At 48.5% G+C, this 141,032-nt stretch overlaps 1 protein-coding gene across 4 annotated transcripts; it reads left to right on the plus strand.

Annotated features, from left to right (window-relative positions):
- Positions 1-52,262: 52,262 nt before the first annotated feature.
- SLC35G2 (solute carrier family 35 member G2) lies at positions 52,263-119,312 on the plus strand. Of its 4 annotated transcripts, none has more exons than XM_073674281.1 (3): positions 52,263-52,624; positions 58,376-58,429; positions 107,547-119,312. In XM_073674281.1, the coding sequence occupies exon 3, from the start codon at positions 107,563-107,565 to the stop codon at positions 108,799-108,801; it is 1,239 nt and encodes a 412-aa protein (XP_073530382.1). In that variant the 5' UTR covers positions 52,263-52,624; positions 58,376-58,429; positions 107,547-107,562; the 3' UTR covers positions 108,802-119,312. The 4 variants fall into 4 exon arrangements, with proteins under 4 accessions (XP_073530382.1, XP_073530381.1, XP_073530380.1 ...); XM_073674280.1 differs by lacking the exon at positions 58,376-58,429 and adding an exon at positions 74,675-74,822; XM_073674279.1 differs by lacking the exon at positions 58,376-58,429.
- The last annotated feature ends 21,720 nt before the right edge of the window (positions 119,313-141,032 follow it).

Genomic DNA, 141,032 nt, shown 5'->3' on the forward strand with positions numbered 1-141,032 from the left:
CGACCATGCCTGGATGTAGGGTCAGTGGTCTCAGCCACAGATCTGCCTGCTCTTTCACAGCTGTCCACAACTCACAAGCAGTGTGAGGTTTATCACCTAAGCTTATGAGTTTCAGTACAGCCTGTTGCCGCTTGGCTGAGGCAGTACTGCAGTGCTTCCAGCTTGTAACTGATATGGTGATATCTGAGATGGAGGCTGAACATGAGGAGGAGGAGGAGGAGGATGATGCGCAGGAGCTGTACACTGTGGGGGCAACTCTGACTGACATAGGGCCCGCAATCCTCGGTGTGGGGAGGATGTGTTCCGTCCCAAGGTCCAACTGGGTCCCGGCTTCCAATATGTTTACCCAGTGTGCCGTCAGGGAGATGTACCGTCCCTGGCCACAAGCACTTGTCCACGTGTCCGTTGTCAGGTGGACTCTCCCAGTAACTGCGTTGTTGAGGGCACGGCAGATGTTTTGGGACACGTGCTTGTGTAGTGCGGGGATGGCACACCGGGCAAAATAGTGCCGGCTGGGGACCGAGTACCGAGGGACGGCCACTGCCATAAGGTTGCGGAAGGATTCCATCTCCTCCAGCCTAAAAGGCAGCATTTCCAACGCAAACTGTCGTGAAATGTGCAAATTTAGGACTGTGGCCTGTGGGGCGTTGGCTGCGAATTTGCGCTTTCGTTCAAAGCTCTGGGATATGGACAATTGAACGCTGCGGTGGGACGTGGACGTGGATGTTGATGCTGTTTCTTGAGAAACTGCCATAACAAGTGAAGACTGAGAGGAGTGGGCATCTTTGCATGCAGTATGGACAGGGGATGGCCTTGCACGCACAACAGGGGGTTCTATTACACGCACAACAGCGGAAGAAGCAGTGGTGACACCCGCTGACACTGGTCGTGGACCCTGAGGTTTGCCCCACAAAGTCGGGAGCTTTGCTGACATGTGCCTGATCATGCTGGTGGTGGTCAGGCTGGTAGTTTTGTCACCCCTGCTGACGCTGGCATGGCAGGTGGTACAAATGGCCTTTTTGGGGTTATCAGCAGAATCTTTAAAAAAATTCCAGACTCTGGAAGACCTACCAGTTGTACTGGCAACGTCCCTCGTGTTGGTGTTACGGGGATCTGTTGCCCGCCTTCTGTGTGCGGCCACCACACTGCTTCTTCCTGCCTTTTGGGGTACTCTGCCTCCCTCCCCCTATGTGCTGCTGGCCTCGCTCTGCGTGTCCTCCTGCCACGTTGAGTCAGTTACTAGATCATCCACCACCTCCTCCTCTTCCACTTGCGCACCACGATCCTCCTTCTCACTTCGTGGCAATTGTGTCTCGTCATCGTCCACCTCTTGTGAAAAATTGCCAGCGTCGACTTCCTGTGGCCGTGACTGTTCAAATATTTGGGCATCGCTACATGGGATCTCCTTTTCCACCACTTCAAGCGGAGCAGGCGAGGGGCACAAATATGGAAATGGACCAGTGAACAGCTCTTCAGAGTGTCCAAGTGTGGGATCAGTTGCTGTCTGTCGGCATGGTGGGAGGAAGGAGCATCAGGGTGAGGAGGAGTATGCGGTCAAAACTCACGGCTACTAAAACTTGACCGGGTGGAAGACAGACCGGAGGTGGTGGTGCCCAGGTAACTGGAATTATCTGCTATTCAATTAATAACCTGTTCACACTGATCAGTTTGCAATACTGGTGTTGTAGTGTGCTTCCCTAGTAATTTGGTCAAGAAGTGGGAGCGAAAAGATGTGGCTGTTGGTTGTGACACATTTTAACCTTGGCTACGGCCCCGTCCTCTACACGCACCATCACCAGAACCTCCAGTTCCACGTCCCTTGCCACGCGCCTTGTCCATTGCAAATGAAGTAAAATAGCTTACACTCACACTATCAATGGAAAAAGGGTAATAAAAAGGAGATTAGAACCGTGGAAGAGGAAAACCACAGTTCTATTTCTCTGGCCTACACCAGACTCTTTTAAACAGATATATTGGTGTCTGAACAGTCAGGGAGACACTATTACAGTTTTTTTTAAGGCAAAAAATGCCAAAAGCAGGATAATACAGAGATTTGACCCGTGGAACTGCAAAACCACAGTATTATTTCTCTTGCCTACACCAGACTCTTTTAAACAGATATATTGGTGTCTGAACAGTCACAGACACACTAAATTTTTTTTTTTTGGGGGGGGGGGAATACCAAAAGGTTAATATGACGCGTATTTGTACAGTCTGACTGAGAGAAAAAAAAAATACAGGATTTAGATGAAAAAAAAAAAGGATTGTTCCTGGCCCCTGAGATCGGGGGATAAGTCTAGCAATTTGACCAACAGGAGCACACAGGACTGTAATGCAGCGTTTGCAGGTATAACCACTGCGTCTCCTATACAGCCTGCCTGCCTGATATCTGGGATAGATATTAGTCCTGAGAAGGACTGTTTGTTTGATTTGGCAGGCTTTAGAGACCCTACACTACCTATTTCGCACTATATATCTCTCCCTAACTCAGCAGCACTCTCCCTACACTGTCTGATCCAGAGCGACTGTGTCCAAGATGGCGGCGCTCGGTTTTAAATACTCGAGGTGACACTGTGCGGCCAGTCAATCACTGTAATGCCCACAAACAACATGGCTGCGGCATTCAAGTGACTGGCTGGTAATCCCTGCATGTTCATTGGCTCTGTAAAGAGCGCCAAACATGCAGGGCGGAGACCCGAGCTCCCGCCCGAGTAACCTGGAAATGCTCGGTGCTCGCCGAACATCCCGAGTAGTGAGATGCTAGGCGAGTACCGAGCAGTGTCGAGCATGCTCGCTCAACACTATTCCTTATATGAAGGTTTAAATAGTTCAAATTCAATTTTGGGGGTGACAGACTCCTTTTAAAGGGGACTTTATACCATTCCTCAAATGTCTGTTTTAGCAAATATTTGCATTCTCATATGTAGTAATAATTCTAAAGCACCTTTTTTCTTAACTCTACACTGTCTCTTTCCTCTGGTATTCCTCCTGACTATTAATGAATAAATGGACAATTTGGCGTTAGCATGTTGTAGCGCTATTGCCGGCGCCCCTGCATGGTGTCCCTTTCTCCCTCCATGCAGGGACGCCAGCTTACTCACTGCCGCAGTCCTCAGCGTAGCCCCTGGCGTGCGCCTGCTGCTGTGCATGCCACACTGTGTCTCGGCCTTCGCCTAAGTGCGCTCCCCTATTCTTAAAGGGGCAGCACGCACACATGTTAAATGCCCCGAGCTAACAGGTGGGAGGCATTTAGTTAATGTGTTCACCTGCCAGGTGTCTTCCAGCCAATAGCTGGGAAACATCTTGTATATACACTGTGTTCAGAATTATTAGGCAAGTTGTATTTTAGAGGATTATTTTTATTATTGATCAACAACTATGTTCTCAATCAACCCAAAAGACTCATAAATATCCAAGCTTAATATTTTTGGAAGTTGGAGTGTTTTTTTTTTAGATTTGGCTATCTTAGGAGGATATCTGTTTGTGCAGGTAACTATTACTGAATTATGATGTTGGAAATTGGGAGTTGCTGGCTATTAAACTCACATTTGAACATTGGCGTCATTTTTTGGAAGGTGCTAGATTTCCTATTCAGGTTTTCACAGATCATAAGAATTTGATCTATCTGGATGCTGCCAAGCGCTTGAATGCCCGTCAAGCTAGGTGGGCACTATTTTTTTCTCGGTTTCATTTTTCTGTTACTTATATCCCTGGTACTAAGAATGTTAAAACCGATGCTTTATCTTGCAGCTTTTCTCCTACGGTTGGTGCCGAGGAGGAGGAGAGCATTTTACAGAAAGGAGTTGTGGTGGCGGCATTGGACTCCGTTTTGGAAGATGGGATTCTGAAAGCTCAAGATGATGCCCCATCTAACACTCCCCATGGGAGGTTGTTTGTGCCTAGAACCTTTAGGAGAGATTTGTTTGTGGAGTGTCATGAGTCTCGGTTGGCAGGTCATCCATTCTGTCAGTTGCTTGATCTGTTTTCGAACAACATTGCGTGCAGCAGCCACCACAGCCTCCCAGACACTGTTCAGAGAGGTGTACTGTTTTCCCTCCCTGTAGATCTCACATTTTATGATGGACCACAGGTTCTCTATGGGGTTCAGATCAGGTGAACAAGGGGGCCATGTCATTATTTTTTCTTCTTTTAGACCTTTACTGGCCAGCCACGCTGTGGAGTAGCTGGATGCATGTGATGGAGCATTGTCCTGCATGAAAATCATGTTTTTCTTGAACGATACCAACTTCTTCCTGTACCACTGCTTGAAGAAGTTGTCTTCCAGAAACTGGCAGTAGGTCTGGAAGTTGAGCTTCACTCCATCCTCATCCCGAAAAGGTCCCACAAGGTAATCTTTGATGATACCAGCCCATACCAGTACCCCACCTCCACCTTGCTGGCATCTGAGTCGGAGTGGAGCTCTCTGCCCTTTACTGATCCAGCCTCTGGCCCATCCATCTGGCCCATCAAGAGTCACTCTCATTTCATCAGTCCATAAAACCTTTGAAAAATCAGTCTTAAGATATTTCTTGGCCCATTCTTGACGTTTTATCTTATGTTTCTTGTTTAAAGATGGTCGTTTTTCAGCCTTACTTACCTTGGCCATGTCCCTGAGTATCGCACACCTTGTGCTTTTTGATACTCCAGTAATGTTGCAGCTCTGAAATATGGCAAAACTGGTGGTGAATGGCATCTTGGCAGCTTCACACTTGATTTTCCTCAATTCATGGGCAGTTATTTTGCGCCTTTTTTGGCCAACATGCTTCTTGCGACCCTGTTGGCTATTTGCCATGAAACGCTTGATTGTTCGGTGATCACGCTTCAAAAGTTTGGAAATTTCAAGACTGCTGCATCCCTCTGCAAGACATCTCACAATTTTGGACTTTTCAGAGCCCGTCAAATCTCTCTTCTGACCCATTTTGCCAAAGGAAAGGAAGTTGCCTAATAATTAAGCACACCTTATATAGGGTGTTGATGTCATTAGTCAACACCCCTCCTCATTACAGAGATGCACATCACCAGATTTACTTAATTGGTAGTTGGCTCTCAAGCCTATGCAGCTTGACAACATGTATAAAAAGTATCATGTGCTCAAAATACTCATTTGCCTAATAATTCGGCACACAGTGTAAGGCATCCTCCCCAATGGGGAGGTGCCTGAGCAACCCCTTTAGTTACTGTTAGGTGGTTTGGTGTGTGCAACTGTACGTTGCCAGGTCTCCCGTCCTTAGTCTGTTAAAGTAATTTCTGTATCCTGTGTCCAGTTAGTCCAGTATAGTTGTCCGAGTTCCTATGACCGCTTCAGCAGTGTCTTAATAATGAAACTGTATCTGTAGTACCTGTTTGCTATCTCGAGACCAGTGTGTTAGAACCCTCCTGTTTGTTTTTTTTTCCTTCCTGTGTTTTGCGGTCATGTGACCATTTGCCTTTATATTCCAGCTCCGCCCTTTTGGCTGTGCTAGACTTCAGTTTTTGACTGCTTCTCTAGCCAGGTGCTTCTGTGCCTATCTGGCAGCTCGCTTGGTCCTTCTGGGACCTTTAGTACCTTTTTGTCAGTTTGTATTTTTGTGTTCTGCAGCTACTTCTCTGTTTAGGAGGTGTCCCATTTTTGTCCCAGTCCTTAGTTCTTTTAGGGACCCCTTCCCTAATGCTATAGGTCTCCGTTCAGACTAGCTGAGGACTAAGGCGGGTCTGTTCGCTAGGAACAGGCAGCCCGCTACATCGTAGGGATTCAGCTTAGTCTTATTGTAGGGACAGCCTTCCCCTATCTTTCCTTAGTTCAAGTTGCAGATCATAACTATAAGTCCAGCCCAAAAAAACTAAAAGGAAAGAAATCCGGGGATCAGTATGGTTTCCGTCCAAGATTTGGCTCAACGCCTGCAGGGATTGTCTCTGGAGGTGTCCGAGCTCCAACAACACGTGAATAGCTGTTCTGGAGCGCATTTTGTGGAACCCAAGGTAGGACTGCCTGATGATTTTTATGGTAAACAGCAAGATTTTTTTTCCTTTAAAAATGCTTGTTTGTTATATTTTCATTTGAGACCAAGGTCCTCTGGGAATGAATCACAGTGCATTGGTTTTATTATGTCACTTTTGCGCAAGGAACCACAGGGGTGGGCCTTTTCTCTCCAACCTAATGATCCGTGTTTTAGGTCGGTAGAATAATTTTTTTCTGCTATGGGGCTATTATATGATGATCCTGATCGAATCTCATCTGCTGAGACAGAACTCATGCGTTTGAGTCAGGGGTCAGGTGATGTTGAAAATTATTGCACACACTTCAGAAGGTGGTCCTCAGAAGTTAAATGGAATGATGCAGCGCTTAAATGTTTAATTCTTGCTGGTCTAAGTGAAAGGGTTAAGGATCTGCTAAATGCATTCCCTGCACCTGAGACCTTGCAGGATGCCATGCAATTAGCTATACGTGTGGACAGGAGACTGAGGTCCAGGGTGAAGGATGTAAAAACTCCTGTAACATCAGGTCTTAGTCCTCAGAGGGTCTGCTCGGACGGCGGAGAACCGATGGAGGTTGGGGCGATGTCACTCCCCTCTCAGGAAAGAGACCGGAGGTTTTCTGAGGGATTGTGTCTTTATTGTGGTAAAGCTGACCATTTGATTAAGAACTGTGAGATTCGTTTAAGCAAAGAGAAAAAAAAGGTCAGTTACGCCCGTATAGCGTGTTTATGCTCTGCAGGAGTGTTTCTTTCAGGGAACACTACTCTGCAGGAAGATTTGATTGAATTTCAGGTATTTGTGGATTGTGGTTCAACACAATGTGATTGATAAGGGGTTTTTGGAAAACCTTAAATTGGAATCCAAACCTTTGTCATCACCTATTTCTGTGATTGCAATTGATTACACTCCTTTGAAATGTATTACTCACAAGGTTGCTGCATTTCCCCTCACTATCAATGGAATTCACCAAGAAATTTTGGACTTGGTTGTATTAGATAATTTACCCTCTCCGGTCGTTTTAGGTTTGCCTTGGTTAAAACTGCGCAATCCTTTACTGGACTGGTCTACTAATGTGATTAAGTCTTGGAGTCCGAAGTGCTATGATAAATGTTGTAATGGTCACATTGCGGCTGTGGAAAAAGGGGAATTACCTGTACCTATTCAGGATTTTTGGAAGGTTTTTTCAGAGGAGGAGTCGCAAGTTTTACCTCCTCATAGGGACTATGATTGCGCCATTGAGTTTGTTCCTGGAGCTACTCTTCCCAAGAGTCGCTTATTTAATCTGACTATCCCTGAAAGAAAGGCCTTGGAGGAGTACATACAGACTAGCCTGGCTGCTGGTCACATTAGACCTTCTAAGTCTCCTGTGGCCGTTGGATTTTTCTTTAAAAAAAAAAGGACGGGGGTTTACGTCCATGTCTGGATTTTTCGTGAAATTAATAAGATTACCGTATGCAATTCCTACCTATTGCCGTTAATTCCTGACTTGTTTAACCAGTTGGTGGGGGCCAAGTGGTTCTCTAAAATTGATCTCCGGGGGCATACAATTTGTTACGAATGAAGGAGGGTGATGAATGGAAAACTGCTTTTAACACTCTGATAGGTCATTTTGAGAATCTGGTGATGCCTTTTGGTCTTACCAATGCACCTGCATTTTTTCAGAACCTTATTAATGACATCCTGAGACCTTTGATTGGTAAGAATGTGGTTGTGTATTTGGATGACATTTTGATTTATTCACCAGATCTAGAGTCCCATTGGCAGAGTGTACATGAAGTTTTGCAGTTATTGAGTGATAATTCACTCTTTGCTAAGTTGGAGAAATGTGAGTTCGTTGTGCAGAGAATTCGTTTTTTGGGCTACATTGTCTCCAGCGAGGGCTTTGAGATGGACCCGGTGAAGGTTCAGGCTGTGCAGGAATGGCCTAGGCCTATTGGTTTGAAATCTATACAGAGATTTTTGGGTTTCGCCAATTATTACAGGAAATTCATTAAGAATTTTTCTATAATTGTTAAGCCTCTGACCGATCTCACCAGGAAAAGTGCGAATACGGTCCAGTGGACTACTGAGGCCATTCAAGCATTTGTGTATCTCAAGGAGCGGTTCAGTTCTGCCCCTATCCTTATGCAGCCTGATGAGACCAAACCTTTTTTGGTAAAGGTCGATGCTTCATCGGTGGGGGTCGGTGCAGTTTTGCCTCAGGAGAACAGGGATGGAGTACATCCTTGTGCTTTTTTTTTTAAAAAATTTTCGGAAACCAAACTGAATTATGATGTTGGAAATTGGGAGTTGCTGGCTATTAAACTCGCATTTGAACATTGGCGTCATTTTTTGGAAGGTGCTAGATTTCCTATTCAGGTTTTCACAGATCATAAGAATTTGATCTATCTGGATGCTGCCAAGCGCTTGAATGCCCGTCAAGCTAGGTGGGCACTATTTTTTTCTCGGTTTCATTTTTCTGTTACTTATATCCCTGGTACTAAGAATGTTAAAACCGATGCTTTATCTCGCAGCTTTTTTCCTACGGTTGGTGCCGAGGAGGAGGAGAGCATTTTACAGAAAGGAGTTGTGGTGGCGGCATTGGACTCCGTTTTGGAAGATGGGATTCTGAAAGCTCAAGATGATGCCCCATCTAACACTCCCCATGGGAGGTTGTTTGTGCCTAGAACCTTTAGGAGAGATTTGTTTGTGGAGTGTCATGAGTCTCGGTTGGCAGGTCATCCAGGAATTTCTGAGACTAAGAGACTTATCAGTCGCAGTTTTTGGTGGCCTGGATGGCAGAAGGAAGTCATCAAGTGGGTGCGTCAATGTACGGTGTGCTAGGTCAAAGGCTTCACATGCCCCTGCAGCGGGGTTGCTTTGCCCTCTGGAGGTTCCTAGTGCGCCTTGGACGCATCTCACAATGGATTTTATTACTGATCTTCCTGTGTCCGAGGGTTTCACTGTCATCTGGGTGGTCGTGGACCATTTTAGTAAGATGTGTCATTTGGTTCCATTCATTAAGTTGCCCGGCGCCATGACACTCGCTAAGGCGTTTGTTAAGGAGATTGTCAAGCTCCATGGCACTCCCACTGATATTGTTTCTGATAGAGGACCTCAGTTTGGGGCTCGCTTCTGGCGTACTTTTTGTGACAGGTTGGGAGTCCATTTGTCATTTTCGTCTGGGTATCATCCTAAGTCTAATGGACAGACTGAAAGAAAGAACCAGGATGTTGAACAGTTTTTGCGTTGTTTTGTGGCGGACAATCAAGAGGGGTGGTCTGAGTTTCTGCCTCTCGCAGAATTTGCTCTTAACAACCATACATCCTCCTCCGCTGGGTGTGCTCCTTTTTTTTGTTGTACTGGGAGACATCCGTCTTTTGGTTCGTTCTCCAAATTGGGGTCGGCGGTGCCGGAGGAGGAGAATTTTTCTGGTGAATTGGAGAGAGGTTGGACTAATGTAGGTTGCAACCTTCAAGAGGCTAACAAGAAGTCCAAAAAGTATTTTGACAGAAAACGTAAGGAGGTTTTGTTGACTGTGGGTGACATGGTTTGGTTGTCCTCAAAGAACCTGCGGTTGAGGATTCCCTCTAAAAAATTGTGTCCTAAGTTTGTGGGGCCATTTAAGGTGCTTCAGGTGGTTAACCCGTCTGCTGTTAGGTTGGATGTCCCTACTTCCTGGAAGATTAATCAGGTGTTTCATGTTTCCTTGTTGAAAAAGGCTGATGTATCTGATAGGGACGCCACTGTCACAGTTCCTCCTGTGGTGGAAGACGGCGAATATGAAATTTCTCGCATCCTGAATTCTAGATGGCATAGAGGGAGATTGCAGTATCTCGTCGCATGGAAGGGTTTCGGTCCCGAGGATAACTTCTGGGTAAGGGCGGATGATGTCTCTGCCCCTAGACTTATCAGAGCTTTCCACAGGAGGTTTCTGGTTAGGCCTGGGCCTGGAGGATCCGGAGGATCCTCATAAAAGAGCGGGTACTGTTAGAACCCTCCTGTTTGTTTTTTTTTCCTTCCTGTGTTTTGCGGTCATGTGACCATTTGCCTTTATATTCCAGCTCCGCCCTTTTGGCTGTGCTGGACTTCAGTTTTTGACTGCTTCTCTAGCCAGGTGCTTCTGTGCCTATCTGGCAGCTCGCTTGGTCCTTCTGGGACCTTTAGTACCTTTTTGTCAGTTTGTATTTTTGTGTTCTGCAACTACTTCTCTGTTTAGGAGGTGTCCCATTTTTGTCCCAGTCCTTAGTTCTTTTAGGGACCCCTTCCCTAATGCTATAGGTCTCCTTTCAGACTAGCTGAGGACTAAGGCGGGTCTGTTCGCTAGGAACAGGCAGCCCGCTACATCGTAGGGATTCAGCTTAGTCTTATTGTAGGGACAGCCTTCCCCTATCCTTCCTTAGTTCAAGTTGCAGATCATAACACAGTGTGTCTGAAACTGTCCCAGTGGCCGTCCTGTCTGCACACTCTGAATCTGTCCCAGTCGCAATCCTGTCTGCACAGTCTGAACTTGTCCCAGGGGCCGTCTTGTCTGCACATTCTGAACTTGTCCCAGTGGCCATTCTGTCTGCACAGTCTGAACTTGTCCCAGTGGCCATCCTGTCTGAACAGTGTGAACCTGTCCCAGTGGCAGTCCTGTCTGCACAGTCTGAACCTGTCCCAGTGGCTGTCCTGTCTGCACAGTCTGTACTCAACCCAGTCAGGGCTGAATTTAGGCAAAGTGGGGCCATATGCAAAAGTTTAAAGTGGGGCCCCAAATGCTAATGACGCGCCCCTGGGCCTGTGTCGCGCTGCGTTGCGCACGCGGGAGCTTACCCGGAGCCGGATCTCTTGAGGGTTGTAGTCTCGTGGCGGTGATCCGGTCCGTGCCCAGGGAGTCAGACTAAGTGGCGCTGTATTAGCGGTAGATGTTGGACGACTACGCCACCCGTTGAGTACAGCTAAGGAGCTGCTGCTGCAGGGCAGACCGCTGAGGCCAGTGGTAGGATTGTGCAGCGTGATCGTATAACCCCCAACGGGAGGGGTATGGCCTCAGGGCAGCCGACGTGGATGATGGGGGTAGCAGGAACCACTCGGAGACGGTACGGTGTAGTTCAGGGTCTTTACTGGTGACAAAGATAGACCCTCCTGGAGTACTGGCTAGCGATTGGGGCCTGGTCAGTCCTTGAGCAGATGGGATCTCCCCTGGCCAGGCGGAGTTGTAGGCCTCCCAAACTAACGATACTCTTCCGGCTACCTTGCTAGAGGCGGGTATAAGTAGCCCACGTCCCTGAGTGTACCGTGTGGTGCTCACCCGTATGGCCGGTGACTCGGGGCCTTCTAGTAGCTTCCGCTCCACGACGGCGGTGCTGGTACCACGCGTGTGACCGTGCCTTCGGGTTTCTGGGCCAGAGGACCTGCAATCCCCTGCCGGTCTGTTTCTGCTGCTGGATAGGAGTTAGTCCCCACAGCCTCGGACTCCGGGTCCGGTGATAACTTCTCAGTCAGGGCGAGCTCTGCAGCTGCCAGCCCCTGACTCCTTGTAGCACTGCTCCCACAGAGCTCCTGTTGTTTCTTCCTATGCTGCTTCTCTTCTCTGTCTCTACTTCTTCTCTACTTACTAACCCTGCCTCAGCCCTAGGTTTATATAGGGGAAGTTCTTCCCCTCCCAGGACTGGGCAGGAGGTGTGGCATGCACAGGATCCCTGACCAAGAGACCTCCCACCTGCTCTCAGACATAACATTGCTGTTACTGTGGAAACCAGACCCCTGGGGTGCCACACTAACATATTGCACCATCACACAGAAACATTTTGGATGTATTTACATGCGCACAGCTCAGGCCATTAAACGAGCGTGATCAACCATATTTAAGTCATTCGACGCTTGTTTCTGGCCTTTTTACACCAGCTCAGGAAGAATGATGGGCACAGAGCAATCAGTAATAGATCATTCTGTCCCCGTACAGTTGTAAGGGGGAAGACCGGGGTGTAAGTGCTTTCAGAGCAAGGGATCCGGAACTGCCGGGGCCGTACCTCCTGTTGCAGGGGGGAGACAGACTGCGAGCACAGGAGTCATGTGACTGGGAAGTTGGGGGTGTGTCCAGGGACAGAGCTGGGAAGTCAGGTGGCCGAGGGACTCCTGGTGTGACTGGAGAGAGGAAGAGAGGAGGACGTTTTGCGCGGGAAAGCGGAGCTGAGTCCTGCGCAGGAGAACAGTGTGAGAGGGTCCAGGCTCCTGGCTCGAGTACTGGGAGCAGGAGTCGGGTGCAGTGGACCGGAGGAGTCAAGCCCGACTATAGAGACAAGGGATGCAGGTTCCGTGGTGCCGAGGCACGTGAGGTGCCGTGTTATGGACTAGGGGCTCAGCAGGTAAAACTGGAGACCGCCCGCTGCCGCCAGAAGACGGAGCATTGTTTGGGCGGGAAAGCCTGAAGAAATCATCACCTGCATCCGCTGGTGACTGCATGTGAGGAGCCAGAGTCAGCTAAGTGTACAAACTAACGTTTACAACCGGTTCGGCTCTGCTACATCTTGTCAGACTGTGAACTGTTAGTTATAGACTTTCACCTGCTATTTTCCTTGTTTCCCCCCCATATTTTCCTTGTTTCTCCCTGTGTGGAGATTGACCTTGTTCTTTTAAACCCCCCATGTTTATTAACCCCATATTGGCTGCTCTGTGTTTCTGTGTCACTGCATCTAAAGTACCCGTGTTACATTTTGAATAGTCGGCAGGATGCAGTCATTAGACACAGACACTGCAAAGCAGCCCATCCTCGGTGCTCCTAAATCTAGCTTGCCGCTGGGGGCCATGCTCAGCAATATCCCAAAGTTCACCGGGGACAATATGATGCTGTGGGACTGGGTTGAGAGAGTTAGGAGTATGTTACGTATGCATCCGATGACCCCAGCTATGCAAGCCGAAATAGCCTTACTGGCCCTGGACGGCGATGCCCGACAATCTGTGATGTACCGCCCTCCCCATGACCGGGATACTGTAGAAAAAGTAGTGCGGATACTGGAGGAGATGCATGGGGATCCCTCCAATGTAGGAGAGCTGAGGAAACGGCTGTTTCACCAAGTGCAGCAGGAGGGGGAGACTGTGACGCAGTATGTTAATGCCTTACAGAGGGTGCATGCCTATATCACTAGAAAAGACGACATGGGGAATTTGGGAATGGGCCCCCCTGACGTGATCTTGAGGGACCAGTTTGTGGCAGGCCTCAGGGATGTGCAGCTGAAGCAGGCCTTGCGGGAGCGCCTGCGCGCCAATCCACGTATGACTTTTTTAGAAGTGGGGGCAGAGGCACGTGTGAGAGAGCAGGAGATGGGGGTGATGGCCCTGGCAGGGATGGTCTGGAGTAATGAGGTACCCACCACCCCGCCTGCAGCTGAACCGGAATGGGCTCGAGAGATGCGGAAGGAGATACGGGAGATGCGAGATGAATGGTCCAGTCTCAAGAAGACCCCTGCCCCGACACCAGAGATACCCAGATCGATTGCCCCAGTTATGGAAAGAATTGAATTCAGCCCCCCCCCCTGCAGGAGAGTTCCGTAGAGGAGTGAGGCAGCCCTACACAGACAGAGACACGACCTGCTGGAAGTGTGGAGGCGCAGGACATTACGCCAGGGGCTGTGCTAGCCGAGGGCGGCCCCTGTCGCGGCAGCCGTTAAACTAGCAGACTCCGTGTTTGGGGGACACAACCCAGAGCCTGAGGAAGGGGAAAGAAGAAAAGGAAGTCCCAAGGACCTGGTTTCCACCAGCCCGACTGTCTGAGCCGAAATAAGCGGTCGGGCTGTTCACTGCCTGATTGACATGGGATCCCAGGTGACTACGATGACAGAAGCCTATTTCCAACAGCGATTCCCAGAGAAAGCGCGGCCTTAATGGGGACCAGTAATTAGACTCACGGCAGCTAATCAATTACCCATCCCGGTTGCAGGGGTGGTGTGGATGAAGATCCGAGTATGTGGAAAAGATGTGGGAAAAAAAGGAGTCGTCTTAGTCGCAGGGGGAATTGGAAGTGGACCCCCAGTGACCCTCGGAATGAATGTGTTGAAAGAGATCGGGCAAATCCTGATTAGTGAGCCGAGGGAGATTCCTCTAGACCAGTGGGACCCACGAACCCCCCAAAGGAGGGTCTTTCAACAACTAATCCGAGCTGCCCAGGCTCAGGAGACGTCGAGTGAAGGGAAGGTCCTGGGAAAAATAATAGTGCCAGCAGCTACGGCTCTCACCTTACCGCCCGGACAAACTGTACTTACGTTACCCGCACGGGCCTGCACACCTCTTGAGGGAGTCGAAGTTCAGATAGAACCAACATCGATGGACAAAGTACCTCCCGGACTCTTGGTGGCTCGGACACTGGCCACCATCCAGGGTGGCAATGTTATAGTGCGGTGTGTTAATCTGGGCGAAGGTGATCTCACACTCCCTCCCAGGGCGGAAATAGCCCAGATTCTGGGAATGCCAGAGAAGTTGGTGCGACCTGATGTGGTACAGCTGTCCGCTGTACGAGGAGACCCCTGGACTCTGGTGGTCACCGTGCCGCCGAAACCTCACCGGGCTAGTGCGAAGGGGGGACGAAGAATCCTAGAATGAATGCGGGCTGAATTGACGGGACTTACACCTCGACAGGTGCAGCAGGTTGAGGAGGTACTGGAGCGGTACCAGGAAGTCTTTGCTCGCCATGAGGATGATTTTGGCTGCACCGAAGCCATTACCCACAAGATTCCCACGGGGAGTGCTGCCCCAGTGCGGGAGAGATACCGGCAGATACCTCCCCAGATGTATAAAGAGGTTAAGGAGATGCTAGCCCATATGTTACAGAATGGTGTGATACGGGAGAGTCAGAGTCCGTGGGCAGCCCCGATTGTCCTGGTCCGGAAGAAAGATGGGACCCTGCAGTTCTGTGTGGACTATAGACGACTGAATGCCTGTACAGTACGGGACTCTTAACCACTACCTCGAATCGAAGAGTCTCTGTCGGCCTTAGGGAAGGCAAGATACTTCTCCTCCTTGGATCTGGCCAGTGGGTACTGGCAGGTGCCCGTGGCCGAACATGACCGTGCGAAGACGGCGTTCATATTACCCATGGGACTGTTCGAGTTCAATCGGATGCCCTTCGGCCTGACTAATGCCCCCGGGACGTTCCAGCATTTGATGGAGAGGTGCCTGGGCGATTTGAACTTCGAGGCAACACTGATTTACCTTGACGATATAATTGTCTATGCCGCCACCTTCGAGGAGCACCTCCAGCGACTGGAGCAAGTACTGAGTCGTCTACAGAGTCATGGCCTAAAGGTGAAGCCCCAGAAGTGCCACCTGTTCCGCAAACAGATCGAATATCTCGGTCATACTGTATCCGGTGAAGGAGTCAGGCCCACCCGGGTGAAGGTGGCCGCCGAACAGGAGTGGCCTACCCCGAAAACAGTAAAGGACGTTCGGGCCTTCCTGGAACTTGCCGGGTACTACCGAAGATTCGTGAAGAACTTCACCCGCATAGCCAACCCATTGCTGGAGATACTTAAGGGAGTGCCAGCGGGCCCCAAGAATCAGGCGATTCGGTTGCGAAGCAGCCAGGAAGAGGCTTTCTGTGCCCTTAAAATGGCCCTGACCGAGGCCCCAATACTTGCCTATGCGGATTTCTCTCAACCATTCATACAACCACATTGATGGGAGCCTACGTGGTCTACGAGCCGTGTTATCCCAAGCACAGGAGGAGAAAGAGCGGGTGATTGCGTACTCCAGTCGCTCCCTTTACAACTCCGAGAGGAACCCAGATAATTATAGCTCTTTCAAATTAGAGTTGCTGGCTCTGGTTTGGGCAATGACCAAGAAGTTTGCAGAGTATTTGTCTGGGTCCGAAGTACTGGTGAGAACAGATAACAAGCCGCTGGCCCACCTGGAGAATGCGAAATTGGGAGCCCTGGAGCAGCGGTGGGTGGCCCGCATGGCCAGGTACCGGTATAAGATCGCCTACCGGCCTAAGGCAGAGAATACTCACGCCGACGCCCTCTCCAGAGTGACATATGAACGGCCTGATCATGACCGCGATGAAGATTTGGAGGCGGATGAGACCCCTAGCTTCCGAAGTTTTGTGGGACCGCTGACCGCCGCGCAGGGACAGATCGGAGAGACGTTGGAAGAACAAGTGCTAGGGCAGCCAAGAGATGACTGGATCCGACTTCAACAGACTGACAGAGAAGTTGCTCAATTACGTCAATGGGTGACTTTGCGGCAAGTCCCCAGTCGAGAAGAGAGGAGTACTCTGTCCCCAGGAGCACTGAAAATGCTGGGACAATGGGAGAGACTGTGTTTGCGAGACGGGCTGCTGTACCAACGGGTGCAGCTACTGTGAGTCTTCGGAACCACCTGGCAAGTGGTGATCCCAGAGAAGTTGGTCGGAGTAGTGGCCAAGGAGGCTCATGTACGAGGGGCTCACTTGGGACCAGAGAAGACATTTCAGTGGTTGCAGAGGCTGATGTATCATCCCCAACTGCGAGTAGCAATAGAAGACACTTGTCGAAGATGTCGGAGCTGTGAGCTGGTTAAGCCCCCGGAGCAGCGGGTCCCCATACAAACCATTGTGACTTCTGCCCCCTTGGAGGTGCTGATGATCGACTATTTGGCTGTTGGACAGGCGCATCTCGGGTATAAACATTGCCTGGTAATGTCAGACCACTTCACAAAGTTTGCGGTAGTGACCCCGACCAGGGACCAGACCGCCGAGTCAGCTGTGCAGGCCATCTGCCGAGACTTCATTCGGGTGTACGGCTGCCCAAAGAGGATCCATTCCGATCAAGGCGCCTGCTTCCAAGGCTGGGTGATGGAAGATCTGCACTGGTTGTACAAGATTGAAAAGTCACGGACTACTCCTTACCACCCTCAAGGAAATGGGGCCTGTGAACACTTTAATCGGACACTGATCCAAATGCTCCGCACGTTGGAGGAAGATCGGAAGGTACGATGGCCTGAGTTTGTGGCCGAGCTGGTCTGGGTCTACAACAACCGAGTGAATAGTACGACGGGGTTCACTCCTTATACCTTGCTGTTCGGGCGAAAGGGGCGAGAGATCACCGAGTTAGAGCTGGACCCCGAGGAGGACTACCCACGGACGGGGATGTCTTCCTGGGTCCGGGAACATCGGCATCGACTGCAGACCCTCCGATGGTTGGTACAACAAAAGTTTCAGGAACTCAAACATCATGAGACATTGCCTCTTCGAGGGACAGCTCTGAGGCCCGGGGAGCGGGTGTTGGTTCGGGACAGGCGGCCCCGGGGCAAATTGAGTAAGCGGTGGGAACGGACCCCGCACCGAGTGAAGCGCAGGATTGGCGCTGAAGGACCTGTGTATGAAGTTTAACCCGAGGGGACTGAAGGAGCCCCTACCAGAGTGGTTCATCGTAGTATGCTGCAGCCCTGTCTGTCTAAAGATGACAAGGATGAAGAAGAATCACCTGCTTCTAGAGAAGGTCCTGTCACAGTTGCCCCAAGCCACAATGTGGATGAAGAAGAATTGTTGATTCTACCTCCGAGCCCCAGCACTCGATTAATTGCAGTCCCTAGTGCAGGCGGCGAAGGAACAACATCGGTTGAAGCCACCCGGCAGGAGGAGATTGGGAATCCGAGTGACCCTGCACCCCCCATCGGTCAAACTGAGTTACGCCGATCAGAACGGACAACAGCAGGAGTGCCTCCTCAACATTACGAACAAGATCAATTTATATGGCACTGTATGGTCCAGGAAGTCCAAGAGTGTGAACGTTTGATGAAGGAACTCTCGCCCGTGGAATGGCGAGCTAAAGGAGAGCGGGAATGTAAGGGGGAAGACAGGGGTCTAAGTGCTTTAAGAGCAAGGGATCCGGAACTGCCGGGGCCGTACCTCCTGTTGCAGGGGGGAGACAGACTGCGAGCACAGGAGTCATGTGACTGGGAAGTTGGGGGTGTGTCCAGGGACAGAGCTGGGAAGTCAGGTGACCGAGGGACTCCTGGTGTGACTGGAGAGAGGAAGAGACGAGGACGTTTTGCGCGGGAAAGCGGAGCTGTGTCCTGCGCAGGAGAACAGTGTGAGAGGGTCCAGGCTCCTGGCTCGAGTACTGGGAGCAGGAGTCAGGTGCAGTGGACCGGAGGAGTCAAGCCCGACTATAGAGACAAGGGACGCAGGGTCCGTGGAGCCTAATCACGTGAGGTGCCGTGTTATGGACTAGGGGCTCAGCGGATAAAAACGGAGACCGCCCGCTGCTGCCAGAAGACGGAGCATTGTTTGGGCGGGGAAGCCTGAAGAAATCATCATCTGCATCCGCTGGCGACTGCCTTGTGAGGAGCCAGAGTCAGCTAAGTGTACAAACTAACGTTTACAACCGGTTCGGCTCTGCTACATCTTGTCAGACTGTGAACTGTTAGTTATAGACTTTCACCTGCTATTTTCCTTGTTTTCCCCCCATATTTTACTTGTTGCTCCCTGCGTGGAGATTGACCTTGTTCTTATAACCCCCCCCCTGTTTATTAACCCCGTATTGGCTGCTCTGTGTTTCTGTGTCACTGCATCTAAAGTACCCGTGTTACACAGTATCATGTTATCAGCAGCACATCTGCAGTCTACACTGGCGATGTGCTGCTGAGAACAATGATTTTTGTTCCGGCATAAACAATCCAATCACTTGATGAATAGGCAGCATTTTGCTTGTTTAGTATAATACACCCCATAGTCCTCCACATAGTATAATACACATCCCATAGTCCTCCATATAGTATAACATGCCTCATAGTCCTCCACATAGTATAATGTGCCCCATAGCGCTCCATATAGTATAATGCACACCCCATAAAACTCCATGCTGTATAATGCACCCCATAGTCCTCCATACAGTATAATGCACTTCCCATAGTCCTCCATATAGTATAATGCACACCCCATAGTCCACAATACAGTATAATGTTCTCCTCATAGTCCTCCATATTGTATAATGCACTCCCCATAGTCATCCATATAGTATAATGCACAGCCCATATCTTACCTATAGTATAATGCACTCCCCATAGTTATCCATATAGTATAATGCACAGCCCATATCCTCCCTATAGTATAATGCACTACCCATAGTCCTCCATATAGTACAATGCACTCCTCATAGTATAATGCCCCCTATAGTCTGTGGTAGATCGCTCACTCGGCTGCACACAGAGGTAAACACAGGTACTCTGTCTCTTTAAATCTTTGGCTGATTTATTGTAATGCTGCATAAACCAACCTTTAGTCCATAAACATAAACACAGCCTGCACAGACAACAAAGCAAAAATGGTAACACATATAACACAGTCCTTGGAGTTACAGGGATTCACCTACTGAGAGTTCAGCAACTCCACATGGTTCAAACACAAGCTCCCTTCTGGAGCTTACTTCTCCAGACATTGAACCCTGAATGATTGCCTCAGCTGGCCAAGTATTTAAACCTCCCCAGACCACACCCTGGGGAGGAGATATGGAGAACAACCTGTTTGAATCACTCCCGTGTGCATGATTTGCGACTTTTTGACAGCTTTGATACATGTGAGGAATATCTGCTTCTTACACATTCTTCACATGTATTAAAGCTGTCAAACTGCCGCAAATCATGCACACGGGAGTGATTCAAACATTTCACCGAGCAGCTATAACTACTTGGTGCTCGGCCGAGCATACTCTTCGAAAGGGTTAACAAAACATACTCGCTCATCACTAGTTTCAATTAGTGATGAGCGAGCATGCTCGCTACTGCTCGGTGCTCGCCCGAGCATCTCACTGCTCGAGATGCTCTGCGCTCGCCAAGTATTTCTGGGGTTGCTCGGCGGGAGCTCGGGTCCCCTCCCTGCATGTTTGGCAATCTTTAGAGCGCCAATCAACATGCAGGGATTGCCTGCCACTCACTGTAATGCCTTAGTCATGTTGGTTGTGGCATTACAGTGATTGGCTGGCCCCACAGCGTCATCAGGTCTATATCAGACCTGGCGCCGCCATGCTCGTTACAGTCACTCCGGAATCAGGCAGTGTAGGGAGAGGTGCTGCTGCGTCAGGGACAGATTTGCTTGTGTATTAGGCAGTGTAGGGAGAAAAACTGTACATTACACATATCCATCTTAACAAACAGTCCTTTTGAGGACTAACTAATCCATCTGCAGAGATATCAGGCAGGCAGTGTATATAGGCAGGCAGGCAGGGTATATAGCAGACTGCAGTGCATATAGCACAAGAGGCTCCATTCCAATTCTGCCTTCTGCTGCTGTTAGATATTTCTATACGAAGGCCCAGGTCTCAGGGGACAGGAATACTTTTTTTTGGATCTTAATCCTCATTATTTGCTTAAAAAGCAATCCAGAGAGCACCGTTTTTCTGTGCCATTTGCTTGTTGGCACTGCAGAATACAGCCAGGTCCTTTCCATATTACTTTCTCCGTCAAAAGGATCACATATACGTTGTCAGAAAATTTTGCCTTTTCTGGCCTCCATTAAAAATTTCTTTCAGTGTGTCAGTGAAGCAATTCACCGCAGTTTGCTGTTCAAACTACTTACCTACAGGCCAGGTATTTAAAACTCTGTTTTCTCCGTCACACGGATCACATATACGTTGTCAGAAAATACTGCCAGTTCTGGCCTCCATTAAAAATTTCCTTTAGTGTGTCAGTGAAGCAATTCACACCAGTTTGCTGTTTAACCCCTTAACCCCCGAGGGTGGTTTGCACGTTAATGACCAGGCCAATTTTTACAATTCTGACCACTGTCACTTTATGAGGTAATTACTCTGGAACGCTTCAATGGATCCCCCTGATTCTGAGGTTGTTTTTTCGTGACATATTGTACTTCATGATTTTGGTAAAATTTCTTCGATATCACTTGCGTTTATTTGTGAAAGAAGCGGAAATTTGGCGAAAATGTTGAAAATTTTGCAATTTTCAAAATTTGAATTTTTATGCCCTTAAATCAGAGAGATGTCACACAAAAGAGTTAATAAATAACATTTCCCACATGTTTACTTTACATCAGCACAATTTTGGAACCAAAATTTTTTTTTGTTAGGGAGCTATAAGGGTTAAAAGTTGACCAGCGATTTCTCATTTTTCCAACAAAATTTACAAAACCATTTTTTTAGGGACCACATCACATTTGAAGTCACTTTGAGAGGTCTTTATGACAGAAAATACCCAAAAGTGACACCATTCTAAAAACTGCACCCCTCAAGGTGCTCAAAATCACATTCAAGAACTTTATTAACCCTTCATGTGCTTCACAGGAATTTTTTGAATGTGGAAGAAAAAAATTAACATTTAACTTTTTTCACAAAAATGTTACTTTAGACCCAATTTTTTTTATTTTCACAGGGGTAACAAGAAAAAATGGACCCCAAAATTTGTTGTGCAATTTCCCCTGGGCACGCAGATACCCCATATGTGGGGAAAAACCACTGTTTGGGCGCACGGCAGGGCTCGGAAGGGAAGGAGCGCCATTTGACTTTTTGATTGTAAAATTTGCTTGAATAATTAGCGGACACCATGTTGCGTTTGGAGAGCCCCTGATGTGCCTAAACATTGGAGCTCCCCCACAAGTGACCCCATTTTGGAAACTAGACCCCCCAAGGCACCTATCTAGATGCATAGTGAGCACTTGGAACCCCCAGGTGCTTCACAAATTGATTCGTAAAAATGAAAAAGTATTTTTTTTCCACTTTATCATTTTTACGAATCAATTTGTGAAGCACCTGGGGGTTCCAAGTGCTCACTATGCATCTAGATAGGTGCCTTGGGGGGTCTAGTTTCCAAAATGGGGTCACTTGTGGGGGAGCTCCAATGTTTAGACACATAGGGACTCTCCAAATGCAACATGGTGTCCGCTAACAAATTGAATGGAAAATCGGCTCAAATTGTTAGCGGACACCATGTTGCGTTTGGAGAGCCCCTGTGTGCCTAAACATTTGAACTCACACAGGGGCTCTCCAAACGCGACATGGTTCTAATTTGTTAGCTGACACCATGTAGCGTTTGGAGAGTATGCGCAGCTGGGTTCGGTGGGCGCTGGACAGTAGACCCTCAATAAATTGCTCAGTCAACAGTCTATTTTCATCACGCACACTGTCAGGGTCTACCTGTCTGATGGCCCTCAGCGTCTCCTGCAGGTTTAAAGCATAGTCCCGTACGCTGTCCTGTGTCCATTGTTTGCACCCATAAAACTTCATTTTTATCTCTGCAGTGGTGCGGGTGTCAAAAGTGTCCTTTAGGCAGGCCAGTATCTCCTTTACAGTCCCTTTTTCTCTGGCTGACCAGGATTTTACCTCTCTCTGGGCTGCACCAATCAACTGGCCTATAAGGATACTCACTTTCTGCTCCTCAGACAGGGGATATACCTTAAACAGGCTGCTTAGTCTCTCTTTGAAGTCACTCAGAGTGTGCGACTCTCCTGAGTACTGGGGCAGCCACGCCGCTCCTGGGATATAGGGCATTGTGAATGGCATCACTGCGGCAGTGGCCGCTCTGGCGGTGGAAGTTCCCTCCATATCCGGCGTCTTCCTCCCCCCTAGTGAACCGTGGCTTACCTTCTTTTACTTTCCTTCCGTAGGTCACAATTCCGCAGGCGATGGTCTCCGTCGAGGACCTGGCGTCGCACGCGTCTGACGTCAGCGTTCACGGCGGCTCCTTCCAGGACCTGGCGCTGCGCTAGCGCGCGGGGTGGGGCTTCGGACTTCACGCGTTTTCAGTGATCACGCCCCTCTTCTTCCCGTGCGGCAACCCGAAAATGGCGGGAAAACGGCAGCAGATGGCGGGAAATCTTCACCACGGTATGCGACACAGTTCTGTGAAGGCGCCCAGTACCCGGTGGTCGCGGGCATGAAATCCTGCCGACTACGCCAAAGTTGACGCGCCCCCTGGGCCGTGGGGGTACCCGGAGCCGGGCCATGTAGATGCTGGGGGTTGTAGTTACCGTGGCGGTGACCCGGTCCGTGACCCAGGTGGTCAATCTAAGGGTAGTTTATGTATTTCTGTTATGTATAGTCCGACTACGCCACCTGTGGTATGCGGTTATTTCTGAACCGCCGCTGCGGAGCAGTCCACTGAAGCTGGTGATATGTGCAACAAGGTAGTGTAACTTCCCACAGGAAGAGTGTACCTTCAGGGCAGCGTGTATGGATGATGGTGGTGATAGTGCCTGGATCAGTAATAATAACACGGAGTCTTTGCAGTGCAGTCCTGAGGTCTTTACTGGTGACAATTATATAAGCCCCAACGGGAGTACTTGCTAGGTATGAGGGCCTGGTCAGTCTGGGAGCAATTCTAGAATTCCCCTGGTCAGGTGGAGTTGTAGGCCTGCCGTACTGACTGAACTCTTTGGCTATCCCGCTTATAGTCGTGTTGTAGCCCACGTCCCTGAGTGTGACGTGCTGCTCACCCGTATGGCTGGCGACTCGGATCCCGTGTATTCCTTGCTCCTCTGTGGCGGTACTGGTCCTTTCGTGTGGCTGAGCCTCCGGGCTTCTGTTGGGCCAGGAGACCTGAAATCCCCTGCCCTGCGGTATCTGCTGTAGGGCTTGAAGGGTCCCACAGCCTCGGACTCCGGTGTCCGGTCCTCTGTATGTCCTCCAGCTAGGACGAGCTCTTCCAGCTCCAGTCCTCAGCTCCTTGCTCCTCGTGTCCTCAACTCGACTACAGCCCTGTCTCTGTCTGAGATAACCCCGCCTCCAGATCCAGTTATATAGGGCAGGATCCTCCCCTTTTCTGGTCTGGAGCAGGAGGTGTTGAATGTAGTGTGTTCCCTGACCAGGAAACCCCTGTTTTGCTCCCAGACATGGTATTACTACCACTGAGGCAACCAGACCCTCTGGGGTGCCACAATAGCATCGTAACATAAACTCAAATCCAGTGTCTTTTCTTGGGAGGTGTATTCCCATGCACCTTTTCACACCCACACATGGGTATACGCTTCCTAATTTTGGCTATTTGCTCTTGTCCTCATCCTTCTCCTCATCCTCCACCACCATATCACCAGGGTGACCGTGGTCCGTGATGCAACACCCACATAATTTTTTTAAAGGGTGTTTATGATGCCCGTAAAAAAAAATTTTTAGACAGTATGTTCATGTATACCCCCCAGGGGTAAATGTTTGTCAGCCCATACACTTGTGCATGGGCATTACAAATATAGGAGGCCCGCTCCTTTCTAATGGGAACATTTTTTTATGAGGCCCTCCTCCACGTTTCTTCCAAGGGGCATTGAAGTGCCTCCAAATTTTTGGAAGCCCTTGCATTCACTGCATAGGCCAACACTAAGGGAGACTCTCTCCTTTCTAATGGGAATTTGTCGTTACTGTGGCCCTGCTCTATGTCTCTTTAAATTGTTAGTGGGGTTTTTCCTAAATTTGGTCAGCCGTTAGACTCACTGCATACCCTATAACTGTATAGCAGACTCTCTCCTTTCTAATGGGAAAAGGTCGCACCTTGTTACTGTGGCCCTGCTCTATGTGTCTTTAAATACTTAGTGGGGTATTTCCTAAAATTGGTCAGCCGTTGGACTCACTGCATACCCTATAACTGTATAGCAGACTCTCTCCTTTCTAATGGGAATTTGTCGTTACTGTGGCCCTGCTCTATGTGTCTTTAAATTCTTAGTGGGGTTTTTCACAAATTTTGGCAGCCCTTGCAGTCACAGCATAGGCATTACCACTATAGGAGACCCGCTCCTTTATAATTTTTTTACTGAGACCCTCCTCTATGTCTCTTCAAAGGGGTATTGGGTTGTGTCCAAATTTTTGGCAGCCCTTGCAGTCACTTGATACGCAATAACAGTATAGCAGACCCACTTGCTAATAATGGCAACAAAGCATAGCCGGCTGATGGCTCTCTAACAATAGCGAGTGCCGACTGCTGGCCTTTTAAGAATAATAAGGGCCGTCTGATGGCCCTATAAAAATAGGCTTTATGACTTTCAGAGTCCCTCCATCATAAATAAAACAGGATGTGTCTGATGATGTGTCACACACCACATTGCCAGATAAGGTTGTAAAATGTTAAAATGACATTTCCTGGTGAATGCATTTGTCTTAAAAAATAATGTAAAAAAAACAAAACAATAGGATCTTTCTTTAGTATAAAAAACAGCATCACCAATTTAACCTCAATGTAATCACATTGTTCAGCTCCTGCACCTCCTCCTCCATCTCCGAAATGACCACATCAGTCACAAGCTGACAGCACTGCAGCACTGCCTTGGCCAAGTGGCAACAGGCTGTGCTGAAGATAACATGCTTAATGCTTAATTGACAAACCGCCCAGCACTGCAAAGTTGTTGAAAGCTGTAACACAGCAGCCTGATCTGTGGCTCTCACCGCTGAACATACAGCCTGGCATGGTCGTGTGTAACAATGGGCGGAACCTGGTGACGGAGAAATGACACCCAGAGTAGATACGGTTTCCCTCTATGCCAGTCCTTTCACCGAGCTAAATACAACTCTCAGCAAAAAAAGCTGTGGACTGGCTCCGTACCGTCCCTGGCCACATTCACCTGTCCACGTGTTTGTGGGTAGGCGGTCCTTCCCAGTAAGTGCACTGGGGAGGGCACAGGTAATGTTGTGGGACCCGTGCTTGTGGAAGGCGGAGACGATACCGGGAAAAATAATGGCGGCTGGGGACCGAGTATGGATACCCGGTCGCCCCCGCCATAAGATTGTGGACAGCTTCTGCCTCCACGAGCCTAAAAGGCCACATTTCAAGTGCAAGCAGCTGCTCAGAAATCTGGCAGTTTAGTGTTGCGGCCTGTGGGTGGGTGGCTGGCTGGCTGCATACTTGCGCTTGCATTCCAAGTAACAGAAACCTAAGCAGATGGTGGCCTCTATCATCATCATGGCCTCACCTCGGCACTATGAACTCTCCTGAAGGAGAAGCCAGGGCCCACTGGAGGAGTCTCCGGTTCTCTAGTGGGCCCATCCAACCCTGCCGAGAAGCAGCTCTGGCTAAGAAAAGTGTGGGGGAGGGTTCCCGGACACTCTATGGCTGCTTTTTTAATGTGGATCGGACATGCTTATGCATGTTATTTCTTAAACCGCATTGCAGATCAGGCCATTGTCCAACTCTGTATTCATGAAATTAAAAGCGCAAAAAAAGATGTTTGTGTGTCAAAGCACCACCGACAAGTGCGAGTTCATGTTGGACGGGCTGCCATTGCTTCTGCAACAAGCTGCATTAGAGAACTTCCTGGGAGAAATGACACCCAGGGTAGATTCGGTTTCCCTCTATACCAGTCCTTTCACCAAGCTAAATACAACTCTCAGCAAAAAAAGCTGTGGACTGGCTCCATACTGTCCCTGGCCACGTGTTTGTGGTTAGGCGGTACTTCCCAGTAAGTGCACTGGGGAGGACCTAGGTAATGTTGTGGGACCCATGCTTGTGGAAGGCGGAGACGACACCGGGAGAAACAGTGGCGGCTGGGGACCAAGTATGGACACTCGGCCGCCGCCGGCATGAGATTATGAAAAGCTTCCGCCTCCACGAGCCTAAAAGGCCACATTTCAAGTGAAAGCAGCTTTAGAGGACTTTCTGGGAGAAATGACAACTGGGTAGATATGGTTTCCCAAGTCCTTTCACCAAGCTAAAGAATATGGCTGTGGTGAAATACAACTCAGCAAAAAAAGCTGTGGACTGGCTCCGTACCGTCCCTGGCCACATTCACCTGTCCACATGTTTGTGGTTAGGCGGTCCTTCCAAGTAAGTGCACTGGGGAGGGCATGGGTAATGTTGTGGGACACGTGTTTGTGGAAGGCGGAGACAACACCAGGAGAAACAGTGGCGGCTGGGGACCGAGTATGGACACCCGGCCGCCGCTGGCATGAGGTTATGAAAAGCTTCCGCCTCCACGAGCCTAAAAGGCCACATTTCAAATGCAAGCAGCTGTCAAAAATTTGGCAGTATAGTATTGCAGCCTGTGGGTGGGTGGCTGGCTGCATACTTGCGCTTGCATTCCAAGGAATGGGGTAGGGACAACTGAACGCTGCACTGGGACAAGGACGTGGACGGTGATTGTTGCAAGTCTGCAATGACAGGTGCATGGTGGGAGGCATCTTCGCATGCGCCAAGGATCACTTATGATGGGCACACTTTTAGGCAGTGACCTGGGAGTCAGAAATGCTTCCAGAGGTCTTCCCCATGCTGTTCCCATGTCTTTTCAGCACTGTATGCATGTGTCTGATGATGTGTCACACACCACATGGCCAGATAAGGTTGTAAAATGTTAAAATGACATTTCCCAGTGAATGCATTTGTCTTTGTTGAAAGCAATGCAAAAGTGCTAAAACGCATCAAAAACGCTACGTGTGAACATAGCCCAAGGTGTGGAGGATTATTTTTGTTTTTGTTTTTTTATTTTGCCTTATATACAAGTCATTACCCTGGAAAGGATGTTCCTTAATATATTTCCCAGGAAAATCCATTTTGGTTTTGTTTTTGCATGTTTTATTGTGAGTCTGTAAAAGTGGCATAATACTCTGACAACGTTGTTGACAGCAGTGACCTGGAAGTCAGAAATGCTTCCAGGGGTCTTCCCCATGCTGTTCCCATGTAATTTGAGCACTGTTCCCATTGATTTGGGCAATTTTAGGCCCTCTGCAGACTGCCGGGGGGAGCCGCCTGAAAAATGCTCGAGTTTCCCATAGACTTACATTGGGCTCGTTGCTCGGGTCGAGCACCTGAGTATTCCAATTTGCTCGACCCGAGCAACGAGTACCCGAGCATTTTAGTGCTCGCTCGTCACTAGTTTCAATGGCCCATTTGATGGCCAAGCACTCCTTCTTTACGATGGCATAGTTTTTTTCACAGGAGGTGAGCTTCCTGCTCAGGAATAGGACTGGATGTTCATCCCCATCTATTTCCTGGGACAACACAGCTCCCAAACCGACCTTGGAGGCGTCAGTCTGCACCATGAATTCCTTAGTGAAGTCAGGCGTGACTAAGACCGGCTGTCCACATAGGTCGAGCTTCAACTCCTGGAATGCCATCTCCGCTTCAGAGGACCGTTTTGCCATCAATGTCTTTGTGCCCTTAAGAAGATCAGTCAGGGGAGCGGCTATCATGGCGAAATTTGGAATAAATCGCCGATAATAGCCTACAGTTCCCAGAAATGCACGAATTTGCTTCTTGGAGTTTGGTTGCGGCCAGTTTCGGATAGCCTCCATCTTCTTTACTTGCGGATTTTTTTCGCCCCTTCCGACGATGTATCCCAAGTACTTTGCCTCTTCCTTCCCGATGGCGCACTTCTTTGGGTTTATCCTTCCTTAGCGCATCCAGTAACGCCTGGACCTTCTGTAAATGACTTTCCAAATCCGGGCTGAATATTACGATGTCATCCAGGTAAGCCGCGGCGTACTTCTTGTAAGAGGCTAGTATCCGGACCATGGCCCTCTGGAAGGTAGCTGGGGCTCCCTGCAGACTGAATGGCATCCTGGTGTACTGGAAGCACCCGTCAGGAGTAGAAAAAACTGTCTTGTCCTTGGCACTTGGGGACAAGAGAATCTGCCAGTACCCTTTTGTTAGGCCCAGGGTGGTGATATATCTGTCTGACCCTAGCCTCTCAATAAGCTCATCGACACGGGGCCTCGGATATGCGTCAAATTTTGATACTTCATTCAGCTTCCGGTAGTTATTACAGAACCGCCATTCTCCATGCGGCTTCGGCACCAGGACAATAGGACTGGACCAGACCCTTTTTGACTCCTCGATGATGCCAAGGCTCAACATCCTCCTCACCTCTTTTAAGATCACCTCATGGCGGGCTTCCGGAATCCGATACGGCCTTTGATTCATCCTCACATGTGGCTCTGTCAAGATTTTGTGTTCAACCAACTGCGTACAACCTGGCAGCTCTGAAAACAGGTCACGGTTCCGCTGAAGCAGCTCTCAGCACTGTTGCTTCTGAGCCAGTGACAGTGTCTCTGCCACTGTGACATCCTCGATACGGGCTTCATGCTGGGCCTCCAGGAACGTAGCCACCACCAGCTACCTGTCTCGCCAAGGTTTGAGCAGGTTAATGTGATATACCTGATACGGCTTTCTTCTTCCTGGTTGGTGGACCTTGTAGTTGACGTCACTCAACTTTTCGACCAACTCATATGGCCCTTGCCACTTAGCCAGGAATTTACTCTCCACTGTTGGGATCAACACCAACACCCAGTCTCCAGGGCTGAACTGTCTCAGTCTTGCCGATCGATTGTAGACTCTTGCCTGGACCTCTTGGGCTTGAAGGAGGCTCTCTCTTACAATCAACATCACCCTTGCGATCTGGTATTGCATCTGGGCCATATGCTCGATGATGCTCCGGTTGGGTGTTACCTCGGCTTCCCAGGTCTCCTTTGCAACGTCCAGCAGTCCTCGAGGGTGCCGTCAATAAAGCAGCTCGAAGAGTGAGAACCCTGTAGAGGCCTGGGGAACTTCCCTAACGGAGAATAGCAGGTAGGGGAGTAAGCAATCCCAGTCTCGACCATCCTTCTCCACAACCTTTTTAAGCATGGCCTTCAGGGTCTTATTGAACCTCTCCACCAGGCCGTCCGTCTGTGGGTGGTAGACTGACGTCCTGAGTTATGTAATCTGGAGAGCCTTACACAACTCTCTCATCACCTTCAACATGAAAGGAGTTCCTTGGTCTGTCAGGATCTCCTTTGGCAGGCTCGTCCGGGAGAAGATATGTACCAGCTCTCGGGCTATAGTCCTGGCAGAGGAGTTTCTCAATGGTACTGCATCGGGGTACCATGTTGCATAGCCCAGCACCACTAGGATGTATTGGTGACCCCTGGCGGACTTATCTAAGGGCCCTACCAGGTCCATAGCAATGCGGTCAAACGGAACCTCTATAATGGGCAATGGGACCAGGGGACTACGGAAGGAGGACACAGGAGTAGTTAGCTGGCACGTAGGACAGGGCCGACAATAATTGACCACCTCCCGGTGACACCCAGCCAGTAAAACCTTTGAAGGACCCGCTCTTGGGTTTTGTCTATGCCCAGATGCCCCCCCAAGACATGAGAATGAGCAAGGTCTAGCACCCTACGCCTATAGGGTACTGGTACCAACAGCTGCTCTAACACTTCCCCTCTCTGTTTAGTGACCCAATAAAGCAAATCCTCATTGACTGAAAAATAAGGAAACCTGCTGTTAGCTCCCGGCTCATGGGCAACTCCATTTATCACCGTTACATTGTGCCATGCCACATTGAAAAGTAAGATCCTGCATTTGTGCAGTACCAAAATTTCCCCCAGAACCCACCAGTTCAGAAATTTCATCCTCTTGGGTCCCTGTCTCGCCCTAGTCACCAGCAAGGCCACACAGGGGGATCCCCTCCTCCTCTGGCTTTAATGGGGATTCTTTGTGGACGAACCGGCTCTGGTCTGAGCAACTGGGTACCTCCACAAGTCCCAGAACAGCCGGAAGGCCAGCCCGATTATAACTGGGTGTAACAAGTCTTTGACTACCCCGACCTCATGGGACTCAGTACCACGGCCCGTTTTTATAGTTACTTGGGCGACGGGGTAGTCCTTGGCATCTCCGTGAATACAGCGGACGCCCACAAGTTTACCAGGGATCAACTGGTGGGGAAGTGTGGCCCTTACCAGAGTCACCAAACTACCCGAGTCCAAAAGTCCCAACACCAGTACCCCATTTATGGTCACTGGACATGACTGTGGCCCCTCACCGGGCTGATAGTCCACACTGCAGGCAGGGTATGCGTAGCATGAACAGCGCCTCCCAACGCTGAAATCCATCTGCTCAGAGGTCATAGGACAATGGGCGGCTACGTGTCCAGGCATGCGGCACCTCCAGCAGATCAAGTCTTTCCCAACGGCTTTTTGCAGTCCCTCAGGGACCACTTGGGACTTCGGACTCCCCACAGTGTCTTTAACACCCCTCTTTTGGGACTCGACTTCTGAGTTCCCAAGTATGGGGATGCAGCACCACTCGGCTTCCTTAGGGACCTCTCGACCACCTGGTATCTTTCTATGAGGCCAACCAAGTCATCCGCATTTCAGGGGTGTTCTACCATCTGGGCTGGGGTGAAGGACACTGGCTGCAACCATTTCTGCACAAGATGGAGGAGATCGAACATTTGCGAACGAGGGGGTTTATCACCGCAATATGCCCAGTGATGGACCCTTTGGGCTCTGACTAAAATAGTCACTCCAGCACTTGCCAGGTTCTCAGTTTTATGTTTAGTATACTCCTGGGCATCCTGAAGGCCAGGTCGTAATAAGCCTTTTGGGGCTCACCAGTCAAATAGGGGGCCAGCACCTCTGACCACTGCTCCGGCGGTAGCTTCTTCCACTCTGCCACCCGCTCAAACACAGTCAAAACTGCCTCCACATCATCGCCCAGGGTCATATTTTGCATGGCTCGCCTTACCGCTTTCCAGACGCTCGAGTCATCACCCGGAGTAGGGGGGAGGGGCTGTCGGCCTACCCCGAACTGCCTCAGTGAGCAATTCCATCTGCTGCTGCTGTTGTCTGAGCTGGTCCTGTTGATGCTGCTGCTGTTGGTGGATGTACTGCAATAGTAGCTTGCTTGTCTTCTGTTGAGCTAGCACAAGATGCTTGACCAGGTCCTCCATACTGTCGGTCTTTGTTTCCTGGCTTATGGCTGCCTTTACCCAGGACATGTGGTTTGTCCTCAGCCGTTACACGTGCCTCCTGGGAATCTTGCCCGCACTTCTACCACCACCTGTGGTAGAGCGCTCACTCGGCTGCACACGGAGGTAGACACAGGTACTCCGTCTCTTTAAATCTTTGGTTGATTTATTGTAATGCTGCATAAACCAATCTTTAGTCCATAAAAATAAACAGAGCCCGCTGGGCAAAACAGGAATACAAAGCAAAAATGGTAACACATATACCACAGTCGTTGGAGTAGCCGGGATTCAGTAACTCCACATGGTTCAAACACAAGCTCCCTTCTGGAGCTTACTTCTCCAGACATTGAACTCTGAATGCCTCAGCTGGCCGAGTATTTAAACCTCCCCCAGACCACACCCTGGGGAGGAGATATGCCGATATGGTTGAATGCGCGATGCGGGGGCTCGACGCTGGCCCCAAAGCAGCCACATGGTGTGCCGCTATTGGCAGCATGCTATGGTGGGTCCCTGAGGGAGCGGGGGCCCTAGGCAAATGCGTAGTGTTATGCACACGCCCGGGCTGAGCGGCGTGTGCGTGTGATTGTAGTGATTCCACTGGACCGTGCCGGAGAGTGAATGCCTGGAGGGGCTTAACTAGGTATTCACCCGATCCGACCAGGGTCGCACGACGGCATACGACGCCAGTGCACCAAGGAGGAACCGAGCAAAGGGACCAGGTGCTACTCCAGGACAGACCCCGGACACGGCTGTTGACCCACACAGGGGAATACAGGAACAGACTGGTAGGCTGGCGCACAGACTGGTGGGTATAGGCAGGCACGACTGGTATGCAGGCAGGCGGGTAAGCAGGCAGGGGGGTACAGGCAAGCACAGCTAGAGTGCAGACAGGGAGGCACTAGCAGGTAGGGACACTGGCGGGATAGGACCCAGTACACACTGGGACTCAGGAACAGAGCCACAGATGTGGCGGACAAACACAGCAGAGTGAGGCCGCCCAGAGAGGTGAGCGAGAACAGGGCAGGACAAGGCCGCCTGGAGCGGTGAGCAAGAGTAGAGCAGGACAAGGCCGCCAGGAGCGGTGAACAAAGGATCAAAGCTGAGCGAGACTGCTGGAGCAGTGAGCAAGAGTAAAGCAGGACGAGGCCGCCTGGAGCGGTGAGCAAGAGTGGAGCGAGACTGCCGGAGCAGCGAGCAAAAGGGTCAGAGCGGAGCAAGGCTGCCGCAGCAGCGAGCAAAGGAGTCAGAGCAGGCTAGAACCGCCGGAGCGGTAAGTGACGCGCCCCCTGGGACATATTCCTTTTTGAGGGGAATACCCAGCACCGGATCAGATGGGGGGTTGTAGTCTCCGAGCGGCTGAGACCCGGTCCCGTGCCCAGGGCGTCAAGCTATGTGTTATGTGGCAGTCCTTACTGATGTTATAAGAGTTCTTTTGTGTCGACTACGCCACCCGTTGTAATGCGGTCACTGTGGCCGCCGCTGCAGCAGGGTCCGCTGAGGCTGATGGTGGATGTGCAGCTTGGTGGGATAACCCCCAACGGGAGGGGTATAGCCTCAGAGGGGACAGGCGCAGAGGATGGGGGTTGTGGTGGTGCGGTGCAGCCGGCAATGAAGACAGACTCGGGTTGTGCAGTTAAGGGAGTTTACTTACTGCTGATGTTTCGGTCACTCCAGCTGTTAGTGACCACCCGAGCCGTGCTGCGTCCACCAGGTCCTGGATCCGGCCAACCCCCAAACAAGTCCGGAGCGTGGCCCTGAGCTCTCCCTCTGTCCTTTCTTCAGCCGTCCCCACCAGTGATCCACCTAGGTCCAGCTCCCTCGGGCCTTCTGTTGGGCAACCCTTGGCCTTAGGTTCCCTGACCCTCCATGTGGTATGCCTTCAGGGTGGATGTAGTGGGTGGCCGTGGCAGATGCTGCCCACAGCCTCCGGTCTCTGGCTAGGGATGTTTTTGCCCCCACCAGCTTGGGTTCCGGTACCCTTGTGCTGACTCCTCACCCGGTGCTCTAATTTGGGTTCTTGGGTCCCTTCAGTCTTCCCCCTCTGGGTCTTTCTCTTTCTTTCTCCTCTCTCTCTCTCCAGGGCTGCTGTTTCCTTCTCTCTCCTCCCCAACTGACTTGTTCTCAGCGTCTGACCCTGATCTAAGTTGGTGCCCTCCTTATATATCCCTCTATGTGTGAGCTCAGGTGACCAGCACCCAATGAGCTCCTATCACTACCCAGACTGCTCCCCCTATCTGCCCCTACACTACATGGGATGTACCACCCCCCTCCCACTCCAGCCAGGAACAGGCTCGGTTGTACCTGCACATTTCTAAGTGGGAGTACCGTCGGCCTGCTCCTCTGGAATGGGATGTATGTAGTGCATGCAGTCTATCTGAGCTCAGTTCCACACTCCTTCCTTACCCGGGAGTGGAATATCACACCTCTGGGTTGAGGTGCAATACCCCTGTAGCAGCCGAATCCTCAGGGTGCTACATTCCCCCCTGGTAAATCACAGCACGTCCTCGGGCTGTAAAGACAAAAACACCAAAACATACAAAATTTTTATATGAACATATAAAACATATAAAACATTATATATATAAAAACTTTTTCATATAAACATTCTCGTCGTCTCTGGTTTCAGGTTCCTCCTCCGGACACTGTGCAACGTGTGTCCGGGAAAAGTGCGACAGTCTTTCTAGAAAAATGGTTTCTCCTATAAAACCGGTAGGGGGCGCTTTAGGAAGCGCAACTATATACAGGGAAAGTTGAAAGTTGGCCGCTCTCAGTCCTCGGCCAGGTAAAGGGAAAGGGATGGCTGCTCACAGTCCTCAGCCTGGTTTGGGTAGGGGACACACGGGTTAAACTGTTCACTGGTCCCAACGGGGACTAAACTTTAAAGCAGCCACGGTTACTTGGGTACCCCGACAGGTAACTATATACAGTCCTTTGTACTATCTCAGTCATAGTACCTTCTAGCCTTGAACCCGTTTGGGTCTTCTGGCTCCTCCTCCCTACACCGCAACTCCTCCTCTGTCAGGCGATGCACGTGGAGGGCGTAAGGTCCCTTGGCACACTTGTGCCGGGTGAACGTTACCTCGTCACCGACGTAGAGGTCACGGCCTTTGTGACCCTCTGGCAGGTGGGACTCGACGTCCCGTCGGGTAACGAAGACGTCACCCATGGTGTTCCGGTCCTTTATGAAGCCCCACCCATGCTGCGCATTAAACTTTATTACCGTCCCGATGGTACGGGGACGATTTGCTGCATAGGGGTCCCTTCTGGTCCGACTCTTTTGCTCCGCGCTGCGGGTCTGGGCCCATTGCTCTCTGACCCGTCTCTCCTCCCGTTCTCTCTTAAACTCTGCCAGCTGTTGACGGCAACACTCTGTGCGTTCAGCTGCAGCTGCCCGAGTCTCTCCGGTGAACCCCATCAAATCTTCTCCCGTGGGGTCCCACACGAATTGGGCTTCTTCTAGTGGAGGCGAGACCCGAGTCACGGGCTTTGGAGCCGGAATCAGGGGCTCACACAGGGGACCTAACTTCTTTTGTCGCTCCAGTTCCAAGAATTCTTCGGGCCAGATGAAAGGCCGCCCGTCCGGCCACGCTAGCTGGCTGAAGGGGTCCTCTCCCAGAGATGGCACCCTTGGTGTTTCGGGTGCGGGCGCGATGGTGGGGGCGCCCAGTTTACCCAGGCCTTGCGGCCAGGCCGGGGGCATCTGGAAGGTAAATGGAACTGTTAACACGGCGGCGCCCTGGGCTACCTGGCCTTGCGACCAGGCCGGAGGCTCCGCGGAGGTAGATGGCTCTGCTGGGGATGCGGCGCCCGGAAACGCTAGGCCCTGCGACCAGGCCGGAGGCTCCTCTTCCTTCGCCACGCTCCGGGTCACGACGCGTGACGTCACCGGGGTCGCGACGGCGGCTTCCGGTCGGGGCCTAGTCGGTGGCGGTGTCATGGCGGTCTCGGGTACGGCCGGGGGACCTTCGGGCTCTGCGACGGGGAGCTGGGGCAGATAAGCGGTCTTCCGGTATGGGGTATAGGCGTCCCCCTTACCTGCTGCCATGCGTCTCGCTCCCTCTTCTGCGCCGTCTCCGGCCTTGGGTCCTCCCGCGTCATCCGCAGAGGCAGTCGGTGTCTTCTTCCAAGGGAGCGGGTTCCGTGGACGGGTTCCAGCTTGCTGGGCCATCTCCCGGCCCCACTCCGCCAGGATCTCCCTCTGCACTCGGGCCATCCTTCCCGCGAGGCCCTCCAGGGCACTCCGCGCGCACTCCCGATCTCGGGGAAGCTGCGCCAGGATCTCCGCTAAGCCTAGCGGGGTTGTTGACTCCAGCAGGCTCCTGACCATCGGGTCGGTGCTGCTCTGCTCTCCTCTTTCTTCTTTTTGCAGGCTCCTGGCCAGCGGGCCGGTGCTGCGCTGCTGCCGCTCCATTCCCGGGTCTACTCTTCCTCTCCTCGACTCCGGGTGCTCTCGCTCTGGACACCTTGCCTCCGGGTGCGCTCGTTCTAGACTGCTCCAAGCGACACCCATCTTTTCTCTTCCCTTTCGTCTCCTCCCACTTCGAGGGCGGTCCCGGGGCAACTCGGTGACTGTCAGCTCCAGGGGTAGTTCTTTCACGCTGACAGACACCTCCAGCATCACAGTCTCTGTTGGTGGGGGCGGTTTCCACTTTTGGCGCCATTTTCTGTCCTGGCCCACGATGGGAGGTGGCCTCCTGCCCTCCTTTGGCACGCCCATAATGGCGTCCGCTGCTCTTCCAAGGCGGGAAATCTGCGGTTTTGGCGGGAATCGCTTCCCAGTGGCGGGAAACTCTGCAGATGGCGGGAACAAGCTGGAAATGGCGGACAATCGGCGGGAAACGACTGGTGATGGAGTCCGATGGCGTGGACCCTCCGGAACCGGCGGGAGACTTCTTTCTGAGGTAAACTTGCACTTTTCTTCAGGCACGCAGTACCCGGGTGTTGCGGGCACGTAATCCTGCCGACTACGCCAAAGTTGACGCGCCCCCTGGGACATATTCCTTTTTGAGGGGAATACCCGGCACCGGATCAGATGGGGGGTTGTAGTCTCCGAGCGGCTGAGACCCGGTCCCGTGCCCAGGGCGTCAAGCTATGTGTTATGTGGCAGTCCTTACTGATGTTATAAGAGTTCTTTTGTGTCGACTACGCCACCCGTTGTAATGCGGTCACTGTGGCCGCCGCTGCAGCAGGGTCCGCTGAGGCTGATGGTGGATGTGCAGCTTGGTGGGATAACCCCCAACGGGAGGGGTATAGCCTCAGAGGGGACAGGCGCAGAGGATGGGGGTTGTGGTGGTGCGGTGCAGCCGGCAATGAAGACAGACTCGGGTTGTGCAGTTAAGGGAGTTTACTTACTGCTGATGTTTCGGTCACTCCAGCTGTTAGTGACCACCCGAGCCGTGCTGCGTCCACCAGGTCCTGGATCCGGCCAACCCCCAAACAAGTCCGGAGCGTGGCCCTGAGCTCTCCCTCTGTCCTTTCTTCAGCCGTCCCCACCAGTGATCCACCTAGGTCCAGCTCCCTCGGGCCTTCTGTTGGGCAACCCTTGGCCTTAGGTTCCCTGACCCTCCATGTGGTATGCCTTCAGGGTGGATGTAGTGGGTGGCCGTGGCAGATGCTGCCCACAGCCTCCGGTCTCTGGCTAGGGATGTTTTTGCCCCCACCAGCTTGGGTTCCGGTACCCTTGTGCTGACTCCTCACCCGGTGCTCTAATTTGGGTTCTTGGGTCCCTTCAGTCTTCCCCCTCTGGGTCTTTCTCTTTCTTTCTCCTCTCTCTCTCTCCAGGGCTGCTGTTTCCTTCTCTCTCCTCCCCAACTGACTTGTTCTCAGCGTCTGACCCTGATCTAAGTTGGTGCCCTCCTTATATATCCCTCTATGTGTGAGCTCAGGTGACCAGCACCCAATGAGCTCCTATCACTACCCAGACTGCTCCCCCTATCTGCCCCTACACTACATGGGATGTACCACCCCCCTCCCACTCCAGCCAGGAACAGGCTCGGTTGTACCTGCACATTTCTAAGTGGGAGTACCGTCGGCCTGCTCCTCTGGAATGGGATGTATGTAGTGCATGCAGTCTATCTGAGCTCAGTTCCACACTCCTTCCTTACCCGGGAGTGGAATATCACACCTCTGGGTTGAGGTGCAATACCCCTGTAGCAGCCGAATCCTCAGGGTGCTACATAAGCAAAGGAGTCAGAGCAGACTAGAACCGCCGGAGCGGTGAGCAAAGGAGTCAGAGCAGGCTAGAACCGCCGGAGCGGTGAGCAAAGGAGTCAGAGCAGGCTAGAACCGCCGGAGCAGTGAGCAAAGGAGTCAGAGCAGGCAAGGCTGAGTAGGGGGGACAGGGCTCTGTTCACACGGAACAGACAGGAAGGGAAAGGCAGAGCCAGACACCCACAGGGTACTTGCAGTGAAGTAGCGAGTGGACCACAAACTCACAAACGGGAGTACAGAGACAACAGGCAGGAGTTAGGTACGAGTTCAGACTCTGCAGAAAAAGGAAAGGAACGGACATAGAGAAAAGACAGATGAAAGATAGGAGAGAGTACAGACTGGAACTGAGTGTACGGACGAGACCGACACAGGAGCGGGACACAGGAGCGGGTCTGGGAATACGGCCCCCAGAGAGGCGGGACGAACAGGCAAGGAGCGTGTTCAGACAGAACAGACAAGATACAGGAGCAGGTCTGGGTAATCGGCCCCCAGAGAGGCGGGACAAACAGGCAAGGAGCGTGTTCAGACAGGACAGACAAGATACAGGAACGGATCTAGGTAATCGGCCCCTAGAAGGCGGGAGGAACAGGCTAGGAGCGTGTTCAGACAGGACAGACAAGATACAGGAACGGATCTAGGTAATCGGCCCCTAGAAGGCGGGAGGAACAGGCTAGGAGCGTGTTCAGACAGGCCTGGAAATACAGCCTCCAGGAAAGGCAGCAGGCAAGAGTACACAGACAGGACTCAGTTCAGACACGGGAACTGATACCGCAAGGCAGGAGACATAGACAGGACTCAGTTCAGACACGGGAACTGATACCGCAAGACAGGAGACAAAGAACGGGACCTGGCATCTTCAGAGTGAAGGCACACACTGAATGAAACACTATGCTCAGGCAGGGATAGATGGGAGCAGCTGAGCTATATACCAGGTGACAGACAGCAATAGGCTGAGGACGCACAAGGGGTGTGACCCACAGCAGGTACAAAAAGCAGGAAGTGATCGGGCGCCGCCCTTAAGCAGCAGAAACAGACACAAACAGACAGCATGGAGGGAAGCCAGAGAGACATTCTGGACTGGAGATCAAGTGCCCGCTCTTGCACAGTGGGAGATGGACCACCATGCAAGGACGCCGCCAGGTATGTTACAGTACCCCCCCCCTTACGCCCCCTCTTCTTCAGGCCTGCCAGAATCTTCCGCAGGGAATTCGAGGACCAGTCGTTCACTTCAAGGAGATCACTTCCACTGTACACAGGAAAAACTGATCTCATCTGGTTAGCTAGGATGCTACCTCCTATCCAGCCATCCTCAGCAACAGACGAAACGGGTGGAGTACCAGGAACAGCACACAAGGAAGTCTCTCTCCACATATTTTCAGGTGGCACCCCAGAGGGTACAGGAGACAACTGGAAGTCCTTCACCGGGTTGGAGGGGGACAGAGACTTGGGGGTAATCTCTGCTTCGAGGTACATCTTGTCAAGCTCACAGGAAGAAATAGACGGGTTATCAGGTACATAATGAGGAAAAGTCACTGTCTCTTTGTTATCTGGTGGTACCCCGGAGGATTCAGGAAACAACTGGAGGTCCTCCGCCGGGTCAGAAGAGTGCAGAGGCTCAGAGAAAACATCTGCTTCAGAGTACACTAGGTCGGACTCACTGGACGAAGCAGGCGAGGTATCGGGTACCAAGTATAGGAAAGTCTCTGTCCATTCACCACCAGGTGGCACCCCGAAGGGTTCTGGAGACAACTGGCGGTCCTCCGCCTGGTCAGAGGGGTGTAGAGACTCACGGGTAACCTCTGCTTCAGAGTACACTAGGTCGGACTCACTGGACGAAGCAAGCGAGGTATCAGATCTAGGATATAGGAGAGTCTCTGTCCATTCACCACCAGGTGGCACCCAGAAGAGTTCTGGAGACAACTGGAGGTCCTCCGCCTGGTCGGAGGGGTGTAGAGACTCGGGAGTAACCACTGCTTCGGAGTACACTAGGTTGGACTCAGTGGACGAAGCGAGCGAGGTATCAGGTACAGAGTATAGGAGAGTCTCTGTCCTTTCGCTACCAGGTAGCACCCCGAAGGGTTCTGGAGACAACTGGAGGTCCTCCGCCTGGTCGGAGGGGTGTAGAGACTCGGGAGTAACCACTGCTTCAGAGTACACTAGGTTGGACTCAGTGGACGAAGCGAGCGAGGTATCAGGTACAGAGTATAGGAGAGTCTCCGTCCTTTCGCTACCAGGTAGCACCCCGAAGGGTTCTGGAGACAACTGGAGGTCCTCCGCCTGGTCGGAGGGGTGTAGAGACTCGGAAGTAACCACTGCTTCGGAGTACACTAGGTTGGACTCAGTGGACGAAGCGAGCGAGGTATCAGGTACAGAGTATAGGAGAGTCTCTGTCCTTTCGCTACCAGGTAGCACCCCGAAGGGTTCAGGAGACAACTGGAGGTCCTCCGCCTGGTCGGAGGGGTGTAGAGACTCGGGGGTAACTACCACTTTGGGGTACCCATTGTCAGGCTCACAGGACGAAGCGGACAAAGTATCGAGTACCGGGTGTAGAGAAGTATCTCTCCATTTGTCATCGAGTGGTATCCCGGAGGATTCAGGAGGCAACAGGGGGTCCTCCACCAGGTAGTAGAGGTGCACAGACTCTGAGGTAACCACAGCTTTGGAGCATCCTTGGACATGCACACCGGTTAAAGTGGGTGAAGCATCTGATGCCGGGTGCAGGAAGTTCTCCTGTGTGGAGTCTGGATAGGCAGAAGTCTCTTCGGGCAGGAGAACTGGTGCACTACCCATGCACATTACCCGTTGGGGCTTCTCCGGGATACAGGGAGATGAAGCTTCAGTAGGGACTTCAAGGTTGGGGTCAGGAGGTCTCAGGGAGGACAGACCCTGGCGTGACGGCTTGCCTCTACGTCTAGCACGTCTGGACTGCCTCTTGAGGTTGGGAGAAGTATTCCGGAAAGCGTAGTCACCCTGTGAGGATTCTGGGTGGGCAGTAGTCTCATTGGGCTGGAGGACTATTGCGCTACCCACACACATTACCCGTCGGGGCTGCTCCGGGATATTGGGAAGTGAAGCTTCAGCAGGGGCTTCAGGGTTAGGGTCCTCGAAGACCATACGAAAGGCCACCAGGAAGGCCTGCAGGTCAAGGACGACAGGATCCCATGCTTCCCATAGGGGGGTGACCCATTTCAAGGCATCACCCGCTAGGTAGTCAATCATAAAGGCCACTTTAGCCCAATCGGAAGGAAAATAGAGAGGGTAGGCCTTAAAGTGTAGCATGCATTGCTCCACAAATGCACGACACTGTCTTGGATCCCCATAGTAACGTGGCGGATCCGCAGGAACGAGAGCTGATAGATCCATCTGGACGGTGCGTAATTCGCCTGGAACTCAGCTAAGGAAAAAAAAAATTATTTATTTATTTTAATGCATGTATTCGCTGGAAAACTTCTCAGAGAGCGAAGGCCGTGGGGCTCAACGGGAACCATGGCCTGAGCATGCTGTTATGCACACGCCCGGGCTGAGCGGCGTGTGCGTGTGATTGTAGTGATTCCACTGGACCGTGCCGGAGAGTGAATGCCTGGAGGGGCTTAACTAGGTATTCACCCGATCCGACCAGGGTCGCACGACGGCATACGACGCCAGTGCACCAAGGAGGAACCGAGCAAAGGGACCAGGTGCTACTCCAGGACAGACCCCGGACATGGCTGTTGACCCACACAGGGGAATACAGGAACAGACTGGTAGGCTGGCACACAGATGGGTGGATATAGGCAGGCACGACTGGTATGCAGGCAGGCGGGTAAGCAGGCAGGGGGGTACAGGCAAGCACAGCTAGAGTGCAGACAGGGAGGCACTAGCAGGTAGGGACACTGGTGGGATAGGACCCAGTACACACTGGGACTCAGGAACAGAGCCACAGATGTGGCGGACAAACACAGCAGAGTGAGGCCGCCCAGAGAGGTGAGCGAGAACAGGGCAGGACAAGGCCGCCTGGAGCGGTGAGCAAGAGTAGAGCAGGACAAGGCCGCCAGGAGCGGTGAACAAAGGATCAAAGCTGAGCGAGACTGCTGGAGCAGTGAGCAAGAGTAAAGCAGGACGAGGCCGCCTGGAGCGGTGAGCAAGAGTGGAGCGAGACTGCCGGAGCAGCGAGCAAAAGGGTCAGAGCGGAGCAAGGCTGCCGGAGCAGCGAGCAAAGGAGTCAGAGCAGGCTAGAACCGCCGGAGCGGTAAGCAAAGGAGTCAGAGCAGACTAGAACCGCCGGAGCGGTGAGCAAAGGAGTCAGAGCAGGCTAGAACCGCCGGAGCGGTGAGCAAAGGAGTCAGAGCAGGCTAGAACCGCCGGAGCAGTGAGCAAAGGAGTCAGAGCAGGCAAGGCTGAGTAGGGGGGACAGGGCTCTGTTCACACGGAACAGACAGGAAGGGAAAGGCAGAGCCAGACACCCACAGGGTACTTGCAGTGAAGTAGCGAGTGGACCACAAACTCACAAACGGGAGTACAGAGACAACAGGCAGGAGTTAGGTACGAGTTCAGACTCTGCAGAAAAAGGAAAGGAACGGACATAGAGAAAAGACAGATGAAAGATAGGAGAGAGTACAGACTGGAACTGAGTGTACGGACGAGACCGACACAGGAGCGGGACACAGGAGCGGGTCTGGGAATACGGCCCCCAGAGAGGCGGGACGAACAGGCAAGGAGCGTGTTCAGACAGAACAGACAAGATACAGGAGCAGGTCTGGGTAATCGGCCCCCAGAGAGGCGGGACAAACAGGCAAGGAGCGTGTTCAGACAGGACAGACAAGATACAGGAACGGATCTAGGTAATCGGCCCCTAGAAGGCGGGAGGAACAGGCTAGGAGCGTGTTCAGACAGGACAGACAAGATACAGGAACGGATCTAGGTAATCGGCCCCTAGAAGGCGGGAGGAACAGGCTAGGAGCGTGTTCAGACAGGCCTGGAAATACAGCCTCCAGGAAAGGCAGCAGGCAAGAGTACACAGACAGGACTCAGTTCAGACACGGGAACTGATACCGCAAGGCAGGAGACATAGACAGGACTCAGTTCAGACACGGGAACTGATACCGCAAGACAGGAGACAAAGAACGGGACCTGGCATCTTCAGAGTGAAGGCACACACTGAATGAAACACTATGCTCAGGCAGGGATAGATGGGAGCAGCTGAGCTATATACCAGGTGACAGACAGCAATAGGCTGAGGACGCACAAGGGGTGTGACCCACAGCAGGTACAAAAAGCAGGAAGTGATTGGGCGCCGCCCTTAAGCAGCAGAAACAGACACAAACAGACAGCATGGAGGGAAGCCAGAGAGACATTCTGGACTGGAGATCAAGTGCGCGCTCTTGCACAGTGGGAGATGGACCACCATGCAAGGACGCCGCCAGGTATGTTACACGTAGTCTGCCTGCCCATAACGCTGGCCCTGGTTCCAGTGGCCATCTTGTCTGCACGGTCTGAACCTGTCCCAGTGGCCGTCCTGTCTGCATAGTCTGAACCTATGCCAGTGACTGTCCTGTCTGCATAGTCTGAACCTGTGCCAGTGGCCGTCCTGTCTGCATAGCCTGAACCTGTGTCAGTGGCCGTCCTGTCTGCATAGTCTGAACCTGTCCCATTGGCTGTCCTGTCTGCATAGTCTGAACCTGTCCCAGTTGCTGTCCTGTCTGCATAGTCTGAACCCGTGCCAGTGGCCGTTCTGTCTGCATAGTCTGAACCTGTCTCAGTGGCCGTCCTGTCTGCATAGTCTGAACCTGTCCCAGTGGCCGTCCTGTCTGCATAGTCTGAACCTGTCCCAGTCACCTTCCTGTCTGCATAGTCTGATCCTGTTCCAAGTGGCCGTCCTGTCTGCATAGTTTGATCCTGTTCCAAGTGGCCGTCCGGTCTGCACAGTCTGAACCTGTCCCAGTGGCCGTCCTGTCTGCACAGTCTGAACCTGTCCCAGTGGCCGTCCTGTCTGCATAGTCTGAACCTGTGCCAGTGGCCGTCCTGTCCTGTTTGAGAACCTGAGTTAACGTCTTTTCTCTTTGGGGTCAGCTGCTACTGCCGGATGCTGCCCTGGAGTGGCACCTGGCAGCTACCTGCCGCACAAGCCTGACCCCATCACTAGAGGCTCCAGTGAACACCAAGGTAGCTGCTTAGTTACGCCCCTCCACGGTAAGTCCGGTCTGTGGCACAGTGGGTCCACAAACTAAGTGCACCACTTATGACTGTAACACATGTCACTTGTCAAAGGAGTGAAAAGAGTGTCTCTACAAAGTCTAATACTGTCACCAGCGATTGGACAGTGTCAGACTGTGAGGGGACACACCCCTAACTGGTAACACCCATTTGTCAACTTATCCATAACATTCCAGGAGGAGTAATAGGAGGAAGAGTACAATCTATATGTAAGAAAATATGTTCCAGAATAGTTTTTTTTATCATAAACATTACCAGTATTAAATTAATCAGACATATTAGAAGAGTTGACAGGTCCTCTTCAATTCAGCAGATACACCACAAGACTAGAGTTTCCCTCATTATCATCTAGGTATTTGCATAATATAATAATAAAAATCTACATTGACATTTCCTTGAAGGGTTTATCTAATTTAGCAAATAATTTTTCTACCCCGTTAGAGACTTCTATGGAATTGATAGATGGGGTCCCCCTTGTTATAAGTCAGAGCAGACAGCTGCAGCAAGAGATGTTTCTCACTCTTGTGGAACTGGCACAAAAGTACAGTACAAGGACAACTCATTCATTTCCACAGGATCTCTGCAATGCTTAATTTCCCATGTTGTCTCACTGCAGAGACTGAACACCTGCTATCAGGTTCGAAAGATTACAGCTGAGTGCTGAATTGATATGTATAACACTGAGGCTTCGTGCCCACGTTGCGGATTACAAGCGTTTTTGCTGCGGATTTTCCGCAGCGGAAACGCTTGTAAAACGCTTGGTAATCCGCATCCTATTGTCCCCTATGAGAATCCGCAAGTTCTATGCCCATGCTGCGGATTTTTCCGCAGCGTTTATGCTGCGTTCAAAAATCCGCAGCATGTCCATTAATTTTGCGTTTCCGCATGCGGAATTGCCTTGTGCAATGCATTAAAAACGCAAGGCAATTCCGCATGTGGAAAACGCGCGATAAATGCGCGATAAACGCGCAATAAACGCGTGCGGAATTCCGCATGCGTTTTTCCAGGAGAGGACATGCGGAAATGAAGCAGAAATTTTCTGCTTCATTTCCGCAACGTGGGCACATAACCTTAGGCTGAGTTCACACGATGCGTTTTTAATGCGTTTCCGCGGCGTTTTTGCAGTTGCGTAAACGCCGCGGAAACGCATGAAAAACGCATGGTAGAAGGGCAGCAATGTTCCCCAATTGAAATCCGCATGTGCTGTGCCCATGATGCGGATTTTTCCGCAGCGTAAACGCTGTGCTCAAAAATCTGCAGCATGTCAATTAATTTTGCGGAAACGCTGCTTTTTTGGCGCCATTGACTTGCATTAGACCGCATGGAATCCGCATCACTGTATATGTTGATGCGCTTTTCATGCGGTCTAATGTGGGGATGGTACCCGGGTGTGGATGAGAGGACTCTCATCCAGACCCAGGTACCATAAAAAAAAAAGAATAATATAAAAAATATATATATTCTCACCTTCTGACGGCAGGCGCAGCGCTCCTGCTTGGTTCCCCGCACTTCGCGGTTGAATGAAGAAGGACCTTCGCTGACGTCAGAGTCATGTGACTGGTCACGTGACGCTGACGTCGGCAGGTCCTTCAGTCTTCACTGCCGGTAGCCGGGACCGAGCGAAGCAGGACACCGGGGGCCATCAGAGGGTAAAGTATATATTTATTTTTTCTTTTTTGACATTCACACACTATATAAATCCATGCCGGTTGCATGGATTTATATAGTGTGAAGTTGACAAGCACTTTCCAAGTGATGCTAAAATCGCTTGGGAAGCGCTTGTCAACCCGCATGCGGAAATGAAAGTGAAGAACGCTTCATTTCCGCATGTCCCTGGCAGGAAACCGCATGTACAATCCGCAAGCGTTTTTTCCTGCCAGGGAGATGCAGAAATGCTCTGGAAAAAATCCTGAGCATTTCTGCATCGTGTGCACATACCCTTAAAGGGTTTTTCCACCACAAAGCAAACTTGGCAATCAGTGCAGCTTGCTGAATGCTAACAATATGCAGTGTACACACTGTTAAGATTTGGCTCTGCTAGTGATCTTCATGTGAGTGCAAGTATGTGACTGTAAAGTGCCAGCTAGTTTCTCATCTGCTTTTATTAATGATTTATTGAGAGTTGCGGAGGAGAAGTTAGTCGTCTTGTGACCTCAAGGATGTAAATCACATACCTGCAGTCATGGAATGACTGCCCGAACCGGCTAGCAGAGCTGAATCGTAAGTCGCCTTTCAGACTTTAGTGTTTCCTGTACATGTGGTGACAGTTTTCACACATACTGGAGACACTGACACACATAGACCCATTCAAATTAATGGGTCTGTGCACATGTCAGTGTGTTTCCACAGACCGTGTGTCCGTGGGCAAAACACACTGACATATCCATTTTTTTTTCTCTCAACATGGGCCGCAAAATGTCCCACACTGATGACACACGGATGATATCCATGTGTCATCAGTGTGACATGTACCGGCGCCTGGGAATCAGCGGTACAGTTAGCGCTGTTCCCAAGCGCCAGGTGCTGAACGCTGCCCTCATCATTGTCCCCTGCCGGCGCTGCGATCAGTGCCAGCAAGGGACAATGATGAGCGTAATAGTCTGCTCCCTCTGTGTCCTGATGTAAAAATAAGAACAAAATAAAAAAATTCTAATACTCACCTGTCAAAAGATATCCCCTGTTGTAACCCATCTGACCGCTCACACCGAGGAGTCGGAGAGAATGACTTGCTGCAGCGAGCTGGCCCCGGACCTCCACTGAGCTTACCGAGCAGTGTCCTGTCACTAACTGAGCTCAGCACAGCTCCGGGGCCCTCCTACTGGAGAGAGGCAGTCTCCCCGGCTCCTTGGCTTGAGCAGTCAGGTGGATTACAGCGGGGAACATCTTCGGACAGATTAGTATAAGGATTTTTTAAATTTTATTCTTATTTTTACACCAGGACACAGCGGGAACAGAATACATTGTCCCTTGCTCACGCTGATCGCATCTCCGGCTGGGGACAATGATGCGGGCAGTGTCAGGCACCCGGCGCTTTGGAACAGCACTAACTGTACCGCTGATTCCCAGGCACCGGTACGTGTGATCCTGATGTGGCACACAGGTGCACACAGACACTCAGAAATGGATATCTCCAGTACTGTTTTTTCTAGTACTGGAAATATCCAGACATCTGAAAGACGCCTAACACTGTGTACATAACACACTTAGTATTCGGTAAGTTGCACTTGCTTGACAAAAATTTTCCCAAGGATGGAAACCCCTTTAATGGGGACCTCTCAAATTCATTTAATATAATCTTAATATAAAGTATTTTCACTATGCAACTTACTCAGGCTTTCCTATTCTGTTGACCTCTCTGCATTAGGCCACATTCACACCTTCAGTATTTGGTCAGTATTTTACAAGACTATTTGTGAGCCAAAACCAGGAGTGGGTGATAAATACAGAAGTGGTGACGTGTTTCTATTATACTTTTCCTCTGACTGTTACACTGCTGGTTTTAGCTTACAAATACTGATGTAAAATATCACATCACAGCTTCACCACTTCTGCATTTTTCCCCTACTTTTGGTTTTAGCTTACAAATACTGAGGTAAAATACTGACCAAATACTGAACGTGTGCACATGTCCCTAGACCAGGGGTCTCAAACACGCGGCCCACGGGCCGCATGCGGCCCCTCCGGCTGCTTCATGCGGCCCGCAGGCACATAGACCCCATAACGATCGCGGCTCTCTCCAGCAGCCGCCGACATCAGCGCTGTAGTGCAGTGTATTGCTGCGCAGAGACCGGCTCTCTGCACAGCAATACCAGTGTCAGCCGCCGGCCTATCAGAGGACAGCAGCTGACATCTGCGTCCCAGCACAGCGGCGTATGACGTCACTGCCATGCGCAGAGGTCAGCTGCTGGCCTCTGATAGGCCGACGGCTAACACTGGTATTGCTGTGCAGAGAGCCGGTCTCTGCGCAGCAATACACTGCACTACAGCGCTGATGTCGGCGGCTGCTGGAGAGAGCCGCGATCGTTATTGGGTCTATGTGCCTGCGGGCCACACGTGCAGAAAGGACGCCGAGGGAACGGAGGACAGGTGAGAATAATCTTTTTTTTTTTTTTTTCTGTCATGTCTATGTGAAATACCTGGGGAGGGAACCTGTGCACAGTATATGGGGGGGAGGGAACCTGTGCACAGTATATGGGGGGGGAGGGAACCTGTGCACAGTATATGGGGGGGGGGGGAACCTGTGCACAGTATATGGGGGGGTGACCTTTGTGCAGTATATGGGGGGTGACCTGTGCGGAGTATATGGTGGGGTGACCTGTGCGCAGTATAGGGGGGGTGACCTGTGCACAGTATATGGGGGGGTGACCTGTGCGCAGTATATGGGGGGGTGACCTGTGCGCAGTATATGGGGGGGGTGACCTGTGTGCAGTATATGGGGGGGGTGACCTGTGCGCAGTATATGGGGGGGGGTGGACCTGGATGGGGACCTGGATGTGGGACGTGTCTGCAATATGGCGACCTGTATGGGGGACGTGTCTGCAATATGGGGACCTGGATGGGGGACGTGTCTGCAATATGGCGACCTGGATGGGGGACGTGTCTGCAATATGGCGACCTGGATGGGGGACGTGTCTGTGACGCGCCCCTGGGCCTGTGTCGCGCTGCGATGCGCACTCGGGAGCTTACCCGGAGCCGGATCTCTTGAGGGTTGTAGTCTCGTGGCGGCGACCCGGTCCGTGCCCAGGGAGTCAAACTGAGCGGCGATGTACTAGCAGTAGATGGTTGGTGACTACGCCACCCGTTGAATGCAGCTATGGAGCTGCCGCTGCAGGGCAGACCGCTGAGGCCGGTGGAAGGATGGTGCAGCGTGGATGGTATAACCCCCAACGGGAGGGGTATGGCCTCAGGGCAGCCGACGTGGATGATGGGGGTAGCAGGAACCACTCAGAGACGGTGCGGTGTAGTTCAGGGTCTTTACTGGTGACAAAGAAGGACCCTCCCGGAGTACTTGCTAGTGATAGGGGCCTGGTCAGTCCTTGAGCAGATGGGATTTCCCCTGGCCAGGCGGAGTTGTAGGCCTTCCCAACTAACTGTACTCTTCTGGCTACCTTGCTAGAGGCGGGAATAAGTAGCCCACGTCCCTGAGTGTACCGTGTGGTGCTCACCCGTATGGCCGGTGACTCGGGGCCTTCTAATGGCTTCCGCTCCACGATGGCGGTGCTGGTCCCACGCGTGTGACCGTGCCTTCAGGCTTCTGGGCCAGAGGACCTGAAATCCTCTGCCGGACGGTTTCTGCTGCTGGGTCGGAGTTAGTCCCCACAGCCTCGGACTCCGGGTCCGGTTAGAAATCTTCTCAGTCAGGGCGAGCTCTGCAGCTGCCAGCCCCTGACTCGTTGTAACACTGCTCCCCACAGAGCTCCTGATGTTTCTTGCTATGCTGCTTCTCTTCTCTACTCTTGTTCTGTCTTCTTTCTCACTAACTCTGCCTCAGCCCCGGGTTTATATAGGGGAAGTCCTTCCCCTCCCAAGACTGGGCAGGAGGTGTGGCATGCACAGGATCCCTGACCAAAGGACCTCCCCCCTGCTCTCAGACGTAATATCTCTATCACTGTGGCAACCAGACCCCTGGGGTGTCACATCTGCAATATGGGGACCTGGATGGGGGACGTGTCTGCAATATGGGGACCTGGATGGGGGATGTGTCTGCAATATGTGGAATCTGGATGGGGGACGTGTCTTCAATATGGGGACCTGGATGGGGGACGTGTCTGCAATATGGGGACCTGGATGGGGGATGTGTCTGCAATATGGGGACCTGGATGGGGGACGTGTCTGCAATATGGGGACCTGGATGGGGGACGTGTCTGCAATATGGGGACCTGGATGGGGGACGTGTCTGCAATATAGGGACATGGATGGGGGACGTGTCTGCAATATGGGGACCTGGATGTGGGACGTGTCTGCAATATGGGGACCTGGATGGGGGACGTGTCTGCAATATGGGGACCTGGATGGGGGACGTGTCTGCAATATGGGGACCTGGATGGGGGACGTGTCTGCAATATGGGGACCTGGATGTGGGACGTGTCTGCAATATGGGGACCTGGATGGGGGACGTGTCTGCAATATGGGGACCTGGATGGGGGGACGTGTCTGCAATATGGGGACCTGTTCAAAAGGTGTATAGAAAAAAAAAAATGGTATCACTAAAATGTCACTTTGTCCTGCAAATAATGCGGCCCCCAAATTAAATGTTTTTCCGTGTGCGGCCCATATGCCCAGCTGAGTTTGAGACCCCTGCCCTAGACTGTGTCTACACTGCATTGAGAGAATACAAGCTGTCACAAAATAGTAGCCTGTATCCCACTAAGTCCTGTGCAATAACTTTGAAATAATTCTAATAAAAAAGTTAGGCACTGATACACATACAATTACCTATTCAATATTTTCAAGATTCTCTAAGTAAGAGCCTCAATATAATTATCGCCCTGAACACACATGAGAGTTGACCACATTGTATCACATGAAGAAGAGCACAGCAATGTTATCACATGTTCCTATTTGTGAGCAATTTATTTATACCTTGATTAATTAAAGAGTAACAGTTATTTGAATTTTTATTCCATAAAACAATAGTACATGTGAAAATAATCAACTTTGTAATATATCTTATCAGAGAAATCTCCTTCATTCTCCTTCTGGACTGATGTTTCATGCTCAGTTCATGGGTAAAATCTGTATTCATTGATGACAGATTCTCCGGTTACTGAGATAGGAGATGACAGTTGGTGCTGTTACAATTCTATGGAGAGGGGAGAGCAGACACAGACATTCTGCTGCAAGTTCTCCTGAAATGAAAGTTGTTCTTTTCAGTGTAACTGTCTTTTCAAGGAAATTTCCAGCAGCACGTCTTTTAACTACTGCCGGACCGCTCATAGACTTTAAAGAGATTGTCCACTACTTGATGACCTATCTTTAGGATGTCTGATCGATCGGAGTCTGACACCCAGCACCCCCGCTGATCAGCTGTTCTCAGTGTTGGCAGCCGCCGGCCGGAAATGCTCAATTGTGGAGCTGCTCCACCTTCTGATAGTGACCACGGCAGGGTACTGCACATCCGCCTCTTATTGATTTGAATAGGAGGCGGATGTGTAGTACCCTGCCACGAGAACACCGAGGACAGCTGATCAGCAGGGGTGCCGGGTGTGGGACCCTGGCTGATCAGACATTGATGACCTATCAGGCAGTCCATGTTCTACTCTGCAATGACGTTCTAAAATGTCACTGCGTTGTAGAGAAGCTGCGCACAATTAGGCACCTGCAGTAGTGAAGAGCTGGTTGTCAAACACAGTCAAGCTCCCCATAGAGAAATCAGGGGTGGTTTATTACTGTCTCTGCCTTCCCGATCACTGTATACACAGAGCTGAACAAGGGCTGGTATATAATAATAGGAAGCTCCAATGGGGTTTCTTCCTCCTGACCCAGTGGTTAAATGATCGCTAGACCAACTATGGCGGAAACAGGTGCTGCTGGGCCTTTGTAGAGCCAATCAGCTCAGCTATGCAGACAGGAGGCTGCATTTTCATTGTAACTGATGGTTATATTTCAACCATAGCTCAGGTAAAAAAAAGTTTTCAAATGTTGACATTGCCCCCCTCCCCAGGTGTCTTTTATAACCTTACGGGGGGAACAATAATAAATATATATATATATATATATATATATATATATATATATATATATAAAATAAATAATAATAATTAAAAAAAAAAGCAGGCAGGTAAAAAATAAATGAAAAAAGACGCTGCCAATCCAAACTCTTGCTAGGAGCCCCATCCCCGTTGAAAAAATACGTGTCCAGTATGTAAAATTATTAGTTACGGAAAGGGGGAACAAATTTTAAAATGGATTTAATGTTCCTTCGGGGTTATAAAAAAATACATGTCTGTTTTTCGCGTCATTTATTTTCCCACCGACATTGCCTAATATCAGCAAAAAAAGAGACTTCAAAAATAGGATAAAAACTAAACCCTATGTATCATGAAAAAGATGTAAAAATTATTTGAATATCCTAATGAGAACTTTTTTTTTGCACCGCCTGGTCCTGAACTGGTTAAATACACAGCGCATTGACAATAATCAGGGCGGTCGTCAATGAAGGTAGAATTTTGAGCAATGAGAAGATAATCTGGCATTGCCAGGATTAAGATGAAAATTCACAAACTATTAAGAGACGTAACATTTCCGCACACAATCAGACAATACGAGAGCAAACAGCTTATGACAGGCGTGCCAGATGCCCCCAAGCTCGGCTGCTCATGCGCACCTTGTCCTGCTCCTACTCATGCAGCTCCATAGCTTATCACAGTCCCCCCTCCAGCTGCAACCTCCGTCCCTATTTCCTCTCTTGTATGTTTGACAAATGCAATCTGAGCGAAGAGCAAGAGAGGCAGGCTAAGGAGGGGGAGCAGGAGGTGGGGAGAGCTCGCTGCCCTCCTAGAATCCTTATTTCCCTGCAGATCCCAGTGGACATATAGGGAGAACAGTGCTGGCTTTTCCTTTCCACAGTGAAGGACCATACAAAATACCAAGAAAGGATAAGAAAGTCAACTGAAGATGTGCTCATCCCAGGGCAAGAGAATTATTTGCCTGTGAGGCTGTGCACTCCACTTGCTACAACAAGAGGTAATGGCTCCTTAGTGTATGTTTGCAGATGAATGGGATTTCCATTGAGGATAGCAAAGAGGGAGGCGATGGGCACCGTGCCTTGATGGTGATATAGTGCAGATGATGAAATGAGTGGTGCCTTGGCTCTTCGTCAAGGATTTTCTTCTTGGCAAGAATTGCCGCCAAGCAATATGCTTATAAGATATACATTAGGCAATGTGTTGGCCAAAGGAAGGGGACCTGAGCCATGTCCTTGGAATTGTATTTCTCTGCTGTCCATGGTGCTGAACCCTCTATTCACCTTTCATTCTGATGACCTGACATTCTTACTCCTACACCCTACTTCATCCCATATGTGTCTGTAGGTTTTCTTATCTGGTCTATATGGCTGTCGGTCTTGGAGAGGTTTGTAGAGATGTGACTTGAGCTGTGCCCTTGGTGCTTTTATGGCATTGCTGGCCATGGTGCTGAAATGCCTCTCAATTAGGACCTTTGATGTGTGTCTTCCACCTCACTTCATTGCGGGTAGGTGGCTTGGTCTACTCAGTCTTTCAGGCTGGCAAAAATGCCTATTTGAAAGTCAATAAAAGTGATTTTTGGAACCCTGCTGCATTCCTATTAGGGTTTGGTAATGTCAATGGATCCTTTTTTTTAAGCAGTGCGCCGGCGATACTATGCTCTTTCCAGCACGTTAACTTTATAGCTGACATACGTAAATATTTTTACATTTATTTATTCCTTGTTGGATTGAAATCAAATATATGGACACAGTGTATTTATCATAGGAAATCATCTTCCTAATCTCTCTTGGTGGCTTCTGCGTTTGTGTTAGTTTTTAATGTATTACTGTTTATTTTTTCCCAGTCTCTAAAATATGGATGAAGACATAATTGCAACGTTATCTCCATGCAGTTCTGCTGTCATTTCAAATGCCCTGAGTATAGCAAATGAGGCAATAAACTAAGGTTGGCATTTGTATATTCAGTTAGAAATAGCCCAAGGGAAACGGATATACAAACAGAGTAATAACTGCATATCCTTAAAATCGTGGATTGAGTTTGATCCAACAAGGAAACCATCAAAGAAGCAATTTAGCTCATTTCTAGGGGAAAAAAATAAATGATGTAGACAGAACGTAGGACCAGGAACTAGAGGGATTGGGAACTACGTGGAAGATTAATCTACAGACTGCAGAATTATATATTCTAGATTGTACTGAATTATAGGGAACATAGTCCATAGACTCTTGTCTTGATGCTCGGGGGTTACAGGGAAAAAATAGTCATTGAATAATTTTAAATTAATTGGAAAAAAAAGGGTCGAAGATACAAAACAGCAAATTGTATCTAAGCTATTGATGCTGTTTGCAGAGAGACAGCGGATGTCGTCTGCTTCCTTATCATTCTCATGGTTATTTGTCTCTGCTCATCTGCAGATATGACAACGAGCCACAGCCGCAGTAATGGAAAAAGCCCAAACTGTTTGCTTTAGAGGTCCAGCAAATTAGTCAGTAGTTGTGAGACCTACATTGACATTCATCACTTTGGCCATCTTGTAGTAAAAGGATTGTTAATAAAGTAGAAAAAGTAGAATCAAATATGAAAAATTAGTAAAAAATAAAAATTCGGTTATTTACTTCATTTTCAATTTTTTTTTATTACGTCCTAAAAAACACATAATTGCGCTTATCGCACAGACAGTGTAGAAATGTGCTATAAGTTCCACTTGCTTACAGAAGCTTGATGTATATCCAGACCATATTTCAAGTATGAGCCCTTCCTTTGCTCCACTCTAAATAATTTGCCATAATAATAAAACCTAAATATATACTGATCCGCCATATCAGAATAGCCGCTGACAGGTGAAGAAACAATAAAAATTGCTATAAATGATTACTGCGGTCTATGATGTCAGAACACACAGTATCTTGCAGTGTAGACTCAGACCGGTACAAGGGTCCACACTGACAACTGTCCATACTGACAACCGTCCATACTGACAACCGTCCATACTGACAACTGTCCATACTGACAACCGTCCATACTGACAACCGTCCACTGCCAAAAGCACCTACAGTTGTCACATAAGCATCAGAAACGGATCATGGCGCATGGGTAGATGGTGGCCTGGTCTGATGCATCGTGGCCACTTTTACACTAAGGAGTTGTCCACTACCAGACAATCCATGCTTAATCATGTCAGTGCCCCATATGAAAAAAAACAATCAATGCTCATATCCACTCTGATGGAATACTGAAAGGCTGCAGCCGATCAGCAGCAGAGGATTGGCGGCAGCGGTTGAGTCACACAACTAAGTCACTTAACCTGCCCGGGAATAGCAGTGCTGATATAGCAAGCATGGCTCCGCTATGGGAGATGAGTATGGATTGTTTTATCTTATATGGGGCACTGGAGTGAGTAAGCAGGGGCGGTCTGGTAGTGGATGACCCCTTTGTTGGCTCGGTCCTCGTGGGCTGCTTACCCGGGAAATAGATGGCACCAGGATATACTATGGAAAGAAGGCAAGCCAATGGAGGCAGTGATGGATGTAGGCAACGTTCTGCTGGCAAACCTTGTGTTCTGGCATTGATGAGAATGTCACCTGATTTGTACCATCTTCCTAAATTTTGCTGCAGACTAACTACACCATTTCATGGCAATGGTATTCCCTACACAATGACCTTTTTCAGTGGGATAATCTCCCCCGCCACACTGCAAAAATTGTTGGTTTGAGGAACAGGACAAAAATTTCAGGCGAGCAATTGTGGGATGAGCTGGAAAAACAAGTCTGGTCCATGGAGGCCTCATTTTACAATTTATTTTAAATAGAACCTGCTACAAGATATTTGCTATCCCATCTGAGAGCCACATGATGTAGGGGTAGAGACCTTGATTCCAGCAATGCATCACTTACAGGGCTGCTTACTGCAGATTTGATAAAATCACACTTTTCCCTGCTGCAGATCTACCATTTGTCTGATGCTGAGCCCTGAATAACACCGCCCACACCACTGATTGGAAGATTTCTTTGTACACTGTGCATAGGCAAAAATCTGCCAATCAGTGGTGGGGGAGGGGCTACACAGAGCTCATGAATATGGAGGACTACATGACAGCACGTTTACTAGTCCTCTAATGATAATCTCCTATTGATAAACAGCGATTTCATCAAAACTAAAACAAGCAGCCCAGTAAGTGACACATCTCTGGAATCAGGGTCTCTGTCTCTACATTACGTTGCTCTCAGATTAGGTGGCAAAAACCTGGTGACAGATTCCCTTTAAAAATCTATAGTCACCATGATAGTACTAGATACCAGAGGGGGCTTCAGATGTCTTGTATAGCCTGTGTCTCAATAAATCAATAGTTTTTTGGTAGCCCAAGAGGAGGAGTCTGTCACCCCCAAAATGTTATTTAGACTAATTATACTGGTATGCTATAGTGTTATAGGGGACTTCATCACCCTAAACCATACTAGCACTCCACCTATTACTGGTACAGCGCCTGTAAAAATAACTTTTAATACCTATGCAAATGGGGGGGCTTCGGGGCACCTACGGCGTGGCCATGAGCTGGGGACGCCCATGGTGTGGCCATGAGCTGTGGGCACCCATGGTGTGTCCATGAGCTGGGGGCACCCATGGTCTGGCTATGAGCTGGGGGCACCCATGGTGTGGCCATGACCTGGGGGCACCCATGGCGTGGCCATGAGCTGGGGGCACCCATGGTGTGGCCATGAGCTGGGGGCACACCAAGGTGTGGCCATGAGCTGGAGGCACACATGGTGTGGCCATGAGCTGGGGGCACCCATGGTGTGGCCATGAGCTGGGAGCACCCATGGTGTGGCCATGAGCTGGGGGCACCCATGGTGTGGCCATGAGCTGGGGGCACCCATGGTGTGGCCATGAGCTGGGGACACCCATGATGTGGCCATGAGCTGGGGACACCCAAGGTGTGGCCATAAGCTGGGGGCACTCATGGTGTGTCCATGAGCTGGGGGCACCTATGGTGTGGCCATGAGCTGGGGGCACCCATGGTGTGGCCATGAGCTGGGGGCACCCATGGTGTGGCCTTGAGCTGGGGGCACCCATGGTGTGGCCTTGAGCTGGGGGCACCTATTGTGTGGCCATGAGCTGGGGGCACCCATTGTGTGGCCATGAGCTGGGGGCACCCATGGTGTGGCCATGAGCTGGGGGCACCCAGGTGTGGCCATGAGCTGGGGGCATCGTTACACCCCCTCAGTTCACATCTTGAGGATTGCCCTAGCCAGTGATGGACAGAGCTCACTCCTAGAGCGCACACTGACCACGTGTATGCACACTGACACTGGCTGTGCCAACCACGCACGCACACAGTGGCTGGGCACAGAACGGTGCACCCAATTCCTGGCCCATCATTGGTGCATTAAAGCACCTTGATTTATATATGGATTAAAATTATTTTCCCAAGCTCTGGACCAGTAACAGGTACAGTGCTAATGTGATTTTTTTTAAAGGGGTGAAGTCCCCTACTTTACCCTAGTTAGTCTAAAATGCATTTTAGGGGGTGACAGACTCAATTTAATATTATGGACTGTACAGAACCGCCATACAATGACAGAACCGGTGACTGAAAAATATCACCATACAATGGCTAAATCATACTACCATATGGTAACTAAATAACACCGCCATACCATTACTAAATTCTGGAATAATACTAACACATAATACCGCTGTAAAGTGACCAGATTTAGCCTACAGTCACCAAATAATGCTGCAGTGACTGAATGAGGATACTGTAAATGAATAACTAATTCTTCCGTATTGTGACTGAGTAACGCTGCCATATAGTAACTGTACAACACTGTCACAGAGCGCAAAAATAATATCACCCCAAAAAGCAATGGCATGTGGACGATCTGCAGGGGATCGCCATTCTGCAGACTAGACAAAGGAGTACAACACTGATCAGACACAGCTGAAGCCAATAAACAACAGTTGTATGTGATGATGACTCACGGTCGGTCTCCTGTGATTGCAGATTCACCTTCTTGTTCTCCTCCATTGACTAGGCTGTGATAAGGGCTTCTAGTCTGACTGTCTGGACAATGCATAGATGTCTTTGGTTCCTGTCGCTTGTAGGACTCGTGAACCATTGCAAATGTACACCAGAGTTTTTTACGCCATAGTTATTTCTCAAAATTCCCTATAAAAAAACAGGAATGATACCCCTATAAACAATGCCAAGTATGTGCCCCCATAAAAAGCTCCAGCAATGTCGCCTCTATAAACAATAAAACTTATATAGAAAAAGAAAAAAAAAGAATATTGGAATATTAAATAAATTTATAAAAATTTCCATTTCTCCTTTAAAAATGCTAAATAAAAATAATGTCATTGCCAATAAATACCTCAATACCCTAATTTGGAAAGCACACTTGTTTTATCTAAATTACTATAAAATGACTCCTGTCTTGTGACACCGACATACACCGGTCCTAGAATGATGATTGCCTGTGAGCATGTGCAGTAGAAGCTCCGCTGCTGTGACCTGGCACAGCCTATAACACATACTGTCTATGTCCAGGTCACAGCAGCGGAGCTTCTACTGCACATGCTCACAGGCAATCATCATTCTAGGACCGGTGTATGTCGGTGTAAGAAGATGGCACTCATCTTAATGTAGTAATGAGATTACCTCCCTAAACAAAACCAGTGTGATTTGTTAATTAAAGTCATTTAGGTATTTATTAACAATGACATTATCTTTATTGTTTTCTATTCCCAGAGACCCCATTTAATAGGCATACAAGAGCCTAAGCTAAGATGGAGGAATAATATGGTAGGTGATCTATAAAAAGTACATATAAGAAAAGTATATCTGAGAAATCCATTAGGATAAGGGTAGGCAATTAATTTTTCCGAGGGGCCACATGAGAGACCATGACAATTGCAGGGGGGCGAAAAAATAGACAAATTAATTCTGCTTACTATTAATATTAACATATTATTATAACTATTATTTTATACTAATATTAATTGTATCATTTAAAGGAGTTGTCCACTACTTTCACATTGATGCCCTATTCATGGGATAGGGCATCAATGTATGATCGGCCGGGGTCCCGCATGCAGCACCCCCATTGATCAGCAGGTATCAGTGCCGCCGGCCGGAAGTCCTTACCTGCAGTGCTTGGCCGTCCATCTCTAGTGGCCGCCACGAGGTACTACACATGCGCCCCCCATTCAATTGAATAGGAGGCAGATGTGCAGTAACAAGCGCCGGCCACTACAACTTGATGGCCAAGCACCGAAGGTAAGGACTTCTGTCCGGCGGCGGCCGCCAGCACTGATAACAGCTGATCAGCGGGGGTGCCGCTTGTGGGACCCCGGCCGATCATACATTGATGCCCTATTCTATGAATAGGGCATCAATGTGAAATTAGTGGACAACTCCTTTAATATTTAGCATAATTAAGTATACTTACCTATATACCGTATGAGCCCACACATAGTCCCCCTATATACATTATGAGCCCCCACATAGTCCCTCTATATACAGTATGAGCCCCCACACAGTCCGCTATATACAATATATACAGTATGAGTACCCACATAGTCCACCTATATACAGTATAAGCTCCCACATAGCACATGAGGCACACATCCAATACACCGTATATGATGTAATGACACCACCACGTCCACTGTCTCAGTTGTATACGGTGATTGGTGGAAGAAGGAGCCGGAGGATGCAGATAGCAGTGATATCGGGATGTGGGCGGCAGGCACGGGGTGGCCTGTGGGCCTCTGTTTTCAGTCCTTCGGCTGTCTCAGTCCACGGGCCTGCGAGCTGTACTTTGCCCATGTTTGCACTAGGTAATCCAACCAAAAATATAAGCAATCAAACATGTAATTGAGTGAGCTGTGCATTTCAGTTCACACAGTTGCAGATTTCAGCTTTCGGCAGAATCATCCACATGCAGACATTCCAGGAAGAATTAACTGTTTTACTTGGGACATTCTGCATCATCGCAATATGGAGGATTACAGGAGAGAACAGACACTAAGAGGTTACATAGAACAGTATTAACTAACTCAATCAATGAACACATCTGTCTGCTCAGCACAATCCTCATTGTAAGGGCTCGCTCCCACGAGCGTATAACACGGCCGAGTGCTATCCCATGTGTTATCGTATAGCGCCTCGACCAGTGTTATTCTATGGAGCTGCTCAGATCTATGATTTTTTCCTCATGCCGATCCGGCAAGATAAAACACTCGCTGCATGCTGTGAGTGGCTGCGAGACTCTGCTCACACACACCCATGCAAGTCTATGGGTGCTTGTAAAACATTGGACTGCACTCAGAAGTCATCTGATTGCAGTGCAATTACAACGGACACAGGCAGTGGAGAAATGACTTTCTCCGTCTTCTCCGCACCTGTGATACGATTCTTTCATGCGAGAGGATCGGAGCGCAGTGGGCTGACACTGATGACACTCTGACAGGGTTTGATCCGAGAGTATTTGTGTAATCGGCCCTGATTCTCTCGCATGAGAGAACATACGCTGTGTGACCATGGCCTTAATCTGCAGCTGTTGTATAGTAAAACATATCCACCTCATTAGTTTTGCATAGTGCACTTTAAAAAGTGCCAAACAGATACCCCCTTGAACAGTGTGTGCCATCTATGTCTTCATATACAGTGCCTGTCAGCTGTGCCCCTATACAAAGTACCATGCCTTCTCCAAAACATCAGCACGGCCATGCTTTCCTCTTTATGACGATCCATTCCTTGGTGGAGGGAGTTACATGTGGCTCAGTACAAGGCACTGGAGTAATCTGCATTCATTCTGCCCACCCCGCCCGGTCATAGTCTCAGAGTTCTATAGTAATCCTGGCGCTAGCAGCACCATTGGGCAGAGGGTAGTTTATCTTACTACTGACATAAAAGCAGCGGATAAGTCAGACATAGAGCGTGATGTCTTCATGCTGTGTTTCGAGGATGTGTTTACCATAGAGATCAATTCTCTGTGTGAAAGCGGCCATTCAAGTAGTTAACACCATGGGGTAAATGCACATAGCCGGAATGTTGGAATACCATGGATTAGATCTAGTTGCCATGACGACACCACTATATTTTCACTGTTGTATAATTAAAGAGTAACAGTTACATTTTTATTTCATAAATCAATAGTACACATGAAAATAAGCAACTGTGTAATATATCTTATCAGAGAAAGCTGCTCCTTTCTCCTCCTGGACTGATCATTCACTCTCAATTCATGGGTAATATCTGTATTCAGAGAAGACAGATTCCCCATTACTGAGATAGGAGATGACAGTTGGTGCTTTACAAATTCTATGGAGAGAGGAGAGGGAGGAGCTAGAGGCTGACAGACATTCTGCTGCAAGTTCTCCTGAAACGACAGTTACAGTTCTCCATAGAACTTTATAAGCACCAACTGTCATCTCCTATCCCATTAATGGGAGATTCTGTATTCACTGAGGACACATTTTATCCATGATTTGAGTATTTTGAGATTGAAAGATCAGTCCAGGATGAGAAAGAAGTGGATTTCTCTGATAAGATAAACTGCAAAGTTTCCTATTTTCACACATACTATTTAACTCTGTTGGATTAGTAAAGAACTGTCACTCAATTTCACATTACATGCGGCATACATTATAAAATAGATCTCTTAATGATGACGAGGCTGGTCTATTTACTTTGAAAATCTATATAGTATAGACTGTATAGCTTGGCTGACAACTACAGCTTGTACTCGGCAGTGTGAGACCTCGTCAGTAATAAGGTGCGACACTGAGGGGATTTCAATTTAGTGAGGAGAGTTCAGTTTCAACAGCGGGGGGGTGGGGACACTGAGTATCTGTCAGTTTGCCTCAGTGGGTAGAAATTCATCAGAAGGGGGAGGGACACTGAGAATCTGTCAGTTTGGCTCAGTGGGTAGAGATCCATCAGAAGGGGGGAGAGACACTGAGGATCTTTCAGCTTGTCTCCGTGGGTGGTGATTAAACAGCAAGAGGAAGGGACAGTGATGAGCTATCAATTGGCGATGTGGGTGGAGATTCATCAGTAGGGGGAGGGACACTGAGGATCTGTCAGTTTGGCTTTGTGGATGGAGATTCATCAGCAGGGGGAGGGACACTGAAGATCTGTCAGATTGGCTTTGTGGATGGAGATTCATCAGCAGGGGGAGGGACACTGAGGATCAGTCAGTTTGGCTTTGTGGATGGAGATTCATCAACAGGGGGAGGGACACTGAGGATCTGTCAGTTTGGCGAGGTGAACGGAGATTCAACAGTAGAGAAGAGGGACACTGAGGAGCTGTTAGTTAGACGAGGTAGGTGGAGGTTAAGTTTACACTTATACAGCCATTCTGACATGGATTTTAAAATAAACCCACCAGTTTCATCAGGTCCAAGAGAACTATTTAATAATGTATACAGTTTGTATTGTGAAATCCAGTGACAGATCCATTTTAAAGGGGTTTTCCCAATACCCAATTATGGACATCAGAACAATACTCATTGTAGTTTTTACCTGCACTATGGAGATTTATAAGAAGTTGCAGCACATACCTGTTAGCATGAATGGAGCTGTGGTGCAGCCAGGTCCCTGCACAGAGACTATGTCTCAGAATACTGCTGTGAAGGTAAAATGCCTAATGGACCTTGGCCATTGATCCCAGATGTTAGACACCCACTATCGATAAGTTTAAGCTTGTGGAATACCCCTTTAACTATTAAACATATACTTGACTATTGTATATACTGTAAGTACAAGCTAAAGGATAAAAAATAATGTATTTTCAAGCTGTAATGTTACCAAAAATAACTCCTGATCAAAGCCAGGCGGATCTCAAACACTTTAGTGGAGATAATAATTTTAATTGCCGCGTTGCAGCTAGAGGCTCATTTGTACAAGCTTGCTAAGTGGTACTTCTTTATTCTGCTGCTATAATGAATGAGCCTTTTTTTTTCAGATTTACTTTACTACTTATCACCTCATTCATTTGGTCCCTAGAGTTTCTCACCACTGTCTGGTAATTACTTCCAGTCTGAAGACAAATAGTGGCTAAATCATCCCCCTGAAATAGCAAAATATATTAAAGGGGTTCTCCAGGTATAACAAATGTAAGTATCAAGTAACAGAACAGAAAACATACTGTAACTTACTTATTTAAAGGGAATTTGTCACCATGTTTTTTCTCCCCATATGAGAGTAGCATGACGTAAGGACACAGACCCGGATTACAGCGATGTGTCACTTGCTGGTCTGCTTGCTGTCACTTTGCTAAAATCACTGTTTTATCTGCTGCAGATCTTGCAGTTCTCTGAATGCTGAGCTCTGTATAACCCCGCCCACACCTCTGATTAGCAGCTTTCTGTGTACACTATGCCTAGGCAGAACGCTGCCAATCATTGGTGTGGGCGGGGTTATACAGCACTCATGAATATGGAGAACTAAATAGCGTCAGGTTTACTAGGCCTCTAGTGATAATATCCTGCTGATAAAATAGTGATTTCATCAAAACTACAGCAGGCAGCCTAGTAAATGACACATCGCTAGAATCAGGTTGGATTAGGTGGCAAATACCTGGTGACAGATTCTCCTCCCTGTCTCCTTTCTTAGGCTATGTTCACACATCTTGTTTTTTTCAGCGTTTTTTTATGCTTTTTTTATACAAATTTGCAGCTATGTTTTAAGTACCAGCAAAGCCTATGAGATTCTAGAAATCTCATGCACACATCTTGGTTTTTTGTTATTACGATTTTGAGCTTTGCATGTTTTTTTTTGCAAAATAGAGCATGTCACTTCTTTCAGCGTTTTTTCAGCATTTTTCACCCATTGGAAGTAATAGGTTGTGAATAAACGCTGAAAAGACGCCTATTGTGAACATAGCTATCAGGGTTTGCTGCGTTTTTAGTGAAAATAAGAAAGTACAACAGTATGTGAAACACATTTATTTTTGTGATTTTACCATCTTGTCCTGGTCACTGAGATGGTGGTTTGCATTAGGAGAGTTTAATTTAAATTAGTGATGTGTACAGTGTAAACATTGGCTGAGCTACTGTCACGGGTGTGTCAGATGTGACAGACAGTCGCTCTACAGTTGGCTGCAGAAGATCTCTTCGTTTGGCATTGCAGACACCTTCTTAAATCTGTCTTACTTTAGGACCCAGCGGCTACCTCCCTCTTGCTCTGTTTGACACCCTGGCCTGGGTATTTAAATACTTTCAGTTTGCTACAGGGAGGCGCCGGTGATATTCACATATTTCCTTGTGAAGGCTTGGAGCTATTGCAGTCTGCTTACTTCCTCTCTAGTGCTTGGAGGATGTTTGGCTTAATCTCTCTGAAGTCGGCTCAAGCTAAGTTGCTTCCCCCTGTGTCTGTCTCCCTTGTTGTCTTTAGTTGGTAGTGGGGACTGACCAGTGCTCATCCCCCCTTCCCTATCCAGGCCTAGCTCTAGGGAGATACAGGGCTTAGGTTTCCTGTTCGGCGATTGGTGAGGAACCAATATAGGGACAGTAGGGGAGACAGGGTGATATTAGATCAGCCTAGGAGGTCTCCACTCCCCCTTTCCCTAGTATCTGGGCTCCCTTCTCCTCTTCCCTTTCTGTTGCACTTTGTCTTTCCTACACTGTGCGTGACAGCTAAGTGTGAGATTGAACAATACCTGTGGCCCAGGGAGGTGTGAAATTGAACAATGCCTGTGCAACTGAATGGCAGACCATAGTGTGAAAGTATATAGTGTTATACAAACTTAGTGCACTGCCAGTCTTAGGTAAACTATTCCTGAACAATTTACCTCCCCTACTGTTACATTTGAAATTCTGGTTAATATGGTTTCACATATGTATTGCATTGGTGACCTGTGTTCATGCTTCTGTGGTGGAAGCAAAGCTGAACTTTGGGATCCTGAAAAACGCTCCAAAAACTCACCAAAACCTGTGTTTTTGATGTAGCTTCTTTTCTGCCAAAAGATCAGGTTTTGCTACAGAAAAAAAACCCTGAAAAAATGCAATGTGTGAACATAGCCTTACACTGCTCGCTGCACTATTACTCCTGGAAGTGCAGCAAGCTGGGTCAGAAGAAAAGACAGGGAGCAGAATGCGAGCAGCAATTACTTGTGCGACCGGCCGCACACACACCGGCAGAATTCAGACAGTGCTTTTTCTGGGAAGCCAGCACAGCTAATCAGAAGGGGGGAAGGGACACAATATGCAAATGAGGAAGCATACTAGTGCAGTTAGTGACGCGCCCAGGGGATGGGGACAGACTACTCGGCACCCGGGCCTAGCTGTTAGTTTTGGGGGATGTTGCGGTGGACGGCTCCCGGGCCCGTACCCTGAGGTCACTCTTAAAAGCAAGGAATGGGGAAAGGTTATTGGGATAGGGAAATGTTCGTGACGCCACCTGTGGTGTCTTTTGAGAATCACCAGCGCTGCTACAGTCCTCTGAGGCCAGTGGTCAGGCAGCTTAGTTGGTTCGGCTCCCCACAGGTGGAGCGGGGCCTCAGGGCAGCGTAGGAAAAGGGATGCAGGACAGACGGGACCCAGCCGGGTCAGGAGAAGAATAGGCACACTCACAAAAGTTCACTTCAGTACCTTTACTGGTGGTGTTTCAGGCACGATCCAGGGCACTGTAGGGTGAAAGGTGCATTTCAGGACTCTCCCCAGTGAGCGGGTGTGGGGCCTCCTGTTCTTTGCCTTTTCCTGGTAAGTTTATGACCTGCCTAGAGCTAGGCCTAACTTGGTCTCTGTCTTGCACCTGCTGACCTGGTGGTAGGGCCTTCTGTTGGAGATCACACTCCCTGGTCTCTTGGGCCTCTGTGATTCCTGACCCTGGGATAACGGTCAGCTTCTGGTGTTCCTGGGACATGTAGTTTGCCAGGGGTTCCGTTTGTTTCTGCTGGTCCTAGAGATCCTTGCAGACACGGACCCGGTGTCCGGTATGTGGTCTTGGGGTGAGCTGGCTAAGCTCCTCTGCCCCCAATAGATGAACAGCCGGCTCTTCTCGTTCCACAGCTGCTTGGCTTGGAGAGACGCTTCCTTCTCTAGGGAAGAACCTTCCTGGGTTATCAGCTCTTTGATACGGCTGACAACCGGGTCGCTGTCCTGGGTCTCCTTCCAGCTGTGGTGAGGCAGGGGGTTTAACGTCTTACTGCGATGCCTCCTGGAGGCTTGTTGCTCGTGGACCATCCCATTCCGATGAAAGGCAGGTAGTTCAATCTCCTCCAGGTCATCCACTTCTTCTTCAGTGTCCGACTGGTGAGGCATCCTGGACAGGGCATCGGTGTTGGCGTTCTTGTGGCCCGCCCGGTACTTAATAGTGAATTGGTAGTTTGACAGCCGAGCCATCCATCGTTGTTCCATGGCTCCTAACTTGACTGTTTCCAGATGAGTCAAGGGGTTGTTATCAGTGAAGACAGTGAATTTACTGGAGGCTAGGTAGTGCTTGAACCGCTCGGTGATGGCCCAGACTGGAGCCAGGAACTCCAACATGAAGCTGCTATAGTTCTCTGGGTTCCTCTCGGTCGGGCGGAGCTTCCTGCTTGCATAGGCGATCACTTTCTCTCGGCCATTCTGCTTCTGACTCAGTACAGCTCCTAAGCCTTTGTTGCTGGCATCAGTGTACAGCAGGAATGGTTGGCTGTAGTCAGGGTAGGCTAGGATCTCTTCGCCAGTCAAGATCTCCTTCATCACCTTAAAGGATTCAGCTTGCTCCTTACCCCACTGGAACGGGGGATTTCTGCCTCTGGGGACTGTCCTACCAGGAGGTCTTGCAGAGGCGCTGCTTTCTTGGTATAGTCCTTCACAAACCTCCGGTAATACCCGACTAGTCCCAGGAACTGACGTACCTCCTTGAGGCTCTTCGGCTCCGGCCATTTCTGGATGGCTTTGACCTTCTCCGGGTCTGGTGCTACTCCCTCTGGACTAACGATGTGCCCCAGGTACTGTACCTTTCGCTTGAGCAGGTGGCACTTTGAGGGCTTCAGCTTCATCCCATACCGGGACAGCGACTCAAATACCTCCGCTAGGTGCTTCAAGTGGTCCTCATACGTTTTGGAGTACACTATCACGTCGTCCAGGTATAGTAGTACAGTCTCGAAGTTGCGGTGTCCCAGGCAGCACTCCATCAATCTCTGGAACGTTCCGGGGACGTTGCAGAGTCCAAATGGCATACTGTTGAACTCATAGAGTCCCATCGGGGTAGTGAAGGCTGTCTTATCCCGATCCTCCTCAGCAACAGCTACTTGCCAGTACCCACTAGTGAGGTCAAGGGTGGAGAAGTAATTTGCAGACTTTAAGGCAGCCAGGGATTCCTCTATACGTGGTAAAGGGTATGCATCTTTATGTGTAATGCGATTTACTTGTCTGTAATCTACACACATTCTCATGCTTCCGTCCTTTTTCCTGACTAGAACTAGGGGAGCTGCCCAGGGACTACAACTATCCCTTACTACTACCTCTGCCTTCTTCATGTCGTGCAACATCTCCTTCGCCTTCTGGTAGTGTGCTGGTGGTATAGGCCTGTAACGTTCTTTGATGGGTGGATGGTCACCTGTGGGGATATGGTGTTGAACTCCCTTAATCCTCCCAAAGTCAAGTGGGTGCTTACTGAATACCTGCGCGTATTCCTGAACCACCCGGTGTATACCCTGCTTCTGATGGGCAGGAGTGGTCTCTGTCCCAACATGGAGCTGTTGACACCAATCCTCCACCTGGGTTGCCGGGTCATTATCCTCTACTTCGTCTGGTGAGGTTAAGGACTCCGCCGTGTGTATGGAGTTGTTATTTACTGTGTACAGTTTGGCAACAGTGGCGTAGCGTGGTAATCTAATCTCATCCTCCCCATAGTTCAGAAGATGGACGGGCACCCTCCCATTGCGTACATTCACTACCCCTCTGGCAGTTAAGAGTGTAGGTCTATGCTCTGAGCTAAGGTCCTCTACTACCGCCTGGTAGCTCCGACCTTTGAAACCTATTGCTGCTCTACACCAAATCAGCATTTCACTCATCGGGGGAATCACAATGGGTACCGGGTCTGTCACCCGTACATTACCAATTTCACCGCCTGTTAGCTTTACCTGTTGCTGGTACATAAGGGCTCAGATCTCTTTCTGCAGCACCCTTCTCTGCCCTGGTCTGGCAGTGTCAGCTATCTGTTGGAGCAAGAACAACACTTCTCCCAAACAGTTACTAACAATATTTGTGCCAAGTACTATATACAAGTCTGTATCATCAGGATTAGTCTCTACTACAATTAGTCTCTGGTCCTTCAGTTCCACTCTTCCCACCTTTACTGCCACATCCTTAACCCCGACTAGGTTAAGGGGAAGGCCATTGGAGGCATACACGGAAAGGTTTGGAGCTGGTGGGTGAAGTTCGTCTATGGACCAGAACTTTTTGTAGAGGACATCAGGCACGATGGTTACCTGAGATCCTGTGTCCAGCAGAGCGGGTGTCGTGAGGCCGTCCAGCACGATGGACAGAAGAGATCTTCCTCCCACGAACCTGCGGTACCAGTTTGATGGGCCTGAGGGGTCTACTCCTGGGTGTCGGCCCTCGGCCCCAGGGTTTGCTTGTTTAAAGGACCGCTCCGGACTGCGTGACCTGTCTTGTGGCAGCAGTGCCAGACAGGGTCTTTCGGCGGGCGGCGTTGGTCGCTGGTCCTCCCAGGGGGTGGCGTGGTCCTCCTCCTCCTTCTCATCCAGGGGACATCCTCAGGGCTGTCGGCTAGCAGGATCCTTCCTTCCTCCTCGGGCTCCGTCCGCAGCTGCAGGGCACTCAGTACAGTGGTCAGGGTTTTGCTCAACTGACGCACTTCAGAGCGCAGGCTGTCCAGCTCACTAGGGGACTTTGCTGGACCTTGGCTTCAGCAGCTACCGGGGAAAAGGTGGATGCTGCAGGCACTGGGGTGGCTCCTCCCTGGTAACATTGGATAGCAGTTGTTTCCAGGGGCTGCAGTCCTTTTATAGCCATGTCCTTAAGGGTGTCAAAGGTGGCATCTGGATGATCCAGGGACCACCAACGCACAGTCCTGCTCTGCTCTTGAGACCTCAGTCCCTGGATAAACTGTTCCTTCAGCATTTTATTTTCATCAATGATGCTGGTTGGACTAACCTGTTTCAAAGCTCGCAGGGCCCCTTGTAAACGCCAGGCATAGTCCCGAACACTGTCCTCTGGTTGCTGAGAGCAGTTGTAGAACCTCATCCGAAGGTCTGTCTCAGTACGATTCTCAAAGACAGTCTGTAACTTTTTAAAGATTGCGGACACTGACTCCTGTCCTAATACAACAGCAGCTCTTTGCCTGCCTGTCATAGAGTACATGTCCAGTATTCCGCATATCTTTCTTTTAAATCCAGACAGGTTATCTGGTTTGCCGCTGTACTGGTGGAGCCACTTCGCTCCCGGAATGTACGGTAGGGCCATGGGTATGACAGGGGTTACAGGCCCTGCTGGTGGAGCGGCTGCTCCGGCCTCCTCGGCGCCGAGCGCGGGTTGATGATCAGGGTGGCTAACCGGTACCCCGGCGTTGTGCTGTTCTTCAGACATTCTGGCGCCCCCCTAGCGAACCGTGGCCTACCTTCTTTTCTTTTCTTCCGGTAGGCCGCAGCTCCGCAGGTGACGGTCTTCTTCCGGACCTTTCGTCGCTTGCGTCCTACGTCAGAGCGTTCACCGGCGCTCCTTCCAGGACCTGGCGCTTCCTGGTTTGACGTCGAGGCGTGGGGCGTGTCCGAGGCTTCGCGCGCTTCAGCAGGTACGCCTCTCAGTTTCCCGCAGTTACGCCCTTCTTCCCGCTCGGCGGCCCAACAATGGCGGCAATCTTCGCCACAGTTAAATACACAGTTTTTGATTAAAGGCGCACAGTACCCGGTGGCAACGGGCACAACACTCTGTCGTTGCAGCGGGCATGGAATCCTGTTCATGACGGGTGTGGGGCCTCCAGTTTCTTGCCTTTTCCTGGTAAGTTTATGACCTGCCTGGAGCTAGGCCTAACTTGGTCTCTGTCTTGCACCTGCTGACCTGGTGGTAGGGCCTTCTGTTGGAGATCACACTCCCTGGTCTCTTGGGCCTCTGTGATTCCTGACCCTGGGATAACGGTCAGCTTCTGGTGTTCCTGGGACATGTAGTTCGCCAGGGGTTCCGGTTGTTTCTGCTGGTCCTAGAGATCCTTGCAGACACGGACCCGGTGTCCGGTATGTGGTCTTAGGGTGAGCTGGCTAAGCTCCTCTGCCCCCAATGTAGCTCGCTTACTTCACTTGCCTTCGGCCGCGCTCGGGGTCCTCACTAGGCTTCACACTGGCAGTAGGCCTCGCTACTCTTCACCGCTCTTATGGCGTTGGCACGCCTTGGGCTCACTAACTTGAGCTCTCTGAGTCTGGGCTGGACTGACTTTCTCACTGGCTGCAGCAGACTTACTTTCTTACAGACTTAGACAGACTGACTGTAGACTCCAGACTGTAGATTTCAGACTTGACTGCCTCACAGACTCCTTACAGACTGAGCTGCCTAGCTCCACCTTCCCTTTTTATATCCCTATCTGGGCTCCCTCTGGTGGTCTGAGGTGGAAGGTGGAGGTGTGTGAATGCTATGAGGGCCTCTTGTGGAGGAATCCGTCCATGCACCCCTCTAGGATCTGTGGCACCAATGCGCAGCAGGGCGCCACATTAGCTCTTGGCCATGCCAAGGTGCTCCGAAGCCTCCTCATTTGCATGTGAACTTAAAGTTATTTTCTCGGGCACTCTACTGGTAACAGCTCCAGTGCTAGTATGGTTGTTATCAGGGGTGGATTAAGAGTAGCCAGGGCCCCGAGCAGTTTAGAAGGTGTGGGCCCCCCCATAGGTACCCGATGTATCACGTGACATGTCACATGATCCCCTTTTGATAGATCATGTGATAGGTCATGTGACTAACACAGATGCTTTGGTGACATCTGTAGATAGAAAATTATGGAAAAATTTTTCCATTATGTACACAGCCCTATACATAACATAGCGCTATTTATAGCAGAGCAGCGGTGGGAGATTCATTTCCTTGAGGGGCCACATGAGAGACCATGACTGTCGTGGAAGGTGAATCAATAGGCTGAAATTAATTCTGCTCAATATTAATAATATTAACAAAATAATAAAAAATATATTAATTGTATGACTCAGGCTATGTGCCCACGATGCAGAAATGCTCCGGATTTTTCCTGAGCGTTTCTGCATCTCCCTGGCAGAAAAAACGCATGCGGATTGTACATGCGGATTGTACATGGGAATTGTACATGCAGATTGTACATGCGGATTGTACATGCGGATTGTACATGCGGATTGTACACGCGGATTGTACATGTGGATTGTACATGCGGATTGTACATGCGGATTGTACACGCGGATTGTACATGCGGATTGTACATGCGGATTGTACATGAGTTTTTCCTGCCAGGGACATGCGGATGTGAAGCGTTCTTCACATGCATTTCCGCATGCGGGTTGACAAGCGCTTTCCAAGCAATGTTAGCATCACTTGGAAAGTGCTTGTCAACTTAGTCACACTATATAAATCTATGCAAACAGCATGGATTTATATAGTGTGACCAAAAGAATGTTTAAAAATAAAAAATAAATCTATACTTACCTTCTGATGGCCCCTGGAGTCTTGCTTCTCTCCATTATCCCTTGTCGGGAGATCGCGGTACACTGAAGGACCTGCCGACGTCAGCGTTGCGTGACCCGTCACATGACTATGACGTCAGTGCAGGTCCTTCAGTCCATCGCGATCTGCCGGCATGAGAGGAAGAGTGCACCGGGGGCCGCCAGAAGGTAAGTATAATATTTATTTTTTATTTTATTCTTTTTTTTACAGGTTCTATGGTAACCGAACCGGGTCCGGAGGAGAGTCTCCTGTCTCCTGTACACCCGGTTACACATTGAAACGCATGGATTCCGCATCTACATATGCAGTGATGCGTAATCCATGCATTCCAATGCAAGTCAATGGCGGCGAAAACGCAGCACTTCCGCAAAATAATTGGTAGTGCTGCGTTGTGCACAGCACATGCGGATTATCATTGGGGAACATGGCAGACCTTCTACCAAGCGTTTTTTAAGCGTTTCTGCAGCGTTTTTGCTGCTGCGGAAACGCTTAAAAAATGCATCGTGGGCACACAGCCTTAATATTGAGCAGAATTAAGTATGCTGACATCCCCCTATATACAGTTTGAGCCCCCACATAACTCCCTAGATACAGTATGAGTCCGCACATAGCTCTCTAGATACAGTATGAGCCCTCACATAGCTCTCTAGATACAGTATGAGCCCTCACATAGCTCCCTAGATACAGTATGAGCCCGTACATAGCTTCCTAGATACAGTATAAGCCCGTACATAGCTCCCTAGATACAGTATGAGCCCGCACATAGCTCCCTAGATACAGTATGAGCCCACACATAGCTCCCTAGATACAGTATGAGATCCCGCATAGCCCCTATATACAGTATGAGCCCGTACATAGCTCTCTAGATACAGTATGAGCCCCCACATAGCTCCCTACATACAGCATGAGCACGCACATAGCTCCGTAGATACAGTATCAGATCCCGCATAGCCCCTATATACAGTATGAGCCTGCATATAGCCTCCTATTTATAGTATGATCCCCCACATAGCTCCCTATATACAGTATGAGCCCGTACATAGCTCCCTAGATACAGTATGAGCCCGCACATAGCTCCCTAGATACAGTATGAGATCCCGCATAGCCCCTATATACAGTATGAGCCCACACATAGCCTCCTATATATAGTATGAGCCCCCACATAGCTCCCTATATACAGTATGAGCCCGTACATAGCTCCCTAGATACAGTATGAGCCCGTACATAGCTCCCTAGATACAGTATGAGCCCGTACATAGCTCCCTAGATACAGTATGAGCCGCACATAGCTCCCTAGATACAGTATGAGCCCCCCACATAGCTCCCTAGATACAGTATGAGCCCCCCACATAGCTCCCTAGATACAGTATGAGATCCCGCATAGCCCCTATATACAATATGAGCCCGCACATAGCCTCCTATATATAGTATGAGCCCCCACATAGCTCTCTATATACAGTATGAGCCCGTACATAGCTCCCTATATACAGTATGAGCACCCACATAGCTCCCTACATACAATATGAGCCCGTACATAGCTCCCTTCTCTGATCGATTGTCGGTTCCACTGCCAGCTCAGAGAATGGTCGAATGCAAAATGCAGCTACCTGGGTGACACCTCTGACCACCGCATGAGGTGGCCTGAAGGCACCCCCCTGACGGCTGTACCCAGGTCACATGCCCCCCCTGATTCCCCTAGGTATGGCCCTGTATAGTTTATATGACAATACATGACTGGCATCTATAGTATAATCAGGGATGTGTCCTTCTGCCAGAAGCCTCTATAGATTGTGCAAGCGCAATACCTGCGCAGTCTGGCCACAAACAGAAAGACACATCCACATCCCAGACAGGGATGAGGAGTGTGGCGCCGGAGATCGCGGTATGCATAAGCACTGAGCGCATACCGCGATCTCCGGCACCATAAACACATACGTGTTCGGTCCTGTCATCTCTGGAGAGGCCGGGGGAGGAGTGTGGCGCAGGCGCCGGTTTCCGGCACTATTTTAGTGAAGACAAATATGAACAGTGTCTTCGACAAAATGGACAGCGTGGTATGCGCATGCGCGTACTTTGGCGCCATTTTGTTGAATACACTCTGCACATTTGTATTCATTCAAATGAAACCGGGTATCGCGCTATGCGGACATGTGGAGCATGGACCAGAGTGATTGGGGAGCATATACCAGGATGGGGGGGAAGCATGGACCAGGATGGGCGAGCATATACCAAGATGGGGAGAAGCATGGACCAGGATGGGGGAGCATATACCAGGATGAAGGAGCATATACCAGGATGGGGAAGCATACACCAGGATGGGGGAGCATACACCAGGATGGGGGAGCATATACCAAGATGGGGGACCAGGCTGGGGAAGCATACACCAGGATGGGGGACCAGGATGGGGGAGCATATACCAGAATGGGGGAAGCATACACCAGGATGGGGGAGCATATACCAGGGTCGGGGACCAGGATGGGGGAGCATATACCAGGATGGGGGAGCATACACCAGGATGGCAGACCAGGATGGGGGAGCATATACCAGGATGGGGGAGAATATACCAAGATGAGTGACCAGGATGGGGAAGCATATACCAGGATGGGGGAGCATATACCAGGATGGGGGAGCATATACCAGGATGGGGGACCAGGCTGGGGAAGCATACACCAGGATGGGGGACCAGGATGGGGGAGCATATACCAGAATGGGGGAAGCATACACCAGGATGGGGGAGCATATACCAGGGTCGGGGACCAGGATGGGGGAGCATATACCAGGATGGGGGAGCATACACCAGGATGGCAGACCAGGATGGGGGAGCATATACCAGGATGGGGGAGAATATACCAAGATGAGTGACCAGGATGGGGAAGCATATACCAGGATGGGGGAGCATATACCAGGATGGGGGAGCATATACCAGGATGGGGGACCAGGATGGGGAAGCATATACCAGGATGGGGGAGCATATACCAGGATGGGGGAGCAGGACGGGGAAGCATATACCAGGATGGGGGACCAGGATGGGGGAGCATATACCAGGATGGGGGAGCATATACCAGGATTGGGGAGCATAGAACAGGTTCAAAAGCTAGTATGATATACTGTGATACAGACATTAGATGTTATATGCTAAACACATTGTTATATCCCATATGATGTCTGTACCAAAAAACAGCAATTCTGGTGTTTAGATTTTTTTTCTTTACGTTTACTGACCAGGTTTTATATTTTGATAAACCAAACTTTTATGTATGCGGTCAGGGCCTGCTTCACCACCCGGCGCACCTGGGCAAGTGCCAGGGCTCTGAGCAAGAGGGGGCCCACTCGCCGTCAGGGATACCGGCACGCTATGGACCTCCAGGCTTTAAACTGCTTTCAATACTTACCTCTCCTTGTTCCTCCGCAGCTCCAGTGTCTTCCGCATCTTCCGACTTGTGATGTCTCAGGGCAGAGGGCATGATGACGTCACTACAGCGAACCCCCTGTGCTGAGCAGTCATAATGCAGAGAGCCGGGAGACGCTGAAGATTCTGGAGCAGTGGGCAGCGGGGAGAGGTGAGTATTTGATTTTTTTTTTATGTATGGAGCAATATCTGGGGCCCATTCTGTGTGGAGCATTATATGGGGCACATACTGTATGGAGCATTATATGGGGTCAATTATTCTGTATGGAGCATTATATGAGGCCCATTATTCCGTATGGATCATTATATAGGGTCCATTATTCTGTATGGAGCATTATATGGGGCCCATTATTCTGTATGGATCATTGTATTAGGCAAATTATTCTGTATGGAGCAATATATGGGGCTCAAAATACTGTATGGAGGACTATATGGTGCCCATAATACTGTATAGAGAACTATGTGGTGCCCATAATACTGTATGGAGGACTATGTAGTGCCCATAATACTGTAAGGAGGACTATGTAGTGCCCATAATACTCTATGGAGGACTATGTAATGCAAATAATACTGTATGGAGGACTATGTAGTGCCCATAATACTGTATAGAGGACTGTGTAGTGCTCATAATACTGTATGGAGAACTATGTAGTACCCATAATACTGTGTGGAGGACTATGTGGTGCCCATAATGATGTATGGAGGACTATGTAGCGCCCATAATACTGTATGGAGGACTATGTAGTGCCCTTAATACTGTATGGAGGACTATGTAGTGCCCATAATACTGTATGGAGGACTGTGTAGTGCTCATAATACTGTATGGAGGACTATGTAATGCCCATGATACTATATGGAGAACTATGTAGTACCCATAATAATGTATGGACGACTATGTAGTGCCCATAATACTGTATGGAGGAGAACTACAGTGGGTACAGAAAGTATTCAGACCGCTTTAAATTTTTCTTTCTTTGTTTCATTGCAGCCATTTGGTAAATTCCAAAAAGTTCATTTTTTTTTCTCATTAAAGTACACTCAGCACCCCATCTTGACTGAAAAAAAAACAGAAATGTGGACATTTTTGCAAATTTATTAAAAAGGAAAAACTGAAATATCACATGGTCATAAGTATTCAAACCCTTTGCTCAGTATTGAGTAGAAGCACCCTTTTGAGCTAGTACAGCCATGAATCTTCTTGGGAATGATGCAACAAGTTTTTCACACCTGGATTTGGGGATCCTCTGCCATTTTTCCTTGCAGATCCTCTCCAGTTCCATCAGGTTGGATGGTGAACGTTGGTGGACAGCCATTTTCAGGTCTCTCCAGAGATGCTCAATTGGGTTTAGGTCAGGGCCCTTCTTTTGCATGGGGCCCACGAAAACCTGGAGCCGACCCTGTATGTGGTGATACTAAATATGTTATTTTTTTAAAGTTCTTTATTTTTAATGATGCGGAAAAAGGAGGTGATTCAAAGTTTTATTTATTTTTATTAAAAATGTATTCTTTTTTACTTTAATTTGATGGTCTTTTAAGGAACTTGAACCTGCTATGATCTGATCGCTTATACTATATTCTACAATATGAAAATATAATGCCTCCTGGAGTACCTAGATGGTAACCCACTGGTGTTCTGTAAGGAGCCAGTGGGAGCCGATGAGCACACCCACTTATTTACATGCTGTGATTCACAGTGGCAGTTAAATAGTTAAACAGCAGCAATCGTGGTTAGCGGCAATTGTTACTGTTAAGCCACGTTCACACGTTCAGTATTTGGTTGGTATTTTACATCGGTATTTATAAGTAAAAAACAGGAGTAAGTGATAAATACAGAAGTGGTGACGTGTTTCTATTATACTTTTCCTCTGATTGTTCCACTCCTGATTTTGGCTTACAAATAAAATAAAAAGTACTGACCAAATACTGAATGTGCGAATGTGGCCTTACAGGCAGATGCTTGCTATGTGTTGCAGCCGGCATCTACCCTGTATGGAGCAGACTCAGCTCCTGAACCCGCTCCATCCATGTGCACTTTGACTTTGGCTTACATCAGGGTGTGAAAATGGGTTAAGGGCAGTCACATTAAAAGTTTGAAAAGTGCAATTTTTTTCTCTTTTTTTTTTTTCAATTAAATTTTTTGCTTAATAAATTCAAAACACATTGACTTGAATTGTACAATTAACCTAAGGTACTGAGGTTAATATCAATTTATTCTTTAGTACTTTAGGTATTTATACACTTTAAAATTGCAAAAAAATGTCCTTTCTAACAGAGTCCCAAAGTAAAACCCTAGCAGTAAAAGGGCTAAAGCTTGCCATATACACATGAAATAATTATAGGTAAAACATTCCGCTGACTTATCTGTACATGCACTCGGCACCACGTACATGTGTTGTCGTTGTGGGATGGGGAGGAGCTGCTGACAGACATTTCTGACAGTCGCTTATCTCCCAGAGATAAGTGCGGCGCGGATTGGCCGAAGCATCGTATTTGTGGGTCGGGCCTTCTATAATCCAACTAATAGGTCTAGCCTGTGCAAGGTTATCACAACGACAGTAGCCAAAATTAATTCATAAAAAGAGTCCTAAATTCTCACATTTCAACATTACAGCTGTCACACTTATACAGGGATTGTAAGGTTTCTAACATAGTTACAGAGTACGGTTGAACAAAGACAAATGTCAAATGAGGGGTAGGAAAGGATAAAGGATAAAGGGGATGAGGTATTGTGACATGGCGCGGGGCTGTTCCTCTTTACTCGCTTGTTCTCTATCGTCACTGTTGCTCTCCAGTTCACCACAGCCCAGGTCAGTACTATAGTCCAGTTAGCAACAGTCCTATCCTATGTTAAGCACTTCTTTCCCCTCAAGGGAGCTAGGTTGCCAATATGGCCGTAACTTAGCTTCTCTGCTTCTGACGCTCTGGAACTCCCTCCCAGTGCACTCCCTCTTTCTTCGCCTCGCTTTCTTTGCCAGTTACCTCTCTGAGTTGTAAACTCAGGGCCATACTAGTAAGTGTTTTCTCCTGGGACCCGTCTCCGATTAACCACTCTGTCCTTCTGTCGGTTTTCCTTTCCTCTTTGCTTCGGTTCATGCTAACCACCATGTTTGTCTCCCCTCACTTCAGGACACCCACTTCATGCAGTACTGCTACTGTTTTGACCTTAGGTCTACTTTAGATGAACAGAGGGCCCTATCAGGCAGGAATCTGTCTTTGTCCCTTCACCTTAGCCACTCCCACTCTAGGCTAGTCCCAACCATTAACTCTAATTCTCCCTACTGTAGGGCAGAACACATCATAACACCATTAATGCACCTCACAATTCACATTACACAATACAATAATACACTTATTCTTCAAGGGGGAACTTGGGCAGTATGTCCATCTCTTTACAGTATCTCCCTAAAGAGTACGTTTTTCCCTCCTGATCCCAAGTGTCTATCTATTGGATCAACATTCAGAAAATAATTTTATACATCTATATATGCAAATTGCCTCTTCAGACAGAAAGACGACTTGATATTGACTTTTAGGATTTCTACTTCTAATAGGTGGAATTATAGTTCAAGTCTTCTTCCTCTCTGAAGAGGCAATTTGCATATTTAATTTCCCAGATGTCCACGGCATGGCATATAAGTCTCCTTACTCTGGCATGTCAGGTATGTCACTCTCCACAAAGAGAGATGTTACCCCTTAGACTCTAGTCAGAGGCCTCTCATACAGCCTGTTAGGACTGAGCCTACACACTTACATGGGTAAAGTAGGAGAGATGCAACACCTGCACTCAACAGGTCCCTGTTCAGATTAGGAAAGTCCCTGATCTGACCCTGATTTGTTCCTGCCTGACGGTGGAGGTTGGCACCCTAATAATTCGAAATGACGCCCCCAGTCATTGTCGACTGACCCTGAATGTCCTTAACTGCAACAATAAAGCAATAATAACTATAGAACGAAATACACATAAATTAGAGGATGAGGAACAGGCCTATAGACATGTTCACACAGTCACATAGGAAAGACGGAGGAATATTAGCAGAACCAAAAAATAAACGGAAGATGTGGAAACCTAAAACGTAAATGGGTGGTAGGGAGGAAGACACACAAACAAACCACAGGAAAAGCAACAGAGATTAACAGCGCAAGATAATCCTTAGCTGAGGAGCTGGAACTCCAAATACCCATCTGTTATGCGCTGTGCAGAGGGACCCAGCAAGACTGACACCAAACCAGCAAAGGTACAGCCGCAGATGCACTTGGCACAAACTGCCCAGCTAGGTGAGTCCTTGAGGGCCGAGCAGGGGCGGACCTACCGCCCGTGCAGTCCGTTCATTGAACGGGGGCCCCGAGGGAGAGGGGGCCCCTCCAGCAGGGCCGCCATCAGGGCATGACTGTCCTAACTCCAGTATGAGGCCCGGCCAGTCAGGGCCCCCTCGGAGCCCCGTTGGGGCCCCGCTCTTGTGCGTCTCCTCATGGGGCCCCTGCAGGGCCGGCGTCAGCACCCGCGCACCCGGGCAAATGCCGGGGCCCTGAGCAGGCGGGGGGGGCCCTCACCGTCGGGCACCCCGCGCGCTATGGAACCCATGAGCGGAGGAGAGCGGTGTCAGCGCCCGCTCCCCCCCACTTGCTCAGGGCCCCGGAGCAATACTTACCCCTCCCCGTGCCTCCGCAGCAGCTCCTGCATCCTCCGCGGCTGCTGCACTGTGACGTCTCTGGTCAGAGGGCGCGGTGACGTCTGTACACCGCGCTCTCTCCTGAGCAGTCACAGCGCAAAGCGGGATGAGGCCGGCGACGCTGGAGTCCGGAGCAGCGGCAGCAGGTGAGACGTGAGGTGAGTATTTGATTTTTTTTTTATTGTATGGAGGCCTGTGGCATTATAAGGGAGGGGAGTGAGGTGGGTGTGTGTGACATCCTGCATGGGGCATTATAAGGGGGGGGTGACATCCTGCATGGGGCATTATAAGGGAGGGGGGCATGTGACATCCTGCATGGGGCATTATAAGGGAGGAGGGGTGTGTGACATCCTGCATGGGGCATTATAAGGGAGGGGGGAGTGTGACATCCTGCATGGGGCATTATAAGGAAGGTGGGGGTGTGTCATCCTGCATGGGGCATTATAAGGGGGGTGACATCCTATATGGGGGGGAACAGCCTGCATGGAGCATTATGTGGGGGGAACAGCCTGCTTGGGGCATTATGTGGGGGGAACAGCCTGCGTGGGGCATTATGTGGGGGGAACAGCCTGCGTGGGGCATTATGAGTGGGGAACAGCCTGCATGGAGCATTATATGTGGACCAGTATTCTGTATGGAGCATTATATGGGGGCCAGTATCCTGTATGGAGCGTTATATGGGGGCCAGTATTCTGTATGGAGCATTATATGGGGGCCAGTATCCTGTATGGAGCGATATATGGGAGCCAGTATTCTGTATGGAGCGTTATATGGGGGCCAGTATCCTGTATGGAGCGTTATATGGGGACCAGTATCCTGTATGGAGCATTTTATGGGTGCCAGTATTCTGTATGGAGCAGTTTATGGGGGCCAGTCTCCTGTATGGAGCATTTTATGGGGGCCAGTATACTGTGTGGAGCGATTAACTGGTTTCTGAGCTATTGTGGAATTTACAATAGATATCACTCATGTAATGTAAGAAGTGAAATCTTTGCATTGTACTATATATACATATGACTCGCCCCCTGGGCCGTGGGGTACTCGGAGCCGGGCAATAGGGAGACGATGGGGGTAGTAGTGGCGACCCGGTTCCGTGGCTCAGGGTGGTCAGACCAGTGGTAGTCTGCGACGCGCTGTTGGTGTGTCCGACTACGCCACCCGTGGATTGCGGTCAGTGCGGACCGCCGCTGACAGGTAGACCGCTGCAGCTGATGATGTATGCAGCTGGGATAGTGTGACTCCCCACGGGAAGAGTGCGGCCCCAGGGCAGTATAATGGAAGACGGGGGTGATGGTGTAGGGCGTCCCAGTACCGTTAGTGCTGGAGGAGCAAGGAGCACACAGACAACAGGTTGCAGTCCAGGGTCTTTACTAGAGCAGGTGAACTGACCCACAAACAGTCCCGGCTAGGAGGGGACCTGGATGTCTGAGAGCAATTGGGAAATTTGCCCTGGTCAGGGTGATGGTGTAGGCCTACTGTGCTCTCTGCGCTCCTTCTGGCTATCTCCTCCTGGTAGGGTAACAGCCCACGGTCCCGAGCTCACCGTGTCCTCTCGCCCGTATGGTTTGCAACGTGGGTTCCTTTCTACTCCCGGCCTGGTACGGCTCTGCTCGTCCCTTCTGCTGTGGCGGAGCCTCCGGGCTTCTTAGGCCAAGGAACGCACAGTCCCCTGCGGACTGGTTATCTGCTGTAGGACGTGAAATCCTCACAGCCTCAGACACCAAAGTCTGGTAAATTTGGTTCTTTATCGGCCAGGACAGGCGTACTTCACCTCTTGTCCCTGGCTTGTGGCTCTCCTACTGCCACACGTCCTCTTAGGCTACAATACAACTGTCCCTCACTGCTCTGGGACACCTGTTATGATCTGCTACAGGGACTAAGGAAAGACAGGAGATCTGTCCCTACAATAGAACTAAACTAGATCCCTACGATGTAACGGGGAACCTGATCCTGCGATCAGACCCGCTAAAGTCCTCGGCTAGTCTGTACGAAGACCTATAGAAGTGAGGGAGGGATCCCTACAAGAACTAGGGACTGGGATAAGTTGGACACCTCCTAGCAGAAATTGTAGCAGTCAAAGACAAACACACAACAAAAAGCATAGAGGTCAGAAGACCTAGCAAAACGAACAGAGAACGGCAACAGAGCACAAAGCTAGCTCAAGAGTAGTAAATACAATGAAGTCCAGCAAGGCCAGGAGGGCGGAGCCGGATTAAATAGGCAAAAATGGTCATGTGACCACCAAACTAAAAAAAACCTAACAGGAGAGTTCTAACAGTACCCCCTCTTCTAAGAGGATCCTCCGGATCCCCTAGGCCCAGGCTTACCAGGAAACCTCCTGTGAAAAGCTCTGACAAGTCTGGAAGCAGAAACATCATCCGCCCTCACCCATGAGTTATCCTCAGGTCCGAAACCCTTCCAAGCGACGAGATACTGCAAACTCCCTCTATACCGTCTAGAATTTAGGATGCGGGAAATTTCATATTCCCCGTCCTCCACCACCGGAGGAACAGTGGCAGAGGCGTCACCATCCGACACATCAGCTTTTTTCAACAGAGAAACATGAAACACTGGGTTAATCTTCCAGGACGTAGGAACCTCCAACCTAACAGCAGATTGGTTAACTATCTGAAGCACCTTAAAGGGCCCTACGAACTTGGGACCCAATTTTTTAGAAGGAATCCTCAATCGCAGATTCTTAGAGGACAACCAAACCATGTCACCAACAGCAAACAAAACCTCTTGCCGTTTCCTATCAAAGTACCTCTTAGATTTTTTGTTAGCCTCCTGAAGATTACCACGCACATCCGTCCAAACTCTCTCCAAATCACCGGAAAAACTCTCCTCCTCAGGCACAGCCGAAACCAATTTGGAGAATGACCCAAAAGACGGATGTCTCCCAGAACAACAAAAAAAAGGCGAACACCCAGCAGAAGAGGATGTATGGTTGTTAAGAGCAAATTCAGCAAGTGGCAGAAACTCAGACCACCCCTCTTGATTGTCTGCCACAAAACAACGCAAGAACTGCTCAACATCCTGGTTCTTCCTTTCTGTCTGGCCATTAGACTCAGGATGATATCCGGATGAAAACGACAAATGAACTCCCAACCTGTCACAAAAGGCACGCCAAAAACGAGCCACGAACTGAGGTCCCCTATCAGAAACAATGTCAGTAGGAACACCATGTAGTCTGACAATTTCCTTGACAAAGGCCTTAGCGAGTGTCTTAGCGCAAGGCAGTTTGATGAAGGGAACCAAGTGACACATCTTGCTAAAACGGTCCACGACCACCCAGATGACCGTGAAACCTTCAGAGGGGGGAAGGTCAGTAATAAAATCCATAGCCAGATGTGTCCAAGGTGCACTAGGAACCTCCAGAGGGCAAAGCAACCCCGCAGCAGGAGCATGCGAAGACTTGGATCTAGCACACACAGTACATTGGCGCACCCACTTAATGACTTCCTTCTGCCATCCTGGCCACCAAAAACTGCGACCCACAAGTCTCTTGGTCTCAGAAATTCCTGGATGACCTGCCAACCGAGACTCATGACACTCAACAAACAAATCTCTCCTAAAGGTCCTAGGCACAAACAACCTCCCATGGGGAGTGTTAGATGGGGCATTCTCCTGAGCTTTAAGAATCTCATCCTCCAAAACGGAGTCCAAAGCAGCAATCACAACACCTTCTTGTAAAATGCTCTCCTCTTCCTCCTCAACACCGACCATGGGAAAAAAGCTGCGAGACAAAGCATCCGCTTTAACATTCTTGGTACCCGGGATGTAAGTAACGGAAAAATTAAACCGCGAGAAAAAAAGTGCCCACCTAGCCTGACGGGCATTCAAGCGCTTGGCAGCATCAAGATAGATCAGATTTTTATGATCAGTGAAAACCTGAATGGGAAATTCAGCACCCTCCAAGAGGTGACGCCAGTGTTCAAATGCGAGTTTAATCGCCAGCAATTCCCGATTACCAATATCGTATTTAAGTTCAGTCTCAGAAAATTTTTTTGAAAAAAAGGCACAGGGATGTACTCCATCCTTGTTTTCCTGAGACAACACCGCACCGACCCACACCGAAGAAGCATCAACCTCAACCAAAAACGGCTTAGTCACATCAGGCTGCATAAGGATGGGAGCAGAGGTGAACCTCTCCTTTAGAAACACAAAAGCTTCAATGGCCTCAGAAGTCCACTGAACCGCATTAGCACCTTTCCTGGTGAGATCGGTCAGCGGTTTGACAATAATAGAAATTTTTTTTATGAATTTTCTGTAATAATTGGCGAAACCCAAAAACCTCTGTATCGATTTCAAACCAATAGGCCTAGGCCATTCCTGCACAGCTTGGACTTTAATCGGGTCCATCTCAAAACCTTCACTGGAGATAATGTAGCCCAAAAAACTAATTCTCTGTACAGCGAACTCACATTTCTCCAGCTTAGCAAAAAGCGAATTGTCCATTAATAACTGTAATACCTCACGTACGCTCCGCCAATGAGACTCCAGATCAGGCGAATAAATCAGAATGTCATCCAAATACACAACCACATTTTTGCCGATTAAAGGTCTAAGGATGTCATTAATAAGATTCTGAAAAAATGCTGGAGCATTGGTAAGACCAAAAGGCATCACCAGATTCTCAAAATGACCCACAGGAGTGTTAAAAGCAGTCTTCCATTCATCACCCTCCTTCATGCGCAACAAATTGTATGCCCCCCGGAGATCAATTTTAGAGAACCACTTGGCCCCCACTAACTGGTTAAATAAATCAGGAATCAATGGCAGTGGGTAAGGATTGCGTACAGTAATTTTATTAATCTCACGAAAGTCCAGACAAGGATGTAAACCGCCATCTTTTTTTTTTACAAAAAAAAATCCAACAGCCACAGGAGACTTGGAAGGCCTAATGTGACCGGCGGCCAAGCTTGTCTGTATGTATTCCTCCAAAGCCTTTCTCTCAGGAATAGTAAGATTAAATAAACGACTTTTAGGAAGAGTCGCTCCAGGGACAAATTCAATGGTACAATCATAGTCTCTATGGGGAGGCAAAATTTGTGACTCCTCCTCAGAAAAAACTCTCCAAAAATCCTGAATAGGTACAGGTAATTCCCCTTTTTCCACCGCAGCAATACGTCCGTTACAACACTTGTCATAACACTTAGGGCTCCAGGACTTAATTTCAATGGTAGACCAATCCAGTACAGGATTGTGCAATTTTAACCAGGGTAACCCCAATATTACTGGAGAAGGCAAATTATCCAATACCACCAAATCCAAATTCTCTTGATGAATACCATTAATAGTGAGGGGAAATTCACAGACCTTATGAGTAACACTCTTCAAGGGAGAGCCATCAACAGAAACCACAGCAATAGGGGATGACAAAGTTTTAGGTTCTAATCTAAGTTTTTCCAAGAATCCCCCATCAATCACATTCAGAGTAGAACCACAATCCACAAATACCCGAAATTCAATTAATTCATCCTGAGCAGCGGTAGTAGCAGATAGGAATACTCCCTTAGAATTTAAACAGGCAATACGTGCATGACTGACCATTTTTTTTTCTTTCTTCATACGAAGCACACAGTTCTTAATAAAATGACCAGAATTTCCGCAATAGAAGCACAAGCCTTCAGAAAGCCTGCGGTCTTTTTCCTGAGAGCGGGGTACCATCGCCCCAATCTCCATCGGCTCTCCATTGTCAGCACAGACCCTCTCAGGACTCGGAGCTGACATAGCAGAGGATTTGCTCTCATTAACCCTTGCACGCAGTCTCCTGTCCACCCGTATAGCTAATTGCATTGCCTCCTGCAAGTTTCCAGGTGTGGGATAAGCAATCAGTAAATCCTTAACCCTTTCACCTAGCCCTGCAAGAAACAAGCTTTTCAAAGCTGAATCGTTCCACCCCACCTGGGCAGACCACCGACGGAAGTGAGAACAATATTTTTCCACATTACCTGATCCCTGCCTCAAACGTCTCAATTCAGACTCAGCAGATGAGACACGATCAGGATCATCATACAACAAACCCAAAGCAGAAAAAAAACTATCCACTGATCTAAAGCACGGATCACTAGGTTGGAGAGAGAAGGCCCATCCCTGAGGATCTTTGCGCAAAAGTGACATTATGAACCCTATGCGCTGTGATTCATCACCAGAGGATCCGGGTCTCAAACGAAAATACAATAAACAAGCATTTTTAAAAGAAAAAAAATCTTGTTGTTCGCCAAAAAATAAATCAGGCAGACGTACCTTTGGTTACACAAAATGTGCTCCAGAACAGCTACTCACGTGTTGTTGGAGCTTGGCCACCTCCAGAGAGAGTCCCTGCAAGCGTTGAGCCAAATCTTGAACCGAAACCATGATGGAAAACTGGAGGTCTTTCCTTAGAGAAAATTTTTTTTTTTCTTTTAGGGCTGGACTTACTGTTATGATCTGCTACAGGTACTAAGGAAAGACAGGAGATCTGTCCCTACAATAGAACTAAACTAGATCCCTACGATGTAATGGGGAACCTGATCCTGCGATCAGACCCGCTAAAGTCCTCGGCTAGTCTGTACGAAGACCTATAGAAGTGAGGGAGGGATCCCTACAAGAACTAGGGACTGGAATAAGTTGGACACCTCCTAGCAGAAATTGTAGCAGTCAAAGACAAACACACAACAAAAAGCATAGAGGTCAGAAGACCTAGCAAAACTAACAGAGAACGGCAACAGAGCACAAAGCTAGCTCAAGAGTAGTAAATACAATGAAGTCCAGCAAGGCCAGGAGGGCGGAGCCGGATTAAATAGGCAAAAATGGTCATGTGACCAGCAAACTAAAAAAAACCTAACAGGAGAGTTCTAACAACACCTCTCAATCCAGAGACAGGTCATCCAGTTCTCTCCAACCCTGCCCCCAGTTCCAGCTTTTATAGGGGCAGCCTGCTCCCCCTACTGGCCTGAGACAGGAGGTATTGCATGCTAATGTTCCCCTGACTAGAGAACCTCCCCCTCGCTCTCAGACACAGCTTTATTATATTTGTGGCATCCAGGCCAGGGTGACACACATATATATACTATATATATCTCTTCGGTATCAGTGCATCATGAATCGTGGTATGTGTTAAAGGGGCCCACTGAGACTCTTTTGCCCGGGACCCACAAAAACCTGGAGCCGGCCCTGGGCCGCGGGCCCTGGGCCGCCGGCCCCATGCTGAGCGCTATGCCCCGGGACATCTCAGCGCTGCTTTCTTCTGTTTAGCAGTGCAGCGCTGTTGCGGCAGCACCTTCATGATTCCCCTGACTTCCGGTCATGTGACGGCGCCGTCACATGGCTGGAAGTCTGGAGAACCTGGTGGCAGCGACGTGGACGAGCGCTAGGATTCTGCAGGGATCGCATGGGGGTAAGTATAACAAGTTTTATTTTTTTAAATACAATTAATTAACTAGGAGTGGGGGGAATCAGAGATGCACGGGGGGATGAGAGATGCACGGGGGGGATGAGATGCACATGGGGGTATGAGATGCACGGGGGGGTGAGATGCACGGGGGAGATGAGATGCACGGGGGGGATGAGATGCACGGGGGGATGAGAGCTGCGCATGGGGGGGATGAGAGCTGCACATGGGGGGGATGAGAGATGCACGGGGGGGATGAGATATGCACGGGGGGATGAGATGCTCATGGGGAGATGAGAGATGCACGTGGGGGTTGAGAGCTGCACATGGGGGGGATGAGAGCTGCACATGGGGGGTGAGAGATGCACATGGGGGGGTTATGTTTACATAACTTTGTTGCCCTATGAAGGGCAGGGCGGGCCCCCAAAAATTTCTTGCCCAGGGGCCCACTACAGTCTGTGTCCGCCCCTGGGGCCGGGAATACTCTTCACCCAGCTCCCAGTAAATGGAAGGGGGAATTTGGCAGAGCTCTTCCCAGGCCCACTGTCCCCGGACAGCTATTGCGTCTGGTGACGTGGCTGGTGCCTAGACAAGAACCAGGTGAGTACCTCTGCAAGAACCCTAGAAAGTGAAACCAAAAGAAAAAATTAGAAAACCCCTGAAAGACAGCAACACTAATGCTAGCACCACTCACCACCACAGCACATAGGAACTGCAATAAACAACAAAGGACTGAGCAGGAAGCATGATTAAATAGCCCGCCTAATGATCAGGTGTTGAATACATCCCCAGACAGCCACTCCATGCTAGTTTGAACAGCAAAATGGACAGCATCCCACCATTGCATAATGTCAGACACAGCAGGGTTCTCCGTTGCCTGGCAAGTGGAGAAATCAGTGAGAGACACAGCGTCCCGTGTCTTCACACATCCTACAACATCAGAACGCGATGTTCCAAAAGATTGGGACAGTCTCCGTGCACACATAGTAGCTCCACCTCCAGGTTCAGGACAATGGCGGAGCCTGCGACCGGAGTAGCGTAGCATCGGACCTGCTCCATTTTCAAGTGGGAGTACAGAGGCACGATTCCTAACAGCAACCCCTCCCTAGGAGAGACCTCCAGGCTCTCACCACCCACCTTATCCAGAAATCTTTTATGGAACTCAGCGATGAAACGATTGGCATCTATATTACCTCTCGAGACCCATGACCTCACCTTCGGACCATACCCCTTCCAATAAATCAAATACTGAATGGAGTTCCGAACTCTAAAAGAGTCCACAATACTTTCTATCTCAAATTCCTCAGTATTATCTACCAGAATAGGAGTAGGAGGATCATGGGTCACAAGCGGGATAGCCACCTTCTTTAATAATGTCTTGTGAAAAACATTGGGAACCCGCATAGAGGAAGGCAGACCTACCTGAAAAGCCACCTTATTGACAACCTTGATAATGGGGGAAATGGTCCTATAAACCTGGGTTTGAGTTTAGCTGATGGTTCCTTCATCTTGAGATTCTTATTAGACACCCAAACTCTGTCTCCCACTCTGAGTTTTCAAACTTGCTGAAAATGTTATCAGCCTGCCTCTTCATGCTCTCCTCTGCTTTGTTGAGATGGATATGGGCTTCCCCTCAAACTCTTCGGAGGTGGGGATAGTAGCAGAGACCGCCGGAAGTACATCATCCCCTCTATTTAAAACAAGCAGACTTAGGATGGAATCCTAGATTACAGAGGAAGGGAGACATTCCCAAGCCCTCGTGGTGTCTATTGTTTAGGGCAAAATCTGCCAAGGCTAAGTATGATCCCCAATCATGCTGAGTATGGGAGCAAAAACATCTCAGATAGGAGTCAAGACACTGGTTGGTTTGCTCCATTTGCCCATTAGTTTGAGGAAGGTATGCAGATGAAAATGAGAGTTATGACCCAAGGCGTTTACAGAAAACCCTCCAGAATCTGGAGATAAACTGGGACCCATAATCCTGGACAATATTCATAGGAACCCCATGTAATCCTACCACCGGAACAAGGATTAAATCTACCAAGTCCTGCGCACTGGTCAACTGAGCCAAAGGAACCAAATAGTGTTGTTAGAAAATCGGTCCACAATAGCCCACACCGTAGTCATACCCTTGGAGTCAGCGAGATTCGTAATGAAGTCCATGGATATGTGGGACCAAGAACGTACAGGAATGGTCAAAGGGAGAAGTTTCCCTGCTGGGGCAACGCGAGGCACCTTGTTCCTGGCAAAGATCTCGCATGCCTTAACATAAGCTTCACATCCTTACCCAAGGACGGCCACCAATACTTTTTGCTCAACAGGTGACAAGTCCTTTCAATGCCCGGGTGGCCCGCTGTGACTGAGTCATGACACTCTTTGAGTAAGCCCAACCGTAACTGCACTGGAATGAATAATTTATCATGAGGTGTGCTGGACGGAGCCATCCCCTGAGCCTCAACCACCCCCCAAGCTAAATTGTCAGAAGAGACTACAATGACCTTTGGAAGAATAAAATCAGATTCCATAATTTTAGACTCACTAGGACAAAAACTCTGAGAGAGAGCATCTGCCCGAACTTTCTTGGTCCCAGGGAGGTAAGAGATCAAAAAATTGAATCTGGTAAAAAACAAGGCCCATCGGGCTTGTCTCGAGTTCAGTCTCTTATCATTCTCTAAAAAAACAGATACTTATGGTCAGTAAGCACCGTGCATGGGTGCTTAGCTCCCTCAAGGAGATGCCTCCACTCTTTCAGAGCTAACTTTATGGCAAGAAGTACACGATTGGCGATGTCATAATTGAGCTTTGGAGGAGAGAATTTCCGAGAAAAAAAATCCACAAGGCCTCAAATGCGTTAGAGTGGTGGAACCCTGGGATAGCACCACTCCCACCCCTACCTCAGAGGCATCCACTTCCACCACAAAAGGCTTATTGACATCAGGCTAGACCAAAACTGGAGTGGAGGAAAATGCTTTCTTAAGTGTATTAAAGGCCTTAATGGCCTCCAGTCCCCAACTAGACATGTCTGCCCCCCTATGGGTAAAATCGGTGAGGGGTTTCACCACCTTGAATAAACCCTTAATAAACCTCTGGCAATAATTGGCAAACCCCAAAAAACGCTGTAATCCCTTGAGGTTAACCGGTTGTGCCCACTCCAACACCACCCTCGCCTTCTCAGAGTCCATCCAAAACCCCATGGGGGACAGAATGAGTCCCAGGAACCCCAACTCCTGCACTTTGAAAACATATTTTTCTTTGACATAAAGAAAATGATCCTCCAATCTTCTCAGGACTGTGTGAACATGGTCCCTATGTGCAGCCAGGTCTTTGGAGAAGATGAGGATATCATCGATGAAAACAAAGACACAAATACCCAAAAGATCAAGGAAAATATCATTTACAAGGGTCTAAAACACAGCTGGAGCGTTACAGAGCCCAAAGGGCATGACACAATACTCGTAATGACCCTTGGGGGTATTGAAGGCCATTTCCCACTCATCCCCCTCCTTGATGCAAACCAGATTATAAGGCCCCCGGAGATCCAGCTTAGTAAACCAACTTGCCCCCACCAGTTGGTTAAAGAGATCAGGGATGAGTGCTAGAGGGTACTGATAATTCACAGTTATGCGACTGAGCTCATGATAGTCAATACACGGTCTCAAACTATGATAATGTCTGTAAAGCGCTGTGGAATTAATGGCGCCATATAAGTGAGTAAAATAAATAAATAAATAAACTGCCATACCTTTTGGCCACAAAAAAGAACCCTGTTTCAACTGGGGATTTAGAAGGGCGGATAAACCCATTTTTCACATTTTCCAGAATATATTCCCTCACGGCTTGCCTCTCAGGTTCTGATAGGTTAAAAATTCTACCCTTTGGTAACCCCCCTCAATGAGCTGGATGGAACAGTCATAAGTTCTATGTGGAGGTAACTTCTGGGAGGCCTCTTCGGAGAACACCTGTGGGAACCATGCCACATACCACGGGATCTGGGAGATGGAACCTACTTCCTTAGGAGACTTGATTATATACAGGGATTGGCAGTTGGAGGACCACTTAACAATATCCCCCTTTTGCCAGTCAATGATAGGGTTATGAGTGCGAGGTCAAGGGAGACCTAACTCCACAGCAGACAGAAGATCCTGCAAAATAAAAAATCATGTCTCTTCCTTATGCAGACAACCAGTGGTGATAGATACTGGTTCGGCGGTGCGATGCCCAATAGTCTGGGCAAGGGGAGAATTATCAAGAGAACATAATGTTATTAGTGTTGAGCGAGCATGCTCGACACTGCTCGGTACTCGCCCGAGCATCTCACTACTCGGGATGTTCGGCGAGCACCGAGCATTTCCGGGTTACTCGGGCGGGAGCTCGGGTTTCCGCCCTGTATGTTTGGCACTCTTTACAGAGCCAATGAACATGCAGGGATTGCCAGCCAGTCACTCTAATGCCGCAGCCATGTTGGTAGTGGGCATTACAGTGAATGGCTGGCCGCACAGCATCACCTCGAGTATTTAAGACAGGGCGCCGCCATCTTGGACACAGTCGCTCCGGATCAGACAGTGTAGGGAGAGTGCTGCTGAGCTAGGGAGAGACTGCAAAATCAAACAAACAGTCCTTCTCAGGACTAATATCCATCCCAGATATCAGGCAGGCAGGCAGGCTGTATAGGAGATGCAGTGGTTATACCAACAAACACTGCATTACAGTCCTGTGTGCTGCTTTTCAAATTGCTACACTTAGCCCCAGGTCTCAGGGGCCAGGAAAAATCCTTTTTTTTCATCTAAATCCTCTTTTTTTTTTCCTTTAGTCAGACTGTACAAATACCTGTCTTATTAACCTTTTGGTATCCCCCCCCCCCCCCCGAAAAAAAAAATTGAGTGTGTCTGTGAGTGTTCAGACACAAATATATCTGTTTAAAAGAGTCTGGTGTAGCCAGAGAACTAGAACTGTGGTTTTCCTCTTCCACGGTTCAAATCTGAGTGTAATCCACCTTTTTGCATAAAAAAAACAGTTTGAGTGTCTCGCTGACTGTTCAGACACAAATATATCTGTTTAAAAGATTCTGGTGTAGGCCAGAGAACTAGAACTGTGGTTTTCCTCTTCCACGGTTCAAATCTGGGTGTTTTCCACCTTTTTGCATAAAAAAAACAGTTTGAGTGTCTCGCTGACTGTTCAGACACAAATATATCTGTTTAAAAGATTCTGGTGTAGGCCAGAGAACTAGAACTGTGGTTTTCCTCTTACACGGTTCAAATCTGGGTGTAATCCACCTTTTTGCCATTTTTACATAAAAAAAACAGTTTGAGTGTCTTGCTGACTGTTCAGACACAAATATATCTGTTTAAAAGATTCTGGTGTAGGCCAGAGAACTAGAACTGTGGTTTTCCTCTTCCACGGTTCAAATCTGGATGTTTTCCACCTTTTTGCATAAAAAAAAACAGTTTGAGTGTCTCGCTGACTATTCAGACACAAATATATCTGTTTAAAAGATTCTGGTGTAGGCCAGAGAACTAGAACTGTGGTTTTCCTCTTCCACGGTTCAAATCTGGGTGTAATCCACCTTTTTGCATAAAAAAAACAGTTTCAGTGTCTCGCTAACGGTTCAGACACAAATATATCTGTTTAAAAGATTCTGGTGTAGGCCAGAGAACTAGAACTGTGGTTTTCCTCTTACACGGTTCAAATCTGGGTGTTTTCCACCTTTTTGCTTTTTTTACATAAAAAAAACAGTTTGAGTGTCTTGCTGACTGTTCAGACACAAATATATCTGTTTAAAAGATTCTGGTGTAGGCCAGAGAAATAGAACTGTGGTTTTCCTTTTCCACGGTTCAAATCTGGGTGTTTTCCACATTTTTGCATAAAAAAAAACAGTTTGAGTGTCTCGCTGACTGTTCAGACACAAATATATCTGTTTAAAAGATTCTGGTGTAGGCCAGAGAACTAGAACTGTGGTTTTCCTCTTACACGATTCAAATCTGGGTGTAATCCACCTTTTTGTCTTTTTTACATAAAAAAAAAACAGTTTGAGTGTCTTGATGACTGTTCAGACACAAATATATCTGTTTAAAAGATTCTGGTGTAGGCCAGAGAACTAGAACTGTGGTTTTCCTCCTCCACGGTTCAAATCTGGGTGTAATCCACCTTTATGCATAAAAAGAAACAGTTTCAGTGTCTCGCTGACTGTTCAGACACAAATATATCTGTTTAAAAGATTCTGGTGTAGGCCAGAGAACTAGAACTGTGGTTTTCCTCTTACACCGTTCAAATCTGGGTGTAATCCACCTTTTTGCCTTTTTTACATAAAAAAAACAGTTTGAGTGTCTTTCTGACTGTTCAGACACAAATATATCTGTTTAAAAGATTCTGGTGTAGGCCAGAGAACTAGAACTGTGGTTTTCCTCTTCCACGGTTCAAATCTGGGTGTTTTCCACCTTTTTGCATAAAAAAAACAGTTTCAGTGTCTCGCTGACTGTTCAGACACAAAAATATCTGTTTAAAAGATTCCGGTGTAGCCAGAGAACTAGAACTGTGGTTTTCCCTCTTCCACGATTCAAATCTGGGTGTAATCCACATTTTTGCATAAAAAAAAACAGTTTGAGTGTCTCGCTGACTGTTCAGACACAAATATATCTGTTTAAAAGATTCTGGTGCAGGCCAGAGAACTAGAACTGTGGTTTTCCTCTTCCACGGTTCAAATCTTGGTGTAATTCACCTTTTTGCATTTTTTACATAAAAAAGAACAGTTTGAGTGTCTTGCTGACTGTTCAGACACAAATATATCTGTTTAAAAGATTCTGGTGTAGGCCAGAGAACTAGAACTGTGGTTTTCCTCTTGCACGGTTCAAATTTGGGTGTAATTCACCTTTTTGCATTTTTTACATGAAAAAAAACAGTTTGAGTGTCTTGCTGAATGTTCAGACACAAATATATCTGTTTAAAAGATTCTGGTGTAGGCCAGAGAACTAGAACTGTGGTTTTCTGCTTGCACGATTCAAATCTGGGTGTAATCCACATTTTTGCATTAAAAAAAAAACGTTTCAGTGTCTCGCTGACTGTTCAGACACAAATATATCTGTTTAAAAGATTCTGGTGTAGGCCAGAGAACTAGAACTGTGGTTTTCCTCTTGCACAATTCAAATCTGGGTGTAATCCACATTTTTGCATAAAAAAAAACAGTTTCAGTGTCTCGCTGACTGTTCAGACACAAATATATCTGTTTAAAAGATTCTGGTGTAGGCCAGAGAAATAGAACTGTGGTTTTCCTCTTACACGGTTCAAATCTGGGTGTAATCCACCTTTTTGCATAAAAAAAAAACAGTTTCAGTATCTCGCTGACTGTTCAGACACAAATATATCTGTTTAATAGATTCTGGTGTAGGCCAGAGAACTAGAACTGTGGTTTTCCTCTTCCACGGTTCAAATCTGGGTGTAATCCACGTTTTTGCATGAAAAAAAAACAGTTTCAGTGTCTCGCTCACTGTTCAGACACAAATATATCTGTTTAAAAGATTCTGGTGTAGGCCAGAGAACTAGAACTCTGGTTTTCCTCTTCCATGGTTCAAATCTGGGTGTAATCCACCTTTTTGCATAAAAAAAAACAGTTTGAGTGTCTCGCTGACTGTTCAGACACAAATATGTCTGTTTAAAAGATTCTGGTGTAGGCCAGAGAACTAGAACTGTGGTTTTCCTCTTCCACGGTTCAAATCTGGGTGTTTTCCACCATTTTGCATAAAAAAAACAGTTTCAGTGTCTCGCTCACTGTTCAGACACAAATATATCTCTTTAAAAGATTCTGGTGTAGGCCAGAGAAATAGAACTGTGGTTTCCCTCTTACACGGTTCAAATCTGGGTGTAATCCACCTTTTTGCCTTTTTTACGTAAAAAAGAACAGTTTGAGTGTCTCGCTGACTGTTCAGACACAAATATATCTGTTTAAAAGATTCTGGTGTAGGCCAGAGAACTAGAATTGTGGTTTTCCTCTTCCACGTTTCAAATCTCCTTTTTATTACCCTTTTGCCATTGATAGTGCGAGTGTAAGCTATTTTACTTAATTTACAATGGGCAAGGCGCGTGGTAAGGGACGTGGAACTGGACGTTCTGGTGATGGTGTGTGCAGAGGACTGGGCCGTGGCCAAGGTGAAAATGTGCCACAACCAACAGCCACATCTTCTCGCTCCCAGTTCTTGACTGAATTACTAGGGAAGCACACAACAGCACCACTATTGCGAACTGATCAGTGTGAACAAGTTATTAATTGGATAGCAGATAATACTTCCAGTCACCTGGGCACCACCACCTCCGGTCTGTCTTCCACACGGTCAAGTGTTAGTAGCCGTGAGTCTCGACTGCATACTCCTCCTCACCCTGATGCTCCTTCCTCCTACCATGCCGAGTGTCGTCAGACAGCAACTGATCCCACAGTTGGACACTCTGAAGAGCTGTTCACTGGTCCATTTCCATATTTGGGCCCCTCGCCTACTCCGCTTGAAGTGGTGGAAGAGGAGATCCCATGTAGCGATGGCCAAATATTTGAAGAGCCACGGCCACAGGAATGCGACGCTGGCAATTTGTCACAAGAGGTGGACGATGACGAGACACAATTGCCACGATATGAGGAGGAGAACCGTGGTGCAGAAGTGGAAGAGGAGGAGGTGGTGGATGATCTAGTAACTGACCCAACGTGGCTGGAGGACCTGCAGAGCGAGGCCAGCTGCACACAGGGGGAGGGAGGCAGAGTACCCCAACAGGCAGGAAGAAGCAGTGTGGTGGCCGCAGACAGAAGGCGGGCAACCGGTCCCCATAACACCAACACGAGGGACGTTGCCAGTAAAATCGGTAGGTCTTCCAGAGTCTGGAATTTTTTTAAAGACTCTGCTGATAACCCCAAAAAGGCCATTGGTACCACCTGCCAGGCCAGCATCAGCAGGGGTGACAAAACTACCAGCCTGACCACCACCAGCATGATCAGGCACATGTCAGCAAAGCTCCCGACTTAGTGGGGTGAACCCCAGGGTCCACGACCAGTGTCAGCGGGTGTCACCACTGCTTCTTCCGCTGTTGTGCGTGTAAGAGAACCGCCTGTTGTACGTGCAAGGCAATCCCCTGTCCTTACTGCATGCAAAGATGCCCCCTCCTCTCAGTCTTCGCTTGTTATGGCAGTTTCTCAAGAAACAGCATCAACGTCCACGTCCATGTCCCACTGCAGCGTTCAATTGTCCATATCCCAGACCTTTGAACGAAAGCGCAAATTCGCAGCCAACGCCCCATAGGCCACAGTCCTAAATTCGCACATTTCACGACTGCTTGCGTTGGAAATGCTGCCTTTTAGGCTGGTGGAGACAGAATCCTTCCGCAACCTTATGGCGGTGGCAGTCCCTCGGTACTCGGTCCCCAGCCGACACTATTTTGCCCGGTGTGCCATCCCCGCACTACACAAGCACGTGTCCCAAAATATCTGCCGTGCCCTCAACAACGCAGTTACTGGGAGAGTCCACCTGACAACGGACACGTGGACAAGTGCTTGTGGCCAGGGACGGTACATCTCCCTGACGGCACACTGGGTAAACATAGTGGAAGCCGGGACCCAGTCGAACCTTGGGACGGAACACATCCTCCCTACACTGAGGATTGCGGGCACTATGTCAGTCAGAGTTGCCCCCACAGTGTACAGCTCCTGCGCATCATCCTCCTCCTCCTCCTCATGTTCAGCCTCAATCTCAGATATCACCACATCAGTTACAAGCTGAAAGCACTGCAGTACTGCCTCAGCCAAGCGGCAACAGGCTGTGCTGAAACTCATAAGCTTAGGTGATAAACCTCACACTGCTTGTGAGTTGTGGACAGCTGTGAAAGAGCAGGCAGATCTGTGGCTGAGACTGCTGAACCTACATCCAGGCATGGTCGTGTGTGACAATGGCCGTAACCTGGTGGCGGCTCTGAGGCTAGGCGAGATCACACACGTACCATGCCTGGCTCATGTGCTTAACCTCGTGGTTCAGCGGTTTCTTAAATCGTACCCCGAGTAGCCAGATCTGCCCGTCAAAGTACGCCACCTGTCAGCTCATTTTCGCAAGTCGGCTACAGCTTCCGCCGCCCTTGCTGTGTTGCAGCAGCGTTTGCAGCTTCCGGCACACCGACTGGTGTGTGATGTCCCCACATGTTGGAACTCTACCATCCACATGTTGCAAAGGATTTGTGAGCAGAAGAGAGCAGTTGTGGAGTACCAGCTGCAACAAGGCCGTCGATATTCAGGTCAGACTCCACACATAAGACCTGGATGTCTGACATATGTACCATCCTGACAAACTTTGAGGAGTCCACCAAGATGGTGAGTGGCGATGACGCCATCATTAGCGTCAGCATCCCACTTGTCTGTCTTAATTAAAGAGGAGGCATTGCAGCCAGAGTATGATGAGATGGATCAAGAAGCCGTAGTGGGCGATTACACACAGCCCAGCCTCATCTCATCCCAACTTGCATTGGGGGACAATGAGGGAGAGGATGAGGAGGAGGAAGAACAGGAGCTCGTATCATGCGCTGTAGACGGTAGTACCTGTACAACTGTCATACCGTCGGTTCAGCGTGGGTGGCCTGAGGACAGGGGAGAGGAGGAGGAGGAGGAGAGCATGGTCAGTCGTCATCTTGGTGAGGACACGGAAGTCTTGCCCGTTACCAGTCTGGCACGCATGGCTGACTTTATGTTACACTGCCTTAACCGTGACCCTCGCGTTGTCAAAATGTTGGGTGACAGTCATTACTGGTTGGTGACACTTTTAGACCCCCGCTACAAGGAGAACTTTCACTCTCTTATTCCTGAGGTGGAGAGGTCTACAAAAATGGGGCAGTACCAGAAGGCCCTTGCTGCAGAACTGTTAAAAAAATTCCCATCTGAACACGCTAGCAGCAGAGGTCACAGTTCACTGCCCAACCAAGGCGTACAGGCGAGAGAGACGCATCTCCAATCCAGCAGAGGCAGGGGAGCACTGTCAACGTTCTGGGACAGTTTTCTGAGACCCGACCAGCTTACAGGCCCTGAGGCGCGGGGTACTCTCACAAGGAGTGGAAAGTTTCAAAAGATGGTGAGGGAATACCTTGCCGACCGTACCAGCGTCCTCTGTGATTCCTCTGTGCCTTTTAATTATTGGGTATCCAAGCTGGACACTTGGAATGAACTCGCTCTGTACGCCTTGGAGGTCCTGGCCTGCCCTGCCGCTAGCGTGTTATCGGAGCGTGTTTTAAGTGCCGCTGGGGGAATTATAACTGATAAGCGCACTCGCCTGTCAACTGACAATACTGACAAGCTGACCCTTGAGGGCACCCGGCCGCGTGGCGGCTGGGGACCGAGTATGGACACCCGGCCGCCCCCTGGCGGCTGGGGACCAAGCGTGGTCACCCGGCCGCCGGGCGGCTGGGGGCTGAGTATGGATACCAGGCCGCAGACGCAGCCATGACGTGGTGGCCAGATTCCGCCTCCACATGCCTAAAAGGCACAATTTCAAGTGCAAGCAAGCAGTATGGTATTGCAGCCGGGGGTGGGTGGATAGCAGGCTGCATACTTGCGCTTGCATTGCAAGGAATGGGGGAGGTACAATTGAACACTGCCCTGGGACAAGGACTTGCATGGGGATAGTTGCAAGTCTGCATCTTCTGATGCGGCAAGGATCACTTCTGATGGGCACACTTTTAGGCAGTGACCTGGGTGTCAGAGATGCTTCCAGGGGTCTTCCCCATGCTGTTCCCATGTCTTTTCAGCACTGTATGCATGTGTCACACAGCACATTGCCAGATAAGGTTGTAAAATGTTAAAATGACATTTCCCAGTGAATGCATTTGTCACGGTTGAAAGCAATACAAAAGTGCAAAAATGCATAAAAAATGCTACTTGTGAACATAGCCCAAGGTGTGGAGGAGTATTTTTGTTTTTGGTTATTTATTTTACCTTATACACAAGTCTTTACCCTGGAAAGGATGTTCCTTAACATATTTCACAGGAAAACAGTTTCAGTTTTGTTTTTGTATGTTTGATTGTGAGCCCGTAAAAGTGGCTTAATACCTCAGACCACGTTGTTGACAGCAGTGACCTGGGGGTCAGAAATGCTTCCTGGGGCGATCCCCATGCTGTCCCCATGTCATTTGAGCACTGTCATTATCGTTTTGGGCACTTTTTAGGCTTTCTACAGACTGCCGGGGGTGCCGCCGCAAAAATGCTCGGGTCTCCCATAGACTAACATTGGTCTCGTTGCTCGGGTCGAGCACCCGAGTATCACGGTGAGCTCGGCCCGAGCTTCGAGCACCCAAGCATTTTAGTGCTCGCTCAACACTAAATGTTATAGAATCATCCAAGAGGATAAGAGGAATCAACAAAAGCATAACCCTCCACACTCTTACCGCTAAATGTGATAGCAATAGGCAAAATTAATTTCTGTGCTAGGGGTACCTGAGCGCCTAACTAGGGATCCCTGAACCCAGTTAGGCGCGGACGTTTCCCGCCGGCTCCAGACGTGGACATTCACGAACCAGATGGCGCGAGGAACCGCATAAAAGACACTGTTGCCAATGCCATCTTTGCTACCTCATCTATCGAGAGATACCAACTCTACCAAGCTGCATGGGTTCTCCCTCAGTCTTAGGACTGGCAGAGGGTATGGATGAACTCTGCCTGAGGGACAATTTTTCCCAACATCTCGCCTGTCTTCTCTGATCAAGTCGCACTGCCAAAGTCATGGAGCACTCCAACAACCAGGGAGGAGAGTGATGCACTAGCATATCTTAATATGTTCATTAAGAAAGCCCCAGGCAGCAAAGTACTATGAAGAGCGGTATCGTTGAGACCCTAAGGCGATTAAAAGAAGTGATATGATCATTCTTCAGGCAGGTCACACTTTGAAGCCACCTGTTCTTTATATTTCACAGTACAGAGTGAAAAGGAAAAGAGGAAAAAATGACTGACGGCTTTACCTAGGAAAACTTGTCTGCTGCGCTGGAGTCTAAAAGATGCACATAGTTTTGGGGAGGTTTTGCAGGAGATTTATTTTCTTGAAGCTGTTTTGAAGAGGATTTTAAGAGTTTTGGAAGAGTTTTATCTTGCAGAGTTTTTTTTTGCAACCTTTTGATTGGATAGTGCCTAGTTCGGAGAAGTCTTGTTCAGGAGATTTTTCAAGAAAGTGACATGCATATTCTTTAATCCCTCCAGGAGTTTTTCAATACCTCTTCAGAAAAAAAAGAGATGAAAAAAACTTCCTCAGCCTATGTGCACTGTCTTTTAGATGATGTTATCAAGAAGCAGCCGCTTCAGGAAAACGCCAGTGGTCATTTCCCTGCAGTGGCTTTGCCACCAGTTTTGCCATAATTTTTGTGGTGGTTCTGCTGCCAGTGACTTTTGTTCTGCACTCTTAGCATAGAGCGGACGCTGCCAAAATAATGAATATGTAATTTATTTTAACAGCTTCAGGGTTTCTGAACCCTGAAATGTTTAAAAGAAGTGACATAAGAGGGCACATTAGATATAAGATTTCCATACAATCCATAAAATGTGTCTAGGGGACATATAGTCACCATGCACATATAAAACTCCAGAACTGGATAACAAATAGGGGAAGTGAAAAACGGAGAGAAGGTGTGCAATTCAAGATATTTTAATCAAGTGATAATATATAATTTTCACAGCATGTTTCTGCAACCAGAAAGGTAGATACAAAAAGAGGTCAATGTGACTCGCCCCCTGGGCCTGTGTTGTGCGTGCACGTGTGTGCGGGGAATACCCGGAGCCGGATCGCTGGGGGTTGTAGTCTCTGTGGCGATGACCCGGTCCGTGCCCAGGGTGGTCAAATCAGTGGCAGGGTTATTGGTATGATGATGGTCCGACTACGCCACCCGTGGATTGCGGTCAGTGGGGACCGCCGCTGCAAGGCAGACCGCTGAGGCCGGTGTTGTGTGTGCAGCTAAGAATGGGATGACTCCCCATGGGAGAAGTATAGCCTCAGGGCAGTTGGTGTGGATGATAGGAGTGATGGTGCACGAGCGCAGCAGGAACAACTCAGAATCTGTGCAGTGCAGTTCAGGGTCTTTACTGGTGTTATAAAGCAGACCCTCCCGGTGTACTGGTTAGCAGTACTAGCTACCTTGCGATGATCCTCTTCCGTAGGCCGCGGCTCCGCAGTCGATCGTCGGGGTTGAGGACCTTGCGTCGCGCTCCTGTGACGTCAGCGTCGCTCTCTCTCCCTTCCAGGACCTTGCGCAGCGTCAGTGCGTGGGGCGGAGCTTCGGATCTCGCGCGCTTTCGGCGTCCACGCCCCTCTTCTTCCCGCGCGGCGTCCTATGGCGGGAACTGACTCCGGATGGCGGGAACCAACTGAAGATGGCGGGAAGACGGCTGCAGATAGCGAGAAGACGGCTGCAGATGGCGGGAAATGGCTGCGGATGGCGGGAAGCTTCTCTCAGGTAAGTGCAAAAAGTCTTTTTCAGGCACGCAATACCCATGGGTGGCGGGTTGGTTTGAATCCTGCCGACTACGCCAAAGTTGACTCGCCCCCTGGGCCTGTGTTGTGCGTGCACGTGTGTGCGGGGAATACCCGGAGCCGGATCGCTGGGGGTTGTAGTCTCCGCAAGGCAGACCGCTGAGGCTGGTGTTGTGTGTTCAGCTAAGAATGGGATGACTCCCCACGGGAGAAGTATAGCCTCAGGGCAGTTGGTGTGGATGATGGGAGTGATGGTGCACGAGCGCAGCAGCAGCAACTCAGAATCTGTGCAGTGCAGTTCAGGGTCTTTACTGGTGTTATAAAGCAGACCCTCCCGGGAGTGCTGGTTAGCAGTAGAGGCCTGGTCAGTCTGTGAGCAAGCAGGATCTCCCCTGGCCAGGTGGAGTTGTAGGCCTCCCCCACTATCTGCACTCTTTCCTGGCTACCTTGCTGTATGCGGGTAGAAGTAGCCCACGTCCCTGAGTGTACCGTGTGGTGCTCACCCTTATGGCCGGTGACTTGGGGCCTTCTGTTAGCCTCCGCTCCACGATGGCGGTGCTGGTCCCATGCTTGTGACCGTGCCTCCGGGCTTCTATGGCCAGAGGACCTGGAATCCCCTGCCGGTTGGATTCTGCTGCTGGACCTGGATGTCCCCACAGCCTCGGACTCCGTGTCCGGTCTTAGTGTCTTCAGCCAGGGCGAGCTATCTGGCTTCCAGCCCCTGGCACTCGCTCCTGCTCCTACAGAGCTCCTAGTTCTTGCTTTCCCTCTCCAGGCTCTGACTGACCTCATCCCGCCCCAGACCCAGTTTATAAGGGCAGATTCCTCCCCTCCCAGGTCTGGGCGGGCGGTGTTGCATGCTTAGGGCTCCTGACCAGAGAAACCTCCCACTTGCTCTCAGACGTAATATTTCTATTACTGTGGTAACAAGACCCCTGGGGTGCCACAAATGCATGTTACATACAATCATACACTGAATGATATACAATCATTAGACCACAGATTATGGTAGTAAACAAAATAGTATAATGTTAATCCATATCAATTATGTATTAGAATGATCACAAATGACCATATCTGTCTACAAACCACAGAGATTGTGAAAAATGAAACCATAAAAGGACAGTATATCATTAAGCGTATGATTGTATGTAACATGCATTGACCTCTTTTTGTATCTACCTTTCTGGTTCCAGAAACATGCTGTGAAAATTATGTATTATCACTTGATTAAAATATCTTGAATTGCACACCTTCTCTCTGTTTTTCCCTTCCCCTATTTGTTATAAGAGGGCACATGTACACAGCAATGTAATTTTTACATTGCTGGGCATTATGTTCATTTTATGTTGATTCTGCCTGAAAAAGATGTCGTGTACACATAGCCTTATATGAATAGCAAAGTGGATTTCTGATAGATAGGAATTGAATGTGTTTTCCAAGAGATTTTAAAGCTGTTTTTGAGGAGGATTTTAAAGAGTTTCCGCTCCAAAAACTCCTATAAAAAGCTCAGTGTGAACATACCCTTAGGCTCTGTGCCACCAGTGTCTTTTTCCATAATTTAACCTATAAATAGTGAGGAATGAACATGCTACTTCTTTTAACCACTTCACCTTCAGTCTCCGAAGCTTGAAGAAGTTAAAAGAAGTAGCCAAAGACTGAACATGTGCTCAGCAATGTGGCTTTTACATTGCTGCACTTTTTCTGGATGTCATGTGCACATGCCCTAGAGGGTTTCTGCTTAGCTTCTGCTCCAAATATTATACTTACACAGCATTTAATGAAATCTGTGACCTCCAGAGATGAAAAGGGTATAAAGAGATGTCCTACCGCCGAGGACAGTTTTCATCTTTGCATTTTAGCTTTTCCTATCTCTTTTTCCAAGAGTCATAACTTTCTTTGTAGTTTTGAATGATGCCAAACATTTTACTGCAGAGTCATGTGAAAAAACACTATTAACCTGCAGATATGGGGTTAGTCTGCAGGTTAATAGCGTTCTGAACCTGCCCGGTGCCAGCACTTAGACCCCATCCGCTGTTACGATGAAATAAACTTTATTCTTCCCGGTTGCGTTCAGGTTTCAATCACAGGAGAGGCGCAGGCAAAGGTTCAGTCACCGAGCTGTGTATAAGGAGCAGCGGCTGTAGCCACACTCCCGGCACTAGCTGAGAGCAGCTCAGCATTAGGTCCGGCTGTCAGGCAGTGTCAGGGCGCAGTTACAGACGCCGATCTGTATACACTGAGCGGTGACTGAACCCACGCTGGCGCCGCCCCTATGACTGAAAACTGAATACTGCCAGGGGGAATAAAATTCATTTACTCCTGGCAGCGGGGCTCTCAGGGCAGACGCCGGACAGGTTCAGAACACTATTAACCTGCAGACTAACCCCATACCTGCAGATTAATAAAGTTTTTTCATGTGACAGGTGACTGAGAAAATAAGAGTTGGATGTGAATCAAACATATATTTAGTTATATTTCATTTTATTTTTTAGTTATTTGTTTCTCAGTTATCTTAGTGGAAATGAACCTGCAATCATGCAATCACTTATACTGCAGTAAGATGGAGGCCTTCAGCAGGCCACTAGATGGCGTGACAACCCATTGGCATCCTTCGATCCCGTGCACCTGCAACCAGTTTATTTAAATGTCGCTGCTTGACAGAGGCATTTAAATAGTTAAGCAGCAATCACAGCTTGCTTTGGGTACTGGTATTACTGTCAGAGACTGGCTGTATCACACACCTAGCATCTGGGACAGCGCTGCCACAAGTCACCTTCAACCCCGGCTGAGTACTGTTGTCTGACTGCAATCAAAGATATGCCAACCCTGTATTATGTCAATAAAAAGTGGAAATTTTTAAGAGCGTTTCGCCATGTTGCTTGTTCAAGGGTAAGGTTGAAAGGAGTGGTATGTAGTTTTTTTCCTATAAATATTTAACCAAAAAGATGTTTATAGAAACGAAGGTGACAATCACCTGTCGATAGTAGCGCCACGATTGGATTCAGGAATCATTGGAGATACTGCTACTAAGAATGAGTAAATACCCCTTTAAGTGACTACAAATTATAAGTGACTAAAATATATTCCCATGATCCTTTTATGACAGGTCTGATTGATCTCTGATATCTATTTGATACCAGAGACAAGAGTTAAATTAAAATGAACCATTAGTTTAAATCACCGCTTTATCCGTCATTTTCCACCATTAATATCGATAGCATCAATCTTGGCACACAATAAGTTACAGGATTAAAAGAGGTGTTAATGGTCTTTTTTTACTGCTAATATATTTAGGATTTTGTAGAAGAAATTAAAATTAATCTTTTTCAGTTTTAGTGTTTAAGTGCCAACGTTGTCTTACAATCAGAGATTTTAGTAATATTAGCTTAGTTAATGGTATTTGGATATGGCTCATGCATATTCTTCCCATGCAGAAATTGTCATTCATGAGACTAAGGCTCAGGCTATGTTCACATAGGTTTTTAGAAGTGTTCAAAAATGAAAAAAAACAAACAAATCTTTCAAGTGGAAACCGCTCCTTTTTTAAAGAGTTCTTGGAGATTTTTTTTGTTTCCTTTAGTGGTTATGAATATATTTTGTTGACTTTTCAAAGAGTTTTTCAATGAAGAGTGGAAACTGGCTATGTGCACATAACGTCCTTTAATCTCAGGCAAACAAGTTTTTCAAGCAGAAGACACTTCAGTAAACTCTGTAGGTTTTTTTTTCCTGAAGTGACGTTTGTGTCTTTTTTTGGTTGTTTCCTGTGTGTTTTGGTTACTGGTGGGTTTTTGGAGTCTTTTAACATGCTTTTTGTGAGGTCTTTTTTTACTGTCGTTGTTTGTTTATTTTTTTTTTTCCACTTCATTAAATAATTAACAAACGGCTGGCATTTTTTTGAGCAAAATCTATAGCAAAACGCTCCAAAAAAGGTACGGTCGTCTTCCAGGTTTCTTTTGAGCTTTCTCATTAACTTGTATTGTAAGATACAGAACAACTTCTGAGCATAAAATAGCAGAAAAATGAACATATCACTTATTTTAACCTCTTGGCATTTTTATAAACTGGAAGTGGTTAAAAGACGTACAAAAGCCTGAACATGTGAACAGCAAGTCAGTTTTACATTAAAAATGAATATTATGTTTTTTGAACATTCTGCAACTCTGCAGAAAGACTCTGTGTGCACATGGCCAAAGAGTTTTTTCTGGAAATGTTCTTTTGACTTGACAGGGCTGAGTTTGGAAAGGTTTACTTTGGGGTCAGCTTCTAAGTCTATGTGCATACAGAATTTTCCAAGGTGGTTTTGGAGCAGAAACGTCTCCAACGTAAAACTCCTCAAAAACATGGAGATTTCGGCTCAGATTTTGCTCAGAAAATGCTGCAAAAAGACTCCATGTACACATAGCCTAAGACGTAACATGTATTTTCTTATTCCCACCAGGTGTTTTTGAAAACCTCTTCTGAACAAAAGCTAAAAAAAAACCTTAATCTAATAAAGTAGATTTCCCATACAAATAATTAAACGGAATCTGTCAGTGGAATGAACCCTTCTAATCTGTCTATATGAGCATGCAGGTCATAGGAAGCTGAATAACATGATACCTTGATTTCTGCGATCAAATCTTTTACACCAAATGTTTTTCTTATATGTAAATGATCTGCTCAGATCTATGGGCCGGACACTGATCTGCATTAGAATCTGCCTCCAGAGATTATTTCACATGAAGGGGGAGTTTCCAGTGTGACATGTGATGGCCGCTCTCTGCTCTCCTGATCTCACTGCAGAGCTATGTGTGATTATACCTGACACATCTGCAGGTTCCTCTCAGCTTCCATCTCACAGGCAGACAGTTACAATACAGCAAAGCTGAGAGAGCTACAGCAAATGTGTTTGTAAGGAGAGAAAGTTCAGTTCTACTTTACTGTGTTACATGTCTCACATTGGTAACAGGCCCTTTTATTCATCACAAGCTCTGGAGGCAGATTCTCAGGGAGATCTATGTCCTGCCCATAGATCTTAACAGCTCATTTACATATAAGAAAAATATTGATTTCTCTGGAATAAGACATCGCATCACAGATATCAAGGTGTCATTTTATTCAGCTTTTTGTGACTTACAGTACATGACCATACAGACGGCTTGATCCTACTGACAGGTTGCCTTTAGGGCTTATTCACACAACAATATTTTTGCATCAGTGTTTGTATGTCAAAACCAGGAGAGAACTTACAGAGAAAAACTATAACTGAAAAATTGACACCTGTTCTGTGTTTTGGAGACACTGCTGGTTTTGGCTTACAAATACTGATGAAATACTTATAAAAAACACTGATGTGTGAATAAAGCCTCAACAAGGATTTTTCAAAAATTTTTAATGTAGTGTTTGAGGAGGATTTTGGGAGGAATCGGTAAAAGATAAACCTTAAAAAAACACAAGTGCAAGTAGCCATAAGGTTCAGGTTCACAAGCGAGCAGTGTGTACGGAGCCTGTATGGCAGTATATAGAGCTTCTGTACAATGGTAGAACCACAGGCGCTCCTTGTGTCCCTGTATGTGTATGATGTCATATTATGAAGGTACTCCTATAAGCAATGCTTCATTTTGAGGATACCTTGGTAAGGCCGGTTTCACACGTCCGTATATTTCCGGTACCGGAGATATCCGTGCCTTGTGCGTCCTGTGCGTGTCACACATGTGGCAACCATATGTCGCCTGAGTGCCACACCAGGATTACACGTACCGGCGCTTGGGAATCAGTGTACATTTAGCGCTGTTCGCAAAGCCCGGGGTGCTGGACAGTGCCCTCATCATGGTTCCCTGCCGGTGCTGCGATCAGCACAAGCAAGGACAATGATGAGGGTAGTAGAAGTCTGCACCCGCAGTGTCCCTGTGTAAAAATAAGAATAAAATAATAAAATCCATATACTCAGCTGTCCGGAGATGTCCCCCACTGTAATCCTCTGACTGCTCACGCCGAGGACCCGGAGAGAATGAGCTGCTCCAGCGAGCGGTGTCCTGTCACTCACTAAGCACAGCCCTGGAGTCGCTCGCTGCAGCAGCTCATTCTCCCTGGCTCCTCGGCATCAGTGGTCAGAGGATTACAGAGTTGGACATCTCCGGACAGGTGAGTATATGGATTTTATTATTTTATTCTTATTTTTACACAGGGACACTGCGGGAGCAGACTACTACTACCCTCACCGGGGTGATGACAGTCCAGCTTAACATTGTCATGAATGCTTGTAGAATGTTGCTTTCTATTTACGCTGTGACGTTTCGATCTGCTATACAACCTTAGACGTTTATAAACCTCTTTTATGCTATTGTTTGCATTAATTGTTAATCACTTATTATTTGTATGCTTTACAGAATATTATTCAAGGACATGGATAAATCACCATCCAAACCTTACTCCGCCAAGAAGAGAGTAAAAATCCATCCCAACACTGTGACAGTGAAATACACATCCCATTATCCACAACCCGGAGATGACGGATATGAAGAAACCAGTGAAGATAACGGAGGCTTTGTAGAGGAGAACCCCAAAAAAAGATTACTAGGGGATGCCAAAAAGAAGGGGAGAACCTTTTTTGGGACAATGGATGCCCGACCAAAGCAGTCAGAAGATCCTGATAATGACTTGGCTCAGCAGTTACAAAGTTTTGCGGACAGCTCTATATTTCAGAGCAGGAAAATGTGGGCTGTGCTCTTCGGGTCAGCGATGGCCCATGGGTGCGTGGCACTCATCACAAGATTGGTTTCTGACCGCTCCAAAGTGCCCTCGCTGGAGTTAATATTCATCCGTTCCGTTATGCAAGTTTTATCCGTTATCATGGTTTGTTATTATAAGGAGGCTCCGTTTGGCCCCCCAGGGTATAGACTACGACTATTCTTCTATGGAGTGTGCAATGTTATTTCCATTACCTGTGCCTACACTTCCTTCTCTATTGTTCCACCAAGCAATGGAACCATTATGTGGAGGGCGACCACCACCGTCTTCAGTGCCATCCTGGCCTTCCTCCTTCTGGATGAACATATGCCAAATGTGGACTTGATCACTGTTGTTAGCAGTGTATTTGGCGCATGTTTGGTTATGATTCCAAATATAGTTAATGAAGAAAACTCCTTTCTTGGTGTCTGGAAGGAAGCCTTCGGTTACACCATGACAGTCATGGCTGGCCTTACCACAGCGCTGTCAATGATAGTCTACAGGTCTATCAAAGAGAAGGTCAGCATGTGGACAGCTCTTTTTACATTTGGGTGGACTGGAAGTGTTTGGGGAGCCTGCACAATGTTTATTCTTCAAGAACCAATCATACCCCTGGATGGAGAAACATGGGGCTACCTCCTGGCGATTTGCTTGTGTTCTACCGTCGCCTTCCTTGGTGTCTATTATGCATTGTATAAGTTCCATCCAGCTTTGGTCAGCACGGTGCAACACTTGGAGATCGTGGTGGCCATGATCCTGCAACTTCTTGTGTTGCATATGTTCCCCAGTGTCTATGATGTCATAGGTGGAGCAGTCATCATGGTCAGCGTCTTTGCCCTGGCTGGCTACAAACTCTATCTAGGAAGATTGGGGCGTCAAGATTATCAAGAAATTTTGGACTCTCCCATTAAATGAGGCCTGATGTCTCATTGTTAGTGACTGTAAATTTGTCTGTGACAGTGTTGCATACTATACATTCCACTGTTGGGGGTGACCAAATCTGAGATTTACTCCAAAGTCTGGAGGGAAACAATAGATAAACATAGTTATAGAACATATTTTAATATAATACATAATTATTTTATTTTTAGTTGTGTTATAGTATCAGGACTTCGTTATAACTACTTGAATCTTGTTACGGCTGGTTACATAGAGGCTGGAAAGTTTGTCAGACCAGGTTACTAATTGATCAGATTAAGGCCACGTTCACACCTTCAGCACTTGTTCAGTATTTTACATCAGTATTTGTAAGCCAAAACCAGGAGTGGGTGATAAATACAGAAGTGGTGACGTGTTTCTATTATACTTTTCCTCTGATTTTGCTGATATAAAATACTGACAAAATACTGAACGTGTGAAAGTGGCCTAATAGAAATATGGTAGACCAATAGAATACAATATTAAAATCTCACAAAATATTTTCGCCAATATATCTAATACTATATAGGATGTTACTTTATTTTTATGTACCTCTTTGTAAAGTGAAGATCTTTCCAATTAGAGACTACTTAATCAATTACCTTGTGGTCTCATACAAATTAGCTCTCCCACAGATGAAGGAAAACTGTCCATCTAGTGCCACCTATCAGAGGTAGCTACCGTATAAGTCAATCTAGGCCTCTTTACTGAGATTTACAGGACTAAAGCCCCCCACATGCATTAGACCAGGGATGTCAAACTCAAACGCACAGACGGCCAAAATGAAAAACTTGGAAAAAGTCGTGAGCCAACCAGTATACAGTATAATGGGCCCCACATAGTCCTCCATACAGAATAATGGCCCCACATAGTCCTCCATACAGTATAAAGTGCCCCACATAGTCCTCTATACAGAATAATGGGCCCCACATAGTCCTTCATACAGAATAATGGCCCCACATAGTCCTCCATACAGTATAAAGTGCCCCACATAGTCCTCTATACAGAATAATGGGCCCCACATAGTCCTCCATACAGAATAATGGCCCCACATAGTCCTCCATACAGTATAAAGTGCCCCACATAGTCCTCTATACAGAATAATGGGCCCCACATAGTCCTCCATACAGAATAATGGCCCCACATAGTCCTCCATACAATATAATGGACCCCAGATAGTCCTCCATACAGAATAATGGGCCCCACATAGTCATCCATACAGTATTATGGGCTCCACATAGTCCTCCAAACAGTATAATGGCTCCACATAGTCCTCTATACAGAATAATAGTCCTCACATAGTCCTCCATACAGAATAATGGCCCCACATAGAGGTGGCTGTTCTCGTGTTGCGGGCCAAATATAACCAACCTGAGGGCCAGAGTTTTTGACACGTATGCATTAGACTAACGTTGGCCAAACCCTCCACTATGGTCTAATGTGTATGGGAGCCTTCAAATTTTTCCCCCATAGATAATGTTGGGGGAGATAAGGATCTGATATAGAGAACACAGGAGCACTCTCTTGGCTGAGAGAGAAAAGGCCAAGATAGTTGCCGGCAGAATGATCAGCCAAACCACTGTTTGGCCAACAACAATCTAAAGTTTATGAGGGGCTTAAAGATCATTGGACCTGGAGAGACAGTTTTCTTTCAATTATAAGAAAGCTAATTTGCACACTTTTTTCCAGGGAACATTGTCTGGTTAATAAGTCTATGCATGCTGGCTGTCTGTCTCTTCAATGAGAAACAATTTTTTTCTAAACTTGCAAATTGTCTCTTCAGAGAGGAAGAGGACTTGAACTCTAGTGCCACCTATTGGAAGAGGCAATCCTAAAAGTCAATATTGACCCTTAACAGGCCTTACCACATGACTTAGGATAAGGCTGTGTGCCCACGATGCGTTTTCAGTGCGTTTTTTGGTGCGGATTTGCAGCACGGAAATGCTCCAGAAACGCATTGCATACCTTATCCCATGACTTCCTATGACATTCTGCAAGTTCTGTGCACATGGTCAGGATTTTTTCTGCGCGGATTTTACTCGCAGAAAAAATACGGACATGACCAATTCTTGTGCTTTTTTGCATGTGTATTGCCTATACAATGCATTGGAAAAACGCATGGCAAATACGCATCAAAAACACGTCAAAAACGCATGTTAAAACCACATGCGTTTTTCTGCCAGGGAGATGCAGAAATGCTCAGGAAAAGTTCTGCTTCATTTCTGCATCGTGGGCACTAAGCCTAAGAGGTGACATCTCTCCTTGTGGAGAGTACCAAGATGGTGTAAGGAGACTTATAGGCCATTCAATGCACCTCTGGGAAATTAAATATGCAAATTGTCTCTTCAGAGAGGAAGAGGACAGAAACTGTAGTTTCACCTATTGAGGTAGCAATTCTAAATTTCAATATTGACCCTTTAACAAGCGTTGCCACATGACCTAGGATAAAAGCCAAACAAGACGCACTGTTAACAGCCACGTGTTGTGGAGTGTTTGCAAATTTCTCAGAGGATCATTGCATGGCGTATACGTCTCCTTATGTTGGCTGGCACTCTTCACAAGGAGAGAAGTTACACTTTAGGCCTAATGTCAAACGCCTTTCACTAAGCCAAATCAGACCTCTTGCTTTGTACTGAGGAGGGGTAAACACCCAGAGACACATGTCTGAATGGAGTGTCTAGTTTGGCTTTTATCTTAAGTCATGTGACGTGACAAGGCTCGTTAAAGGGTCAATATTTACTTTAAGGATTGCAGCTTCTAATACATGACATTAGAGTTCCTGTCCTTTTCCTCTCCGAATAGATAAATTGCATATTTAATTTCCCAGAGGAGCATTGCATCACCTATAAGTCTCCTTATGCCGACATGTTACCCCTTAGATCTTCTTGACTTCTGATATGTAAGGTTACAGAATGTGTCTGCTAGAGGGACAGACCAACCACTGTCACTGGATCAATTATGCCTCAGGGCAAGAGATATGAGTACTATTTTATTCGTGTTTTTAAAATATGTTGTGTTATATCTCACCTATTAGGGCATATGAACATCATAGAGGAGATTTCCCTGTTCTGGGCTCCCTTCTGTAAGGCCTCTTTCACATGTCTGTGTTTCGGGCACTTGTGGTGTCTGTTTCCACGCGATCTGGAGCCACTGACACACGTAAACCCATTCAAATGAATGGGTCTGTGCACATGTCTGTGTGTTTTCACGGACCGTGTGTCCGTGGGCAATGTCCCGCACATATGCACACTGATGACACACGGATGACATGTACCGGTGCCTGGAAATCAGTGGTACAGTTCGCGCTGTTCCCAAGCATCTGGTGCTGCAGGCATCTGTCATCATTGTCCCCTGCCGGCGCTGCGATCAGCGTGAGCAAGGGACAATGTTGAGAGTAGTATTCTGCCCCTGCTGTGTCCAGCAAATGTAAAATAAGAATAAAATAAACATTATACTCACCTTTACATCTAATTCCCTGAAGCCTTTGGCCCCTGTAAAAAAATAAAAAAACAACCATAATACTCACCTGTCCGACATACTGTCCCACGCTGTAATCCATCTAACTGACAATTCTGCATCAGCGTATGTGGAGGCTTGAGGCGACCGCACACGATGAGGAGTAGAGGAGAATGACTCCCTCCAGTGAGCAGGCCCCTGAACTGCGCTGAGCTGAGCTCAGTGAGTGACAGGACACTGCTCATTGAGCTCAGCGCAGTTCAGGGGCCCACTCGCTGTAGCGAGTCATTCTCTGCTCCTCGGCGTGAGCAGTCAGATGGGTTACAGAGTGGGACACTTATTTCATCTTTGGACAGGTGAGTATAAGGATTTTTTTATTTTATTTTTACAGGTTTTGGAGACAGTGGGAGCAGAATACTATGCTCAACATTGTCACCTGCTGGCGCTGATCGCAGCGCCGGAAGGGCACAATGATGATGGCAGCGTTCAGCACTTGGGAACAGCGCTAACTGTACTGCTGTACCCAGTATTGACTGAGAAACACTGGCACATTGGCAGGTTACATTCACCCTCTACCCAAAGTGCAAGGCGCTGATCGTTTACTGATATTGTGATATATAGTAGTTTTGTTTATGCCAGACTGTACATGTCTCAGAAGTCGCTCAGTTTATAGGATATATTGCATTCATCCAAACTGCAGCATGCTGTGCCATGTACAAACAGCGAAAAAAATGATGTGCCATCTGATGGAAAGTGGCACAAAAACCTATGTTTGTGATAGGTGCTGTGTTCTGCTTTGAATTTGGTCCCAACTTGCTTGAAGCCACAATACGGCCACAGTTTCAAGGGAATCTGTCAGCAGGTTTTTGCTATTTTATATGAAGAGAGCAGGAGATTGAGGCTGAAACGCAGAATTTGACGATGTGTCACTTCTCAGGCTGTGTGCTGTTGTTTACTTACAGAGAAGGTTTTATCACCAGGAGAATATCACTGCCCGGACTAGCTGCCTTGTGCCAAGTAAACCAACTCCGCCCCCTTCTGTGATAGGCAGCTCACTGTCAATAGACAATGTACATACAGAGCCTGGTGTGGGTGGGGTTAGCTGTGTTGTGGGCGGGGTTAGCTTTCTTAGCTCTGCTGCCTGCTACATCTAAAAACTCTGATTGTGTCAGAACGGTCGCACCCAGTAATCTAAGTGATAAAACGTTGGAATCGGGGTCTCTTTGCCTACATTACACTGCTCTCAGATAAGGTAGCAAAAAAATCTGCTGACCAATTCCCTTTAAGGGCTCATTAAACGGGTTGCCTGGGGTGAGTTATTTATCAAATGCTGGAAATGAGTTAGGATGTGTTCCACTTCAAAGAGTACTTTAGGCAGCGGTTGTTGTGGATTTTGAATTGAATCCGTTTCACAATAAAACTTTATGTGAACATACACTTAAGAAACAAAAAAAAAGTTCTACTCACCTTACTGATCTTCTTGTCGCTCCTTTTCTATTGATGTCCTTTACCCTGCTAGGCTCTGATCTCTGCAGTCAATAACTGGTCATAGTCTGTAACTGCTGCAACTACTGATTGGCTGCAGTGGTCACATGCCCCTGTTACAGCATGTCATTGCTGCAGGCAGCGGAGGACCAGACAGCGTCGAGGGATCAGTGGGATCATTTCCAGCATTTCAGAAACAAATAACTCACATTAGACAAATCCTTTAAAGGGTTAATCCCATCTTGGACAGTTAAGGTTATATGGACAAGATAGGTCATAAATGTCTGATTGATGCGTGTCTGGGAATGATGCTGTGGCTTCCTCCATTCACTTCAATGGGCATTCCAAAAATTGGAGAGAAAATCTGCTTGGAAATTTTCAGAACTTGGAAAGAAGTGAATGTAGAGCGCCCACGTGTGTGTCTCAAGATGTGCACTGATTCTCGAGGGGTGCAGGTAACACAGCTGGCACCTGTATCTATCCGACATTTATGGAATATTCTGTGAGTGACCTTTCTTAACATAAAGAGGTTAAAAACCTTGGGACAATTCTTTTATATTTCTGAAAGAATATAGGTCTATAGTGCAGCTACATCTGGACTAGAGGTTTAGTAAAAAGTAAATGGCCAAAGGTAATGGGCTAACAAGACATATTAGACCTCTTTGGAGGCATTGAGGCATTTGTTTTTCACTTAATTGCCCGTATTTTTGGCTAAAGCATTTTTGCAATAGAGTTTAATTCAAAATATTGGAGCGTGTGACTTCCACAGCCTCTATGTATGGTAGTACATAGCAAACTGCAGAATGAGTTACCGGTGAACCCTTCAGTAAGCTTATCTGATGGCAGGGTTTGTAACATTTATCCTGAGGGCTCATTCAGACGTTCATTTCTTTTTCACGTACAGTATTAGAAAAACTGCTGGAGTTTTATCAGTGATTTTTGATCAGAGTTTGGCTCTGAGTGACATCAGGTTTTCTTGTACGTGAAAAGGGGAAAAATAAACTATTCTTTTCATATTTAACAGTCTGTGAATATTAGACTGCAGTTAGATGCCATCTGAGTGCTGCCTGATTTTTTTCATGGACCCGTATACATGTTGTATCGATTCTGATCCAACACTCGGATCAAAATCGTACATTTCCTTACAATTTCACATGGACTATTCGGTCCGTGGAAAATCACAGATGTGTGAATGACCTCATTCACTATTATAGGTACGAGTGATATCGGTGAAAAACAATAGCACTCGTACGCGAAAAAAAAACGTCTGAATGAGGCCTTACAATAAGTCATCAATATCATATTGATCGGGTCCTGACCCCACTATGATTAAGATGCTAGCAGCTTCAGACTGGAACACCACAGCGCCAGACACAGATTAGTGGCTGCTCCCGGTAATGCACATCAGCTCCCATTCATATGAATAGAGGGTGCAGTACCCAGGAATGGCCATTAAATGGAGCACTGTACAATGCTACTGCCAGGGCTGATAACAGCTGATCGTAGCGGTGCAGGGTGTCAGACCCCCAATGATCTGATAGTTATGATCTATCCTAATGATAGGCCATTAATATCATAGTTGTGGATAATTCTTTTAAATAAAAAAATGCCCCCAAAGATGCCTACATCGGTTTACACAATAGTAGGAATGGCCTGCTGCTAGGCAGCGGCAGAGCTCGGCTGCTCTCTAGGCCTCCACAGCTGCCAGGTTATTGGACACTGCTTTGATTGCCTGATCGTGATTATATTCATACTGATGTTATGGTGTTCGATCATAAGTGTCATGGCAGCTTCAACAGATCAGCCTCAAGGATCCCAGTGGTCTAAAGCCATCTGTCATGTATCAATGGGGTTTCCAAAATATTTCACAGACTATCCAATTTTTTCTGATAGGAGTTGGAGAATGAAAATGTGAACAGAACCTAAAGAATAGCTAAATATATGACATACTGAAATACAGAAGTGCCAAAAAGTGGACTATCCGTCCACAAACCGTTTTCATACACAACAGTCAATTGAGAAAATCTCACAATATGGGAGACATCATTAAAACAACGGGCCACAGAATAGACTTGGGTAGTGGTGTCTGTGCTTAAAGGAGATGTCTGAGACTTATCAATTGATGATAGGTCATCAGTATGGGATTGGTAGGGGTCTGACACCGGGCGGCCCCCACTGATCAGGTAACCTCTGCTAAAGCAGCGGCTGGATATAAGCCATGTACGAGGTGGAGCACAGCAGTCACATACATCGCCTAGTGGCTGCTGCACAGTACTGCGCTTTATCTCTGCTGTGTTACTCCCTGTACATCGCTTTTATTCCTCAACTGCCAGAGCAAATTTCAACTGATTGGTGGGAATATCAGGTGGCGGACCCTCACTGATCTTGTATTGATTACTAATATCCTAGCTTATCCCGGACAACCCCTGTAAGGGTGACTATTGGTCATATCATGGTTGGGGGGGGGGGTGTAATTGGAATAATTTATCCCTGTTGGAATCTTTTCCCAATGGAAAATAATTAGAATTACATGGTAACTTGGCAACGTGACATCACCATAATGGCAACGTGACATTGTCTTGGTAACAAGACGAGGAGATCACACAATAAGTGTACATCGAGCTTAGAGACACTTAGTGAAGAATATTGAGGACATTCTTTACGAGCAATGCTATGATGAGACTTTCCCTGTTATACCACATTTCATTTTAACGTGGATGAGTAACATAAGAGAATTAAAAGACCAAGGATTGAGCCAAACGCCAGGGACCAGCCAGGTACCTGTGGACTGATCTCATTACTACCATTACATATACATATTACCAATGTGCTGTCTGTTTCCCCTCAAAAGGATGACTTCACTGTCCATGCTAAGATTATATAAATTACCACTCATGAGACACTCCCTTTAAAGAGTCAGCCGTTAGGTCTCCTGACATGTTTGTTTTAGTAAATACAAATATTCCCCATGAGATAACAATGCTGGAGAATCTTTTCTTAGAACTTTTGCTGTGCTATCCTTGTTGGGCAGAGTTCTCATCACGTTTGACCCTATATTCAGTGGCTCCATTGTGGCTTACCTCTGCGCCCCAGCAAAATGGGATTCAGGCGTATGTGCTGACGGGGCCATAGACTATAATGATGTAGATGAGTCTCAGTCGTGCATCATTTTCAGCTGTATCCGCTTAGTTGACCCGGGAAGCAAGACGTAGTTGACCATATCTTGATGTCTGCCTCTAATAGGCATATACGACCAAAAAGAATGAATGACAGAGCACACTGTGACTCCGTCTGCATCATTATAGTCAATAGCCCCATCAGCGCATACGCCCAAATCTCGTTTTGCTGGGGTTCAGAAGTAAGACGAAGCCACTGAATGCAGGCTAAAACTCTATGTGAACATAGACTTACAGATGCAATCAAAATTATATTAGCAAAATTTACAAACTTTGTGTTGTTTGCAAAAAAAGTAATCAAACTATTTAAAGGGAATTTGTCATGAGATTCATGCTGCCAGAACCACGCACAGCATGAATCAGACAGCGGTTTTGTTATTGCAGCTGGGTATGTTTTACACTGAAAGGCTGCAGTTTTTTAGAGAAAGGGTACTTTGAAAAGTCAGCCGGAGACTATGCGTCACTGCAGCATTTCAGAGTAAAATGTACACGGCTACAATCCGGCAACCAGTATCTGACTTGTGCTGTCAGTGGTTCGGACAGCATGAGTCTCATGGCAAGTTCCCTATAAATAGCTCATCACAACTTATGTATCAAATGGTTTCTCCAAATCCAATACAAAATGCCCCTTTTACTGACTACGGAAGTCTCATATTCAACCCATTCATGACATGTGTCTTTAGTATTTAGTAGAGCTCCTCTGGCTGTTATGACCTGCTGCAAATGTGATGCATAGCTAAACACCAGCTTATGGCAGGTTTCTCGGGAATCTTAGCCAATTCCTTATGGACAAAGGCCCTCAAGTCAGTAAAATTCTTGGGCCTGCATGTTTGGTTTCAGAAAAGGTCTTGGAAGATTCGGAGGTGGCAGTCACTGTCATACTGACTTGAACGCAATAGAAAATCTTTTTTTGGATTTAAAGAAGGAGGATTCAGCATGCAAACCCAAGAATATTAGTGAACTGGAGGGCACTGTCCATGAGGAATGGGCTTAAATTCCTCAGGAAACCTGACAGAAACTGGTGCCTGGCTATGCATCACATTTATAGCAGGTCATAACAACCAGAGGGGCTAAAGATATTTGTCATGAAAAAGTTTAATACTATTCAGACTGCAATAGTCACTAAAAGTGGCATTTTATGTAGAAGTAGGAGCAACCACTTGTTATTTTAATTGTATCTAGCTTTTTAAAATGTTCTTGTTTGATTAGTTTATCGCAAGAAAAAAATTGCAAATGTTGCTAATAAACCTAATTTACACTAGGGGAGTAGAGGTGAATAATTTTGATTGTACAAAATCAAGACGGCCCCGGCCCTCACTTAGGTTTTTCCTTGATTCCATTATTCAACATTACTAGACGCGTTTCAGCCAATCCAAAGCTTTCATGAGCAGACTGCCGAAGAAAGCTTTGGATGGGTTGAAAGGCGCCCAGTTTTGTTGAATAAAGGAATCAAGGAAAAATCTAAGTGAGGGCTGGGGCCTTCTTGATTTTGTTGTGTTTATTTTCCAGTAGATGCTGATCGAATTTGGTTTTCTACAATAATTTTGATTGCAACTGTAATTTTTCTAGAAAATTAGGGGTACATTGACAGCTGGTTGTTACTAATTGGGGGTGTCCTACATAGTTTGACTTAATCCAATCCATGCTGACAGTGCCATCAGATTCCATGGGGACACAACCCTTTGACACAGGGAAAGGTAACACCCAGTTCCCCATTTATTCATATATTCTAGGAGGAATAGCAGTGAAATGCGCAGTGTAAAGATCCAAAATACAAACTTCATGAGGTGTCCAAGTATTTTCAGAAGCAGACACTTCAGCAGAGCCGACAAGTTCACTTTAAGAGTCATCAGCAGAAGTATAATCCGGTAATGTTTTATGAGAACGTGGGAAAACACAACGTGAGCTCATTACCACTGAATCATCTCCTAAATTTAGTAACAATAAAACACCATTGAAGTGACTGTAATAAAAACAAATCTGCCATTTATGTTATAGACTTTGGGATCTCTGGGTTTTTCCCCCGAGCCTCCCCCAATCAATGCACTCTTAAAATGGATTAACGTTCATGGAAAATCCATACAGGTAGTCAGTCCCTGGGACTTGGTCTAGGTCTGAGCACTGTGCTGCATTCTTCATGGATGGTCTTGCTTTGAACATTTTCCATGTGAGTGCACGGCTTTGAGGAAGCGTTCTCATGTCCCCATGCCATGTGGTATTGGGAGTGGGACCACAAAACCCAAGCTCTGTGACAATACCCAGCTCACTGCCATGTTAGAGGAGATACATTCTGCCAACGTATTTTTGTATTGTGCTGGTGAATGAGTGCCAATGTTTTTGTCAATGAGTGTCAACTGCACAATAAAAAGTCAATGACATTTTGTGTACTGATGGCGTCGTGTTCCTGTGTCTGTCTGTCATCTCGATATGATTGTGTCTATGGTAAAATTTTATGCAGAAGCCAAATACTCAAAAAGGGTTGTCTGGTGATAGGTAATAACCTCTTGATCCATGGGGTCCGAGCACTGGGATCCGCACCGATCGGCAGAATGGAGCACTTTTATTTTACTTGGAATAACGCGGCAGTGCATATGCTCCATCACCACGCCATTCTTTCCCTTGGCTGCTTTCAGCTTTTTCTGGCAGCCCCAAAGAGAATCAGTGGAGAAATGTTTGGGCAAGCGCATTGCAGTTTTATTCTAATGGGGATAAAAGTGCCCCATCAGGGGTAAAAATTAACAATCGGTGTAGGTTCCAGCGGTTGGACCCCCACCGAATAATAGGTCATCACCTACTGTATCCTGTGGATGGGTAATAACTTTTCACTGGAGAACAAGTCGACCTACACGCATTTATCACCTATTGACAGGATGCATGATCGTTGGTGGCACTGACCGCAGGGATGCCTACTGATCATGAGACGCCCCCTGTGTGAATGGAGTGTTAGTGAACATGTGCGACCACCACTCCTATAGACAATGGATAGAGCAGTGATCGCACATGCTCTGTGCCGCTCAATTCCTGAAAGAGAATATGGGACCCCAATCTTGTAATTGGTAGTGATCCCAGAGGTCAGACCCTTAGAAATTATACATTTATCACTCATCCTATGGACAGGTGGTATAGTGTTTATAAAACAGTAATTTTAAGTTGGCCATTAATATCATAACTATATTACATGACATAACCATAAACACTCAGCTGAAAAAATACTCAGCACATGACATACCTACCACACGACGAAAAGATTGGACATGTTGAAATCCAACATGTTCAATCCCTCTTTCTTCAGACATCTATTGAGAGGTCCGAATTAGTGCTGAGCGAACATGCTCGACACTGCTCGGTACTCGCCCGAGCATCACGCTACTCGGGATGTTCAGCGAGCACCGAGCATTTCCGGGTTACTCGGGCGAGAGCTCTGGTCTCCGCCCTGCATGTTCGGCGCTCTTTACAGAGCCAATGAACATGCAGGGATTGCCAGCCAGTCACTGTAATGCTGCAGCCATGTTGGTTGTGGGCATTATAGTGATTGGCTGACCGCACAGCGTCACCTCGAGTATTTAAAACCGGGCGCCGCCATCTTGGACACAGTCGCTCCGGATTAGACAGTGTAGGGACAGCGCTGCTGATTTAGGGAGAGATATAAATTGCGAAATAGTTAGTGTAGGGTCTGTAAAGGCTGCCAGAACAAACAAACAGTCCTTTTCAGGACTAATATCCATCCCAGATACCAGGCAGGCAGGCTGTATAGGAGACACAGTGGATATACCAGCAAACGCTGCATTACAGTCCTGTGTGCTCCTGTTGCTGAAATTGCTGGACTTAGCACCAGGTGTCGGGGGCCAGGAAAAATCCTTTTTTTTCCATCTAAATCCTCCTTTTTTTTTCCTCCTTCACACTGTACAAATACCCGTCTTATTAACCTTTTGGTGTGTCCCCCCTCCCCCCCCCCAAAAAAAAAAAGCGTTTCTCTGATTTTTCAGACACAAATATAACTGTTGAAAATAGTCTGGTGTAGGCTAGAGAAACAGAAGTGTTTTGCACTTCCACGGTTCAAACCTCCGTATTATCCATTTTGGGCCATTTGTATCTAAAAAAAAAAACAGTTTGAGTGTGTCGCTCACTGTTCAGCCGCAAATCTATATATTTAAAAAAGTCTAGCATACCCCAGTAAACAATAACTGTGGTTTTGCCATCCCACGGTAAAAAATCTCTATTATTCAGGTTTTGGTATATTTTCCGTAAAGAAAAACAGTAGTGTCTCCTGACTGTTGTGACACAAAAATATATCTGTTGAAAATAGTCTTGTGTAGGCCCAACATCCCAGTGTGGTTTCGCAGTTCCATGGGTCAAATCGCTGTACTATCCAGTTTTGGGCCTTTGGTATCTAAAAAAAAAAGCAGTTTGAGTGTGTCGCTCACTGTTCAGCCGCAAATATCTCTATTTAAAAAAGTGTGGTATACCCCAGTAAACAATAACTGTGGTTTTCCTCTTCCACGGTTCTAATCTACTCTTTATTACCCTTTTTCCATTGATAGTGCAAGTGTAAGCTATTTTACTTCATTTACAATGGGCAAGGCGCGTGGCAAGGGACGTGGAAGTGGACGTTCTGGTGATGGTTCGTGCAGAGGACGGGGCCGTGGCCAAGGTGAAAATGTGCCACAACCAACAGCCACATCTTCTCGCTCCCACTTCTTGACCGAATTACTAGGGAAGCACAGAACAACACCAGTATTGAGAACTGACCAGTGTGAACAGGTTATTAATTGGATAGCAGATAATACTTCAAGTTACCTGGGCACCACCACCTCCGGTCTGTCTTCCACACGGTCAACTCTTAGTAGCCGTGAGTCTCGACCGCATACTCCTCCTCACCCTGATGCTCCTTCCTCCCACCATGCCGAGTGTCGTCAGACAGCAAGTGATCCCACACTTGGACACTCTGAAGAGCTGTTCACTGGTCCATTTCCATATTTGGGCCCCTCGCCTGATACGCTTGAAGTGGTGGAAGAGGAGATCCCATGTTGCGATGCCCAAATATTTGAACAGCCACGGCCACAGGAAGTCGACGTTGGCAATCTGTCACAAGAGGTGGACGATGACGAGACACAATTGCCAGGAAGTGAGGAGGAGGATCGTGGTGCGCAAGTGGAAGAGGAGGAGGTGGTGGATGATCTAGTAACTGACCCAACGTGGAAGGAGGACATGCAGAGTGAGGCCAGCAGCACACAAGGGGAGGGAGGCAGAGTACCCCAACAGGCAGGAAGAAGCAGTGTGGTGGCCGCAGACAGAAGGCGGGCAACTGTTCCCCGTAACACCAACACGAGGGACGTTGCCAGTACAAGCGGTAGGTCTTCCAGAGTCTGGAATTTTTTTAAAGACTCTGCTGATAACCCCAAAAAGGCCATATGCTCCACCTGCCATGCCAGCATCAGCAGGGGTGACAAAACTACCAGCCTGACCACCACCAGCATGATCAGGCACATGGCAGCAAAGCACCCAACTTTGTGGGGCGAAACCCAGGGTCCACGACCAGTGTCAGCGGGTGACATCCACTGCTTCTTCCACTGTTGTGCGTGCAATAGAACCCCCTGTTGTGTGTGCAAGGCAATCTCCTGTCCATACTGCATGTAAAGATGCCCCCTCCTCTCAGTCTTCACTTGTTATGGCAGTTTCTCAAGAAACAGCATCAACGTCCACGTCCACGTCCCACCGCAGCGTTCAATTGTCCATATCCCAGACCTTTGAACGAAAGCGGAAATTTGCAGCTAACGCCCCACAGGCCACAGACCTAAATTCGCACATTTCACGACTGCTTGCGTTGGAAATGCTGCCTTTTAGGCTGGTGGAGACGGAATCCTTCCGCAATCTTATGGCGGTGGCCGTCCCTCGGTACTCGGTCCCCAGCCGACACTATTTTGCCCGGTGTGCCATCCCCGCATTACACAAGCACGTGTCCCAAAGCATCTGCCGTGCCCTCAACAATGCAGTTACTGGGAGAGTCCACCTGACAACGGACACGTGGACAAGTGCTTGTGGCCAGGGACGGTACATCTCTCTGACAGCACACTGGGTAAACATAGTGGAAGCCGGGACCCAGTCGGACCTTGGGACGGAACACATCCTCCCCACACCGAGGATTGCGGGCCCTATGTCAGTCAGAGTTGCCCCCACAGTGTACAGCTCCTGCGCATCCTCCTCCTCCTCCTCCTCATGTTCAGCCTCCATCTCAGATATCACCACATCAGTTACAAGCTGGAAGCATTGCAGTACTGCCTCCGCCAAGCGGCAACAGGCTGTGCTGAAACTCATAAGCTTAGGTGATAAACCTCACACTGCTTGTGAGTTGTGGACAGCTGTGAAAGAGCAGGCAGATATGTGGCTGAGACCGCTGAACCTACATCCCGGCATGGTCGTGTGTGACAATGGCTCTGAGACGAGGTGAGATCACACACGTACCATGCCTGGCTCATGTGCTTAACCTCGTGGTTCAGCGGTTTCTTAAATCGTACCCCGAGTTGCCAGATCTGCTCGTGAAAGTACGCCGCCTGTCAGCTCATTTTCGCAAGTCGGCTACAGCTTCCGCCGCCCTTGCTGTGTTGCAGCAGCGTTTGCAGCTTCCGGCACACCGACTGGTGTGTGATGTCCCCACACGTTGGAACTCTACCCTCCACATGTTGCAAAGGATTTGTGAGCAGAAGAGAGCAGTTGTGGAGTACCAGCTGCAACAAGGCCGTCGATATTCAGGTCAGACTCCACTCATAAAACCTCAGGAGTGGACCTGGATGTCTGACATATGTACCATCCTGACAAACTTTGAGGAGGCCACCAAGATGGTGAGTGGCGATGATGCCATCATTAGCGTCAGCATCCCACTTGTCTGTCTTTTGCAACGCTCTCTGCAGAGAATTAAAGAGGAGGCATTGCAGCCAGAGTATGATGAGATGGATCAAGAAGCCGTAGCGGGCGATTACACACAGCCCAGCCTCATCTCATCCCAACGTGCATTGGGGGACAATGAGGGAGAGGAGGAGGAGGAGGAGGAAGAACAGGAGCTGCTATCATGCATTGTAGACGGTAGTACCTGTACAAGTGTCATACCGTCGGTTCAGCGTGGGTGGCCTGAGGACAGGGGGGAGGAGGAAGAGGAGGAGGAGAGCATGGTCCGTCGTCATCTTGGTGAGGACACGGAAATCTTGCCAGTTACCAGTCTGGCACGCATGGCTGACTCGCGTTGTCAAAATGTTGGGTGACAGTCATTACTGGTTGGTGACACTTGTAGACCCCCGCTACAAGGAGAACTTTCACTCTCTTATTCCTGAGGTGGAGAGGTCTACAAAAATGGGGCAGTACCAGAAGGCCCTTGCTGCAGAACTCTTAAAAAAATTCCCATCTGAACACGCTAGCGGCAGAGGTCATAGTTCGTTGCCCAACCAAGGCGTACAGGCGAGAGAGATGCAACTCCAATCCAGCAGAGGCAGGGGAACACTGTCAACGTTCTGGGACAGTTTTCTGACACCCGCCCAGCTTACAGGCCCTGAGGCGCGGGGTACTCTCACAAGGAGTGGAAAGTTTCAAAAGATGGTGAGGGAGTACCTTGCCGACCGTACCAGCGTCCTCCGTGATTCCTCTGTGCCTTTTAATTATTGGGTATCCAAGCTGGACACATGGAATGAACTCGCTCTGTACGCCTTGGAGGTCCTGGCCTGCCCTGCCGCTAGCGTGTTATCGGAGCGTGTTTTTAGTGCCGCTGGGGGAATTATAACTGATAAGCGCACTTGCCTGTCAACTGACAATGCTGACAAGCTGATCCTTATCAAAATGAACAAGGGCTGGATTGGGCCAGACTTCTCATCACCACCAAATGACAGCAGAGTAACAAGTCAAATCCACTGTGTTATTTCGGGAGGTGTATTCACATGCACCGCTTCACACCGACACATGGGTATACGCTTCCTCGTTTCTGCTGTTTTATCTTCTTCTCCTTATCCTCAGCCTCCACCACAACTATACCACCAGGGTGCCAGCGTTGCAAGTTCCTCCGTCCTTATTTTTGGCAGCTTTTGCTTGCAAGGCATAAGCAAATACTATGGGACACCCACTCCCCAATAATGGGACTTATGTTTGTAATATGCTGTACTGCATGGCTCTTGTAAGGGGCATTGCAAGTTGCTCCGTCCTAATTTTTGGCAGCTTTTGCTTGCAAGGCATAAGCAAATACTATGGGACACCCACTCCCCAATAATGGGACTTATGTTTGTAATATGCTGTACTGCATGGCTCTTGTAAGGGGCATTGCAAGTTGCTCCGTCCTAATTTTTGGCAGCTTTTGCTTGGAAAGCATAAGCAAATACTATGGGACACCCACTCCCCAATAATGGGACTTATGTTTGTAATATGCTGTACTGCATGGCTCTTGTAAGGGGCATTGCAAGTTGCTCCGTTCTAATTTTTGGCAGCTTTTGCTTGCAAGGCATAAGCAAATACTATGGGACACCCACTCCCCAATAATGGGACTTATGTTTGTAATATGCTGTACTGCATGGCTCTTGTAAGGGGCATTGCAAGTTGCTCCGTCCTAATTTTTGGCAGCTTTTGCTTGGAAAGCATAAGCAAATACTATGGGAGACCCACTCCCCAATAATGGGACTTATGTTTGTAATATGCTGTACTGCATGGCTCTTGTAAGGGGCATTGCAAGTTGCTCCGTCATAATTTTTGGCAGCTTTTGCTTGGAAAGCATAAGCAATTACTATGGGAGACCCACTCCCCAATAATGGGACTTATGGTTGTAATATGCTGTACTGCATGGCTCTTGTAAGGGGCATTGCAAGTTGCTCCGTCCTAATTTTTGGCAGCTTTTGCTTGCAAGGCATAAGCAAATACTATGGGACACCCACTCCCCAATAATGGGACTTATGTTTGTAATATGCTGTACTGCATGGCTCTTGTAAGGGGCATTGCAAGTTGCTCCGTCCTAATTTTTGGCAGCTTTTGCTTGCAAGGCATAAGCAAATACTATGGGACACCCACTTCCCAATAATGGGACTTATGTTTGTAATATGCTGTACTGCATGGCTCTTGTAAGGGGCATTGCAAGTTGCTCCATCCTAATTTTTGGCAGCTTTTGCTTGGAAAGCATAAGCAAATACTATGGGACACCCACTCCCCAATAATGGGACTTATGTTTGTAATATGCTGCACTGCATGGCTCTTGTAAGGGGCATTGCAAGTTGCTCCGTCCTAATTTTTGGCAGCTTTTGCTTGCAAGGCATAAGCAAATACTATGGGAGACCTACTCCCCAATAATGGGACTTATGTTTGTAATATGCTGTACTGCATGGCTCTTGTAAGGGGCATTGCAAGTTGCTCCGTCCTAATTTTTGGCAGCTTTTGCTTGCAAGGCATAAGCAAATACTATGGGAGACCCACTCCCCAATAATGGGACTTATGTTTGTAATATGCTGTACTGCATGGCTCTTGTAAGGGGCATTGCAAGTTGCTCCGTCCTAATTTTTGGCAGCTTTTGCTTGCAAGGCATAACCAAATACTATGGGAGACCCACTCCCCAATAATGGGACTTATGTTTGTAATATGCTGTACTGCATGGCTCTTGTAAGGGGCATTGCAAGTTGCTCCGTCCTAATTTTTGGCAGCTTTTGCTTGCAAGGCATAAGCGAATACTATGGAAGACACACTCCCCAATAATGGGACTTATGTTTGTAATATGCTGTACTGCATGTGACGCGCCCCCTGGGCCGTGTGTACACGTGTGTGGGATACCCGGTGCCGGGTCTCTGGGGTCTGTAGTCTCCGTGGCGGTGACCCGGTCCCGTGGCTCAGGCTGGTCAAACCAGTGGCAGTCTTTCTTAGGTTTTGAGGTTAATTGTCCGACTGCGCCACCCGTGGATTGCGGTCAGGGAGTACCACCGCTGCGAGGCAGACCGCTGAGGCTGGTGTTGTGTGCGCAGCAGAGAATGGGAGGAGTATAGCCTCAGGGCAGTGAGTGTGGATGATGGGGGTGATGGTGCACGAGCGCAGCAGGAACGACTCAGAGTCTTTGCAGTGCAGTTCAGGGTCTTTACTGATGATTATAAGGTAGACCCTCCCGGGAATACTGGCTAGCATAAGAGGCCTGGTCAGTCTGTGAGCAAGCAGGAGTTCCCCTGGCCAGGTGGAGTTGTAGGCCTCCCCGTCTGTCTGCACTCTTCCTGGCTACCTTGCTGTAAGCGGGTAGAAGTAGCCCACGTCCCTGAGTGTACCGTGTAGTGCTCACCCGTATGGCTGGTGACTTGGGGCCTTCTGTTAGCCTCCGCTCCACGACGGCGGTGCTGGTCCCTTGCTTGTGACTGAGCCTCCGGGCTTCTATGGCCAGAGGACCTGAAATCCCCTGCCAGCTGGTTTCTGCTGCTGGATATATAAGTCCTCACAGCTTCGGACTCCTGTGTCCGGTTCCTATTGTCTTCTGCCAGGGCGAGCTCTGCTCAGCTTCCAGCCCCTGGTCTTTAGCTCCTAGCTCCTACAGAGCTCCTTGCTGTTACTTTCCCTTGCTCTCACTCTGACTGTGACTGTTCTCTGTTCTCTGACTCACTCAACCCCGCCCCAGATCCAGTTTATAAGGGCAGAATTCTCCCCTCCCAGGACTGGGGCAGGAGGATGTTGCATGTTTAAGGGATCCTGACCAGGAATCCTCCCACTTGCTCTCCGACGTAATATCTCTATTACTATGGTGACCAGACCCCTGGGGTGCCACACATGGCTCTTGTAAGGGGCATTGCAGTTCCTCATAATTTTTGGAAAGCCTTCCATTCACTGCTTAGGCCAACAGTGCACAGGAGACCCAGTTGCTATAAATTGAAAAAAAGGTTTAGTTAACGCCCTCTGACCTCTATGTCATTTCCAAGGGGCATTGGAGTGCCTCGAAATTTTTGGTAGGCATTGCACTCACTGTATGCCCTATAACTGTGTAGCCGAACCGCTCCTTTTGTTACAGAAACATATCCTACAAGACATATCTGGTTGACTGGCCTGATATTGATGTGAATGGTCCCTGTTCCTCCTGCTCTTTCTCCTTTGCCACTACCTCATCCATCATTTATCACCTGAAGCTTTGTTTTAACGGGAGTCATAGAACTTGGATAGTAGCAGGAAAACATCCAGCAATCCTCGGAGGAGGTAGGATATGCGCCAAAACGCTGACCACCTCAGCCCTAGCCGCTACTACATATATGCGCTTGCATTACAACAAAACAAAGCAGATGCTAACTTCTATCATCCTCATCATGCTCCTCACCTAGGCACTCTCAACTCCCCTGATGGAGAAGCCTGGGCCCACCGGAGGAGTCTGATAGTCCGGTGGGCTCGGCCAATGCTGCCCTAAAGCAGGCCAGGCTAAGAAAAGTGTGGGAAAGGTTACCGGGACAAATAGGGGTGGCTGGGGACCTTGTATGGACACCCGGCCACCCCCTGGAGGCCGGGGAGCAAGCGGGGACACCCGGCCACCAGGCGGCTGGGGACTGAGTATGGATACCAGGCCACCGACACAGCCATGGCGTGGTGGCCAGATTCCGCCTCCACATACCTAAAAGGCCCAATTTCAAGTTCAAGCAAGCAAGCAGTATGGTATTGCAGCCTGGGGGTGGGTGGGTGGCAGGCTGCATACTTGCGCTTGCATTGCAAGGAATGGGGGAGGTACAATTGAACACTGCCCTGGGACTAGAACTTGCATGGGGATAGTTGCAAGTCTGCATCTTCTGATGCGGCAAGGATCACTTATGATGGGCACACTTTTAGACAGTGACCTGGGAGTCAGAGATGCTTCCAAGGGTCTTCCCCATGCTGTTCCCATGTCTTTTCAGCACTTTATGCATGTGTCACACAGCACATGGCCAGATAAGGTTGTAAAATGTTAAAATGACATTTCCTGGTGAATGCATTTGTCATAGTTGAAAGCAATACAAAAGTGCAAAAATGCATAAAAAATGCTACTTGTGAACATAGCCGAAGGTGTGGAGGAGTATTTTTGTTTTTGGTCATTTATTTTAACTTATACACAAGTCTTTTCCCTGGAAAGGATGTTCCTTAACATATTTCACAGGAAAAAAGTTTCACTTTCGTTTTTGAACGTTTTATTGTGAGCCCGTAAAAGTGGCTTAATACCTCTGACCACGTTGTTGACAGCAGTGACCTGGGGGTCAGAAATGCTTCCTGGGGCGATCCCCATGCTGTCCCCATGTCATTTGAGCACTGTCACTATCGTTTTGGGCACTTGTTAGGCTTTTAAAAGACTGCCGGGGGTGCCACCGCAAAAATGCTCGAGTCTCCCTTAGACTAACATTGGGCTCGTTGCTCGGGTCGAGCACCCGAGTATCACGGCGAGCTCGGCCCGAGCTTCGAGCACCCGAGCATTTTAGTACTCGCTCAACACTAGTCCTTATACAAATATGATTGATTATCTTCCACTCCTTCAATTACTGGTGAGTTATATGTAAAGTGTATGGACAGCTTTACACTATCTTTACATCTTAGTTTGGCTGTACGTTTGGACGTTCTCTGATCATGACCATAGGCTTTGAGTGGCCTGATGTACAGTAAGCCAATGGAGTGTCAGCTACCTTTTTCTCCACAAATCGTTTCAATATAGAACCCCACCCCAAGTAAAGTACGCTTTTGGGAGATTGTAACACATATAGGCCAGTGTATAGCATACCCCCGAGCTCTACTTTCAGCACATACAGTACAGACCAAAAGTTTGGACACACCTTCACATTTAAAGATTTTTCTGTATTTTCATGACTTTGAAAATTGTACATTCACACTGAAGGCATCAAAACTATGAATTAACACATGTGGAATTATATACTTAACAAAAAAGTGTGAAACAACTGAAAATATGTCTTATATTCTAGGTTCTTCAAAGTAGCCACCTTTTGCTTTGATGACTGCTTTGCACACTCTTGGCATTCTCTTGATGAGCTTCAAGAGGTAGTCACCGGAAATGGCTTTCACTTCACAGGTGTGCCCTGTCAGGTTTAATAAGTGGGATTTCTTGCCTTATAAATGGGGTTGGGACCATCAGTTGTGTTGTGCAGAAGTCTGGTGGCTACACAGCTGATAGTCCTACTGAATAGACTATTAGAATTTGTATTATGGCAAGAAAAAAGCAGCTAAGTAAAGAAAAACGAGTGGCCATCATTACTTTAAGAAATGAAGGTCAGTCAGTCTGAAAAATTGGGAAAACTTTGAAAGTGTCCCCAAGTGCAGTTGCAAAAACCATCAAGCGCTACAAAGAAACTGGCTCACATGAGGACCGCCCCAGGAAAGGTAGACCAAGAGTCACCTCTGCTTCTGAGGATAAGTTTATCCGAGTCACCAGCCTCAGAAATCACAGGTTAACAGCAGCTCAGATTAGAGACCAGGTCAATGCCACACAGAGTTCTAGCAGCAGACACATCTCTACAACAACTGTTAAGAGGAGACTTTGTGCAGCAGGCCTGCATGGTAAAATAGCTGCTAGGAAACCACTGCAAAGGACAGGCAACAAGCAGAAGAGACTTGTTTGGGCTAAAGAACACAAGGAATGGACATTAGACCAATGAAAATCTGTGCTTTGGTGTGATGAGTCCAAATTTGAGATCTTTGGTTCCAACCACCGTGTCTTTGTGCGACTCAGAAAAGGTGAACGGATGGACTCTACATGCCTGGTTCCCACCGTGAAGCATGGAGGAGGAGGTGTGATGGTGTGGGGGTGCTTTGCTGGTGACACTGTTGGGGATTTTTTCAAAATTGAAGGCATACTGAACTAGCATGGCTACCACAGTATCTTGCAGCGGTTTCTATTCCATCTGGTTTGCATTTAGTTGGACCATCATTTATTTTTCAACAGGACAATGACTCCAAACACACCTCCAGGCTGTGTAAGGGCTATTTGACCATGCAGGAGAGTGATGGGGTGCTACGCCAGATGACCTGGCTTCCACAGTCACCAGACCTGAACCCATTCGAGATGGTTTGGGGTGAGCTGGACCGCAGAGTGAAGGCAAAAGGGCCAACAAGTGCTAAGCATCTTTGGAAACTCCTTCAAGATTGTTGGAAGATCATTTCTGGTGACTACCTCTTGAAGCTCATCAAGAGAATGCCAAGAGTGTGCAAAGCAGTCATCAAAGCAAAAGGTGGCTACTTTGAAGAACCTAGAATATAAGACATATTTTCTGTTGTTTCACACTTTTTTGTTAAGTATATAATTCCACATGTGTTAATTCATAGTTTTGATGCCTTCAGTGTGAATGTACAATTTTCATAGTCATGAACATACAGAAAAATCTTTAAATGAGAAGGTGTGTCCAAACTTTTGGTCTGTACTGTACATGCAGAGACTTGCCTTGCACATGCACGGAACATAATGAAATATCAAGATGTGAACTATCTTAGACCACTTAAACACTAATTTTGGATAAATTTTTGTAGGTCAAAACCAGGAGAGAAACCTACAGGGAGGAAAACTAATTAACACCTGTTTTGTGTACTGTGCCCACTCCTGCTTTTGCTTACAAATACTGATATAAAATACAGTATATCCATTCATCAGTGACTCACTATTCTCACCGGTGTTACAAGTGGCTACGGACATGACATCATCAGGTTAATCATCCTGACTACTCCATATCTGATGAATGACCTTTGGACGCCCAATCTAATTGTCAGTTTTCCAACTAACTGCTTGCTCTGTTCTTCATGCTACGATCATTCCTATATTAAAAGGGAAAATATCTTGGAAATTTCCTTAATAGCTCAGTTTCATACCTAGGCCCCCCTTTTCATAAAAAAACTGTTTTTACCACAATTGTTATGTTCTGCAACTAAGAACTAAGGAATAGGAGGGAAAAGCTGTCCCTGCACTGAGACTCTGCTTAAACCCTACCCTGGGGTGGGTGCCCTATTGCTTGTGAATAGCCCCACCGACGGTCCTGCACTGAACTCAAACGAAGACCTAAAGTAAGGGGAAAGGGTGTCCTTAAAAGATCTAAGGACTGGGAGCAAAAACAGGTGACCTCCTAAAAGATAAGTTAGTTGCAGAAACGAAGATAAAAGGAAACAAAATTGGTGGAACAAGAAGTCCCAGGATATCAATTGTCCTAAGCACAAAGAACTAATAAGGCAACTTAGCTAGAACACAAGCGTAACAACACTGATGTCCAGCGAGGAATGGGAGACAGGTGCTGAGTAATAAAGAGTGAGGAGATCACGTGACCAAGAAACCAGAACCAGAGGAAAAGACTAGATGCCAGCAAACCACAAAAAGATGGCCGAAAAGTAAAACAACATAGATTCTAACAGTACCTCCCCTTTTACGAGGATCCTCCGGATCCTCTAGGCCGAGCCTTAACAGGAAATGTCCTGTGAAAAGCCTTAATTAGCCTTGAGGCCGAGACGTCCTCGGCCTTTACCCAGGAATTACCGTATTTTTCGGACTATAAGACGCACCGGACCATAAGACGCACCTAGGTTTTAAAGGAGGAAAATAGGAAAAAAATGTAAGCAAAAAATGTGGTCATGATGGCCTGTTATTTTGGAGGGGGTCTGCTGCTGACACTGGTATTGGGGTAATGTCCCCCAATTCTGTTAATATCCTGCATCCTGGTATGTATGGCCCCTCCTTCCTTGTATAAGTGGCCCCCAACCCATCCTGGTATGCATAACACCCTTTTATCCCGATCCTGGTATGCATGACACCCCTTTATCCCCCCATTCTGGTATGCATGGCACCCCTTTATACCCCATCTTGGTATGCATGGCACCCCTTTATCCCCCATCCTGGTATGCATGGTACCCCTTGAGCCCCCATCCTGGTATGCATGGCACACCTTGAGCCCCCATCCTGGTATGCATGGCACCCTCTGAGCCCCCATCCTGATATGCATGGCACCCCTTTATCCCCCATCCTGGTATGCATGGTACCCCTTGAGCCCCCATCCTGGTATGCATGGCACACCTTGAGCCCCCATCCTGGTATGCATGGCACCCTCTGAGCCCCCATCCTGATATGCATGGCACCCTCTGAGCCCCCATCCTGGTATGCATGGCACCACTTGAGCCCCCATCCTGGTATGCATGGCACCCTTTGAGTCCCCATCCTGGTATGCATGGCACCCTATGAGCCCCCATCCTGGTATGCATGGCACCCTCTTATCCCCCGTCCTGGTATGCATAGCACCCCCTGAGCCCCCATCCTGTTATGCATGGCACCCCTTGAGCCCCCATCCTAGTATGCATGGCACCCCTTGAGCCCCCATCCTGGTATACATGGCACCCGCTGAGCCCCCATCCTGGTATACATGGCACCTTCTGAGCCCCCATCCTGGTATGCATGGCACCCACTGAGCCCCCATCCTGGTATGTAGGGCACCTTCTGAGCCCCCATCCTGGTATGTATGGCACCTTCTGAGCCCCCATCCTGGTATGTATAGCACCTTCTGAGCCCCCATCCTGGTATGCATGGCACCCTCTGAGGCACCATCCTGGTATGCATGGCACCCTCTGAGCCCCCATCCTGGTATGCATGACACCCTCTGAGCCCCCATCCTGGTATGTATGGCACCTTCTGAGCCCCCATTCTGGTATGTATGGCACCTTCTGAGCCCTCGTCCTGGTATGTATACCACCTTCTGAGCCCCCATCCTGGTATGCATGGCACCCCTCTGAGCCCCCATCCTGGTATGCATGGCACCTTCTGAGCCCCCATCCTGGTATGCATGGCACCCTCTGAGCCCCCATGGATGAATGTCTCAAGTGGGGTAGCACAGGGCTCCGTCCTGGGACCTGTATTGTTCAACATCTTTATCAATGATTTAGATGAAGGAATTGAGGGTAAACTGATTAAATTTGCTGATGACACAAAGCTAGGAGGGATAGCTAATACTAGAGAAGAGAGAGAGAGGATTCAAAAAGACCTAAATAAACTGGAGCAGTGGGCAGCAACCAACAGAATGGTTTTTAACAGGGAAAAATGCAAAGTACTACATCTGGGCAATAAAAATGAAAAAAGCATATACAGAATGGGAGGAATAGAGCTAAGCAACAGTACATGTGAAAAAGACTTAGGTATACTAATAGATCATAGACTGAACATGAGTCAACAGTGTGATGCAGCAGCAAAAAAGGCAAATACAATTCTGGGATGTATTAACAGAAGCATACAGTCTAGATCACGTGAAGTCATTATCGGTCTTTACTCCTCTTTGGTCAGACCTCATCTGGAATACTGTGTACAGTTTTGGGCACCACATTTTAAAAAAGACATAGACAAACTGGAGCAAGTTCAGAGAAGAGCGACCAGAATGGTGACTGGTCTGCAAACCATGTCCTATGAGGAACGGTTGCAGGATTTGGGAATGTTTAGCTTGCAAAAAAGAAGACTGAGAGGAGACTTAATAGCTGTCTACAAATATGTCAAGGGCTGTCACATTGTAGAAGGATCATCTTTATTCTCATTTGCACAAGGAAAGACTAGAAGCAATGGGATGAAACTAAATGGGAGGAGACACAGATTAGATATTAGAAAAAACTTTTTGACAGTTAGGGTGATTAATGAGTGGAACAGGCTGCCACGAGAGGTGGTGAGTTCCCCTTCAATGGACGTCTTCAAACAGAGGCTGGACAGACATCTGTCTGAGATGATCTAGTGAATCCTGCTTTGAGCAGGGGGTTGGACCAGATGACCCAGGAGGTCCCTTCCAACTCTACCATTCTATGATTCTATGATTCTATGATTCTATCCTGGTATGCATGGCACCCTCTGAGCCCTCATCCTAGTATATATGGCACCTTCTGAGCCCCCATCCTTGTATGTATGGCACCTTCTGAGCCCCCATCCTGGTATGCATGGCACCCCTCTGAGCCCCCATCCTTGTATGCATGGCACCTTCTGAGCCCCCATCCTGGTAGGGCACCCTCTGAGCCCCCATCCTGATATGTATGGCACCCTCTGAGCCCCCATCCTGGTACGCATGGCACCCTCTGAGCCCCCATCCTGGTATGTATGGCACCTTCTGAGCCCTCAACCTGGTATGTAAGGCACCTTCTGAGCCCCCATCCTGGTATGCATGGCATCCTCTGAGCCCCCATCCTGGTATGCATGGCACCCTCTGAGCCCCCATCCTGGTATGCATTGCACCCTCTGAGCCACCATCCTGGTATGCATGGCACCCTCTGAGCCCCCATCCTGGTATGCATGGCAACCCTCTGAGCCCACTCCTGGTATGCATGGCACCCACTGAGCCCCCATCCTGGTACGTATGGCACCTTCTGAGCCCTCGTCCTGGTATGTATGGCACCTTCTGAGCCCCCATCCTGGTATGCATGGCACCCTCTGAGCCCCCATCCTGGTATGCATGGCACCCTCTGAACCCCCATCCTGGTATGCATGGCACCCTCTGAGCCCCCATCCTGGCATGTATGGCACCCTCTGAGCCCCCATCCTGGTATGCATGGCACCCCTCTAAGCCACTATCCTGGTATGCATGGCACCCTCTGAGCCCCCATCCTGGTATGCATGGTACCCCTTGAGCCCCCATCCTGGTATGCATGGCACCCCTCTAAGCCACCATCCTGGTATGCATGGCACCCTCTGAGCCCCCATCCTGGTATGCATGGTACCCCTTGAACCCCCATCCTGGTATACATGCACCCTCTGAACCCCCATCCTGGTATGTATGGCACCCTCTGAGCCCCCATCCTGGTATGCATGGCACCCACTGAGCCCCCATCCTGGTACGTATGGCACCTTCTGAGCCCCCACCCTGGTATGTATGGCACCTTCTGAGCCCCCATCCTGGTATGTATAGCACCTTGTGAGCCCCCATCATGGTATGCATGGCACCTCTCCACCCCTCTGAGCCCCCATCCTGGTATGCATGGCACCCTCTGAGCCCCCATCCTGGTATGCATGGCACCCATCTAAGCCCCGATCCTGGTATGCATGGCACCCCTCTAAGCCCCGATCCTGGTATGCATGGCACCCTCTGAGCTCCCATCCTGGTATGCATGGCACCCCTTGAGCTCCCATCCTGGTATACATGGCACCCACTGAGCCCCCATCCTGGTATGTATGGCACCTTCTGAGGCCCCATCCTGGTATGCATGGCACCCTCTGAGTTCCCATTCTGGCATGTATGGCACCTTCTGAGCCCCCATCCTGGAATGCATGGCACCCTTTGAGCCCCCATCCTGGTATGTATGGCACCCTCTGAGCCCCCATCCTGGTATGCATGGCACCCCTTGAGCCCCCATCCTGGTATGCATGTCATCCTCTGAGCCCCCATCCTGGTATGCATGGCACCCCTTGAGCCCCCATCCTGGTATGCATGGCACCCCTTGAGCCCCCATCCTGGTATGCATGGCACCCCTTGAGCCCCCATCCTGGTATGTATGGCACCTTCTGAGCCCCCATCCTGGTATGCATGGCACCCTCTGAGCCCCCATCCTGGTATGTATGGCACCTTCTGAGCCCCCATCCTGGTATGTATGGCACCTTCTGAGCCCCCATCCTGGTATGTATAGCACCTTCTGAGCCCCCATCATAGTATGCATGGGACCCCTCCACCCCTCTGAGCCCCCATCCTGGTATGCATGCCACCCTCTGAGCCCCCATCCTCGTATGCATGGCACCCTCTGAGCCCCCATCCTGGTATGTATGGCACCTTCTGAGCCCCCATCCTGGTATGTATGGCACCTTCTGAGCCCCCATCCTGGTATGCATGGCACCCCTCTGAGCCCCCATCCTTGTGTGCATGGCACCCTCTGAGCCCCTATCCTGGTATGTATGGCACCCTGTGAGCCCCAATCCTGGTACGCATGGCACCCTCTGAGCCCCCATCCTTGTATGCATGGCACCTTCTGAGCCCCCATCCACGTATGTATGGCACCTTCTGAGCCCCCATCCTGGTATGTATGGCATCCTCTGAGCCCCCATTCTGGAATGCATGGCACCCTCTGAGCCCCCATCCTGGTATGCATGGCAACCTCTGAGCCCCCATCCTGGTATGTATGGCACCCTCTGAACCCCCATCTTGGTATGTATGGAACCCCCTGAGCCCCCATCACGCTGCCTACAAAAAAAATAATGAACAATCATACTCACCTCCTCTCTCCTCCAGCGCTGTCCCGCTCTGCTGCCGACTCTGCTGCGAGAAATCTCAAATTCACCATCCTCATCAACAGGAGGAACAGTAGGCTTCCAATTGTCCTAAGCACAAATAACTAACAAGGCAACTTAGCCAGAGCACAAGCGTAACAACACTGATGTCCAGTGAGGAATGGGAGACAGGTGCTGAGTAATAAAGAGTGAGGAGATCACGTGACCAAGACAACCAGCACCAGAGGAAAAGACTAGATGCCAGCAAACCACAAAAAGATGGCCGAAAAGTAAAACAACATAGATTCTAACAGTACCTCCCTTTTTACGAGGATCCTCCGGATCCTCTAGGCCGAGCCTTAACAGGAAATGTCCTGTGAAAAGCCTTAAATAGCCTTGAGGCCGAGACGTCCTCGGCCTTTACCCAGGAATTACCGTATTTTTCGGACTATAAGACGCACCGGACCATAAGACGCACCTATGTTTTAAAGGAGGAAAATAGGAAAAAAATGTAAGCAAAAATTGTGGTCATGATGCCCTGTTATTTTGGAGGGGGTCTGCTGCTGACACTGGTATTGGGGTAATGTCCCCCAATTCTGTTAATATCCTGCATCCTGGTATGTATGGCCCCTCCTTCCTTGTATAAGTGGCCCCTAACCCATCCTGGTATGCATAGCACCCATTTATCCCGATCCTGGTATGCATGACACCCCTTTATCCCCCCATCCTGGTATGCATGGCACCCCTTTATACCCCATCTTGGTATGCATGGCACCCCTTTATCCCCCATCCTGGTATGCATGGTACCCCTTAAGCCCCCATCGTGGTATGCATGGCACCCCTTGAGCCCCCATCCTGGTATGCATGGCACCCTCTGAGCCCCCATCCTGATATGCATGGCACCCTCTGAGCCCCCATCCTGGTATGCTTGGCACAGCTTGAGCCCCCATCCTGGTATGCATGGCACACCTTGAGCCCCCATCCTGGTATGCATGGCACCCTTTGAGTCCCCATCCTGGTATGCATGGCACCCTCTGAGCCCCCATCCTGGTATGCATGGCACCCTCTTATCCCCCATCCTGGTATGCATGGCACCCTCTGAGCCCCCATCCTGGTATGCATGGCACCCCTTGAGCCCCCATCCTGGTATGCATGGCACCCCTTGAGCCCCCATCCTGGTATACATGGCACCCGCTGAGCCCCTATCCTGGTATGCATGGCACCCTCTGAGCCCCCATCCTGGTATGTATGGCACCTTCTGAGCCCCCATCCTGGTATGTATGGCACCTTCTGAGCCCCCATCCTGGTATGTATAGCAACTTCTGAGCCCCCATCATAGTATGCATGGCACCCCTCCACCCCTCTGAGCCCCCATCCTGGTATGCATGGCACCCTCTGAGCCCCCATCCTCGTATGCATGGCACCCTCTGAGCCCCCATCCTGGTATGTATGGCACCTTCTGAGCCCCCATCCTGGTATGCATGGCACCCCTCTTAGCCCCCATCCTTGTTTGCATGGCACCCTCTGAGCCCCCATCCTGGTATGTATGGCACCCTCTGAGCCCCTATCCTGGTATGTGTGGCACCCTGTGAGCCCCCATCCTGGTACGCATGGCACCCTCTGAGCCCCCATCCTTGTATGTATGGCACCTTCTGAGCCCCCATCCTGGTATGCATAGCACCTTCTGAGCCCCCATCCTGGTAAGCATGGCACCCCTCTGAGCCCCCATCCTGGTATGCATGGCACCCTCTGAGCCACCATCCTGGTATGCATGGCACCCTCTGAGCCCCCATCCTGGTATGCATGACACCCTCTGAGCCCCCATCCTGGTATGTATGGCACCTTCTGAGCCCCCATTCTGGTATGTATGGCACCTTCTGAGCCCCCGTCCTGGTATGTATAGCACCTTCTGAGCCCCATCCTGGTATGCATGGCACCCCTCTGAGCCCCCATCCTGGTATACATGGCACCTGTGAGCCCCCATCCTGGTATGCATGGCACCCTCTGAGCCCCCATCCTGATATGCATGGCACCCTCTGAGCCCTCATCCTAGTATATATGGCACCTTCTGAGCCCCCATCCTGGTATGTATGGCACCCTCTGAGCCCCCATTCTGGTATGTATGGCACCTTCTGAGCCCTCATCCTGGTATGTATGGCACCTTCTGAGCCCCCATCCTGGTATGCATGGCACCCTCTGAGGCCCCATCCTGGTATGCATGGCAACCTCTGAGCCCCCATCCTGGTATGTATGGCACCCTCTAAGCCCCCATCCTGGTATGTATGGCACCTTCTGAGCCCTCAACCTGGTATGTAAGGCACCTTCTGAGCCCCCATCCTGGTATGCATGGCATCCTCTGAGCCCCCATCCTGGTATGCATGGCACCCTCTGAGCCCCCATCCTGATATGCCACCTTCTGAGCCCCCATCCTTGTATGTATGGCACCTTCTGAGTCCCCATCCTGGTATGCATGGCACCCTCTGAGCCCCCATCCTGATATGTATGGCACCCTCTGAGCCCCCATCCTTGTATGCATGGCACCTTCTGAGCCCCCATCCTGGTATGTATGGCACCCTCTGAGCCCCCATCCTGATATGTATGGCACCCTCTGAGCCCCCATCCTGGTACGCATGGCACCCTCTGAGCCCCCATTCTGGTATGTATGGCACCTTCTGAGCCCTCAACCTGGTATGTAAGGCACCTTCTGAGCCCCCATCCTGGTATGCATGGCATCCTCTGAGCCCCCATCCTGGTATGCATGGCACCCTCTGAGCCTCCATCCTGATATGCATGGCACCCTCTGAGCCCTCATCCTAGTATACATGGCACCTTCTGAGCCCCCATCCTTGTATGTATGGCACCTTCTGAGTCCCCATCCTGGTATGCATGGCACCCCTCTGAGCCCCCATCCTTGTATGCATGGCACCTTCTGAGCCCCCATCCTGGTATGTATGGCACCCTCTGAGCCCCCATCCTGATATGTATGGCACCCTCTGAGCCCCCATCCTGGTACGCATGGCACCCTCTGAGCCCCCATCCTGGTATGTATGGCACCTTCTGAGCCCTCAACCTGGTATGTAAGGCACCTTCTGAGCCCCCATCCTGGTATGCATGGCATCCTCTGAGCCCCCATCCTGGTATGCATGGCACCCTCTGAGCCCCCATCCTGGTATGCATTGCACCCTCTGAGCCACCATCCTGGTATGCATGGCACCCCTCTAAGCCCACTCCTGTTATGCATGGCACCCTCTGAGTTCCCATCCTGGTATGCATGGCACCCCTTGAGCCCCCATCCTGGTATACATGGCACCCTCTGAGCCCCGATCCTGGTATGTATGGCACCTTCTGAGCCCCCATCCTGGTATGTATGGCACCCTCTGAGCCCCCATTCTGGTATGTATGGCACCTTCTGAGCCCTCATCCTGGTATGTATGGCACCTTCTGAGCCCCCATCCTGGTATGCATGGCACCCTCTGAGGCCCCATTCTGGTATGCATGGCAACCTCTGAGCCCCCATCCTGGTATGTATGACACCCTCTGAGCCCAGATCCTGGTATGTATGGAACCCCCTGAGCCCCCATCTTGGTATGTATGGCACCTTCTGAGCCCCCATCCTGGTATGTATGGCACCTTCTGAGCCCCCATCCTGGTATGTATAGCACCTTCTGAGCCCCCATCCTGGTAAGCATGGCACCCCTCTGAGCCCCCATCCTGGTATGCATGGCACCCTCTGAGCCACCATCCTGGTATGCATGGCACCCTCTGAGCCCCCATCCTGGTATGCATGACACCCTCTGAGCCCCCATCCTGGTATGTATGGCACCTTCTGAGCCCCCATTCTGGTATGTATGGCACCTTCTGAGCCCCCGTCCTGGTATGTATAGCACCTTCTGAGCCCCCATCCTGGTATGCATGGCACCCCTCTGAGCCCCCATCCTGGTATGCATGGCACCTGTGAGCCCCCATCCTGGTATGCA

This window comes from Phyllobates terribilis, unplaced genomic scaffold, assembly GCF_046119375.1.
Source record: "Phyllobates terribilis strain yellow unplaced genomic scaffold, ASM4611937v1 Scaffold_3__8_contigs__length_932513732, whole genome shotgun sequence".
In the NCBI taxonomy this organism is placed as follows: Eukaryota; Metazoa; Chordata; class Amphibia; order Anura; family Dendrobatidae; genus Phyllobates; species Phyllobates terribilis.

Coding starts and splice junctions, on each gene's coding strand:
- SLC35G2 (XM_073674281.1), top strand. CDS start 107,563: ATGGATAAATCACCATCCAAACCTTACTCCGCCAAGAAGAGAGTAAAA.